Genomic DNA, 140,095 nt, shown 5'->3' with positions numbered 1-140,095 from the left:
GATCAAGACTTGAGCTTAGATCAAGAGTCAGACAACTGACCAACTGAGCCACTGAGGGACCCCAATAAATGTGTGTGTTCTGACTGCTCTATAAACAGGCTGTTCCCTGAGACACAGGGAACAATATTGGAATTAGTCCAATTACTAACCCTACAATGGCCTCTACGTGTTCAAGTGAAAGGAAGAGCCAAATGTCTCTCACTTTAAATCAAGAGCTAGAAATGATTGAACTGATTGAGGAAGGCATGTCAAAAGCTGAAATAGACTGAAAGTTAGGCCTCTTGTGCCGGATAGCCAAGTTGTAAATGTAAAGGAAAGGTTCAGTTCTTGAAGGAAATTAATAGTGCTACTCCAGTGAACACATGAATAATAAGAAAGCAAAACAGTCTTATTGCTGATATTAAAGTTCAAGTGGTCAGGATAAAAGATCAAACCCACCACAACATTCCTTTAAGCCAAGGCCTAATCCAGAGCAAGGCCCTAACTCTCTTTAATTCTGTGAAGGCCGGGGGCGGGGGGGTGTGGGCGGGGAAGCTGCAGAAGAAAAGTCTGAAGCTAGCAGATGTTGGTTCGTGAGGTTTAAGGAAAGAAGCCATCTCCATAAAATACAAGTGCAAGGTGAAGCTGAAGAAACAAATGCTGATGTAGAAGCTACAGCAAGTTCTCCAGAAGATCTGAGTCAGATCAGTGATGAAGGTGGCTACACTAAGCAACAAATTTTCAATGTAGATGAAGCAGCTTTCTACTGGAAGAAGATGCCATCCAGGACTTTCATAGCTGGAGAGGAGAAGTCAGTGCCTGGCTCCAAAGCTTCAAAGGACAGACTGACTCTCTTGGTAGGGGCAATGCAGCTGGTGATTTTAAGTTGAAGCCAATGCTCATTTCCATTCCAAAAATCCTTAAAAACAATGCCAAATCTACTCTGCCTATGCTCTATTGATGGAAAAACAAAGCCTGGATGAAAATGTGCCAGTTTATAATGTGGTTTACTGAATATTTTAAGCGCACTGTTGAGACCTACTGCTCAGAAAAAGATTCCTTTCAAAATATTCCTGCTCGTTAACAATGCACCTGGTCACCCACGAACTCTGATGGAGATGTACATCAAGATTAATGTTGTTTTCATGCCTGCTAACATATCATCCGTATGCTGCAGCTCATAGATCAAGGAGTAATTTCAACTTCCAGGCGTTATTTTTTAAGAAATACATTTCCTAAGGGTATAGCCACCATAGAGAGTGATTCCTCTGGTGGATCTGGGAAAAGTAAATTGAAAACCTTCAGGAAGGGGTTCACCTCTCTACATGCCATTAAGAACATTCGTGATTCATGGGAAGAAGTCAAAATATCAACTTTGATAGGAGTTTAGAAAAAGTTGATTCCCTTGGGGCTCCTGGGTGGCTCAATCAGTTAAGCGTCTGCCTTCAGCCCGGGTCATGATCCCAGGGTCCTGGGATGGAGTCCCTCGTCAGGCTCTCTGCTCAGCGGGGAGCCAGCTTCCCCTCTCCCCACTGCTCATGCTCTCTCTCTCTCTCTCTCTCAAATAAATAAATAAAATCTTAAAAAAAAAAAAAAAAGGAAGAAAAAGTTGTTTCCCACCCTCGTGGTTGACTGTGAGGGGTTCAAGACTTCAGTGGGGGAAGTAGCTGCAGATTTGGAGTTAACAGCAAGAGAGCTAGAATGAGAAGTCGAGCCTAAAGATGGGACTGAATGGCCACAGTCTCATATTACAACTTGAAGAGAGAAAGAGTTGCTTCTTATGGATGACCAGAGAAAGTGGTCTCTTGAGATGGAATTTACTCCTGCTGTGAAGACTGTTGAAATACACAAAGGATTTAGAATAGTACATAAACTGAGTTGATAAAACAGCGGCAAGGTTTGAGAGAAATGACTCCAATTTTGAAAGAAGTTCTACTATGAGTAAAATGCTATCAACTAGCATCATCACGTGTTCCAGAGAAATTGTCTGTGAAAGGAAGATGCAATTGATGTGGCAAACTTCATTGTTTTAGAAATTGCCGCAGCCACCCCGACCTTTAGCACCCACCATCCTGATCTGTCAGCAGCTATTAACATCCAGGCAAGACCATTTGTGACTACCAAGAGGGACTTAGAGTGTATCGTGCTGAGGAAAATAAGTTAGAGAAAGACAAATGCCATATGATTTCGCGGATATGTGGAATATGAAAAACAAAACAAATGAACAAACAGAAACAGAATCACAAATACAGAGAACAAACTGGTGGTTGCCAGAGGGGAGGGGTTGGGGGAATGGGCAACCTAGGTGAAGGGGATTAAGAGGTACAAACTTCCAGTTATAAATAAGTCATGGAGGGCTCCTGGGTGGCTCAGTTGGTTAAGCGACTGCCTTCGGCTCAGGTCATGATCCTGGAGTCCCGGGATCGAGTACCACATCGGGCTCCCTGCTCAGCAGGGAGTCTGCTTCTCCCTCTGACCCTCTTCCCTCTCGTGCTCTCTGTCTCTCATTCTCTCTCTCTCAAATAAATAAATAAAATCTAAAAAAATAAAATAAATAGGGCGCCTGGGTGGCTCAGATGGTTAAGCATCTGCCTTCGGCTCAGGTCATGATCCCAGGGTCCTGGGATCGAGTCCCGCATCGGGCTCCCTGCTCCTTGGGAGCTTGCTTCTCCCTCTGCCTCTCTGTCTCTGTCTCTGTCTCTCATGAATAAATAAATAAAATCTTTAAAAAAAAATAAAATAAATAAATAAGTCGGGGATGAAAGGTACAGCATAGAGAATATAGTCAATAATATTGTAATTATATATAATATAATATTACAATAATATGGTGACAGATGGTAACTACATTTATTGTGGTGAGCATAACATAATGTATAGAATTGTCAAATCACTATATTGGACACCTGAAACTAATATAACATTGTATGTCAACTATACTTCACTTAAAAAAAAAAAAGGAAATGGAGAAGGGGTAAATAACTATTGAAACAGGGAAAATTTAATAAATTATAAGAGACTAAAAAATCAAGGCAAGACCCTCCACCAGCAAAAAGATTACATCACACAGAAACATCAGACAATGGTTAGCATTTTTTAGCAACAAAATATTTTTATTAAGAAATGTACATTGAAGGCGCCTGGGTGGCTCAGTTGGTTAAGCGACTGCCTTCGGCTCAGGTCATGATCCTGGAGTCCCGGGATCGAGTCCCACATCGGGCTCCCTGCTCAGCAGGGAGTCTGCTTCTCCCTCTGACCCTCCCCCCTCTCATGTGCTCTCTCTCTCTCTCATTTTCTCTCTCAAATAAATAAATAAAATCTTAAAAAAAAGAAATGTACATTGAATGTTTAGATATAATGCCATTGCATACTTAATAGACTGAGCATAGTATAAACATAACTTTCATATGAACTGGGAAACCAAGAAGTTCATTTGAGTCACTTTATTGTGATATTCACTTTCTTGTGGAGGTCTGGAACCCAACTGGCAATATCTCCAAGGTGTGCCTGTATTAAGTTCTAGATGCCTATGGGACATCCAGGGGGAGACAGTATGTAGGCACTGGACCCTAGTCTGTGTATGTCTTATAGAAGAGGTCTGAGACAAAGATAGAGTTTGGGGGACATTATCAGTATATATGTAGTGTTTAATGCCTTAAAACTGGATGGTAGTACTTTGGAAGCCCATAGAGAGAGGAGAGCAGTGCCCCCTTCCTGAATCAAAAGGAAGTCCATCCAACACAGAACCCTGGTCAGGAGGAGAAATCTGCGGAGGAGCCATGAGCAAGAGAGTGCAGAGAGGAGAGAGTGGTTTCACAGAAGCCAAGAGAAAAGCGAGAGACATTAGTCAATAGTGTCATCAGCTGCTGGGAGACTGAAGTGAGGACAATGATGGATGTTTCCTGAACTGACCTGGACACATACCTGTGTTTGCTGAATGTCTGTCCTGTCAAAGCTTGTCCTTCTCCCTTTACCAAGTCATCCTCCATGTGTCTTTGGCAGCAGCAGGATGTGCCCCTGAGGGAGCAGGAGAAGACAATTTTCTAGCAGTATTGTTCATAGTATCAAAAGGAAAGGGGAAAAAAAGGAAATAACTATTGACATAATAATGGATGAATAAATTGTGCTGTACTTAGGGTACCATGGAAGTCCAGAGAGGGGACACTTAGCTTCAACTGGGTCAGCTCTGCCAGAGTGTCACTGCTTACCTCCTATTCACCATCTCCAGAAAATCTTCATGTTGAGGAAGATGGTGTAGGTCTGGGGTGGAGAAAGGGGAGTTTATAAAAATTAGAACTGGCTTCTATCACAGGTATGAATTCTTGGTCCACAAATTAAGAAATAAAACTTTTTAAAAAACTGTAATTTCTTATTAAAGATTATTCTTCTGACTTAAATTATTTTTCTGACTTTATTGAGCTATATTGACATATAACGATTTAATTTCCATGTTATTTATTCAATAAGCATGAATTGACCATCTAGTAAGTATCAGGCGCAGTGGCTTTAAAGGCCCTAAGTATTAGGCCCTTAAAGCACAGCAACAAGGTTGTGCCTGGCTGGCTCATTTGGTAGAGCATGCAACTCTTGATCTTGGGGTGTGAGTTTGAGTCCCACGTTGGGTGTGGAGATTACTTTTTAAAAAGTACAGCAACAAATATAACCAAGTCCCTGGTGTCATGTTCATTGTAGGGGCTGGGGAGACAGCTGATACAGGAGTAAACAAATGTATAATATAATTTCAGGGGGAGTGTTGGGTCTCAGAAGCCAAGTGAAGAAGGGTCTTCAAGAAAGAAGTGATCACTGGGGCCCTTGGCTGGCTCAGTTGGAAGAGCGCACAACTCTTGATCTCAGGGTTTTGAGTTCAAGCCCCCGTTGGGTGTAGAGATTGCTTGAATAAATAAGTAAACTTTAAGAAAAAAAGAAGTGATCCTCTGTCGTAAAGGCTGCTAAGAGCTTTGGCAGGATGGACAAGAGTGGTTGCACTGCGTTGGCAGGAGGAAAAGCCTGACTGAGATAGGTTAAAGATAGATAGAGCAGGAAAAAAAAGGAGAGAGAGACTGGGAGGTGAGGAAGTGGAGTCAGTGCGTAGAGAGAAGCATTTAGAGGATTTGGAACACAACAGCAAAGGATAATTTTAAAAGGCTCTGAAAGGCAAGAGAAGATTTACCCTTTTATTTCCTCAATAGGCACTATAACAACAAAGGGGAAACCTGACGGTGCAGGAGAGAGTTGAAGGAACAAAGCCTTTGAATAGTTGAATGGAGATGGGATCCAGGGTACAAGTTGAAAGTTGGCCGCGAACAGTAGCGACAGGAATAATTTAGAGTCTGCCCCACACATTCCCCAGGGGCTGCATCTAAGTTCTGGGAAGTTTTTGAGCCGCAAGCACAGGTGGAATGGAGCAGGGTAAGGATTATCTAGTCTTTGTCATCTGTCAAATGATCTTGGACTCTCCAGTTTACAGAACTGTGAGAAATACATTTCTGTTGTTCATAAGCCACCCAGTCTATGGTATTCTGTTACAGCAGCTGAAACTGACAATAATGGTCTAAGGACTAATGTTCCAGGTCAGCTGGTGGCTGTGCTCCATGTTGTCATCCAGGCACCCACATTTCTTCCAGTGAGTACCTCCACTGCGGCCTGGTTGTGGCTAGTTCATGTGAGGTACAACTGGCAGGGAATGTAAAAAGTCCTTGGACTGTTTTTCTTTTTCCACTTATCCTATGAGATCTCATGTAGTTCTCGGCTTTCTACCACCGATGACTTTGAAAGTTGTCTCTAGTCTGGCCTCTCCCCTGAACTTGACATCTCTATTTGGACATCTACTAAGCATCTCAAACTTGGTATCTCCAAAAAATGTTCAGCTCCTTCTTCAGTCCTCTCCCTTTAAGTTAACAACAGCTCTATTTTCCCAGTTGTTTGGGTGAAAAATCTTGGTGTCACCCCTGACTTCTCTCTTTCTCTAGTATGTCACCTCCGGTCTGTCCGTAATGCTATCGATTGGTTCTATTATTGAAATACCAGGTATCCCTCACTAGTTGAACTCCTGTTATCTAAACTCAAAAACCATGGAGACACAAAATTTGTGAAATATCCTTCAATTTTGGAGACCTGACTACTACTACCATGCTTAGATCCAAGCCCTGTGTTTTAGAGAACACTGCATATCACAAACACATCAGATAAAGAACACATGAGTGCTTCCGTGGCTCAGGATCTGAAGTTCAACACCAGCACAGCACAACCCGAAATCATAAACATCTAGGACTAGCACAATTCAGGCCCCAGGGAATGCTTCTAAAATCTTGGGGCCTGTGTTCCCAAAACAAAAGTGAATTGTGTTGATTGCTGTAAAGGTTTACAGGTGCCAACATCAGAGAAGAGACACTGCTTCAGAGTCTGCAGAAGACTTGAAAGATTGCGCTTAGGCAAGAGAACCAACAAATTCATTACCTTGCCAAAACTTTCGTCTCTGACAGCATGAATGTAATAAAGTATGGCACAACAAAGTATCATTTTCCAGTAGTGCCCAGTGTCCATTTTCCTGTTTCTCTTCCAGAACAAATAAGATTGAACAAATCTCATTACTCATCTGGGTATGCATAGTCTAGATGTAACATGTGTGAGGCATAGTACCAATTCTTTCTATTGGCATTTAGATGGATATTGAACACTAAAATGGCAGAAAGTTTGGGATGCCTGGGTGGCTCAGTCGGTTAAGCATCTGCCTTTGGCTCAGGTCATGATCCCAGGGTCCTGGGATCGAGTCCCGCATCGGGCTCCTTGCTCAGCAGGGAGCCTGCTTCTCCCTCTGCTGCTCTTCCTGCTTGTGCTCTTTCTCGCTATGTCAAATAAATAAATAAAATCTTAAAAAATTTTTTAAAAATTGCAGAAAGTTTTATTTTTAAAAATTAGTAAGATTTGATAGAATTTTCAAAACCAAAATACATCAACTTTATCATTTTATTTTTTAAGTATTTATTTACTTAGAGTGAGAGAGACAGAGAGAGAGAGACAGAGAGAGAGAGAGAGAGAGAGAGAGAGCGCGCACAAGTTGGGGGAGGGGCAGAGGGAGAGAGAGAATCCGAAGCAGAAGCAGACCCATACTGAGTGCACACCTGGATGCAGGGCTCGATCCCACGACCCTGAGAGCATGATCTGAGCCAAAATCAAAAGTCAGATGTTCAGCTGACTGAGCCCCCCAGGTGCCCCTTAAATTTTCATTTTAAACATTATATTAATGTGTATAGTTTGCTTTTTTATTTTTAATAGATGATTTAAATATTTTGGAGAGTGGGGAGTCTGCTTCTCCCTCTGCCTCTCCCCCTGCTCGTGCACGCTCTCTTTCTTTCTCTCAAATAAATAAAATATTAAAAAAAGGAAACATTAGGGTGCACTTGTGATGAGCACCAGGTGTTGTATGGAAGTGTTGAATCACTGTCTTGTACAGCTGAAACTAATGTTAGGCGGTTATTTAGGCATGATAGAGGAGGTACAAAGCAGATGCTGACCACACCATGAGAGCCACCCCAGAAGATTAACAGCCACATGTTCAGAGCCACCTCTAAGGGCTAACAGAATAGGAGAGGCCACAAGGGGACTTCCAGGAGCTGAGCATGAGCACAAAAGGTGCAACTATCCTGTATGTTAACTAACTGGAATTTAAATACAAACTTAAAAAAAAAAAGGAAGGTTAGTGATTTTGGTGAAAAAAAGTCAAGAAAAATATATTCTAGGGGCGCCTGGGTGGCTCAGTTGGTTAAGCGACTGCCTTCGGCTCAGGTCATGATCCTGGAGTCCCGGGATCGAGTCCCGCATCGGGCTCCCTGCTCAGCAGGAAGTCTGCTTCTCCCTCTGACCCTCTTCCTTCTCGTGCTCTCTATCTCTCATTCTCGCTCTCTCTCAAATAAATAAATAAAATCTTTAAAAAAAAAAAGAAAAATATATTCTAAATGTGTTAATGCTCTTCAGCCAAAGACCACCAGAAACATACCTATAGATAAACAAATTGGATTTATCACATATTGTGGTGAGGGAGAGTAGACACACCGGGAATCATGGGTGTTACAGCCTCTTATAGGATCTGGACTAGGGTTGAATGACTTGGGGGAAAGTCTAAGATAGTAAGGGAGGGTTTGCTCTCACTCTCTGGATGTCAGAAAGCAAGGGCATTTCTATGATTGGGAATCTCAATACATAAATCTTATCTGTAGGGAGACGAGACTAGCACAGGGTAAAATTAATTGTTAAGATAGCAGTCACTCAATAAGTCAATCAGAGAAAGACATGTATCATATGACCTCACTGATATGAGGAATTCTTAATCTCAGGAAACAAACTGAGGGTTGCTGGAGTGGTGGGGGGTGGGAGGGATGGGGTGGCTGGGTGATAGACATTGGGGAGGGTATGTGCTATGGTGAGCGCTGTGAATTGTGCAAGACTGTTGAATCACAGATCTGTACTTCTGAAACAAATAATGCAAGATATGTTAGGAAAAAAGAAAAAGAAGAAGATAGCAGGAGGGGAAGAATGAAGGGGAGTAAGTCGGAGGGGGGAGACGAACCATGAGAGACGATGGACTCTGAAAAACAAACTGAGGGTTCTAGAGGGGAGGGGGTGGGGGGATGGGTTAGCCTGGTGATGGGTATTAAGGAGGGCACGTTCTACGTGGAGCACTGGGTGTTATGCACAAACAACGAATCATGGAACACTACATCAAGAACTAATGATGTAATGTATGGTGATTAACATAACAATAAAAAATTAAAAAAAGATAGCAGTCACTCATTTTAGCTAAGGGGGGAAGGATAGCTTGATATTTTGAGGGAGGCACAGTGACCTTGTTATCTGTGCTAAGATAAAATATAAAGTGGCCTTGTTTTGTCTTATTTTATCATGGTCTCAGAGTAAACATGTAACCAACTGAGTATTGGTATTCTGTGAGATCATTTACGTTCAATAACATGGTCTAGTTGTGAGTTACAGGCCAGCACTTTTTTCTCTCTCTTTTATATGGAATAAATATATAATAATTTATTAATTATGTATATATTTTTGTATTCCTTGTCCAAATATTTCCAGTCCATCACTGTAACACCCAGATATGTAGTATGATAATGAAATCCATTTATTTTGATAGACTTTCAGTCACATAGAAGTTATAGATCTACACATATTTTTTATTTTGTCATTATGAAGGTAAACTTAAGGTATAAAGATAGACTATATTTTATTTTATTATTTATTTAGTTAGTTTTAAGTAGGCGCCACGCCCAGCATGGAGCCCAACATGGGGCTTGAACCCACAACCTGAGATCAAGACCCAAACACCCAACCAACTGAGCCACCCAGGCACCCTAAGCTAGAATATATTTTAAATGATAGGTGTGTCTTCATTTGGAGTTTTTAAATATTTAGATGTAATAGGTGCACCTCTATTTATATCTTTGTCCTAGGCTCTATAGATGTGAGTGGTGGGCATTTGGTTTTCACTCAACACATGCGACTTTTGCATCAGAACTCACCACCCAAGCTTAGAAAGCAAACAGATTCAGATAGTGAGCGATATTCAGGATACCTCCAGAGTTCAAGCACTTCTCTCACCCCTGTTGCCAATACTCTAGGTCAAGCCACCCTAATTTCTTACCTGGTGTGCTGGAATTTGTATTCTGTCAATTTAGCTAAGCTGGAACTATGTTTCCCAGAATTCCCTCTCGTGTAGTTTTGGGTGAGAATTTGCCACAGAGGAAGATTTAGGCAGGATTTGGAGGCAGAAGTGAGGCTGTAGCCATGCCTACTCTTGGAAGGTTGATACAGGGTCAGATGCTGCCATAGCTCATGCATGTTTTCCCTGACCTGCTGGCTCCCCTTGTCCTTGTAAGGCAGCAACTGGGCCCACAGCTCCTCCCAACCCCCTGGTTCTCTGCCTTCTGCTTCTCCAACTCCAGGTTGAAGCGTGTGTGTCAATGAAGGGCAGCTTCTATTGCTGGGTGTCAAAACTGGAGGCTTGAAGGTGTGGAGAGACCAACGGGAGATCTACTTTGTCCTCGTGGGTTCCAGCTCATCTTCGGAAGTACTATTTGACCTTGACATCCACCACTTCATGTCCATCTTTCAGAATACCCATCCTCTCAGAACTGCCTTGTTGACTTCTAGCCCAACACCAGATACACAAGCAACAACCTCTGTCATCCGTTTAACCAGCCCTCATAATTGTATCAGGTTAAATACCTATAATAAGTCCCTCGTTTTATATCACTCCTGATGGTTCTGCTTCCCTGATAGAACCCTGATGGATACACCTGGACTTTTGCAATCGACTCCTGGGCAGCCAGAGTCATCCTGCTAAAACTTGTCAGACATGTCACTCTGCTCAGATCCTTCCAGTAGCTTCCCACCTCTCTCTAAGTAAATGCCAGTCTTTATTCTCACTGTCCCAGACTCACTTTAGATGTCTTCCAGCAGTCCATATCCTTGCCTCATCACCAAATGTTACTGGATTCCTCAGCATCGTGGGGAGGCAAATGCTAGTCCTTGGCATGAACTCAATGAAGGCTGCTGTAGTGGAAAGCACAGAAGCTTTGGCACTCATGTCTGACCCAACTGGACCCATGAAGGCTCTCACTTGCCCAGAAACAGCCCAGTGGAATGAATTCACATAATTCCAAACTCCTGTTGGTGACCAGGAGACCAGAAAGTGAAAAATTGCTGAGAGATAAATTCCTCACTCTTCTTCCTTCTTATGGACTATTCTGAGACACAGTGGCTCTATGTCACCTCTTTGAAGAGATCCCATGTGACTGAGCAACTGGCTTGGATTTTTGTGGGACTGGCCAGCAAAGTAATGCACTAGCTTGTATTTCTTTCCTTCCTTCTCTGTTTCATTTCTCTTTCCCCCTGGCTGTGGGGATTGCAACTCCCAAGAAAACATTAGCATACAACCTTCGATTTGGACTCTGTTTTCTAGGGAACAGAGGCTGACAATTAGTACCAGAAGAGGTCCCAGAAAACAAACCTTCAGCATATGATTCTGTGGTTGTTCTTCTGACTTATGTGAAGGCAATAGGGATCTCATTGCTGGTAGCAAGTGGAGTGATTACCTTGGCCTTCAGTTGGCAACAATGATGAAAGCTTTCTCTTGTGGTGAAGGGAAGACTAAAACAAAAAACAAAAAACCACATCCAGGATCAGGCAGGTTATAAGTGGCAGTTGCAAAGGACTCTAATTGTACAACTTTAGTAGATCTCCTATGTCAGAGTCAAGGTCCTGACAGGGAAAGAGTAGGACCCTGAGACCTGGTATAGGGACATTAGGGCAGACAAACCTAAGAATCTTTATCTCATAAATTCTCCTGAGTTTTCCTGGGGGGTAGAGCAGCCCCTGACCTCTTGCCAAGGAAGAACAATTTCCCTTTTCCTTGAGACTATGCACTAATCTCACAGGAAGCAGGCACATCATAAGATGACATTTATTCTCCTCAAGACCTGCTCCCATCACCTCCTCAAATAAACAGGGTCAGTTCCCAGCAAATCCTGAGTGGGGAAATTTAAGTCCTGACCTGGGAAAAATAAGCTACACATCAAAGGAATCAAAAAACCTAGTTAATATATGTGGGAGAGATCTTGGGAGTTTTAGACATGGCAGTGAGGGGGCAGGCAAGGCAGAATGTAAGACTGGCTAATAGGGATCTCATCATCATGGACCACTGTCCCATACTTCAGGCTTCAGTATTCTTTTTTTTTTTTTAAGATTTTATTTTTGAGTAATCTCTATACTCAATGTGGGACTCAAACCCACAACCCCAAGTTCAAGAGTGCATGCTCCACTGAGCCAGACAGGCATCCCAGTCTTCAATATTCTTGCAAAGATAGCTAGATCTCAGGGGCACCTGGGTGGCTCAGTTGATTAAGTGTCTGCCTTTGGCTCAGCTCATGATCCCAGAGTCCTGGGATCAAGTCCCACAACAGGCTCCTTGCTCAGTGGGGAGTCTGCTTCTCCCTCTGCCCCTCAGCCCACTTGTGCTCTCTCTTCCCCTCTCTCTCTCTCAAATAAATAAATAATATCTTTAAACAAAAAAAAAATGTTTCTTTTTTTTAAAAAAAGGATAGCTAGACCTTGTCTCCGGTAGATGGTTTCCAAAGATGGTCACAATCGATTTCTTCCTTCCCTCTATATACGTGCCACCCCTCACATCAAGAGATGGAGACTGTTTTCCTCTTCTCCTTGAATCTAGACTGGTCTTGTGATTTGCCTTAACTAACAGAATATGGTAGAAGGACATTGTTCCAGTTCCAGACCTAAACTTCATGAAGACTGGCAGCTTCCATTTCCTCCCTCTTGGAAGCCAGCCACCATGTAAGATGCACACTGAGACCCTCACACTGTGAGGAAGTACAAGTTAGCCATGCAGAAACACCATATTAAGAGAGATGACTGGGGAACCTGCATGGCACAGTCAGTTAAGCATCCGCATCCAACTCTTGATTTCAGCTCAGGTCATGAGATCAAGCCCCACATCGGGCTCCATGCTCAGCATGGAGTCTGCTTGGGATTCTCTCTCCCTCTCCCTCTGCCCCTGCTCCCTTGTGCATGTGCTCTCTATTTCTCTCAAATAAATAAATCTTTTAAAAAAGGAGATGACTGGGTGCCTAGGTGGCTCAGTTGGTTAAGCGACTGCCTTCGGCTCAGGTCATGATCCTGGAGTCCCAGGATCGAGTCCCACATTGGGCTCCCTGCTCAGCAGGGAGTCTGCTTCTCCCTCTGACTCTCTTCCCTCTCGTGCTCTCTATCTCTCATTCTCTCTCTCAAATAAATAAATAAAATCTTTAAAAAAAAATGGAGATGACTGACCAGTCCACACGTGTTCCATCCATCCCAGCTGAAGTGCCATTTATGTAAGTGAAAAGGACATCTTGGGCATCTCTTCTCCTACAAACACCTGTAAATACCACATGAAGCATATGCACAACAAACTAAGCCTAACCCAGATTACAGAATTGTGAGAAATAATAAATTGCGGTTGTTTTAAGCCTTTAAGTTTGGGGGGGGTTGTTAGCAGCAATAAATAATTGAAATATGGTCTTAAAACTTTGCAAGGATGGTTCTTTAAAGCAGGATGGTGGCCCACAATAAATGAGGTCAAGATGCTAGAACTTCCACGGTAGAGTACTTAAGAAGAGGTTGGAAAGTTCAAGGAGGGGGGAATGGAAAATCCAAAAACTCAGCACCTGACTATGTTCTCTAGGAGGGCCCAGAGGACACTCTCTTTACTGAAGCAATGAGGTATTCACTGAGAAATGGATATCAGCATCTCTGAGTAGCTCAGTGGTATCTGTCTTTGGTAGGCTGAGATGAAGAGTAAGAGATGCGGCCATGGAACTGGCATCCCTAATATCAATAGTAATGTTGGGATTCCAGAATGGCAGAGGTAGCATCCAAGGCCAGGTGAGTATGATTAGTGTCATGGGCAGCAAGGCCAAAGTGACAATGAGGGTGCCTTGATCTGCAGGGATCTGTGGCAAGTTGACTATGGGGATGGGATGGATGGACAGCTGACTGGGTAATCCTCAATTTTTATTATTTATTTATTTATTTATTTATTTATTTATTTATTTATTTAAATAATTTTATTTTGGGGCACCTGCGTTGCTCAGTTGGTTAAGCATCGACTCTTGGTTTCAGCTCAGGTCATGATCTCAGGGTCATGAGATCAAGCCCTATATTGGGCTCTATGCTCAGCGTGGAGTCTGCTTGAGATTCTCTCCCTCTGCCCCTCCCCCACTCTCATGAGTGCACGCTCTCTCAAATAAACAAAATCTTTTTAAAAAATAGCTTAAAAGATTTTATTTTTAAGGAATATCTATACCCATCATGGGGCTTGAACTTATAACCCCGAGACCAAGAGTCACACGTTCTACTGACTGAGCCAGCTAGGTGCCCCCTCTCAACTTTTTGTTGTTGTTGTTGTTGTTGCTTGTTTTAATTTTATTTTATTATCTTATGTTAGTCATCATACATTACATCATTAGTTTTTGATGTAGTGTTCCATGATTCATTGTTTGCGTATAACACCCAGTGCTCCATTCAATACATGCCCTCCTTAATACCCATCACCGGGCTAACCCATCCCCCCACCCCCCTCCCCTCGACTTTTATATTAAAAAAAAAATCAAGGGGTGCCTGGGTGGCTCAGTCGGTTAAGCGTCTGCCTTTGGCTCAGGTCATGATCCCAGGGTCCTGGGATTGAGTCCTGCATCAGGCTCTCTGCTCAGTGGGGAGCCTGCTTCTCCCTCTCCCTCTCCTTCTGCCTGAAACTCCACCTGCTTGTGCTTTCTCTCTCTCTCTGTCAAATAAATAAATAAAATCTTTAAAAAAAAATCAAGAGCTGATAGGTGGAAGACTGACATTAGCTGCCACAATGGAAAATCACAGTCCCTCATCCAGACCCTAGATCTAAGTTCATATAACCAGAACACTGTGACTGCAGGACAGGTTATGCCCCATTAAGGAACAACTCTGCAGTGAATGATACATAGTTACATAGAGTAAATGTCCCTCCAATCCTTCCGCAAAGGGATCTGCTGCCATTTACTAAGGTAACTGTGCTTTGGAAAAAGAAGAATATTCACAATTTTCAAAGATTATTAAAGACATGGAGTCTGAGCTGACACAGAAACTAAGAGACACAAAATACCAACATAGATTTCTGGTTAGAGTGGGGACTAACAGAGGCCAGGTGATAGATGGAGTTTAACCTAAATCCAGTGGATCACATGATCCTGAAGGTACAACATGGCTGGAGGCTGTCCAGCCAGATAGTCATATGTCCCATATTGTGAATGTCAACCAGGCTCTGAACTTAGCAACTCTATCGCTTTGGGGGAAAAAATCCATAAAAAAAAAATGGTCATGGTGGCAAAGATGGAGGCTATGAATGGACCCCGAAACTTGGGCTCCTTCTCCAAAGTTAATCTAACAACCGCCAACAAATAGCCAAGCAGCCAACAGTAGGCTGCAGTGTATCAGGGAGAACCGCCAGCCACCTGGTGGCAGGTCAGTTATATCAGCCCCTTTCCACTTTGGAGAAGGCAATGATTCATTCTTACTAGAATTGTTGTTTTTTTTTTTCCTTAAAGATTTTATTTATTTATTTATTTATTTATTTATTTGAGAGAGAGAGAGAGAGGGTCAGAAGGAGAAGCAGGCTCCCCGCTGAGCTGGGCACCCGATGTGGGACTCGATGCCAGGACTCTGGGACCATGACCTGAGCCTGAAGGCAGTTGCTCAACCAACTAAGCCACCCAGATGCCCCTAGAATTGTTTATGTACTCCAAACATGCGTTGCGTTTCTTACCCATAGTGCTTCTCAAGCATAACTATCCAAAGGTTTAAAGAATGCTCAATCCATTTACCAGGACCAGAGGACCCATTTTATGGCAAAGGATGTGTGCTAATGGCCTCACGTACATGGCCTTCACTGGTCTTACCATATGCCATCACTCAGAAGCAGCCAGCCTGAGAAAGCATGGAATCGAATGACTTTATTTCCACAAGCTTAAATCTCCTCCTCTGCAGACTGAGGATTATAAACAATAGATGATACTTTGCAGGACTGTTGTGGGATAGGAAAGAGATCATGTATATAGGGTATTTTACATAGGTCCTGCTGTGCAGAAAGTGCTTGATAAATGGTAGGCATTATTATGAATTGAATTGTGAAAGGCCTCTGCATCCTGAGAGGAGCTGGTGGTTGGGCTTCAAGAAGCCCAGCAGGGTCGTGGATCCCACTCTAGCATGATCTGCTTTGAATACTCTTAGCTGTTCAGAAAGTCCCTGGCTTCAATTACATGTTTCTGCCAGTGGATATAGCAGAGATGCCAGCGCCAAGCAGAGCTGGAGGAAAGGGGAAAGAAAACCCAGGGTGAGTCCAGGAAATGGAAACTCAGATGAGGATTGGTTGGTTGCCTGGGGGAGAGGAGGCTGTCCAAATGTGATTACAAAAAGCCAGCCTCCAGCCGGAGAGCTGTTACCTCACTGCTGTTCCCATCTAACATCAGGCTCCGGGAAGGAAAGGAAGATTCCTCTTCTCCCCTCCTCCAAGGTAAACCCAGAAGCTAGAAAGTATGAATATCAAGCTGCTAACCTCTGCCAGGCTGCCTGCCTGTGAGCCTCATGCCCCGAGAGCCAGGATACCCATTCCTCAGGGAGGTTATACCCCTGGGTCCCTTGTAGTGCCCTGGACTAGGACTGGTCCCAGGAGATGGGTTGGGGGCTTTTAGGGGCTTGGGGTACCAAACCCCAAGAGACATGAGACTTGGATTATAGGTACCAACTCAGCAATATGTGGCCTTAACCCTGGCACTTCACGTCTTTGGGCTTTAGTTTGTCATCTGTAAAATGGAGATCAAGCTACCTTACTTGCCCAAAGGACTGGACGATTTCTGAAACCCCTTTAATGTAGGATCTAAGGTGACAGTGAGTTCATCTTTGAGGATAGATGAAGTTATCTGGATCTGGAAGTGTGGGTTTGAGCATCAGTCGACTGTGGGTTTAAATCCTGACTGCCACTTCCTAGCTGGGCAGTCTTAGGAATATTACTTAACCTCTCCCCGTTTCAGCTTCCTTATCTATAACACATGATTGAGAACAATGGTACCTACCCCATGGGGTTGTTATGGGTATAAATGACCTTGTGTCATAAAGTGCTAAGTCCTCAATATATGGGAGGTTGTCGTTTTTAATTCACGGAAAATTCCTTGAGCTGACAAAGATCACATTAGAGGTGAGTTTGGGGGCATATGTATTTTCCTATTCTGTGCTATAGTGGAAAGAGCGTAAGGTTTGAATTCCGACAGGCTTGAGCGTGTGTCTAGGCTGCACAATTTGCTGTGTGAGTGTTGTTGTCACGAGGAAATTGAAAGCCCGCGGCTCCTTAGGAGGGTCCTGGGTTCAACCCAGAGCACCTCGCTGCTTTTTATGGACTCCTGCCGGAACAGGAGGGGAAAACCACCGAGCGGGTCCAAAAGGGCTCTGCAGACCTTCTCCCTCTCCCTTTCCTCTGGGCCAGTGACAAAGCCCGCGCGCGGCGCCACCATGCGGCAGGAGGCGGTGTCGCTCTTCCTGTGCTACCTGCTACTCTTCGCCGGCCGCGGGGCGCAGGCAGGTAAGGATCCCCGCACCAGGGAGGCCTGTGGGATAATTTTCAGAAGTGGGAGAGTTTCAGAATCCCGGCGGAGAGTCTCAGGGTCCCTGGTTCCAAGACGAGGAGGCCTGTTACGATGGCCAGCTCCGGGTCGCTGTAGCCAGGGTCCCAGATTCGAATCCCCACCTGTCAATTCCTCCGTTCCACCGAAGGGTATTCTGTGCCAGGTAGGCGCCAGACACGGCGCCTTGGGTGAAGTCTCTTCCCTTCAGGGAGGCTCCCCGAAATGGAAGGATGGGGGTGGTCCTGAGCATCAGGCACAGAGTAGGGAGCCCTGCTCCCCGCTCCACTTTGTCCCCTCCCGATAGGCAAACGACAAGAGGGAAAAGAAGGCTCGGAAGGCGGAGGCTCCGGGTTCTGGGGCGCGCTGACCTACATGGCGGTCGGAGGAGGTGCGTTGAGAGAGCGCAAAGCTCGGGAAGCGGGGCGCGGCTCGGGCCCCTGCTGCGGACGCTTGCTCATCACCTCCTCTTCCTCCAGGGCTCCTGGCCGCCGGGCTGCCCGCGCTGGGCTTCATGAGCACCGGCATTGCCGCCAACTCGGTGGCCGCCTCGCTGATGAGCTGGTCGGCCGTGGCGAACGGGGGCGGGGTGCCCGCCGGGGGGCTGGTGGCCACGCTGCAGAGCCTCGGTGAGTGGGCGGCCGGGCCCTCGGGCGGGGACGCCAGGGTCAGGTGACTCTATGAGTCGGGTGTTCTTACAATCTCCATCCTGCAGTGGGGAAACTGAGGCACCGAGGGACTAAGTAATTTACTCGAGTTCTCCCAGTTAATTAGCACCAGGGTCAGGATTCGAACCTGGTCTTATGCCTCGCTTTTAACCACGAAGGCCAGGTGCCTCACTGATGCTTTGGCCAGGTCACGACAAGCCTCAGTTTCCTCATCTTTTAACAGGGATGGCCATCCTCAATATAACATTTTATGAATCTGCTCAATCCCAGAGAACCAGATTGGCAAAGAAAGGTGGTGGAGAGGGGTGCCTGGCTGGTTCAGTTGGTAAAGCATGTGACTTTTGATCTCCCGGTTGTGAGCTGGAGCCCCATGTTGGGTGTAAAGATTATACTTAAAATTTTTTAAATTTTTTTAATTAAAAGAAACGCATTCACTTCTCTCTCTCTCTCTCTCTTCCACCCCTTTCTTTTTCTTTCCCTCCCTCTCTCTCTGAGGCCTCCAAAATCCTAGAGAAAAGTTGCCCCTGGCAGACTCCTCTCTGCCTTCCTGAATCTTCCATCTGCTCTCAATTCTGGATGACAAAAGCTCAAAGAACCAGCCCAAAAGAATATAGTCTTTCTCAGAGGGGGCAGAAGAGAAGACACAGATCAGTCCACACCCCAGCAGTGGGAGGTGAAGGGTGTGGGCAAGGCTAGGAACAGGCCTGCGCTGTAAGATGCTTGTGCATGTCACACGCTTGTGAGGAGGATGAAATCCCTTACTTGTAAGCCCCCAGGCCCCACAGGGAGGTCACCACTGAGGTGGCTGTTGGGAGCATTATTAATAACACGGTGTGTTCACCGCAGATGTGAAGAGAATGAGCTGTTATTGGTGTACTTTCCATCTTGAAACACATCTCTGATTGGAGATGGCAAGTCAAGGGGGAACTAGGATTCACTTTGCAAAAGTCCTGTCCCCTCTTAAGGCCCCTGTTTCTCTAACTGGAAAAGAAGCTGGACTTCACTAATGGTTTCCAGGCATTTGGATTCTCGGGCCTGGCGCCTGGGCCCCAAGTGACCTGGCTCTATTTGCTTTACAGGGACCAGTGGTGGCAGTGCCCTCATGGGCAAGGTTGGTGCCTTTCTAGGCTACACTGTCCACAAATTCCTCGGAAACAGCAAGGAGGAGGTGGACGATGAGGAGTAGCCAGCAGCAGCCGGGAACCCACTCCTTCCAACTGTAGCCCGGGGCTTTCTCTGTCACACTCATCAGTGACCTAAGTGAAAACAGAATAAAATTCAATCAGAAAACACTTTGCCCTGGGGCACCTGGGTGGCTCAGCCGGTTAAGCGTCTGCCTTTGGCTCAGGTCATGATCCCAGGGTCCTGGGATCGAGCCCCCGCATCGGGCTCCCTGCTCACGGGAAGTCTGCTTCTCCCTCTCCCACTGCCTGCCGCTCCCCCTGCTTGTGCTCTCTTGCTCTATCTCTCAAGTAAATAAATAAGTAAAATCTTAAAAAGAGAAAAGAAAGAAAGAAAATGCTTTGCCTTTCTGTGAGTCACCCTTACTGTGAGAAGCCCAACAAGATATGGCTCCGATTTGCCTTCTCCACACACCTCCGACCCCTTCTCCCCTGGAGCCAACCGCAGCTCCTGGAGCACAACCAGGTGGTTTTGTCTCTGGGCCTCAGCACGTGCTGTTCTCTCTGCCTCAAATGTCCTTCTGAAGCTCATAACCCAGCTGAGACATCCCCTCCTCTGGGATTCCTTCCCAGCAGAGCCTCCTGCCACAGCGTGAACACTCAGGCTCGATTTCACAGGGTGCCTGGGGAGGCAGAGCTCAGTCTGTTCTCAGTGGGAGAAGCTTCCAGCTACTTTTCTGATTAGGCAGAGATGGAGAAGCCTGATCTCCATTCTCTGAAGAAGCACAGAGTGGTCTCCCTTAGATGGAGAATATAAGGCCAGACCTTTTCCTTGGGGAAAGTGTGTAACACCAGCTTTTTGAGGGCATGGCTCGGGCCAGGTCTCCTTCCCTCCAAGAACTCTGGGGAATCAAATGGACAGTTCACGTATGGAGCCTTTACACCTTCGGAATGGAAAGGAAAGGCCAACCCAAACCTTTGGGGAGATCCAAAGTTAGCAAGGCCTAGCCAGGTGAACCAGGGTGCCTGGACCTAGGTGGGGTGGGGTTGCATAGGGGTCCCAGAAATCAAATGGCAGTGAAGACAGGGCTGGTGCCAGCACCAGGGTTCCGGTCTCTGAGTGGGCACACCAGCCTCCACGCCAGACCAGCCTCCTGTGGAGATCTGCATCCCTGGGAAGTGGTCATGTGTGAACCACAAAAGCTGGTCACAAAAGGGCCATTGCAGCTGTGCTCAGGCCTCCCCCGCCCCACCCCACTTATAATCCAGACATTCTTCTCCAGTTACCGATGTGTGTGGGAGGGTGGGTAAGAGGTCCCATCCTGCCCGCTCCTGCCCCCAGATCTCACGCCATCTCTGTGGCTGGCAATTGTGTGCCTCAGCTGGCTTGCCCCAGGCCCCAGAGAAACACTGCTCGTGGAAGAGGTTCATAGGTGGGAGAGACACCACCTGCTCCTCACACTCTCTTCATGGCTTGTGTCCAGGGGCAAAAGCTGGGCTGAGTCCCCTGAGCCAATACGCACCACAGGGGCCTCAGCTGAGTCCTGTCTTGGCTGGGGCCGTCCACAGAGGGGCAGAGAGTGGACTTCTGCCTCCAGAGGGAGGCGGAGTCTCAAGCATCACACTCTACTGAGGCCTGCACCCCAGTTTGTCTATAGGGTTGACATCCCAGAGACATAGTGTATATCCCTCAACACCTTCAGGGAAGGCATTGTTTCTAATTTCTCTCTCCTCTCCAATGCCTGGCACAGGCCTGGCACACAGTAGGTGCTAATATATGTGGGTAGAATTGAACCTGAGGTCAGTCTCCTCTCATCTATCCCTTCACCTTCCCCAATAGTCATGGGAAGAATGACTGGATCTCTTGTTCTTTCTCTCGGGGACCCTTAGTAGTACCCACTGTCACTACCATGTAGGCCTGAGAATGGGGGAGCTGAACCCCCTTTAACACTGGTCTGAGTAAACACAGGGCTTTAACCTCTTACTCAGCATTCTCCAGCATAGATGAGGCTGGGGTTTTCAAATAAGACAGTGGAGCATAGTAGTTAGGAATTTCCTCTGGAGTCCTATAGACCTAACACAAGTTCCTTCACTTCATGTGACTCAGTTTCCTCCTTTGTAAGATTAAAGGATAAAGCAGAGAGAAAAAAGCCAAATAACAACCAGGAACTAGATCATGTGACTTTGGAGTCAGGGTTACTTTCTGGAGCTCACAGACCCTGTTCTTCCTTTCTCCTTAGGATGGGCACCCTGCCCCCAGGAGCATAAACCCCCCACTTATTCCCTTGGTGTCTTTTTTTTAAGATTTCATTTATTTATTTGAGAAAGAGCAAGAGTGAGAGAGAGCACAAGCAGAGGGAGTGGCAGAAGGAGCAGGAGAAGCAGGCTCCCTGCTGAGCAGGGAGAACGGATGTGGATGCAGATCTTGATCCCAGGACCCCTGGTCATGACCTGAGCCAAAAGTAGACACTTAACCAACTGAGCCACTCAGGTGCCCTGGCATTTTTTTTTTTTTTTTTTTTTTAAGATTGATTTATTTATCTGGAACGCCTGGGTGACTCAGCCGGTTAAGTGCCTTCGGCTCAGGTCATGATCCCAGGGTCCTAGGATCATTTCTGGAGTCGGGCTCCCTGCTCATCGAGGAGTCTGCTTCTCCCTCTCCCTCTGCCTTCCACTTCCCCTGCTTGTGCTCTCTCTCTCTCTCGCAAATAAATAAAATCAGAGCGCGCGCGCGCGCGCGCGCGCGCGCGAGAGAGAGAGAGAGAGAGAGAGAGAGAGAGAGAGAGAGGAGGGGGCAGGGGATCCTTAAGCAGACTCCTTGCTGAGCGTGGAGCCCGACTCGGGGCCTGATCCCAGGACGCTGAGATCATGACCTGAGCTGAAACCATGAGTTGGACGCTTTAACCCAGTGAGCCACCCAGGCGCCCCTTCCCTTGGTATCTTATTCCCTTGAACAGCTTCAAGGCCAGAGACAGACAGACAGCTCAGCCCCCAGGATTTCAGATTTGAGGCCTCAGCACTTCTCAGGCTGAATGACACTGAAAATGACCCGTCTTTGAGGAGACACTCTTCTTCCCACAGAATCCCTTGGGTCTCTGCAGGATAACTCCTTGTGTTCATTCTGCAGGCATTTCCTGGGCACTCAGTCTGTGTCTGGCACTGTGCCAGTTGCTGAGAACACCGTGGTGGAAGAGACCTGGTTCCCACCTCCTTGGAGCCCACAGTGCACAAACTAGGAGCCCCCACAAAGTATCTATGACCCCCTTCTCCCTCCCTGTCACCCCCTCCTTGCCCCCATCTCCCTTTACCCATCCTGGCCCTTGTGAGCCATCATGGGCCACAATCATCCTTCTACAAAGTGTGAGGCAGAACAATGAACACAAACCAGAATTCACTTATGCAACAAGTCAGGAGATGCTAATGCACTTTTAGCCTCCTCCTTGGCAATGGCCTTCAGAAAGACAAAAAGCTGAGTCCTGGCCCAGCAACAGGGTGGTGCCTCCAGCAGGTTACCTGCCTTCTGTGAGCCGTAGCTTCCTCATTTTTAAAACAAGGGGGCTTGGATATTATGGTCTCGGAGGTATCCCCTGCTCTAAAACTGCTGAGCCTGAAGTACATGCTTCGGAATCCTCTCAGTCATGTCTGACCCTGGCCCTCTGAGAGTGGATTTTATTTTTAGAAGCTGCCAAAAGCCACCTTGTGATGCCAACTTTGGTGACTAAGGTGGGTGATGGCGCCGAGAGATGCCATGTTTGGTCACAAATGAGGGTGACTAGAGACCAGCAGGGCAGTTCCTCATTCTGAGACCACACCCTACGACAAGTCCAAAAATAGATCCCATCTGTGTGACTGACTTGATGGAAAACAACACTGAGGTCCCCTGTCCTCATCATTTCTCTCTGGACCTCAGTGTCCTAGTCTATGAAATGGAAGAGGGGAGGAGTTGAACTCTCATCTAGACCTAGAATGTCTTTCCCAAGTACTCAAGTGAGAAGTGTCTTTCTCTTTAATAAAATCCCTTCACATAGGGATTTCTTTCATTCTTTAAGGGCCCCCCTGGCCCCCAAGACCCTTGAAAGTAAGCTCACTCCCTCTCAGGGCCGACTTCCCAGCATCCCATGGCGCTATGTGCTGTTATGGCCACCAGGTGGCAGTACAATCCCGCTCTGAATCTCCCTCAGCCCGCATCATCCTTTAGCAGCTTCACAATTACCACCAGCCCTCCCTGGGGCAGACACCACAAGGGATGCTGAAGACCAAAATGAATCAGACCCTGCCCCTGCTCTACAGCACGAGCTCCTGAAGCTCACGGAAGTGGTCACTCCTGAGGATCCCTGCCCCTCCTCTCCCTTGCATTGCCGGCCCTCAGTCCTGCAATGCTGAGATCTCCAAACTCCCCAGCAGGGCATTCAGGACCCTCTGCAATCAGGTCTCACCCCCAGGCCTACAGCCTGTTCTTCCAAACTGGAGCCACAGGGATCTAAATGAAAAGGAGACGAACACCCCCCCACACTTCCTGGCTGGGCAGCAGAGAGTGATGCCAGGTACAGGGTATCCCTGGATTCGGCCTTGAAGGGGGCCTGGGCCAGCAGGGGGCCTGGGTCAGCAGTGGCTGGAGGGAGTTGAGGCAGAGGAGGCCTGTGGCTTCCTGTGAAGAGCTAAAGAGCCACTTCCTTTAAGCAGATGGCTGTGGGGGAGGGGCAGAAGAGTAGGGAGTATGGGTTGCCTGGCTTAGGGGGAAAAGAAAGGGGCCCCAGCAAGGCCCTATGGAGAAGTCCAGAGCAACCTTCTATTTCCCTTCCATCTGAGGTTTCTGTGGAGGAAACAGTGCAGACAGGTAGGGTCACACCCTTCTCATGTGCTATGAAGCCCCAGAGAAAGGAATCAGGTTAGGGGCAGGCTCAAGAAATGGAGCCTTGGTTACTCCAAGAAGCAGGCCCAAGCACTCACACCCAAGTAACCAAGTCCAAGTACCAAGCCTCAGAGCCCAGTCCCAGACCTCCAGATCCAAGGTTTTACATATATTAACTCATTTAATCCTGACAACAATCCTCTTGGATGTTATTAAGGATCCTTGCTTTTTTAAAAGAAGAGATCACGGCAGAGAGAGGTGAAATGACTTCTCTAAGGTAAACAACTAGCAAGTGGCAGGACCAGGATTTGAAACTTGACAGGTGCTCTAGAACAGTACTTGGCACCCAGAGAGGACTCTATAAATAATTGTCCAATAAAAGTACTTAATATTAATCTCCCTTGGTCCCACCCATCCCCCACACTCAATCCAGCAACCAGCCAGCCTGTAGATCCTATCTTCTAATTATTTCTTGAGTCTCCTCACGGCTCTCCACCCACATGGCCCCCTCTCATCATCTAGCTCACTGCCCTCAGTCCTGGAGGTCACCTACAACGTCTTCCTAATGGGTCTCCCTGTGTCCACTCTTGTCTATTCTCCACACAGAGCCCCAAAGATCTTAAAATAAAGCAAAACAAAGTGACCCCCTCCTTCCCGCTTAAAGCCCTCCCCCAGCTGCCTATCACACTTAAAACTCTACTCCTTTACTCTTGTCTTCAAGGTCTTAATAATCGGCTCCTTCAAAGCTCCAGAGTCTTACCTCAACTTGCTTCCCCTCCCCCAACTCTTTTCCAGCCATACTGGCCTCTTTTTCCTTTCCAGAACCCTCCAAGTGTGTGCCAACCTCAATGCCTTTCCACAAGCTCTTCCCTCTGCCTGGAACACTTTTGTTGCTTCAGGAGTCAGCTGGAATATAACTTCTTCAGAGACCCAAGCCCCCAGTCTAAATTAAACACTCCGTTATCCCAGCAGCCTGTACCTTATGTTCCTAGAATGGATCACGATTGTAATAAAAGCATGATTGGTGTAAGCATTTGTTACTGTCAGACTTCCTCACTAGACTCCGAGCTCCCTGAACACAAGCACTGGGTTCATTGTTATTTATCGCTAGCACCCAGCTCAGCTCCTGGCACACAGACAGCGCCCAAGAGCTATGGTTGAGTGTATGGTCCAGATGGATGGACAGACAGATGAAGGTGGATGAAGAGCAACTGAGTGAATAAATACATTTTAAAATTAGAAGACGATTCACCCTGCCTCTATTTCTCAGGGCAGGTATGTGTGCGATTCACATGGGAATCCACTGCCCCCCTCCCCCCCCCCCCCCGCAGCAGGATTTTCCCAAGCTAGGCCACTGGGCGGGGCTTCCTGGACGGCTGCGTGACGTCACAAGGGAGGCGTGACCGGAGGCTGCCTCTGCTTCCTAATTGGCGGGCGCGGGGCGGCGGCAGGCACGCTCAGCGCCGCTGCCGTCGGAGGGTAGCTGCGCTGGGAGGCGAGAGGCGGAGGCGTGCGGCGATGTGTCGCCGTAGCCGCTGCAGCAGCTGCGCCAGCCTCAGCGCGCCGGGGCGCCCTGGGGCACGTTTGCGGCGCGCCGAGCGTTTGGCGAGTTTCACGCCGCTCTGCGGGGAGAGGGGACAGAGGAGGGGACGCGCGCTGTGTCTAGACCGCTCCCCGCTGCGGGCAGGGCAGATAAAGTGTGGCCAAGCTTCGGGGCGCCCACTGGAGCGCAACTATTTCGGGCCTCTGACCTCAGAGAGGAAAGTCCCGGAAGCACAGCCCCACCCTCCCCCTCACTCTCCTGGACACGCCCCGCCTCCTTACCCCCCACCTTAAATGTAGACCCGAAAGTGCTGCAGGACAAGGAGTCTGCAAACCTGGTTTCCAGCCCTATCTCTATATGACCCGGAACAAGAGTCCCGCCATCTGCACCTCAGTCTGCTCATCTGCAGAATGGAGCCGGACTGCATTAAATGGTGTGATGTGTCAAGTGCCTAGCACTGGACTGGCACATACTGGGTCCTCAGTAGATACTAGTTTTCTGCTCCCTGACCCTGACCCTGCCACTGATTTGCTCTGTGGCCTGGAGCAATTTCATTTAACCTCTGTCGGGGGCCTCACTTCCCTATCTTCTGACGACAGAATTGTCCTTCCAGCCCCTACGTTCTGAGGGCTAAGACTTAATTGACTCATTGAATCAGTGATGAGCTGAGACCAGACCCCACCTCCAGGTGTCACTTGACTTCTCTGAGGTTCCTCTGACCAATGAACTTCCTCATCCTCCCTGAGATGCCTCTAATGAGGTTGTGCCTAAGAGAGCGGCACTCCCCTGAGTTTCTGCGCGGTCTTAGGGCCTGCAGGGACTTTAAAGGACATCCCAGACATCCTTCCTCAGTGTTTTTACTGGGGTTGGATCACTACCCCCCACCCACACACACGCTTCCACCACCATGTAAAACCCTTTGGTGACTCCCAATGGCCTCAGGCTACTCAGCAAGCCCCACAAGTCCCTACCTAGGTCTCTACTCTCAGCCACACGCCCTCCGCTCTCTCCCAGCCAGGCTCTAGACAGACGGAGCTGCTCTCAACTCTCTTTCCTGTCCTCCAGGTATTTGCACAGATGGTTCTCTCCCTGCCCCATCCTCTCTCAGAGACCTGGCTCGCTCCTCATCCTCGACCATCACAGGACGGGGTGGATCCTGACCCCTAGGATGGATCCCTTTAATTTAGATGAGGACTGGTGACTTCTGACCTCACCCAACTCAGTCACTGCCCTTTGCTTTCTACTCTTCCGACATGCTAAACTTTCAGCTCCTTGAAAATGCAGGGTTCTCTCTTGCCTCTAGGCATTGCACCACCTGTTCTCTCAAACCTAACACTCTTCTCTTCCCTACTTTAACTCATACTGGTCCTTCAGAGCTCAGTTTAGAAGTCCTCGACCAGCCCCTCCCATATCATGTACCCTCTTTCTTGCCACTATTTAATGTCTGCTGAGTGAATCCTTGCCCAGGGCTTGTCCAGTCTCTGTCTATATACCTCAGAGACAGGGACCTCACTACTATTGAAGCCGCCTACTCATCTGCCCATTAGAAGGCTCCAATTCCTGCCCACCTCCAACCAGTGCCCAAGAGATTCCCTGGAACTGAGGCCCAGAGTGAGCAAGTACTTTGAGGTACTTGGTGCAGATCAGGGTCCACCCACCTGTCCTGGGGGCTTGTGCAGCTCACCTGACCCTAATAGGCATCAGCACTGGCCAGATCCCCCATAGCCTGGATCCACTTGTAGGCCTGGGACTTGAGACACAACTCATGGGACTTGAGACACAACTCATGTTCCCTTTCACCTAGGAGCCTTTCACCACAGGGGACAGGGATGCCAGCACCCTAGTCTAGGTGGGGGAAAGCCACTGGACTAGCACTGGACTCCTGTTGCCTCATTCAACCCCATGCCAGCCCTGTAAGGAAGATATGATATTCCCATTTTACAGATGCATAAACTGAGGTTTCTGGATAGATGCTATTTACCTAAAGTCAGGCAGTGAGATAGTGGCAAAGCCACGCTGTACTTCAAAGCCCAACCTCTTTCCTCTGTCCCTTAGCTTGGTGCCTCTTATCTACCTGCCCTGCTGCCAGGCCCATTCTGCTCAAAGCATCATGAAGTCCTGAAGGGTCCCATTCTCCTATTCCCCCATAGCTGGGTCCTGTCCCCACTGGGGCATCAGCAGCGGTGCCTGGGCAGCAGCTAAGGGCTGGCTGAATGCTAGGAGTCATCTTTTCCTTCTGTACCTGGTCACTCCCCAAAACTGCAGAGGGACCCAGACCAAAATTAGGCAGTGGCCACGGAGCTGTCTTACAGACACCAAGTCTCTGAGACTGGGCTGGGCCATTTATTTGCTATGTGACCTTGGGTGAGTTCCATTCCTTCTTGGAGCCTCAATTTACCATCCATAAAGAGGACAAATTATCCCTTCCCAGGGCCTCAGAGTGCCAGAATTCAGGAAAGCTGCTCTCTCTCCCAGGCTACCTCACCCTTGAACCCTCTGTCCTTGGGGAACAGAGCCCCGCTCCGGGATCCTTGTGGTAGCAAAACTCCAGCCTCAACTGCACATAGCCTGTCCTCCGTGGGGGTCACAGATCCTGGGTTGGGTGGGCACCAGGTTGGGAAGACTAGCTTCCCCAGCTTCAGCCCCTTTCAGCCTTCATCCCTGCTGGGGAGCCGGCTCTCATCACATCTGCTCCTCCACTGTCTGTGGCCTTTGCAGAGCCATTCCCCAGGGGACTCTGCCTCTCCTGCCTCCTCCAGTCTAACCTCCCTCCCTTCCTCCTCCCACCAATGTTTATCCATGCCTACTCTGTGCATAGATCACTGCCCGTCCTTGTAAAGCTCACAGTTCAGTGGGGGAGACGGACAAGGAAACTGAGTTACAATCCACTCACCCATCCCAAATCCTATGGCCCTCCCTGCTGCTGCCCTCACCTGTACAGTCTGTTCTCCACACTGCAGCCTGTAAAAAGGGAGGTCAGAACCTGTTACTATGCTGCTCTGTCCCCTCCCGTGGCTCCCCATCTCCAAGGAAAAGCCAGCGTCCTTGCTATGACCTGCAAGGCCGGCATGATCTACCTCATCGCCTCCCACTCTCCCATCTGAACACTCCATTCCAGCTGCATTGGCTGCCTTGTTGTTTTCAACATGCCAAGCATGCTTCTGCTCAGGCATTTGCATCTGTCCTTGGTCCTGCTAGGAGTGTCTTCCGCCAGGTATCCCGTGTGGCCTCCATCTCTTCACTCAGGTGTAACCACCTCATCCAGGGGACGTCCCTGGCTGCCCTCTGTCCTTTTATCTGTTCTATTGTTTTTCTTGCCACTACCAAGTGACATGTAATTGTTGTTTATTGTCTGTTCCCTTACAGAGTATAAGTCCCACGAGATCTCCTGAGGTTCACCACCCTCAGAAAAAAAAAAAAAAATGGAAAAGAATACCAGGAAACTGTATGAGTGTGGGGGGGGGGGGGGGAGAGGACAAGACTAACTTCACTACTATAGATAATATTTAAAGTGTCAAGGGGCGCCTGGGTGGCTCAGTCGTTAAGTTGTCTGCCTTCAGCTCAGGTCATGATCCCAGGGTCCTGGGATCGAGCCTGCATCGGGCTCCCTGCTCCGCGGGAAGCCTGCTTCTCCCTCCTCCCACTCCCCCCTTCTTGGGTTCCCTCTCTCGCTCTGTCAAATAAATAAATAAAATCTTAAAAAAAAAAAGACAGGTAGCCAACTGGGAAAAAAAATTAGACCTGTACATCATATCGAGTACTTCACTGAGGATAAGCTCCAAAGGGATCAAATATTTATATTAAAAAAAATCAAAACAAAACCATAAAACACTAGAGAAAGACATCGGAGAATCTAATCTCAGACTGAGAAAAGTCTAACCATGACTCAAACCCAAAAAGCTGTCAATAAAAGTTTGATTAGGGCACTTGGCTGGCTCAGTCGGTTAAGCGTCTGCCTTCGGCTCAGGTCATGATCTCAGAGTCCTGGGATCAAGTCCTGCCTTGGGCTCCCTGCTCAGTGGGGAGCCTGCTTCTCCCTCTGCCTCTGCCCCTCCCCCTCCCCCTGCTTTTGTGCGCGCGCGCGCTCTCTCTCTCTCTCTCTCTCTCTCTCAAATAAATAAATAAATAAATAAATAAATATCTTTTTTAAAAGTTTGATTAAAGTCAACTACGTACAAATCAAAAACTTTTGCAAGTAAAACACTATAATCGAGTCATAAGACAAATGACAAACTAGAGGAACATGTTTGCAACTCAGATCACAAAGGGTCCATCTCTCAGGCGCCTGGGTGGCTCAGATGGTTAAAGCGGCTGCCTTCGGCTGGGGTCATGATCGAGTCCCCGCATCGGGCTCCCTGCTCCGCGGGAAGCCCGCTTCTCCCTCTCCCGCTCCCCTGCTTGTGTTCCCTCTCTCGCTGTGTCTCTGTCAAATAATAATATAAAAAAAAAATCTTTAAAAAATAGATAATAATAAAAAGCAAGGTACAGAGAAGCATATGATATTCCACTGTAGATAAAGGGGATTTGAAGATTTTTTGTTTGTATGTATTTATAATCTTACTGAGTGACAGCATAACCAGTGATTAAGAGCACAAACTCAGAAGCCAGACTGACTGCCTTAGTTCCAAATACACATTCTAGAATGATACTGGGTTGAGTAATGTCCCACCAAAATTCATGTCCACCTGGAACCTATGAAAGTGACCTTGTTTGGAAATAGGGTCTTTGTAGATCAAGTTAAGGTCATACCTGATTAGGGCAGGCCCTAAATCCAACACGACTGGTGTCCTTATAAGAAGAGGAGTATTTGGACAGAGACAGACACGCAGTAGAAAAATGCCATATGAATCAAAATTAAAAAGTACTGATGCGAGTTCCCTATATAAAAAAAGAAAGAAAAGAAAAGAAATGCCATATGAAGACAGAGGCAGAGATTGGAGAGATGCATCTACAGGCCAAGGAACACCAAGGATTGCCAGCAACCACCTGAGGCTGGGAGAGACGCGTGGGACAAATTCTCCTCGAGCCCCTAAGAAGAGGTGAACCCTGGGGCACCTGGATGGCAGTCGGTTAAGCGTCTGCCTTTGGCTCAAGTCATGATCCAGGGTCCTGGGATGGAGCCCCTGCTCAGCGGGAGCCTGCTTCTCCCTCTCCCTCTGCCCCCTCCCTCTGCTTGTGCTCTCTCTCTCACTCTCTCTCTCAAATAAATAAATAAAATCTTAAAAAAAAAAAAGAATGAACCCGGTCGACACCTCAGTTTGGACTTCTAGCCTCCAGAACTATGAGAGAACAAATGTCTGTTGTTTGAAGACATCCGGTTTGTGGTAATTTGTTATGACAACCCTAGAAAACTAATATGGCTACTTAGAAAGCTGAGCAATCTTGGGCAATAATTCAGCCTCTCTGTGCCCTACTTTCTTCCTCTGTAAAGTGGGGCTAATAGTATTTACCTCACAGCGTTGAGTTATGAGGATTAAATGAGTTAATCTTTTAAAGAATTTAGAATAAGGTCTGACACATAGTAAGTGCTATATAAATGTTAATTAAATATATGCTTGCATTTGTATAAAGAAATCCTAGAAGGACAACCAAGAAACTAATGCGTGTGATTGGTGCAAGAGGGAATAAGGGGATGGAGAGGAACTCGATTTTGCAGAGCCTTTGCATTCCTTTTAGGGCCTTTGCATTTGGGGGGCTTTAATAGATTTTTCTTTTGAACCATATGAATATATCATCTATTTAAAAATTAATTAAGGGGTGCCTGGCTGCTCAGTCAGTGGGGTGTGAGACGCTTGATCTTGGGGTCAAGATTTTAATATTTTAAGTAATCAAGATTTTAGGAGGGGAGGGACTGTGTCGGCTTTGTTCATAGCTGTAGCCTTAGTCCCTGGCCCATTCAATAAATATCTGTTGGATGGATGGGTGAAATGACACGCCACATGTAAAATGCTGAGCATGGGGCCTGGCATTCAGCAGAGGGTTCCCTTTTACTCCCTCACTTGCCTTGGACATCTTTCACGTTCTTGTTACCCACGCCGCACCCCGGGAGTACCTCCCATGTGACCACATGAGCTCCTTCTCTCAGAGGCCCCCTCTCCCCCAACTCTCCCCTCTCCTCTCCAACGGCCTCACACTTGACTATCGACCTGGGGGTGTGATGTGTCTCCTCCATTAGACAATGGTCCCCCTGTGCAGGAACTGTGGGGACTATGGTTCAGCCTCATTCTGGCTCCCTCCTTTCCCAGGGCTCGGCCTGTGGAGCCACCCACAGGGACCACTGTGTCATTTCCTAACTCTAGTAAGGAACTCCAGGCTTGTTCCCTGATCTGTCAGTAAGTCCCTTCTGCAGTCTAACTGAAATATTTCTTGCTACAATAAAGAATGAATTTCCTCTTAGTTCCCTAGGACCTCCGAGAGAGCCGCTGGGCAGTGCTTTCCTATATTCTTTGTTGGCTGTCAGAGACTTGGAGATGGGTCCTCACCATGGAATTTCCAGGTCAGGTTCTCAAGCAGAGCCACACCGGCCAGATGCTTGGCAGGAAAGATTTCTCCTTTATTCAGCTCCAAGGATGTCATCAGGCCCCAGAGAGCTGCGAGCTCTCTAGGACCGTGTCCATCAGGTGGTTGGGGGCCAGGCACAAGGTGGGATGGGCACAGTTGTGGTTGTTAATAAAGATGGATGAGGGGCGCCTGGGTGGCTCCGTCGTTACGCGTCTGCCTTCGGCTCAGGTCATGATCCCAGGGTCCTGGGATCGAGCCCCACGTCAGGCTCCCTGCTCCACGGGGAGCCTGCTTCTCCCTCTCCCACCCCCCCTGCTTGTGTTCCTGCTCTCTCTCTCTCTCTCTTTGTCAAACAAAATAAATAAAATCTTAAAAATAAATAAATAAATAAAGATGGATGAGGGGAGAGATTGATACCTGTGACCTTGACCTTGCTTCCACCTCCCCCTTCTTCATGTATCCATCCATTCATTCAGCCTGTCAGAGTAAAAGGAGTACCAACCTACGTGCCAGACACCCACCTCTTACCTTCTCTAACCCTCGCTCTCCCTGTCTGTAAAATGGGAATAGTAGTCCCCTCTTATGGGGACTACTTGGCCAACAAAGAATATAGGAAAGCACTGCCCAGCGGCTCTCTCGGAGGTCCTGTCCTGGGGAACTAAGAGGAAATTCATTCTTTATTGTAGCAAGAAATATTTCAGTTAGACTGCAGAAGGGACTTACTGACAGGTCAGGGAACAAGCCTGGAGTTCCTTACTAGAGTTAGGAAATGACACAGTGGTCCCTGTGGGTGGCTCCACAGGCCGAGCCCTGGGAAAGGAGGGAGCCAGAATGAGGCTGAACCATAGTCCCCACAGTTCCTGCACAGGGGGACCATTGTCTAATGGAGGAGACACATCACACCCCCAGGTCGATAGTCAAGTGTGGGGCCGTTGGAGAGGAGAGGGAAGAGTTGGGGGAGAGGGGGGCCTCTGAGAGAAAGGAGCTCATGTGGTCATAGTGAAAATCAAATGAGCAAATGTACAAATGTACAAAAAACTTTAGCATAAAACTTGGTTCATTGCAAATACTCAAAAAACATGTTGTTTTCAACATAATCAGCACTGAGAGATGCCGGCTCTGGGTCAGGCTTTCAAGGCTGACATAGAAACAATATTTATAAAATAAACCCCAAGCAAGAGGGTATAGTACTTGGGGGCAAATTGGGGCTGGGAATTTGTGGTCCATTCCTTAATGCCTTCTCCCGTCCCTGGACCTGATGAACTCCTAAGTGGAGTGATTTCTGCCATTTTGCTTCGTCTCTCCTTCAGACTAGGGGATCTCAGGGCAGAGCTTCGTCTCTTTCTTGAAACTGGGGGCAAGATTATGTTTCTTCCATACATTTCAAATGTTGGCATTACCTAACATTTACTCTGCACACTAATACAGGACAACAGGCACTTCACATGCATCATCTCAGTTCATTGTGTAACATAGATTTTTATTAATATATCCATTTTACAGACCAGGAGACCGAGGCTTCAGGAGTTTAAGCAATTTATTCAAGGTCACTCAAGCAATAGTTGGAGAAAAGATGATTTGTCCAGTGGCCCACGTCAGGGTTATGGAGAGAGGGCAGTGTTTGTCAGTTCAGATAGACCCTGAACCAAAACCCAGCTTTTTTTTTTTTTTTTATTCATTCACTAGCTGTGTGACCTTGGGCAAGTCTCCAGAGCTCTCTGGCCTTGGTTTCCCTATCCCTATAAAAGGAAGAGCAACTCTACTTCACAGGGAGATAATGCATGTAGAATGTCTAGAATGGGGCCTGATTACATAATAGGTGCTCAATAAAAGGTGATTCCTCTTCCTTTCTTCTTTCCTTCCTCTGGCAGGGACTCCAGGCCTGGGCATATGCCAGGCCAGGCTGACCTAGCTGTCTCAGAGACAATATTTATGTTCTTTCTTCCCACACTGATAAGGCCTGGAGGACTGCAGGAAGCCCCCCACCCCCACCCCAGGATCTCTCCCTCCCAGGGAGCCTCAGTCTGCTGGGGGTGAGAGGAGAGTCTTCAGTTTGATGGAGACATAGCACACTCAGAGAGGGGAGATACCAGCCCCAGGCCTGACACTGGGTGGGAAAACCACAGCATTGTGCCACCTCCTTGCACAGCGTGTGTGGCCGGGGTGTGGACACGGAAGGTAGAAATGTTGACGCTCTGGCAGGGAGGGTGTCTGGGGCCCTGTCCTATGTTAAGTGAGCCGGGGCCGCTCACCCTTTGCAAGGTGGAAAGTGTCGTGTGTACAGCAGTTGGAGAAGTTGAAATAGTCCAGCTGATACTTGGTGAAATGACAGCCCAATAGGTTGCTAAAGCCGTGCATGGCAGAACAAACAGGAATTGTCCCCCGAGGGCCGGAGGCCACCCAGGGTTGGCACACACTCTTCCACCCACTGCCTGCAGACACCCTCTCCAGCACTGAGCCCTCCTGGCACCCAAGGGCCTCAGATCTCACAGGCTGCTGGAGCCTTGAGACACAGTAGGGCTCCCCCACCCCAACAGGGCTCCCATACTGAGGAAATCAGCAAGCCCCCCACAGCCCGCATCAGTGCAGAAGGGACTGTGGGTAGACTGCAAAGAGATCCCTGGAACCAGAGGGGTCTGTGCCCATCACTGCTCCTACTTCAACTGGGAACCCCACTTTTAGGAGAGGGCTGCTGAAAAGGGGAAGGGAGTCTTGCCCAGAGGCAGAGGAATGGTTAAGTTGGCCTGACCCTTATCTGGAAGCCCCAGAGCTCAGGCAGGATTCTGCCCTGGGACTGGCTTCTCCTTGGTGTCATTGACTTGGAGGCAACAGCGGATGTTGGCTCTCAAGGCCATGGACACCAGCATCTCGTTGTAGCCCATAGCTAAGGACTGCTTATGCCTGAACTGGAAGCGATGACCTGCCCTGGGAGGAGACAGGAGAGAGCATGAGACCGGACTCCCAGGGATGCCCCTAGAATCCTTGGACTGCAGACCCAGGGCTAAAGGGGCTCCCCGGGCACCTCAGGGCCCCACGCCATCCCCACCACCATTCTCACTCACCTCTGAGATATCCCATCCCCGCCTGTAAAGGACTCTACCCCCTCTGAAGTACTCCTACCCCCTCAAATAATCCAGCTTCTCCCAGGAGACTTTGGCCTTCTCTATAATATCCCAGCCTCCCTCTGAGATACTCTCGGTCTTCCTCACTGCCCACAATATTCTAACACCTTGTGAAATAACCCAGCCCTCAATGACGTTCTGTAACCCCCACTGTACAATACCCCATTATCTCTGATGTACTCCAGACCCTGCTGTGAGGCTCCAGCTCAACGTTTGTGTGTGTGTGTGGTGGGGGGGGTGGCAAGTTTACTGAGCAATAGTGCAGAGCTCCTGAAGAGGGAGGGAACCCGAGAGGACTGCCCTCCAGCTCAACTTTAAAACGTGCACTCCAACCTTCATACCCCAATCCCCCCGAAACATACCAACACATATAATATTCTGCACCCACTTTAATACTCTAGCCCTCCCTCACATTAGAGTTCTCCACCCCCCGTGAAAATCTTGCTGCCCCTTCAGGAAAACTCCAGCCCCACTCTGATACCCAGCATCTCTATAATGTTCTGTCCTGTCCCCCAGGGAAAAAGGAATTCCAAGACCTGCCCAGGGCACAGCAAGTACTTGATCCGGCTCCTACTGGTTCTCATGTCCTCCTGAGCCTCAAACGGCTCCTGGGCATCAGGGTAGGGGAGTGTCAACACCTCTGGTAGGAGAAATCTGGGAGATGATCCCACTGCCTGCCTCATGGTGCTTCCAGCCAAGCGCTGCCCTCCTCTAGAAACCTCCCCCCAACCCCCAGGATAAGAGCCCCACTAACCAGAAACACAGTAGCAGTCCCGAAAGGTTGGGAGCACCTAGGCCCTGGGGGGGCATACCCCTGACCTGCCAGGTCAACTTGTCATGAGTCCCCTGGCTGGGTCAGTCGCCCAGAGCCAGTCCCACAGGCTCAGTCAGGCCCTGTACTCTGCCGGTTTTCCCCTTGTCCTGCTCTGGGACACCTGTCCTGTGGCTCCATGGGTCTGTTGATAAACGGGCAGCTAAGCCAAGGCCAAGCTGCCTCTCTGTCCGAGGAGCAGAGCCTCTGGGCCATCAAGGAGCAGAGCCGAGCCCCTGGACTTGTCCAAGTGTCACCCACCGGGTCGCCCTTCTGTGAGGGTGAATACAGGCAGAGCCTGGCAAGTGCCTGACCCCAGGGGGCTGCATGGCAGGGGATCTCAATTCTGGGTTCTGCAGGCCGAAGGAACCAGGTTCCAAACCCAGCTCTTCTGTGTGACCTTAGGCAAACCACTTTCCCTCTCTGAGCAGCAGTGGCTTCACCCTAGCAACAGAGAAAAGCATTATCTTGCCCCTCCCCAGTTTGCTTCAAGGCTCAAGTGAGATAGTGGTTATGGAATGAATCTTTCATTTAACCAATATTTTAGTGCCTACTATGTGCCGGGTATGCTTTAGACATAGAAAGTATTTATGATTTCTCCCTGTATCAATCAGCTTATGAGGATGGAGGGACTAGGGTAAGGAGCGGTTGGGGGAGAGATTCTAAAACTCCTGATCAAGGGCGCCTGGGTGGCTCAGTTGGTTAAGTGTCTGCCTTCGGCTCAGGTCATGATCCCGGGGTCCCAGGATCGCCAGGACTGAGCCCAGGGTGGAGCCCTGCATCGGGTCCCCTGCTCAGCAGGGAGTCTGCTTCTCCCTCTGCCCCTCACCCTGCTCGTGTTCTCTCTCTCTCTCTCACTCTCTTGGTCTCTCTCTCAAATAAATAAACTCTAAAATAAATAAACAAACAAACAAATAAATAAACCAAACAAACTCGCTGGCTGGTTTCTGACTACTGTTTGTACATCGGGTAAAGGTGCTTTTAAAGCCATCATTTCTTTTATTCCTCATCCTGGGAGATAGCTATTACTGTTCTAGTTTTATTGATGCAGAAGCTAAAGCTGAGAATTGTTAAGTCACTTGCCTAACATAACACAGCTAGTAACTTGTGGGGCCTGAATGAAACTCGCAGCCTTTGACAAGGAAGGAGGTCAGAACATCAGCACGCACCTGCCCAACAGCCACCACCCCCAGCACCCCCAGCACCACCCACCCCCACCCACCCCCTTGCTCCTGTGCTGTGTGGACATGAGCCAGTTCTCTTCCCCGGGGGTCTGGCAGAGGGGCTTCAGCCAGTACTCTCTCTGACCTCCGGGAGTCCCCGGTCATATACAGGCCAAGACGACAAGACAGGCTTCAAGCAGAGACTCCTGGACATTGAAGAGCCCTCATTGGACGTCTGTCCTTGTACAGATCAGGAAACAGAAGCCCAGAGACAGGCAGAGGCTTATCTGAAGGTCATACAGCCTGTGAGAGGCCCTGCCTCTTCACCAGGTGAAGACTGGCTTGCCCATAAAAGGCCAAGCGTGCAGAACGCCCCCTGCTGGTGCAGACAGGAAGTGCCCAAGGTTCGGAGTAGGGAGAAAATCCCACCGGCCTAGAACGCAGAGCCTGGGCAAAACAAGAGGAGAGAGGCCCCCAGATGGGGGGCACCTCAGTGCAAAGGCGGTGGTGTGCATCATCATGGAGGCCCACCCCCTGCCCACATGTGGATCTCCTCTGCTTGCTCACACTCTGGCCCCACCTGAGACCAACCATTCTGCTCCTGAGCTGTTCTGGCCACTGTTGTTCTTCCTGCTCTTGAGCTGAAACTCTGCCTGCCTGAGGTCCCCCCACGAGTCAGAGTTCTGCTTGCTGTCTGGGGCCCCCGGGAATGAATGTCATCCCTGGCCACTGAGCAGCGGGGCTCTATCAGAAGTTTCCCCTGTGGGCAGTCTCCTGTTTATCCTTCAGAACCCACTCAGACGCTCTCTCCTCTGGGAGGTCATCCCTGTCCCTCAAGCAAAATTGATTCCTGCTTTCATTCCTGTTTTCAACTAGTGTCTATCAAGCACTTACTAGGTGTCAGGCACTTGCAAGCTGCTGGGTAGACTTAGAGATAAAACCCCTGCCTGAGTGGAGCTGAAAATCTAGGAGACAGAGAGAGAAAAACACATTGACCACTATCTGCGATAGCAGGTTTTTCTCCAAAAATATCTAACCAAGGTTCACATGCTATGTTTGGTGGTGATGCTTCTTTGGTCTCTTTTAGTTTAGAATGGTTACCCCCATCCTGCCTTTTTTTTTTTTAAGATTTTATTTATTTTTTTATTTGAGAGAGAGAGAGAGAGAAAAACAGCATGAAAGGGGAGAGGGTCAGAGGGAGAAGCAGCCTCCCCGCCGAGCAGGGAGCCTGATGCGGGACTCGATCCCGGGACTCCAGGACCATAACCTGAGCCGAAGGCAGTCGCTTAACCAACTGAGCCACCCAGGCGCCCCTTTTTTTTTTTAATGACAGCAACTTTTTAAAGTGACCAGGCCCGTTGTCTCATAGACTATTCCATACTGTAGGGGCGCCTGGGTGGCTGAGTGGGTTAAGCATCTGCTTTGGCTCAGGTCATGGTCCCAGGGTCCTGGGATCTAGCCCCGCATCGGGCTCCCTGCTCAGCGGGAAGCCTGCTTCTCCCTCTCCCACTCCCCCTGCTTGTGTTCCCTCTCTCACTGTGTCTCTCTCTGTCGAATAAACAAATAAAATCTTTTTAAAAAATAAATAATATATTTTATTTATTTATTTGAGAAAGAGAGAGAACAAGTGAGTACGGGATGGGGGGTAGGGGAGGAGCAGAGGGAGAGGGACCGGCCGACTCCGAGCTGAGCACGGAGCCCAATGTGGAGCTTGATCCCAGGTCCCTGAGATCATGACCGGAGCTGAAATTAAGAGTCCGACACTTAATCGATTGAGCCACCCAGGCACCCCCCTTCCTTTGATTTCTTGGAACCACTTAAAAATGTAAAAGCCATTCTTAGCTCAGGGGATGCACAAAAACAGGCAGAGGGTCACATATGACCCCTAGTTTGCTGACCCCTTGATTGCTTTTAGATTAAGCATCTGTAGCAATTCTTCTTCTCAGTGATGATGTATACTTAGTCGTCATCACATGAGGAGGCACATAGTGCCAGCCTACTCCAGTTACGAGGTGTCTACCGGATCGCCCCACTAAAAAGGAAAGGTCCCTTTTGCAAGTACAGATCAGCTGTGCGGGACTCCTTCGGCACTGTGTGAACATTCTGTTCTTTAAAACCTTTCACTTGGGGTTTTGGCATCTACTGTGCCCTGAATTGTGTTCCCGCCAAATTCATACGTTGAAGCCTTAATTCCCAGTGTTGACTGCATTTGAAGATAGGGCACTTATGGAAGTAATTAAACTTAAATGAGGTAATAAGGGTGGGACTCTAATCCTATGGGACTAGGGTCCTTCTGAGAAGAGACACCAAAGAGTCCACCTTCCAGGGCGCCTGGCTGGCCAGTCGGTGGAGTGACAGACTCTTGGTTTCTGCTCAGGTCCCACGCTCAGGGTCGTGGTCTCAGGGTCATGAGATCGAGCCCGTGGAGTCTGTTTGTCCCTCTCCCTCCCCGGCTGCCCCTCAGGCTCGTACACACGTGCTCTCTCTCTCTCTCTCTCTCAAATGAATAAAATCTTTTAAAAAAATAAAAAACTGTTTTTCTTTATAAAAAAAAAAATAGTTCACCTTCTCTCTGCCATGTAAGAATGCGTCGGGGGGTGGCTGTCCACAAGCCAGGAAGGAAGCTTTCACCAGAAACCAGTCCCACCAGACCTAGATGTGGGACTTCCAGCCTCCAGAACTGGGAGAAATAAATTGTTGTGTGAGCCACCCAGTCTATGGTATTTTGTCATGGCTGCCCAAGCTCACTCACACATCATTGATGATTCTTGCCTAAATTGATTATCTAACTGGGGCTGCAAATGGGGTTTTTCTAGTTCTCACATTCCTTCTCGTGTATTGGTTGGCATTTTTCTGCAAAGAAAAGCTTTCCCTCATCAACTAGGAATGAACTGCAGTTCCTCCTAAGAAGGCAGGATAAATGCTTAATTCTCTAAGGGAAGGTTTTTGTTTTTTGTTTTCTTTTTAAATGGGAAATTCTAGAACCTATTTGCATGCTGCAAGGATAATTCTGTGGAGAGGGAGAGATGGATGATGCTTGAGAGGGGGTTTCAGAGGGTGGGAAGTACTCAAAAGGTGAGGGCATTTATGAGCACCAGTGGGGAGGGAGGTGGAGGAAAGGCAGAAGACAGAAGAAAGGGCAAGAACTGGTCCTCTGGGCAGACAAATAGGGCCAGCTTAGTAGGAAATGCACTGGAGGATTGCTGAGTCTGGTTCATGTCCTTTTGAGGCTGGGAGTTGTGACCCTGTCTGCCTGGTAGGTGCTTTTCTCCTCCATCCCCAGAGAAGGTGGGTGGTTGGCTTGCTGTAGGCCTGGGGATTTCCAGGCAAGTATTCTGGAAGGGGAGGGTGGCAGAGCAGTGCACAGTCTTTGCCAAGGAGGATATAAGGACTGACAACAGAATCTAGGCTGCTTGAAAACAGAAGCCAGAACAGGAGGAGAGTGATGGCTTACATGGGAAATGGACGGCAGGGCTCAGCAGGCTTGCTGGACTTTGGTATTTGGTTTTGGTATGAATTTTCAGAATTGTTTGGAGGGAAAATGTGAGTGAGGGAGCTAGAAGGATAGTGGGGGATTTCAACAGGCCCCTCCTGTGGCCTCTTCATCCCGTGCCCACCAGTCTCCTGTGCCACAAAGAAGGCAAGCACTGGAGCCTGATTCCTATTTGAGACCCCAGCCCCCAGCCTGGCACAGGCAAGTCACAGGAAAGGTCTGAGATTTGATTGAATGTTTGAATGGATGATAGCAAACACTTCTATGGCACTTGCTATGTGCCAAGCACTCGTCTCACAGCTCCTTGATTTTCCCCAGGACTCCTATAAAATGGGGTCTACTAGTATCTCCAGTTTACGGATAGAGATACTGAAGCACAGAAAGGTAAAATAATTTGTCCAAGGTCATAGAGGTAGGAAGAGCCAAACTTGGTCTACAAACCAGGCAGTCCGGGCCCAGAGTCTGTGTCCCTAACCACCAGGTTATTCTGAATGGATGAGCGAGGGTCCTAGACTCTGCCTGTCTGCCCTGAGTGATGCCGGGCATCTCTTGAGGCCAGAGCCCTGACCTGATCAAGAGATTCATAGACAATGAGCAATGAGCTGAGAAATATACCATTTTAGATTGTAACAACTGCCATGAAGGAGACAAACTAGGTGCCCAGAGCAAGAATGAGGGGACCTCTTTAGATGGGGTGGTCAAGGAAGACTTCTCTGAGGACGTAGCGCTTCAGGTCAAAGATACACAGGAGCCAGTACTGTGAAAAGCAAGAAGTGTGTCCTAGGAAGAAGGAACAGCATGTGTGAAGGCCCTGAGGCAAAATTCAATGTTTTCTGGGAACTGAGAAGGATTCCAGTGTAGCTGAGGAGGAAGACAGCCCAAGTGGGACCAGAGGGGGAGACAGGGACAAGGCACACAAGGCCCAGGAGGCCATGACAAGGCACTTGAATTTTATTATTCTTTATTCTGATTGCCTTTTATTTTATGTTTATTATTCCAAGCAAACTGGAGGGTAAGCCATAGGAGAATTTTAAGTGAGGAACTTATGTGGTCCAATTTGTATGTTTTTTAAAGATTTTTTATTTAGGGCGCCTGGGTGGCCCAGTTGGTTAAGCGACTGCCTTTGGCTCAGGTCATGATGCTGGAGTCCCGGGATCGAGTCCCGCATCGGGCTCCCTGCTCGGCAGGGAGTCTGCTTCTCCCTCTGACCCTCCCCCCAACTCATGTGCTTTCTCTCTCTCTCATTCTCTCTCTCTCTCAAATAAATAAATAAATAAAATCTAAAGATTTATTTATTTATTTATTTGACAGAGAGAGAGACACAGAGAGAGAGGGAACACAAGCAGGGGGAGTGGGAGAGGGAGAAGCAGGCTTCCTGCTGAGCAGAGAGCCCGATGCGGGGCTCGATCCCAGGATCCTGGGACCATGACTGGAGCCGAAGGCAGATGCTTAACAACTGAGCCACCGAGGCGCCCCCCAATTTGTATTTTAAAAGCATAAGCGGGGCGCCTGGGTGGCTTGGTCAGTTAAGCGGGCTGCCTTTGGCTCAGACCATTATTTCAGGGTCCTGGGACCAAGTCCCCCCCATCCCATCGTGCTCCCTGCTCAGCAGGGAACCAGCTGCTCCCCCTTCCTAACCTTCCCCCGCATGCTCTCTCTCTCTCTCACTCATTCTTTCAAATAAATAAATAAATAAATAAATAAAATCTCTTTAAAAAAATAAATAAAAGCATAAGCAGTTTTGTTCTTCAATTCATTTGCTCATTCGGTCATTTATTCTTGAATTTTTTTCATTCATTCTTTACGTCTTACCTTCAATTATTTATTCATTGGGCTTTCATTTGTTCACCCGTTAGTTCCTTTGTTCCTTGACTGATTCATGCATTCCTATGACCAGAGAACGTGCTTCTCTGTGCTAGTGGTACTCTGGGTGCTGGGAGCATTGGCAAGAGTCCTAGTCAGTCCTTGCCCTGGAGGAAAACCCAGGAACCAGGGGTCACCAGGTAGAAGGTGCTGAGTACTGTGCTGGGGATAGGGGGGTGGGTGGCAGTCAGGGAAGGCCTCCTGAGGAGCCAGAACTTAAAGGATGACAGAGAGAGACTGGTAGATTGGGGGAGCCCTTAGGGACAGGGACCAGTCTCATTAATCTCTGTGTCCCCTAAGCCTGGCACCTGACAGGCAATGATAAATATTTGTTTGTTCATTGAACCTGTGGACCAGTAGCCAGTAAGGAGTGCTTGCTGGTGGTTGTGATGCCACCCAGCTAAGGTGAGGCCACCATTCCCAAGTCCCTGCACCTCTACCTCCTCCCCTGCGTCTTCCTCCCCGTCCCTCCTTCCATCTTCCTAAGAGAAAACATTCTTACCTACATCCCACAACCACATTGGGACATACCTGAGCATGCATGCACACGCGTGCGTGCACACACACACACATTCACACACATCCCTGCTCATACATAGAAACACATGTGCCTGCAAAATGTGTCCCAATTGTTGATTACAAAATTGCAGTCATCGATTTCATTGCCTAAAATCACACACGCGCACGCGCGCGCACACACACACACACACACACACACCTGTGCTCACACACCCTCCCTGCCTTCCCATCATATCCCAATACACATACTTCTCCACCAAACAGCCCTCCCACACACAATCTCCTCCTCCCCAGAGGAGGAGGGATTCTCCTGGTCCTTGGTTTAAAGCTGAAGAAGTAACAGTGGTGGGAGGTAGGATTGAACCCCAGGTATGTGTATGTGGGGGGGCAGTCAAGGAGCCCTCCTAGTCACATAGGCTGGTTGTGCTAGAGGATGACACTCAGTTTCTCTAAATCTTGGGTGTGTGTGTGGCAGGGGCTGGCTATCATGCTTCCCCTTCCTCAGTGTGGCCTGAGGCCTGCTTCCTCTGAAAAGCAATCTCCTGAGAGAAGGGCCCCCGGGCTGCTCCGCGCCCTCCTACATCCCTGTGCCCCCACTTGTGGGGCTCCTGAGGGAGGCAAGGCAAGGTGATTGGCTCCGCGCAGTGGCTCTGGTGACAGCAATCTGAAGTCCACGGGCTGTGGAGAACTTGGGTAAGGCCTGCCGGCATCTGGTCCTCAGTTTTCCCAGCTGCGAAAAGGGGGTGGGGATGCGCTTCAGTGACAGAGAAAAGTTGCTTCTTAACCTGAAACCCACCCAGTCTAAAACAGCAGGTGCTCCTGGGGCTGAGGAACCTGCCCCTTTGGAGGGGACCTTTGGGAAGGTTGCGCTGGGGGCTCAGGTCTGGGGGCAGGCGCTGGGGTGCAGGGAGAGGGCTGGGAGAGCCCAACCCCCCCCCCCCCCCCGTCACCCGGGGGAGGCTGGAAGTGGGAGCGGGCGGGTCCGGGATCTGAGGGGCCCCTCCCCGCCTCGGGCTTGGGGCTGGGGCGTGACTGTGAGCTCTCCCCGCCGCCGCCGCAGGGCTTCAATAAGAGAAGTCCGAGGCGGCTTCCTCCTCCGGGCCCAGAGCGGGCGGCGGTCAGAGGCCGGCAGCTCCCCAGCTCCCCCCCGCCCCCCGCCCCGGTCCCCCACAACGTCTGCACTCGGCGGCTGCTGGGAGCCCGGCCGGCTCGCCTGGGGTCCATCCGAGGCGGCCTCCCCGGGGACCAGGTAGGCGGCCGTCAAGTGGGGCTGGACCGGCCGCGCGGCGCCCCGCCTCCGGTCCGCCCGCGCCCCGGTGGGACGGCTGGGGCGGGGGGCGAGGGGGGGGAGGCTGAACTGGAGGAGGAGGGACCTCACCCCCGAAAAGGACCTCAAGAGGAGAAGTGAAGAGACCTGGAGAAGGAGACGGATAAAATCTGGGGAGGGGGGCTGAAGGAATATGGGGAAAGCAGATTAAAGGGACCCCCTAAAAAGGTCTGGTAGGAAAAAAACGGAGGGAACCTGTAGAGGGAAATTAATAGAATTTGGGAAGGGGGCTGAGTCAGGGAAGAGGGACTAAGGAGACCCTCCCAAAGGGGCTGGGGAATAAACTGAGGGGACCTTGAAAGTGAGGGTCTGGGGAGAAGCTGAGCGTTCTGAAAGAGGGGAACTAGGTGTGGGGGGGGGCTGAGAGGACCAGGTGAGGGAGTTGGCTGGAGGAGGTCAAGGAGAACCATTTCTGGAGGATGCAGAATGTGGAGCACAATTCCGGGGGTCTGGTGGGGCGGGGAGGCTGCCAAAATTGCAGCCCCCTCACCTGCCCGCCCCCGCACTGGTGGGCGGGTCCCGGATGGCGAGGGGACTCCTCCAAGGCGCTAGAGGCGTGGGTCCCGGCTTCCTGGGGAAGTCCCCGCCCTCAGCAGGGATGGGCCTCTCTGGGTGCCCCCTTCCCGCCCCCAGTGGCGGTCTCGGTCCACGTTCCCCCTGGGATCCGGGAATTGCTGGCAGCCCCGACGGAAATCCTGCTTTTGACCGCAGTTGCCCGGAGAGGCTGTCTCCGTAGCAACCAGAGGGTGGAAAGGCAGAGCCCTGCGCTTCACGCTTGGCTGCTGTTGGGCGCCTTGCCCACGCAGCCCCCTTTGGTACCCCTTCTGCCCCCATTTTGGGTCCTCAGTCAGGGGCAGGTTTCTGGACAGAGGGGTAAGGCACTGATGCTCAGTGTTCAGGCATCCTGGGGTGAGGATCTGCAGTCGCAGGGACTTAGCCAGGCTGGGCCCTCGATTGCTGTGTGACTTTTGACAAGTTACAGGGCTTCTCTGGACCTCATTTTCCTCATTTGAATTTGGGGGGAAATTACCTTTGCCCCTACTCAGCCCCCATCCCCCACCCCATCCCAACTCCCCAGAATCAGGTGTTTAGAAAGCAGTTTTTGCAGTGTCCTGGAGGGTTAAGAGTTATTACTGACCTAGGAGGGATCCTTTCCTTCACCTTCTCAAAAGCATTGGAGCGGGTACAGAAAGCCTGTCAGGGCCTCTAGGACCAGCACACAAGTGACATCTCGTAAATAAATGTTTGTAGATCTGTTGAAGTCCCGTACTGGAAAAGTTGGCAGGTTTGAGATCTGTCCCCAACCCCTATGGTACCACACCCAGTGACCGTGAGTATTTTGGCATCCTTCCATCTGTGATGGTAGTGGGAGAGCAGGGCTCTGTTCTCACTTCACAGATAGGAAGAGGGAGGTTCAGCAGTCAAGGACTGACGGGGCCAAAAGTAGGGACTCGGAATCCAGAGCATCTTGCCCCCGATGTGATGAAAGAAGTAGCCAGAGCTGAGGCCTGAGTTCCCTCCTCATCCCTACTAGACCCCTTGTAGCCTTGTAGATAGGGGAGTGGGAGTGGGTGGCTGGCGAATTGTGGGAGGTGTGGCATTCATGCGCTCCATGAACCCAGTCGGCCTGAAGCTGTGAGTGAGGTGTCGGAGTGTTTGTGAGTATGGTTTGGGTTTTGAGTGAATGAGCATGAGCCTGTGAGCATATGTGTGGGTGTTTGGGTGTTCTCTACAGCCACCTGAAGCAAATGTGGCAAAGGAAGTGGCCAGACCTTGGGAGGCTGGGTGGGGGGACCCCAGAGCTGGGGAAGGGGAAGCCAGGGCCCTTTGTGCACCAAGCAGACCAGCAGACCACCTGGTTTGAGGATTTGGGCTGATATAAGGTGGAACCAGGGAAGGAGGCTTCCTGTCTGGCCACACTAGAATCTAGACTCCTATTCCCTCAGCATCCCTGGACCACCCATGGCTCCCATCTCCTCAAAATCTTGAATACCTACAGACCCTTAGAAGCTGGTGGGTGACTTCTCAGCAACAGATGAGAACCCACCTTTACCCACACAAGTGGAGAAAATCCAGCTGACACCTTCAGGATCATGTGGGGGATAAAGCTAGTGTGGCAAAGATTAGGGCCCCTCCCTCACATGCCGCCACCACACCTGGCCCACAAGTGGTAGAATCAGACTGGGGTATGTCTTCTGAGGCCCTGGGTATTAGGGGTGGGGTGTTATAAGGCCTCAAGAAAGAATGGTGTGGGATGGTTAGAAGTTCAATGAGAGATGAGGCCTCCATGAAAGAGTTGGGGGTTAGTAAGAGACACTGGAGTTCACTGAGGGGCAGAGAGCCTCTGCGGGTGAGGGGATGGAAGCCTTCAGTCAGAGGGCTCCGTTCTCCATGAGGGAATGCGGCACAGTGCGGCTGAGACTTGGACCCTGCTCCTGGCCAACCCAGAGCCCTGAAGAGTAGCCGGAACTCTTGCAGGATGGTGGTTTCCTGCTGCTGCCCAAAGTCCCAGTTCCCTCTTTCTGAAATCCCCCAGGCGACCAAACAAGCTCAGCCCTCCCACCTCACCCTGGGAGCTTCTCTTCTCCGCCCTGCCGCTCCCTGTCCCTGGGCCGCGGAGGGGCCTTCCTCAAGGGAAGGGAACGGAAGTGAAAGTTCACTGAGCACCAGCTGTGTGCCTGGTGCTTTCACATTTTATGCTCAGAAGCAACCCCATGAGGTAGAGATTTATATTCCTATTTCCTAGGCAAAGAAGCTACAGCTCAGAGAGGTGAACCGACTTCCCCAAGCTAGTTGTCAGGCCATGTAGAATTAAGCTTAAATCTGTCTCCAGGTCCCACAGATACTTGGCAGGGGTTAGGGGGCACAGGACATCCTGGGTCTACATCAAAGCCCTGACATGGCTTCGGGAAGTGTGGACCTCAAGAAAGGATGGGTGGGCCTGGGGCTCCTATGTTGAGGAGCAGGGCTAAGCCTGAGGCAGACTCCCCGCTGAGTGGCCAGCTGCCATATGGCCGGGGTGGTATGTTCACTTGGCCATGGGTTGGAAATATGACGTATACTCGTCAGGGACAGCGTGACCTCCTGCGCGGGCTCTGAAGAGCACAGGCACAGTGTGAACTGAACTCTGGACCTGAATTAATGGTCCTGGTGCTTTGCTGCTCACGGTCTTCAGCCTCATTTGGCCACTGCACACTGGGTAAGAGGCACGTCTTTTCAAGCCTTCCCAACAGGTGCACAGAAGGTACAGATGCAAAAACTGAGGCTCGGAGGGCTGATATCATTCATTGAGGGTCCCGGAGCTGACAGTGTAATATACAGAACAGGGGCGCCTGGCTGGCTCAGTTGGTAGAGCATGCAACTCTTGATCTGAGAATCATGAGTTCAAGTCCCATCTGGGGCATAGAGTTTACTTAAAAAAAAAGAAAAAGTAAAAGAACAGAGCTGGGGAGGGCCACACAGAGGGAGACGTGGAAGGCAGGAGCACCCTGGTCCAGGAGTGGGCCTCAGCTCTAATACCTACAACCTGATCTTGACACAGATGAGGCTCTGGAAATTAACTCTAACTCCTATCAACCAGATGTTTAAAGGACATAAACAGGCCCGGGTCCCTGCAGTGACCAGAATGCTGGTGGCCTCCCATCTCTGGGCTGTAAGGGGGACTGAGAGCATGTAGCACAGGGCCTGCCATGTTGTAGGTTCTCTTGCTTCTGCTAGGGCTACAAAATAGAACAGTGCTTAGAGTGGGATTGGAGCCAAATGGATTGGGGTTGCATTTAAGCCTCCCCTTACTTGCTGTGTGATCTCTGCGACTCAGTTTGCTTATCTGTAAAAGATGGGTAGTAATAAAAGCTACTTCCTAGGCTAACTAAATGAGATCATGGATGGCAATTGCTTGGCACAATGCCAGGCATTAAGTATTTAATAAATTAGAAATTTTAGACTAATAGTTATTGCCACCCAGACTTCTAGGAAGTCAAATCACTCTCCGCAGAGTTGGTGGCACCACTTAGGATCCGAGGTGGACGGGGACAGAAAGTCCTAGGGGCTGTCTGTCTGCAGATGCCTGAGCACAGAGGACCCAACCTGCTGCTTCTGCCTTTTTTCCTCTGCCTTTGACTCTTTAGTTCCCCAAGTTTCTCTTAATTTCTACCTTTCTCTTTTTTGGTCTCTGTCTCTCTGTTGTCTTTCTGTTTCTCATTTCTGTCTCTTTCTTTTTATTCCTTCCTGGCAGTGTACTGCGGGAGCCAGCTAGTACTGGCTCTGGGGAGCTGATCGTGTGAATCTCTCCCAGCACAGCGCTCAAGAAGTCACCTCGGTTACTTGAAATCAACCATGGTGGGGATATTTATACAACGGAAATCAGCAAATGCTATAAGTCAGGGCCTTTTTTTTTTCCCTTTGAGAGTCAGTATGCCAGCACACCACACTGGGTTTCTCTTTGTCTCTCTGTGTCTCTCAGTCTCTGTCTCTGTCTCTGCCTTCTCATTCTCTCCCATCTCTTTCTTTCCTCTGACAAAGCCACGTGAGTGTGGTCACATCCAGCGTGCCCCCCCCCAACGCCTTGGACCATGCAGATGCCAGACCCTGTGCCCCACCCCCTCACCCCACATCTCCCCAACCCCTTCAGCATACTGGTGCCCAGAGAGCCTTGCCTAGCCCTGGACTTTGGTCCCCAGCAGGCCGGGGAGTGCCAAGTCCTGAGACCTGCTCCCCACTGCCTGTTCCCCACACTGTCCGCCCTGCCAGGGCTCTTCCTCAGCCCACAGAATCCTCTGCCTCCTCCTCAGAGGCTCACCATTTCTGAACCGCCCCCCCACCCCAACCCCATTCCAAGCATGCAGAATTTGGGACTCCCATTAGGCTGACTTAAAAATGTTGTGGTGGGGGGGGGCGCCTGGGTGGTTCAGTCGGTTGAGCATGCGACTCTTGATCTCCGGGTTGTGAGTTCAGCCCCACGTTGAGCCTACAGGCTACTTTAAAAAAAGCATTAAAAAAATAAAAATGTGATATTTATCTGGGTATTTTTGGAAGTGGCAACCTCGTATCGATGTGGGGACCAAGAGCTTGTACAAATCTGTGTCTCTTTTAGAGAGGTGCTCTGTGTGGGTCTGTGACCTGGGAGAGAGCTCTGTATATCTCTGTGTGTCCCTCTGGGGGCTCTGTACCTCTGTGATTGCTGGCAGGAATGGCTGTAATTATCCGTGTCTGTGACCAGAAGATGGAGAGAAGTGGCTCAGATTCTGGAGCCAAATGTCAGGATTCATCATGTGTGTGACCTCAGGCGGGTCTCTAAAACTCGTTATGCCTCAGTTGCCTTATCAATAATAGTAATACGTCAGAGTGTTGTTATGAGAATAAAACGCAGTCGAGTATGTCAAGTGTTTAATGCATGCACCTAGTGAGTGCTATAAATCCTGTCTATACTGTTCTCGTGGAGAGGCGGTGCGTATGGGGTGCGTGTGTGCACATGTGTGTGTAGGTGGGTGAGGGCCGGGGGCGTCCGTGTGTGCGGATGTGGCTATCCTTGAAGATGTCTGTGTAGAGAGGAGCACAGAGTCTCTGTGAGGTGCTGTGTGTAGCTGAGGTAATGTGTGCGTCCAAGAATGTGTGGATCTGGGTGTAGGCCGTTTGCCATTCGCGATGGGTTGGTGTCTTTCCGTGAGAAGACCTCCATTCTCACCCTGTAACCTTTGTTTTCATCTTACCCCCATCTGTCCCCTCAGTGCCTGAAATCCCTTCATGCCCTGGGCCCTGGATGCCCCCCACCTCCACCTGTATTCTCTCCCTGGCCCTGACCAGCCCTCGGTGTCTTGGAGCCTTTCAGACACAGTGGTTGCACCCCAGGGGAGGGGTCCTGAGGTGAAGATCACAGCGATGGCTTAGTGAACATAGGCTATTTTAGGGCTCTCACCACAACCCAGACTGCCTTGCAGTTCACCAGATGGGTGTCACTCCCCTACACACACCAGAGAACAGTTACAGTGACGAGCGAGAGGGGCTGGTGAGTCTAGAGTAGGGATCAGGGCACTGATGTGACAGAGCCATCGGCTGGGCAGCTGTATCCGGTGGAGCCAGGAAGCCTTCCTGGAAGAGGTGAGTATACTCAATAGGAGGAGCAGGACCCAGAGAGAAGAGGAGGAGGAGGAGATCCATAAGGGAACTGGACTTGGGAGTCAAGGAAGGCAAGGTGGGGACACCTGTCACATTTGTCCTCAGCCCCTCTGGGGGAAACCAGGGCTCACTGGGTTGGCCCCACCCTACCACTCTCCATTCCTCTCACATCTTAAGAAACCCTCTCCCCAGCAGTTCCTCTCTAAGTGTTGCAATGGCAGAGTTTCTGGTGGGGCGTGGAGAGCCCTTGCTCAATGATCTGCCTGCCCTGTTGCTCAGAGGACATAGCTTTCGGGAAAGTCTCGGCTCGCGTGGAGGCTCCCCAAGGGATCCTGGTGGCCCTGGCTTCTGACCTGGGGCTTTACCTGGTGCGGGCATAGGAGCAAGCTCCGGAGGTAGGTGTCCACCTTCACCTTGCCACCAGCCATAACCCTGGGGCTGCTGGGGCTTAGGGAGCCCAGGGTGGGAGCAGAGGCAGTATGCAGAGGAAAGCCCGCTTTTAGGAGCCGGTGACTGAGGGGGGGGGTGCTGTGAGTGAGCTGGGCATGGCTTGATAGAAATCCAATGAAAGCGGTGGGTCTAACACAAAAAGATAAGTATCTGAGTAGGAGTCTGTCACCCTCAGAGGCAGCGCGTGTGCCTCTGTATGCGTGTGGTACCTGTGCATCCGAGCTTGGGCTTGTGTGAGAGTTCGTTTGTGTTAGTGTGCTGGTGTTGTTGGTGAGCACACTCATGCAAGTGTATGCTGTGGGTGTTGGTGTGCGACTGTGTGCTGGTGTGTGTTGCTGAGTTGGTGTGTCAGGTGGATATGAGTGTGAAAGAGTTGGTGTGGGTGGGGTGTCCTGTGTGAGGGTAGATGTGTAAGTTTGCCAGGGGCGGTGGGAAGTAAAACGGAGGCAGAAGTCATGCTGGGACCGAGCCCAGGCCTGGCTTCCTGAAGAGGGCAGAAGCTGACAGCTGGCTTGCAGGAACCTTGGCTGAGCCTTCATCTTCCATGTCCTTCTCTCTCGCCCTCAGGTCTCTGGCCCCTCCCAAGGACCATGCCGCAGCCCTGCTGACCCAGGAGTAGGGGCCTGAAGGGTGAGTGGGGAGAGTGGGGACGGAGGACTTTCAGGGTCGGGAAAGGGGGTGGGGTGGCCTTCCTGAGCCCCACAACTCATCACAGCCCCCTCCTCCTCCAAGAGCCCTGTTGCTAGGTAACAGATCGGGGAGCCACAGAGAGGCAGCTTGAGAGGCCAGAGGCTGGACCCACAACAGGAAATGGCCTTGATCCCCTTCTGCAGGGACTCTTCAGGTGCAGACATACAGAGCCCTCACACACACTCACACACAAACATGTCTCGATACCTAGACATGCACGGACACAGAGGGAGACACACACACACAGACATTCACACCTACTCCCACAGGTACACACACACACACACACACACACACACACACACACACAGGCACATATACCTCCACACAGGGCTATGCACGTGGTCATACACACCGGCACAGAGGCACCTACTCGCACAGAGATACACACACACAGGAACACACATACACACTTTCACAGAAACAGCATGCACACGTATACACTCAGAACACACGAACACACACAGAGCCATCACATGCACAGAGACATGACCCACACTCATATACTCACACAGACACACAAACATTCACAAGAGGCTACACACACATAGACACATCCACAGGCAAACTCACAAATACTTAGAGACACACAAAGGACACACATATACAAGCCTCTGAAGAAGTCACAAAAACACAATGTATTGAAGCAAGAGGAGGCAAAAATACCTTATCAATAAACACAGCAGCATCCCAAAGCAGAAAACCAGCCCACAAAGGGTATGCATTTTCTCTGCAAACATATGGCAGCAGCTGGGAGGTAGACCCAAAGGTAGCCTTGCCTCACCTTTACCCTTCACCAGGGAGGACCCTGAGAGGGAAACTGCATGCCTGCATGAGTGTGTGTGTGCACATGTGCATGCATGTGTACATGGGGAGGCCTATCCGGCAGGGGCCCCAGAATGAGGCATACCCTATTCTGTAGCAGGGCGCCTGGAATGGGCTGTGTGTTCTGCAAGAAGTCGGAGCCGGGGCTCAAGGAGGATGTTTGCCTGGAAAGGGACTTCAGGGGCAGTGGGGCTGTGGACCGCTATGGCCCTGACCCTACTCAGGCCCAGACTGGGTCCTCCTTTGCCCATATCCCCAACTACAACTTCCCCACTCAGTCCACCAGCCATGCCTTCCTTGATGGAGGCGCCATCAGGAGCATCTCAGGTGAGTCTAGTGGGCTGGAGGCGGGCACTGCCTGGCCCCTGGGAGAACCTGGGGGAAAGGGAAACATCTTTAGGAGGCTCCAGTATGACGTGGGAGATACCGCCCTGCTTTCAGAGCACAGTCTGAGGGAGAATGTACAGCCCTACCTCAGAAATCCTGGTCTGAGGGGAAGACAGCTCTGTTCCCATCTGAGAGAGGGACCCTGATGACAGGCCCAAGTGAGGAAGAGGAGGAATGGGTGACTTGGGGACTCCCCAGGGTGTGAGGGATGGGCTGGAAACCATATGCCCTGAATCCATGGGAAACCAAGTTGCGAAGCCCAAATCAGAAATCCACTGGACTCCAAAGGCCTTTGGGAACCAGGCACTGCAGCCATGGGGAGGCACAGAGCCTGGCTGGGGAACAGGACTCAGGGGGTGAGGTGTGCAGGTCCCTTGGAGTCCCCTGCCCCATGCCCTACTCTGCTGAGTAGCCCTGACTCTGCAGGGACTGGGGTGACCCTGTTCATCGCCCTGTATGACTATGAGGCCCGGACAGAGGATGACCTCACCTTCACCAAGGGTGAAAAGTTCCACATCCTGAACAACACGTAAGTAACCAGGCCACCCGGCTCAGGACATGGCTGGGGCTGGTAGCAGGACCCAGAGAGGAATCTTACCTGGTCCCTCAGAAAGATCCAGCCTAGCTGGGGACACAGATACAGGAAAGTAACAATTCTGAGTAATTGCTACTATGTAGGTGGAGCATGAGGACATATGGGTCCAGAAAGAACACTAAATATGGTCTCAAGGCTAGTGATCAAGGCAGGCTTCCCGGAAGAGGTGATTTCTAAGGTGAGACTAGAAAAAAATGAATAAATGTTGAAGGAAGAGGTGAGAAAAGAGGAAGAGAGAGTGAGAATGAGAATAAATGTGACTTCTGGAAACCACCAAGTGGTCATTCAGTCTAGGTGGATCATAGAGTATGAGGTGTAGAATGGAGAGAGCAGAAGCTAGAGAGGCAAGTGGAAACAGATTCTGCAGGGTTTTTTTAAGCCTTGTTGAAGAATCTAGATTTTATCCAGAAGGAAATATATAGTCATTGGGGGTAGGGGAGGATTTCAGTGGGGAGGTGATTGAGTTAGCTGTCCACTGCCCACCCAAACCCCAGCCCAGCTTAGGAGCCAAAGATGAAAGCCAGGAGGCCCACATGCCCCCAGACATGTTGCTTCTGCAGGGAAAATTCTCCTGGGGTAGCTTCAGTGGCTGAGAGCAGAACAGACAAAAGCCCTGGGGTATATGTGTGTGTGTGTGTGTGTGTGTGTGTGTATGCGTGTGTGTGTGCGCGCGCGTGTGTGTGTGTGTGCGTGTGTGTGCGCGCGCGCGTCTAAGGTGAGGGGCTGGCAGGGCTAGTCTCCACCTGACCCTTCGCATGGCCCTGCCTGGCCCCAGTGCTCCAGGGGGCTGGGCTGCCATTGACCCCCTGTGTCCTGTGTCTGCAGTGAGGGTGACTGGTGGGAAGCCCGGTCTCTCAGCTCTGGACAAACTGGCTACATTCCCAGCAACTACGTGGCCCCTGTGGACTCCATCCAGGCCGAAGAGTGAGTAGGGGGTGGGAGGTGGCTATTCCTGTGGACAGGACAGGACCCTGGAGTCCAAGGCCACCTCTGAGTCACAGCCCCACTCTGAGCCTATCTTCTTACCCATATTTCTGTGAGGTCATTGTGAGAATAAGAGAAGAAAATAATGACGTTTATGACAGTAAATATTTATGTAGCATGTCCTATGTTCTGGGCACTATTCAAAGTGCTTTCTGTGTATTAACAGAGTTAGGAACTAATATTATCCTGCTTTATGGAAGAGGCAAGTAAGGCACAGAGAAATTAAATATCCTACCCAAGTTCACATGGCTAGTAAGTAGGTGGGGTTGGTATTTGAACCCAGATAGTCTGGCTGCACTTGCAAAGCATTATACATATTGACTCTCAGCAATAACAGCAGCATAATGAGCTTTTAAAAAATTGTAAAATGCTAAACAAATGCAAGGGGATATTACTTAGAATTAATGCTGTTAAAGGGGCGCCTGAGTGGCTCAATCAGTTGACTCTTTTTTTTTTAAGATTCATTTATTTATTTTAGAAAGAGAGAGCACGAGCAGAGGAGGGGCAGAGGGAGAGAGATAGAGAAGCAGATTCTCCGCTGAGCACAGAGCCTGATCCCATGACCCCAGTGGAAACCAAGAGTCGGATGCCCAACCAACTGAGCCACCCAAGTGCCCAGCATCCGACTCTTGATTTCAGCTCAGGTCATGATCTCAGGGTCCTGGGATAGAGCCTCGCATCTGACTCTGAGCTGAGTGGAGTCTGCTTGTCTCTCTCCCTCTGCCCCTCCCCCCACTGGCACACACACACACACTCTCTCTCTCTCAAATAAATAAATAAAATCTTGAAAAAAAAAGAATTAGTTCTGTTAAGGAGACAGGGAATTATCATTCATGGTGTACCATTATAAACTGAGATACGACGACAGGGACTTTACCTACCTTGAGTCATTTAATTCTCATAGTCACACTATTGATATTATTGTTGTCCCCATTTTACAGATGAGAAAACTGAGGCTCACAAAAAAAAACCCTTTTATCTATGTGCACATATACATACATGTATGGGAAAAGAGAAGATTGGAGAGACTGCAGAGTGGGAGTCACCAGGACTTGGTGACTAATTTGCCATTGTGTTTGGGGTGTGGGAGGAATCAAGGGTGACCCAAAGTCTTCTTGAGGAACTGAGTGGCTGATGGTGCCATTTGCTAAAGTGGGAAACACAGGAGAAGGTATAGGTATCTGGGTTATGGTGGAGGGACTTGTTGGGTTGAGGTTCGCAGAGAGGAACACCCAGGTAGAAGACACTGCCAGCAATTGGATTAGGCTGTGCTTTGTATGAGAGGGGCCCAACCCAGGCCAAGCTAGGCCACTGAATTAGCCCAGAGGAAGGGGAAACTTTTCCTAGGTGGCACTAAGGCTCTTTGTTTGCTGTGGCTCTTGCGGAGGGCACCACTGGGCTGGGGTGGAAATCTGGGACTCTTCAGAGTGGAGGTGACAATTAAAGCTGCATGGGAGGGTGAAGGAAGGGGAGGAGAGCGAGAAAGAGATTGGCCCTAGGACCCAACTTTGGAGAAAGCGGCCTCGAAGGAGAAGTTGCTGTTGGAAAACCAGGCCAAGCCAAGTCAGAACAGCCAAGAAGCGGGTGTAGGAGAGGTTGCAGGAAACTAGAAAGGGAGTGTCAGAGGCTGCCACTGGATTTGGCAATGGGAGTGACCTTGGTGAGTGATCTCTCTGTATGAGGTGGGGGTGGGGGCCAGACAGCAGAGCCTGGGAGGGAGTAGGAGGTGAGGAAGTGGAGACCCAAGTGTGAAGTGCTTTTTCAAGTGAAGGGAAGGTGAGAGATATAGCAGAATGTTGATGGCAAGTTAGGGCTTAGAACAGTTTTTTGGGGGGAAGGAAGAAATGGGGGCATATGTAGAGGTTGGTGGGATGGAGAGGCTGCAGGTGGGGGTGGGTTTGTACGGGAGAGGTGTCCCTGAGCAGAGGGGAGTGGTTGGGGTCCTGAGCTCAGAGTGGGTGAGGCTTTCATCCAGGGAGAGTGGTAGGAGTCATGGAGGAGAGAAAGGGTGATGATGCAGAAGGTGGGAGGTATGGGGTGTTCAAGCTTGCATCCACAGCTTAGAGGTAGTGTCACGAGCCCTGAGAGGCACTCATTGCAGTGTCATGGTTAAGAGCAGTGTTGTGGTTAAGAGTGCAGGCCCTTGAGCAGACAACTTGTGTTCCTATTCTGGCAACATAGCTTAAGAGCGTGTGGCCTTGGGCAAGTTGCTTAACCACTAGGTATCTCCATTTCCTCATCTGTGTAGTGGGAGTTAATAATAGGACCTACCTCACAACGTTGTTATAAGAACTAAATAGGGGCTCCTGGGTGGCTCAGTTGGTTAGGCGGCTGCCTTCAGCTCAGGTCATGATCCTGGAGTCGCGGGATCGAGTCCCACATCGGGCCCCCTGCTCAGTGGGGAGTCTGCTTCTCCCTCTGACCCTCTTCCCTCTCGTGCTCTCTATGTCTCATTCTCTCCCTCTCAAATAAATAAATAAAATCTTAAAAAAAAAAAAAGAACTAAATAAATACTGGGGCGCCCGGGTGGCTCAGTCGGTTAAACATCTGCCTTCGGCTCAGGTCATGATTCCAGAGTCCTGGGATGGAGCCCCATGTTGAGCTCCCTGCTCGGCGGGGAGTCTGCTTCTCCCTCTCCCTCTGCTGCTCCCCCTGCTTGTGCCCTCTCTCTCTGTCAAATAAATAAATAAATAATCTTCAAAAAAAAAAAGAACTAAATGAATATAATATGTATTAAAGCAGCGCATGACATAAAATAAGTACTGCTATTATTAAGTTAATTATTAAGGAAGTAATTACTATCATGGGTATGGGTGGGGGCAGGGCTTTGAAAAAACTTGGGAGTGTGTCCTGTCTACACAGTCCTTCAGTAGTTCCTCCTTCCCCATCCTGCCTGCCCGCTTGGACACTCCTCTACTTGCCAATGCTTTCTTACTCCCCAAACTGTGCCTAGTACCCAGGTGTGGACTGGCCAATTTATTTATTTATTTATTTATAAAAGATTTTATTTATTTGAGAGAGTGCGTGCACGCCCACTCATGGCGGGGAAGGGCAGAGAGAGAGAGGAAGAGCGCACACATGCGTAAGAGAAGGGGAGGGCGGCTTGGAGGGAAGGAGGGGCAGAGAGGGAGAGGGAGAAGCAGGCTCCCCACTGAGCAGGAAGCCGGACACATGGGACACAGGGCTCGATCCCAGGACCCTCCGGATCATGACCTGAGTCTAAGGCAGACACTTAACCTTAACCGACTGAGCCCCCCAGGCGCCCCAGACTTGCCAATTTAGTAATCAAAGGACATCTGAGTCTTCCGTGGTGCTTGTGTGCCATTCAGTTCCCCCAGTGTCCATTCACAGTGGATTTAAGCCCACAGTTCAGTCCCAGGAAGAATATCCAAGACGGAACAGGAATGCTTGACGCCTGAGGTTGAAGGCGAGACTTGTAAGAACATCCAAATTTCAGAGAGTGGAGGAAAAACAGCAGTCAGAGCCAGGCAGGAGCAGTCAGAAAGAGGGGGAGAGAGGCAGGAAAGGCTGTTGTTTGGAAGTCACAGGAGGAAAGGGTTTGTGGGTAGGGGTGGATGTGGGAAGAAGGATCTGAGAGACTGCCTGGGTGGCGGGAAAAGAACTAGACTGAGCAGCAAAGAATTTCAGGTAGACCTCATCAACCAGTCCTGCAAGAAGGTCGCTTCCCCTCTCTGAGCCTCAAGTTCCACATCTGCAAAATGAGCCCACGGACGAGCAGTAGCGAGATGCGTTAAGGAACTTGGTAGCACCCTGATGAGGTCACTAGAGACTGGGGTCTTAGCAATTTTTTTTTTTAAGATTTTATTTATTTATTCATGAGAGAGGGAGAGAGAGAGAGAGAGAGAGAGAGAGAGAAGCAGAGGGAGAAGCAGGCTCCCAAGGAGCAGGGAGCCCGAAGCGGGACTCGATCCCAGGACCCCGGGATCATGACCTGAGCCGAAGGCAGACGCTTAACCATCTGAGCCACCCAGGCGCCCGGGTCTTAGCAATTTTAGTTGAAGAGAAACCCAGAGAGTGGCGAGGAGAAGCCTAACCTTTATTGGGCACCTACTTCGAGCCCAGCATTCTACGTTCCCCGTCTCTGTGCTTCTCATGATCAGGCTATGAAGCAGGTGTAGGAGCCTCGTTTCCCGAGGGAGGAGATTGAATCTTGGCTAGTGAGGTGGTTTTCCCCAGGAGGCTGAGTTGGGGGTTGAACTGGGTGTCTCTGACTCTTGCTGGCCCTTCCCAACAGGTGGTACTTTGGAAAGATCGGGAGGAAGGATGCGGAGAGGCAGCTGCTCTCCCCCGGGAACCCCCGGGGGGCCTTTCTTATTCGTGAGAGTGAGACTACCAAAGGTGGGGGCCTGGGAAGGGGCAACTGGGAGGCCCAGCTGTTAGGGTGGGGTTGGGAGCAGTGGTGAGGGGCTTGGATCAGGGCCCCGGGCCCAGACTGGGACAGGGGTGGAGGACCAGAGATATGACTGGGACTGGGTTAAGGGGGGGCGTGGCCATCCAAGTTCTGAGTCCCCAGGCATTTGGGCTTCTCAGGCTCTAAGATGGAGAGCGAGGAGGAAAGCCGACTTGAAGGTGACCCTTGCCCACAGGTGCCTACTCCCTATCCATCCGGGATTGGGACCAGGCCAGAGGTGACCACGTGAAGCATTACAAAATCCGCAAGCTGGACACGGGTGGCTACTACATCACCACTCGGGCCCAGTTCGACTCGGTGCAGGAGCTGGTGCAGCACTACATTGGTGAGGGCTGGCTTCCAGGACTGGTGTGTGCTTTGGGTCCCTGAACGGACCCGCTGAGAATTAGGCCCAGAGAGGGAAAGGGGCTCCCAAAGCAGTAGTGGCTGGGGCAGAACTGGAACGCAAGTGTTTGGGTTCCCAGCCCAGGATTCTGCTCGCTAGGATTCCAGAGGAAACAAGTGTGAGGCTGTCGATGTCCAAAGGGCGCCCCCTAATGTCTAGCGGGGCAGGAGGCCCAATAGACCTGACTTGGAGGATGGGCTGTAGGGTTGAGAGGAAGCTGGGAATCCATGCCAGGTTTCTGCTTTAGTGAGTTAGGCCAAAGGTAGGTCCATGGAAGGGTGAGGACCTCATGTCCACACCTTTGTCTCGAATGCCGAACTCCATTTCTACCTGTCAGAATCCCACCTTAACCTTGAAGGCCCAGCTGGAGGCCACCTCCTGTGGGAAGGACACAAGTCCCTGCAGGGATCATCTCTCCCTCTTGGTGCCACCTCCTTCCCTGGGCACCAACATGTTCACCTACTCAGTGGGTCAGGTTGCCTTCTGCCCTAGCCTGTGACCTCACCTGTTCCTAGTTCCTTTCCACTGATGGGGGAGGTAGGTGGGGGGAGGGGGGCGTTGTGTGTGTGCATGAGATGGGATGAGGACTGTGTGGGGCGTCCTGGCCTGCCTGTGACCTTCAACACCCCCCCCCCAACCCCTGCTCCTCAGAGGTGAACGACGGGCTATGCCACCTGCTCACAGCGGCCTGCACCACCATGAAGCCGCAGACAATGGGCCTGGCCAAGGATGCTTGGGAGATCAGCCGCAGCTCCATCGCCCTCGAGCGCCGGCTGGGCACGGGCTGCTTCGGGGACGTGTGGCTGGGTACGGAGGTCCCGGGGGTGGGGCAAGGGCTTGGGACATCCGGGAGCCGGTGCTGACGAGCCACGACCACCTGGCAGGCATGTGGAACGGGAGCACGAAGGTGGCGGTGAAGACCCTGAAGCCGGGAACTATGTCCCCGAAGGCCTTCCTGGCGGAGGCACAGATCATGAAGATGCTGCGGCACGACAAGCTGGTGCAGCTGTACGCGGTGGTGTCGGAGGAGCCCATCTACATCGTGACCGAGTACATGTGCCACGGTGAGGGGCGGGGTCAGGAGGCGGAGTCTGGGGGCGGGACTTGGGGCGAAGTTCAGATGGGTTTCTCTGGGGGAGGGACCTGAGTGGCGATCTGTGATGAGACAGAGGACTTGGAGCAGAGTCCGAGAGGGAGGCCGGGATGAGTGAAACCACGCGAGTCCTGGGAGTGGGGGCGGGTCCAAGTTTAGACTAGTCGGGGGTTGGGGACGGAGCCTCGGTCGGGGGCGGGGCTTCAGCTGACGGGTGGGGCTTGGACGAATGAAGACCGAATCTGTGATGAGGAAGGATCTGGGGCGCAGTCTGAGTGGGGCGTGTCTAGGGGGACGGAGGAGGAGAAGAAACGAGCTGTGGGCAGAGTCTGGGTGTCTGTGGGAGCGAGCCCTGGGCAAGGGCGGGGAACAGGGGGCGGGGCCAAGCTCTGTGCGAGGGAACTGGGTAGGGGCGGGGCCAAGCGAGGGAAGGCTGTCCTGGAGCTGGGGGTAGTCTTGCTGCTGGTTTTCTGAGTTCCTTTCTTCAGGTAGCTTGCTGGAGTTCCTCAAGAACCGGGAAGGCCAGGATTTGACACTGCCCCAGTTGGTGGACATGGCAGCCCAGGTAAACTGGGACAGCAGCCTTTATTTCAGACTGGCCTCCTATGAACCTCTACAAATCCCTGTGCCCTCAAACACCTGCCCTACCCCTGGAAGTACATACAGTCCCATCCACTGGATCATCTGTGCGACCTGAGGCAGGGCACTGCCCATCTCTGAGCCTCAGTCTCCTCATCTGGAAAGTGGGGTTTTCAAGTGATCTCTCACACAAGCCATGGTGTTCCCATTTCTCCATACCTTGGCCCTGCTAGGTGGCTGAGGGCATGGCCTACATGGAACGCATGAACTACATCCACCGAGACCTGAGGGCAGCCAACATCCTTGTTGGGGAACGGCTGGTGTGCAAGATCGCTGACTTTGGGCTGGCCCGTCTCATTGAGGATGATGAGTACAACCCACAGCAAGGTGCCCTGCCTTTCTTCACCTTCCAAGAGCTCCCCAGTGCACCAAGGGGCTGTCACGGGGCTCCACATATTCAGGAACCATTCCCTCCACTCCCAGACCATCTGGGATACTCCCATCCTGATGTAGTAGAAGAGGCAACTCTAGGTTTGAATCCCAGCTCCTCTACTTACTAGCCAAGTGGCCTTGGGCAAGTCACCTAACCTCTGTGAGCTGTTTTTTCTCATATATAAAATGAAACTATTCAGAGAAAAGTAAGTCAACAGATATTTATCAAGCACCTACCATATGCCAGGCATTACTATAATTCTCAAGTGAAAGACAATAAAGTGTAATGCTGTGAAATCTGTAGCCAGAATGTCTGGGAGTGAATCCTAGGCACTTATAATAAGCTATGTGATCTGGGAAGTTGCTTAAGAGTCAGTGCCTCCTTTTCCAAATCTGTACAATGGGGATAATAATAGTATCTACCCCACGGGGTTTTTGTGAGGTTAAATGAGTTAATGCATGTAAATCACTTTAAAACAGTGCCTGGCAGAGGCATCTAGCTGGCTCAGTTGGTCGGAAGAGCATGCAACTGTTGATCTCAAGGTTGTGAGTTTTTGGAAAGTTTATTTACTTCAGTAATCTCTGCAGCCAACATGGGGCTTGAACTCACGACCCCAAGATCAGAAGTCACATGCTTTTCTGACTGGGCCAGCCAGGCGCCCCAACATGCCATTCTCTCAATCCAGCTATTCCCAGGGGCCTCCTCGATGACTTCCCCTTCTCTCCCAATCTCTCTAGGGGCCAAGTTCCCCATCAAGTGGACAGCCCCAGAGGCTGCTCTCTTTGGCAGATTTACCATCAAGTCAGATGTGTGGTCCTTTGGGATCCTGCTCACTGAACTCATCAGCAAGGGCCGAGTCCCCTACCCAGGTTTGCTGGGGTGGGGAGGTGGAAGGGTGGGGCGTCAAGGGAAGGGCTTCCTCCCGGTTTCCTCTTTGGGAGGGGCTAGGCCCCCTGACCGACAGAGCCCCTCCCTCCAGGCATGAACAACCGGGAAGTGCTGGAGCAGGTAGAGCACGGCTACCATATGCCATGCCCCCCAGGCTGCCCAGCATCCCTGTACGAAGCCATGGAGCAGACGTGGCGTCTGGACCCAGAGGAGAGGCCTACCTTCGAGTACCTGCAGTCCTTCCTTGAGGACTACTTCACCTCCACAGAGCCCCAGTACCAGCCTGGGGATCAGACATAACCTGCTTGGGCATCCACCACCTTTCTGGGGTGCCCACCAATCCCTTCCAATCCCCAGGGCTCTGATCTCAAAGCCCCCAGGATTAGAACCCCAATAGGGTCTTAACGTATCAGAACAAGCAGGTTGCTCTTGACACCATCTAGGGTAACCCACTCATTTTAAAGATGGGGCCAGTCCAGGCTTAGAGATCATCCCTCACTCTGGCCCCAAGCACTATTTCTCCCTTTCCCACTTAGGCTCCTACCTCTAGACTCTCTTCCCACCTCTCCCCCAAAAGAAATGCTCAGACCTTGCCTAGTTATTTATAAAACTGTATACCCTTTCCCTCCCTTACCTCCTATCCCTGCTTTTTTACCCTATCACCCCACCCTGAATTCACCTCCTACTCAATTCTCTTGTGTCTGTAAGTTGCAAAGACAGGGAAAGTTTTTGCTGGATCCATTTCCTGCCGGGTGGACACTGTGGTCCCGGACTAGGGTCCAAGCCCAGGGTGAGGGAGAGGCTTGCTAAAGGCTCACCGCCTCTCTGAACCATGTGTGTGTTTATTGCTTTTTGTAAATAAGAAAAGTGACAATAAGAATCCTTGAGCCATGAAAATTCCTTCTGTTAGGGGGAACGGTGGCCAGAGGAAGGTGAGTGTGACTGCTTTGGCTGCCGGGAGGAGGGGGAGGCGAGAAAGTGTGTTTTGGGATACCCAGAAGTCCTGATGCTTGTCCCCATGTGAGTTTATGACAAGTTGAGAGATGGATACAGAAGATAGGCAACTGGAGCTCAAAATGTCCCCTTCATGACTGAAGCGGCTTTCAATCTGTGTGCAAAGGGTTTGCTAATTCTCTCCTTGATTTCAGCAGATATACCATTCATCACAGGCACAAGGGCAGAACCTGTTAGGCCCCTCTTGACGGCAGCAGTGGGGAAGACCACAGTGGACTCTCTGTAGCTCCCCAAAAAAAGACAGAAGGGAGGGGAAGGGAGAGAGATCTGAGAGCTAGTCTAGCTCATTGGATTTCACTCCAGGCAACTCTACCCCCTAGGGGGCTTTGGAGAGGGTTGAAGGCAGTTTTGTTGGGTCACAAGGACTGGAGGCTCCTGTTGGCAGGTAGTGGGCAGGGATTGGGGGTACTAAACAACCTGCCATGAGCCTCTGCAATGAATTGTCCCGTGTCCTTGCTGCCACTTTGAGAGACTCTGGCAGCTGATGTGCCTCCAAGTGGAAACAAAAGGAACAGGGAATAAGGGTTCCCACATTGCCCATCAGGAACTCGTGGACCCCTGACTTCCTAAGGGAATGGACTGGGTGGGGGGCAAGAGTCTGGGAGCTAGGAATCACGGCTGCAACTGGCAAACTATTACTAAGTGTTAACCCTGGGAAGGGCCCTTTGCTTGGCAGGACCCCAGGAAAACAAACACGAACAAGACCTGTCTCTGTCCCTGAGGAGTTCACAGCCAGGCTGGGGAGAAACAGTAATAATAATAACTCACTTATTAAGTGCTGCATGCCAGATGTGTCTACATACATCTTTTCATTTAATCCAGTTCTGAGTCTGGGTCTATGATCAGCCCCCATTTACAGATGAGGAAACTGAGGCTCCAGGGTTACATGATGTACCAAGGTCACACAGGTGCTTGTGACCGGGCTGGGACTTGAACCGAGGCCCATGATCTTTCTAGACTCTAGGCTTTAGGAAGTGATCTTATTTGCCCCAGGTAGATATTTGGAGGATCCTCCTCTCTCTAGATACTGGTAGAAAGGTTCCCTGGAAATCCCCCCACGTTGAGTATCCTATGGAAAGGGGACAAGGTGGCCAATGCAGATTGAGTTCCTGTGCTGAGCCCTGTGCTGGGGACCGCTGAATGGGAGCAGTAGGATGAAGAGAGGCCAAGTGGCTGCTGAGAGAGGTGTCACAGGGGTGGGAGCCTTAGCTCTGCACACTTGAACTCAGGGGCCGTGGCTTCTGAAGAGCCCGTCTCTGGCTGACTAAGCTCACAAGAACCTGCCACACGAGCCAGAGGCCGAATGTGTCTGCCTCCGTGAGTAAGCGGGTAAGCGCACAACTCTGGGGCTGAAGTGCCTGGGGTGCAGCTCCCCTCTACCCCTCACTCGCTGTGTGACTTGGGGCAGGTTACTAATCTCTCCAAGCCTCAATTTCCTCCTCTGTGAAATGGCAATAAAATGTTCAACTCGTGTTTGCCCTCTCTGTCACTACCATTTACACATTACATATTCTATGCTGGGCGTCCTGCTAAGTGCTCGCCGCCATTGAAGCTTCACAGAACCCCATAAGGAGTAGGCTGTTGTGTCTTCATTCTACTAGTAAGGAAACTGAGGCACAGTGAAGTAAGTAGTTTTAAGTAGAAGAGCAGGGGCTTGAACCAGGTCCTCTGACTCCGGAATCAGTGTTTTTAGTCTCTATAGCTCTCTATAGTCTTCTCCTGGGACCAGAATATTCTTGCCTTTCCAAGGGGGCTATGCCTGGTACCTGGACACCTATATAGTTTAAATGAGCTAGTAGAATAGTGAACCTCCTGGAGTTTGCCAGGCACTTGGTGCTCCACAGCAGAGACCAGAGCCATCTGAGCCTGGAATCCCTGTATCTACTGGTTTCCTACCAGTAATTCGGCTCTGGTGCAGCCGAATGAATTCTCCTTTGCACCCCCTTTTCTGTGCATCCTTCTGTTCCCTTCTGATAGAGCACAGTGCAATTGATTAGGCCTCTGTTTTCTCCATTTCAATCACATCCTGGCCCTGCCTCCCTGAGATTACAGGCGGGTCACCTTGATTGCGGTTTCCACCGTTCACAAACTCTTGAGTCGTTTACAAAACCATCTCTCGCCTCATTCACTCCCCCACCTGGCTCTTCTCTGTGATGCTGTGTAGATTTTACTGGCTTAAGACTCAGAGGGCAATTTTATTTCCAAGTTCATGGTGGGGGAGGAGGACACCTAATTAACTAATGTTGGGTGTTTCACATGCATCATCTAATTTGATCCTCACCACAAGGCTGTGCAGCAGTGTGATTATTCCCATTTTTCAAAAGAGGAAATGAAGACTCCGAGAGGCTACAACATTTGCCCAAGGTCACACAGCTGGATGGTAGAGTCAGGATTTGAGCCCTTGGACTTCAGAATCTCATGCATCCCACTGTGTCATATTCCCTTATTTGATGGAGCAGCATGGGAACGTATAATACTAACCTAGAGTCAAGTTCAGGGAAAGCATGGTGTAGATAGGGGTCTGGAGTAGCCCCATATATGCCCGAGGATTATATTCATAAAAGAACCAAGTCATTTAGTAATTTTCACACATTTACTGATGTCTCCTGTAGGCTCCTGACCAGGAGGCAGAACAGTACATGATTACAACACTTAGGGGCAAAGTCAGTCTGGAGGCCAAGGGAGATTTCTTGGAGGACATGAAAGAAAAGTCTGCCTTATGAAGCAGCCAAAGGGTGAGATCATCTCCCATGGAGGGAACAGCATGTGCAAAGGCTCAGAGATATGGTAGAGCAAGGCCAAGTCAGGCGAGTGCAAATAATTATGTATGGGAGGATTGAGGGTGCAGATGAGGCATGGAAGAAGAAGGTTGGGGGATTAGAGGCAAAAGGCAGAAGGGTCGAAAATCCAAGGGGTATGGCTCCTGAGTTGTAGAGAAAAGTCACAGAAGAAATCTGGGGGGTGGCCAGGACTTATTGGGGGTGTCTATCCTGGATCCTATTGTTTCGGTACTGAGCTGGATGGGCCCACTATCCACTCCAGTAGTTCTCTCCCCCATTTACACACACACACACACACGCACACGCACACGCACACGCACACGCACACGCACACCAGCTCCTGGACGGTCCTGCAGTGAGTGAGGTCCATACTCCACCTAGTGTCCATTCTGGGTACTACACCCAGAATTCTAGGAAACTTTCCCCTGGGAGGGGAAGACTGGGTCCCTTTAGGAACTTCCCACCACAGAATGGGAGATAAGGCACAGTTCCTGCTCTCAGAGAGCTCACAGTTTAATGGTAGTTAGGTGAATAGGACAGGCACAGGCTGAAAATGACGATAAATGGTGTGTGGGAGAACAGGGTTGGGTCCTAACTCCGTTGGACAGGGGGAAGTCTGGAAGGCTTCTCAGTGGAGGTGTTGCTTCACCAGAGACTTGCAAAGGGAGTAAAAGTTTGCTTGGTAGAGAAGAAAGAGGACATTCTAGACTTGACAGAATTAAGCGAGCTCAGAGGCAGGGACGTGCAGGGAGTTATAATGAGGTAGGCGTGACTGGAGTGTAAAATTTGAGGGGCGTTTGTGGCTAAAGATGAAGATAACCAGATAGGCATGGGTCATGTCTGCCAAGCATTTGGGCTAGGATTCTAAGCCCTGGACAATGGGAAGCCACAGGATTTTGAGCAGGGGAGTAACAAAGTCAGGTTCACTTTTCAGAATGAACCCTCTGGTGACCAAGGCAGAGCTAGGATGGAAGGGTAAGGGGCAGGGCGGGGATACCCCTCTTGATGCAAAGAACCACACCAGGTCACACTAATAGGAGGGTACATGGCTTTGGGCAGGTCTGTGAACCATACATATCAACACATGTGATATCACCTACAGACACGTCAGTGGGATCCCAGGCTGAGCACCCACAGACCAACAAATCCATACTGATACACATGCAGATGCATAACTCGGGTCCAGGAGCCCAAGGGAAACCAAGGACATACAATTATCTCCAGACACAGGCTGACAGTGAGAACCACACATACCATACCCTGACAGACCTAGGAATTCTCTCTCTCTCACACACACACACACACACACACACACACGCACACGCACACGCACGCGCGCGCACTCACACATACACAGTGTGGCTGTCAAGGGCCCTACCCTGCCCCCTTCTGTGTCCCCCTCTCCCCTCCCCCCCGCGACCCCCCCCCCCCCGCCCCGTCCTTCACCACCTCCAGCAGGAACAAAGCTGACCTTTGCCCTCTGGCCTCTGGCCTCTCCTCCCACACCCCCTGCCCAGAGGGAGGAGCTGTTTGAAGTCTGGGCTGCAGCTGGGGTTTCCTGTTGCCTGGAGGAATGTGGGAGGACTTGTGAGGAGGAGGGGCTAGCCCAGGAGGAGGGATAATGGGGGCCTGGGGGCCTTAGATCCCACTGTACCACAATGAGGAGGGGCTTCCTGCTTCCACGGTCTCGTGGGCCCCAGCTCTGAGCTGTTCCCATCCTGAGGAGGGGAAGACCAAGGCCATAATGGCTCCAGTCCAATGGGTCTCTTGATCCTGGATCTGTAGCTCAGAGGCTTAGAAGGGTCCCTCAACCTCTCTCAGCCCCAGTTTCTCCTTCTACGGGCTGGGCTGAACCACTCTCAAGCAAACCACACCTCCCTTGAGGTGAGCTCCAAGAGTGGGGCTAACCCTAGAACTTTTGTATTCGGGGAAGGCAGTGCCCATGCCCACCCAAGGCTCATTTCACTCTGCCCTTTCCGTGAGCTCAAGGGCCTGGCTCCAGGCTGCTCTGACCTCTCAGTTATTGTCATTATTTTTTTTAAGATTTTATTTATTTATTTGACAGAGAGAGAGTTAGCAAGAGCAGGAACACAAGCAAGGGGAGTGGGAGAGGGAGAAGCAGGCTTCCTGCAGAGCAGCAGGGCTTGATCCCAGGACCCTGGGACCATGACCTGAGCCGAAGGCAGACACTTAACGACTGAGCCACCCAGGCGCCCCAGTTATTGTCATTATTATTATCACGACTCAATCCCTCAACTGGCCCTTGCCAGTTTTCAAAGTGCTTTCATACCCTTGTGCTCAGTAAATCTCCACGGTCCTGCCTGTAAGACAAGGAAGGAATTACTCCTCTATTTTACACATGTGGGAACTGAGACTTGGTGAGGTGAAGGACACGAGAGTCGATGCACAATCAGAACTGGGCCTGTCTGGCTCCTATTCCACAGGGCCTCCAAACCCTATAGTCCCACAATTTTATCCCTAGACTCTCACCTCTACTTCCTAGGGTCTAGGTATACCCTCGTCTGCTGCATTGAAACAAAAGTGGCTAGAGGGAGCTGAACCCAGAAAGGATGATGCAGGCTCTTCCAGAACCTGGGCCCTCTCCTTCAGGCCTGCCTTCTGGGGGAGCGTACAGCTACCCTGCCCAGCCTGTGGTGACCCTGACACTGTTTCTGAGGACTGGGTAGCCCCCTTTTAGACTGCGGCTACTGGAGCAGACATGGAGAGTCGACACTAGGTGGCGGCAGCAGCCCATGGGAAGAATCAGCTTGAGTTTGTCTAGGAAGACCCCCCCCCCCAAAATAATTTAGAGAAGCTCCAAGAGAAAGACCTGCAAAACTCGGTAATGTTTGGTTTCCAGTGATGCTCAATACCTTAGGGGCTAACAGTACCCACCCTCTCTGGGAAGGGGGCAGCTGAAACAGCCTGGAGGGGAGGTGCATGCTTGGAAAACAACAACCTAATGTCTATTACTCTCTCACTCAAGGAGCCATGGCCCAACCGGCTGATCTTGCCCTCTGCACCTCATCACTAAACCTCTCCCCTCTCATGCCTTTCCCAAATTGCTCTTCATCTCAATCTACCTGGGGCTTCCCATCTCCCCTAAAGCACCCAACTTTCTCCCAAAACTTGATTCAGACTAGGTAAAAGAAAGGGGAACCTGACCCTCTTCCACCCTCCCAATGCTAAAGTCTCTCCCATGGGGTACCAGCTAGAGCAAGATGCCAAAGCCTCATGTATTTGCAATAACTTTAGACTCAGGCTTTGGACCCAAAAGGGCCCCTAACAACTTAAACCGCTGCTTTCATTAATATCTGACCTTAGAATACTTCCCATTCAATGAATAAATCTTTGAACCCACGGTCTGCCTGCAAAGAGAAGCTGCTCCCAAATGGGGGCCTCTCCAGCTGGCCCTGCCAGCCCCTTGATGCCAGATAAATAGGTGTACTGTTTAGACTGTTTAGAACCCTCACTCTCTCTCATTGCTGCTGCCCTCCTAGCCCTGCCCCCATCAAAGGGCCTAGAGGGTGCCCCCCAGAACCCTCTTCTTTTGCCCTGTGGGGGTTTCAGACTGCCCTAAAGGAGGTGCTTGGGAGGGGGAGAGGTGTAGGGAAGGTGGTGACGGGGAGTTGTAGTTGGAGAAATGTCACCACCTGCCTTTGTCACACTCTGGCCATCACCCTGCAGGGCCAAAGGAGGAGTCAGAAACAGGTGGCCCAAGAACAAAGGCACTTGCGAAGGAGCTTCAGATGTGGGGCAAGACAAAGTCAGCAGAAACATGGCCAAGGAATGTCAGATACACAGATGAAATGGGAGACTAGCAGAGTACCAGTCAGGGCTGATGTTAGTGGCTACTGAGGACTGGACAATGATCCTGCATTATTCTTCTCAGTGTCCCCTGTGAGCTCTACATGTTTCAGTTAACATCTGTTGAATTAAAGTACCAAAGGAGGACACACAGATGCTGGGAGTGAAGGTCAGACAGAGACCTGGGAGTCACAACCTCCTGCCATGGCCCAGAGGTTAGGCAGTGGGCATTCGGATCAGATCATCCCTGGTCCAGCAGGGCTCTACCACTTCCAAATGAGGGGACCTGGACCTCACTGCCCTCATCTCTAAAATGGAAATGACAATAGCACCATTTCACTGGGTCTTTGTGGAGTGAGGGGCCCTGCTGTGTCCAGCAGCCTTTCCTGGGCTGTCCAGCTACTTCCCCCTTGGTAACCAGGCCCAGGCAGGGCACATTCCCATCTGTGGGGATAGGCCAGGCAGGGGGCCTGGAGCTAGGGGCTGGATAACAGATGTGACCTGAAGAGGAGGTAGGTGAAAGTGCTGAGCCCAGCCCCTTGGCCGCAGCAGGAACTCTGAACTGTTGAATCTTGCTTCCTGACACAACCAAAATGCTCAGTCGAATTCAGGAAGGGGGAGGGGTGCTATTTGTGGATTATCCAGGACTTCTGTGCCCTGGCCACCCTTGGACTTCTAGGAAAACTAGGAGTTGCAGGGGCTAAACCCAGTGGTCAGAGCTTGGGACGGGGGTCCCTGAATCAGGAGGAAGCGGTGGTGGGGCTTTGAGGTTTCTGGAGCAACCCTCGCGTCAAAAACGTCGTCCTTTAGTCGATAAGAAACCTTTTCAGAAAGGGAGAACGTCCCCAGACTCAGAACGCCGGTCTTCCCCTCTCTCCATCTATCCTTTAATTGGGGCGCCCCAGAAAGTCGCAGGCCCTTTGGCTAATCCCTTGATTCCCTATTCGACTCATTCCATTCTCAGACCCCGCCCCTTCGCTCCCACCCGCAACCTCCGCCCAAGCCAGAGCCCCCCGCAGGGAACAAGGAACGAGAGAAACATCCCTAGTCCTTCGGGAGAACCGGCACCCTTGGTGAACGGAGGACGGACGCGCCCCCTTCCCCCACGAGGGGCCCGCGCGCAGTCCCCGCGGGCTCCCGGCCGCGCCGTCGGGGCAGCCGGCTCGGCCCCGCCCTCCCCGCACGCCGAGCGGCCGGGGTGGGGACTACAAGTCCCGGCGTGCCGCGCGCGCGCTCCCCCCTGGGGTTCCGGATGGTGAGCGGCGAAGGTAAGGCGAGCTCGCAGAGGCAGCGGCGGCGGCGGCGGAGACGGAGAGAGGCAGGCAGGCAGGGCGAGGGCGAGAGACGGAGGGAGGGAGCGAGCGAGGCAGACCAGACAGACAGACAGGCGGGCGGGCGGGCGGGCGGGCAGAGCGAGCCACCCGCCAGGCTGCGCTCAGCCCCGCTCGCAGCGGAGAGAGCAGAAGGCAGGAGGAGGGAGGGGAGGAGGAGGAGGGAGGGAGAGAGGGAATCCAGCTACCACCACCCAAAGCCAGCGTCTGCTTTCTGTCCTCATTTCCTTTTCCCACCCAGCTCGGAAAGCAGAGAAAGGCAGAGAGAGCGAGAGATAGAGACAGTCAGAGAGACAGACAGACAGCCGGAGAGCGGGAGGGAGGAGGGCGGAGGAGGAGGAGCAGGAGGAGGACTACGCGGGGCGCGTTCCCTCCCAGGTTTGCAATGGGGGGGTGGGGGCGGGGGTGTCCAGGGCTGTGAGAGTGTGTGCGCGGCGGGGGGAGCGAGGGGGGCGCAGAGACCGAAGGAGTGATCGAGGTGGGGGGGGGCGCCGCGGGAGTGGGGGGCCGTGTCCAGCGGAGTTAGCGGCGGAGAATGTGAGCCGAGACGCGAGCCATGCTGTCAGCAACGGCGGGCGGCTCAGGGCTCCTCCACGACTCCTCTCCCCAGCAGCCCGGCGCCCGCGTCGCTGCCGCCGCCGGAAGACTGACGCCCCCCAAAGCCCCTCGCCTGGCTCGGACCCACGGAGCCGGCAGCCCAGCACTCCGGTGAGTGGCGCCTCCTCCCGAGCCCTAGACCCCGCTGGGGACCGGCCGGCCGGGCTCTTTTGTGCAGCGCCCCGGGGGGGGGCCCGCGCCCCCTCCGCGCGCCCCGGTCCGGTCCGCGGGACCCGGTGGCTGCGGTGCCCGCGGTGCGATCGGTCTTTGTTTCCACCGGGGCCCGCGGCTCGGCTGGGCTCGGCTCGAAGCCTGGCAGGCAGCGCCGGGGAGGGGGAGGGGGAGGTGGACGAGAAGGGGGGGCGGGGAGGGGGGGTTCTCGGGTTTCCTGGCCGCCCCGCAGCTCCCCCGGCTCGGGGGCGAGGTGCGCGCCCAGCGCTGCTGCGCGCCCCCTCCTCCTTCCTCCTCCCTCGGTCTTTGGATTTAAAACTGCAATTTGCTCTCCAGCTTGCTGAGAATGTGGGGGGGGGAGAATGAAGGGGGGACCGTGGGAGCGGAGAACAAGGCTGGATTTTAGGAACGGCGCTGGGAAAGGGGGAGACTGCGGAGGGAGGAGCCCCTCCCCTCCAACCCCCAAATCCCAAGGTTCCGCTGGTGCTCTGGGAGTTGAGGGGCGGGGACCTAATGACCCGGAGGGGGTGTGGGGCGGAGGAGGGATTTGGGGGTGGCCAGGGCCGGAGGGGTTGGGCCGCGTGCCCGGTTACCTGGCGAACAAAGTCGGCTCACTTTTGCATAAATAAATAAATAATCGCCTATCAATGCGTTTCCTCTGGGGCTCTGATTGAATCGGGCCCCCTCTTCCCCAGGGGGTGGGGTGCTGAGTGACAGCTGTCAGCCCCCTGGGCCGGGAGCTGGGGGTGAATTGCTGAATCCCTGTGCCTTTTGGCTAAGGGCGCCTTCTCCTGCTGGGTCCTGGTCCCCGGGCAGAGCCAGAGGGGCAGGGGGCTGGCTCTGAGTCTAGGAAATAACCTTGTTTCCTGTTCTACAGGAAAAGGGACAGCGACCCAGAGTTTGGGGGCTGGGGATGAGGACTAATGGGAGCTGGAGGGGTTCCCTCGCAGCCTGACCCCCCCAGCCTCCTGCCAGGCGAAGGGGCCAGCTGAGGGAGGAAGGATGTGGGCCTTGCTGGCCGGAGGCGGGAGCTGGGGCTGTCCCTGAGGCGGGCAGCGGGCACAGAGCGGGAGGAGGGAGAGAGAGAGAGAGAGAGAAGCGGGGGCGGGAATTCTCTACCGCAGACCCTGGGGGCCAGGGCCAGATGTGGAGGGGTGGGGAGTCCCCCCTCCCTCCTAGCTTGGGGGCCCTGGGGCTGGGCTGGGAGGGGCTGAGCCTGGTGCCCTCGGTTCTGCACCAGCGCCTGACTGGCAGGGCCAGCTGAATTTGGGCCCAGGCGTCACCCTGGGAGGCAGGGCCAGGCTGCACCAGCCTGGTCCCTGAGCACAAGGAGGGACCCTTGGGGGGCCTGTGCCTGTCTGGCTGGGCAGGCGTTTCCCGCCGGACCAGTTGGTGTCAGGCGGGACTTGGCCCCAGCTCCCTGGGCAGAGCTCAGGGTGTGAGGACAAGCTTTGCCTCCGGGTCAGGGTGGCCACATTTTGTCCGCTGCTGCTGCTGGCGGGGCGGGGGCATGTGCCCGGGCCTGGGCAGAGTCCTGCCAGGAGTATTTGGGGTGTTTCTATTGTTGGCTTGTTCCTGTTCCCTGTGGCCCGGTGTGTGTGTGTGCGTGTGTGTGTGTGTGTGTGTGTGTGTGAGAGAGTGTGTGAGAGCTGGGGCTTTTAAGTGAAAGATTACCAGTCTGTCCATCCCCCGCACCCCTGGCTTGGAGGGGGGGCAGGCTGGATTGTGGTGGTGAGCTGTGGGGGGACCCCCCAGGTGGCATGTGCATGCCGCTTGCCATCTCCCTCCTTGGAGCAGATGTATATTTATTTTTATAGCAATGGAAAATCAAACTGGATAGTAAGTTGAATTCATTTTTTTTCTCCTGCTGTGTCAATAGTTGGAATAACCCCCAGAGACTGGTGAACTTCTTGCCCCAGAGCTCCCACCCTTCAGAGGCTGCACAGAACAGTGAGGGTGTGAGCTTAGGGGGACCAGTGGGCACCAGTCCAAACCAGTGACTCTTGTCCCTCTTGGTCTGGCACTGGGGCAGGTGCCTGGGTGGGCAGGTATTATCCCCTCCCCACACATCCCCCCTAGGCCCCAGGGTGTTGTCTGGCCTCAGCCACCTCCTTGGTCAGTACCTAAGCTGTGCCCAAGCCCTCGGGGACGTTCTCCTGGTGGGCTCCCTCCTCCTGCCTGGGCTCCCGGCCCACGTGCTGATATTTATTTTCTGTAGTAAAATCCATTTTTAATGCCGTTACTTTTGAAATAATATAGAGAGAAACAAATGTGATGTGTTTAAGTTGCCCTCTGTGAGTTTTTAATGTGATCTATAGCTGAGGTAGTGATGGAAGGAGCTGTTGGGCTTGGAGAAATTTGCTGTCATAAAGAAAAAGAGCTTGCTGTTTATTACGGTTGCTGGGCTGGGGGGTCTGGAACAGGGTCGGGGAGCAGGGAGCCCCAGCACCCCCAGATGCTGTGGATGGACAGTGTAGCTTCTCAGTTTGGGGGTATGCGCATTCCAGGGTTATTTCACATTGCTTCCCAGACCTTGACTGGGACTTTGGTGAGGGGGCTTGGGAGTTGGGGGGCTCTGTTAACCCCATTCCACCTGCTTAGATCTTGGCAGGGAAGCTGCTGGATCCCCTGTTGAGCTAAGTGGAGGTATACTGTTGGGAGGTTGGACTTGGACCCTACTGGAGATTAAGGGATGGAATCTCCACCTGAGGTTGTGGCTGTGCTCCAGGCTTGAGGGGCCAAGTGTCCCTGGCTGGGAACTGGGGGCGGAGGGGGGGGGCAGCTGCTCTGGACAGGCAGAGCCCTAGAGGGATATTGCTGGTTCTCAGATCAGTCTGGAGCATTGACTTTGAGCCACTCCCTCCACTTGCTTCTGTTTCCCATTGGCTAGGGGCTTTCTCCAGGCTAACCTGATCTCTCTCATTTCCCTTCAAACCCCCAGTGTCCCACCCCGAGGCCAACTTTGTTTGTTTGTTTGTAGAATACAGAGCTCTGTGTCTCATGCCAGTCACCCAAGACCAGGGGGTGCCGTGCCATGCCTTCATACCAGATGCCCAGACACTTCTGGTCGGGCTGAGTGAGGTCAAGCAGACTCACTATTATGGGATGGAGCCCAGCTCTGTCTCTGGGTCCCCTGGGTCTCTTGGGACAGCTCGGAAGAGAGGGGAAGCCAGGATGGGGAATGCAGGAAGGAGCGAGGATAACATTGTTGCTAATGCCAGCAGATGGGCCCCCGCAGGGAGAGAGCTAGGGGACGGAGGCGAGGGGAGGGGAGAGAGACCCAGACAGCCATGTGCCAGGTGGAGAGAGGGAAAGATGGTGGCAGAAGCCAGGGATGAGGGAATGAGAAAGCAAACAGTCAAGGGGAAGAGCCAGGATCACAGCCCCTGGAGGTGGGGCCCAGGGGACCAAGAAGGCCTAGGCATGTGCCATTCCCTGCCCCACAGCCAGGAACAAGCAGGCACTGTTTTTGGAGGAGAGGCGAGCAAATGTCTCTGGCAAGAGGGAGGAGACAGGTGGAAGAGAGAGGGAAAGACTCCCACGGGAGGAGGAGAATGGGGAGACGGGGGGGGGGGGGGGGGGGGATGCCCTGGGTCACTTGACTAACGGTCCTGCCCCAGGGCAGCGTCTCCCTCTGCCTTCTCCAGATGTCCGGAAACAGAGCAGAGTCTCCTTTGGACCTGGGGCTGGGGCCTGAGGCAGGAACAGTGCCCCACAGGTTGCTTGTGCTCCATGCCAAGGGGCACCTGGGATTTTAAAGGCGGGGAACATTAGGGTCCAAGAGATGCCAGGGGCATCATCCAGTTGGACCCCCTCACACATCGTTTGACAGGAGTAAACCAAGTCTAGAGAAGGGAGCCATTTGCCCAGGGTCACAGACACTTGGCCATGCCAGGCCTGGGACCCAGGCTCCTCGCACTCTAGCAGTCTTAGTTAGAGAATAAGGACAGCTGCAGGGGGCCTCCTGGGTGCAGAGGGGGGCCGGAGCCCGGGAGAGAGGAGCAGGCAGGCACCCTTGTGGCCAGAGCCCCCCCCCACCCACCCAGGGGAGGGGGAGGCGCCGCTGGCGGGAGAGAGAGGGAGGGAGGGGGGAGAGGAGGGGAAACAGTGAGTCAGGCTTCCAAGAGCTGAGGATGAGAGAGCCAGGGCTGGGAGGGAGAGGGCAGGGAGGACTGCTCAGAAGCTCAGAGAGGGAGGGGGCCCAGCCGGGGGCAAGGAGAGCTCTAGAGGGAGGGAGCCAGCCTCTGGCCCTGGCCCAGCGGTCGGGCTGTGCGGAGGGAGCAGCCAATATGGACTTTGCTCGTGGTAGGTCAGCGTCCCTTTCTTTCTCTGTGATTCCACGCCAGGGTCTCAGGAGGAGTAACTCTGCCCTCCCATCCCTTCCTCGGTTTCCCCATCTGTTGTGGGACTGTGGAATTTGGACTGTTCTTGGAGAGGGAATGGGGGGCACAGAACAGACCGGGAGGGTACTGAGGGATGTCACCTCTAGCTGCTGGCTGAGTGCTGGAGGTACTCTTGGCGCCTGCCACCAGTGCAGGGTAGGGCACATGTCTCTGGGGTAGGGCTCCTTCTTGAGTCCTCTGAGTTGCTGGGTGGGAGAGTGGGGGTGGCAGGCCATGAACGCTAGGGTACACTCTGCGCGCCTGTGTGCGTACACTCTGCGCGCCTGTGTGCGTGTATATGTGAGCGAGAATAAGGTGTTGGTCTGGCAATGGTTAGGTGGGCTACCTGGGGCCTCTCAGGACGGTGAGTGCCTAGACAGGGTCAAGGTCCCCACTTGTCCAGAACCAACCTCCACTTGGGGAGGGGGGAGATACTCCTCTATCCCCCCAATATCCCTATGGGTCAGAGGCTCTGGAGAAGCTGGGAGGCGGGAATGGCCCCTGTGGGAGCTCCATATGCCTAGAGCTGGAACCAGAACTAGAGCCATCCCTAGGGACTGCCTGGAAGGGCGGAGAGAAGGACCCCCCCCCACCCAGCTGACAAGAAACCAGGAGCTCTTAGCCCCTCCTTCTCCCAAGGCCTGGCACCCCCCCCAGCCCCTCCCTCCTGGATCCCAGCATCTCTGCCATTGGCTAGGAGATCAGGAAGGTGGGCACTGAAGATCCCTCTCCTGCAGGGCCTAGCTTTGGGGAGGGGGGGCACTGGTGAAGTGAGGCCCCCTGCCCCCCCCTTACCTACACATGCACAAACTCAGCTGCAGCGAGGCCCTGCTTTCTCTCCCCTTTCTGCTCTGGGGTCCTTGGCCTGGGAGCCCAGAGGAGGGGCTGCTTCTGCAGCTGGCTGGCCCCGAACTCCCAGCTCAGCCCAGCTGCTACTGAAGCTTCCAGAAGCTGCAGCTCTGCATCCCCTCCCCACTCCCCTGAGCCAGGAGAGGCCTTTGCTGACCTGGGGGAGGGTACCTTGGGGAGCGAGTGGGCACCCTTAGAAGGACTAACACAGACAACCAGACAGATGGGTGGTGGAACAGATGGACAGAGACACCCACGCACAGGCAGATGGAGAGAGACGGACAGATGGACCAGGACAGGGAGAGACGGACAGACAGAGGTGCTGGCAGAGAGAGGAGGAGTCAGAAAAATGGAAGGGCCTGGGGAGAGAGAAACAGACAGAGAGACTGAGACATGGAGACACAGAGATCCCAGAGGGGAGACAAGGTGACTGAGATAGGCGGAGGAGAGACTCGGGGAGAGGGTGAGAGACAGGAAGAGATAAAGAAAGGGGAAACCCAGACAGAGAGAAAGAGACAGAGGAGAGGCGGAGGAGAGGCTTGAGGCTACAGACCACAAACAGGGATTTGATGAGAATCTGGAAGGTGTTTTCTCCTGCTTCCCTCCCCAAACCCCTGGGCCAGCCAAGTCTCCATTCCTTCCACCCCCGGCTCAGTTTCCAGCTGCTAAAGAGGTCAGAGAGAAAGAGAGAGAACAAGAGAGGGAGAAGCACGCAGAGACCCCTCCTCCCTGCTCTTTTTGTTGCAGAGGGAGTTACTAGAGCAGTTTTCCCAGCCCAGACCCCTACTCCAAGATGGACATATCTCTTGTGTCAGAAAATATCACACTCACCACTCTCTGGGTGTCTCCTTGTGTAAATGCACTCCCATATTCATACCTGTCCGCACAGGCCTTCACACACACACACACACACACACACACACACACACACTTTATGACATGAATCTCCACCCTCACACTCATCCCACATCTCACAAGTGTAACTGGGGAATGCATACCTATGCTTCCTTATCCCTAAAGGCAGTGACACACATGCCTCGTCATGGGGTCTCAGGACATGCTGACACACACGCACACACAATCACACGTTCACACATACAGTGGCAGTCACACCGGAGCAGAGGGAGGGTTCTTTCTGGAGGTGAAGATCAGTGTTCCCAGGTGTCTGGGTAGGGGTGGTATGTGCTCCCGCTCCTTCCCAGCTGGCGGGGGACGGGGGGTTGGGGGGAGGCTGGGGGCCCTGCTCCGTCTACAAATACACAGCCAGTGGGAGCCTTCCTAGGGAGCTGGCGGGTGGGTTGAGTGATGTGGAAGAGCCATTTGAGAGTTGGTGAGGATGAGTGTGTGCACCTACAGACATGTGCACTCATGTACAGGTACAACGTGGCGAGTGTCTGTTACGGCGTGCGTGAGAGAGATGATTGCGTGTGAGGTGGGGTATGGGTGTGACAGGGAGAGCCAAGGTGCGTGGAGTGTGTGGGTGTATGTGTGATAGCTCCTGGTCGGGCATGTATGTGCGGACGGGTGTGTATGTCACAGGTGTGTGTGGCCGCCTGGTTCTGCAGAGTTGGGGGGGGTTTGGGCTTTATGTACAGCAGGGTACAGGGCCCTGGCGGTGAGCTGCATGTGTGTGAGGGTGCAGTGTTATGCAGATGTGAAGGTGTGTAGGGGGGTTGTGTGTGGGTGTAGGCAGTGTGCATGTGTGAGGGGTGGTAGCTGCCTGGGTGAGGCTGTGAGCTCGCAGCCAGGGGTGGAGGGCTGTTTTCCAAGGCCAGGATGCTGCTTGAACAGAGGCCGTCAGCATGAACACATGCGAAGGGGCTCTGAGGCTCACAGTTGGGCACTGACCCACACAGACGCACAAGGACAGACATACCCGCCCCTGTCCTCCCTCTTCCTCTCTCCTGGCGTCAGTGGTTTTCAAAGGAGCCTCCATGAGGACTGTTTGCTGTGCAGTTCCCCCCACCCCCCAGCCTGTGCCTCTTCAAACACAGTGATGCCCTCCAGGCAGCTTTGTGGAGGCTCCTGCCTCAACCATCTGAAGGCAGATGGGTGGGTTGAGATCCGATGCTGCCCCCCAGGGAATGAGGAGGCGGCTCTGCTCCTCTGGCCTGGGCATGGGCTGAGACAGATGGACGAACCCCCCACCCTGTTCTCCACACCCCCACACAGGGTCTGGGGGTGGGCAGGCATCCCCCCCCAGAAGAGGGATTCTAGCAGACAGCCCCTGAGCAAAGGCTAGGACTCTGCCCATCACCTCCAGGGGCACCTAGCCTCACCCTGAGTCCCATCACGTGTCCGAGCACAGGGACCTAAGTGTGGCCCCTAACACCTGAACATACAGCTGCTCCTCCTATACTCACAGCTTGAACACCCCAAACACACAACTGCTCCGTCTACAAATACACAGCTCCAACACTTCCCCATATGTCCGCTCTTCTGACACCCAACTGCCCCATATACACACATAGCCCCAACATGCCCACAAACACACAACCACCATACACCTTCCCACCCAGACACATGGTTACAGCCCTAGTAATGAACCCAAACCCAGATTTTATGATCCCCAGCATACATCCAACACACACACACACACACACACACACACACACACACACACACACACACCAACTCCCTCTTCAACCCAGCACCTCCCTGGACACACCCAGGACCCTAGAGCAGCCCTGATACCTTCCACATACTCAGACTCTCAGAGCACCAACACCTCACCAGGTACACGCATAGACTCTGCCTACAGCCCCAGTGTGTCCCCCAGCTGCAGCCCAGCACCACCCTAAACACACCAACCCCTGTACCTTTCCAGACACACAGCCTGCCCCCCATCACACATACGTACACTGCCCACTCGACACCCACTCAAACAAGAAGACCCTCTTCAGCCCCACCATTAATCTCAAACACAGACATAGCTTCAGTTTTGGTATACTTCTAAACAGATAATGTCCCCCAGCTTCTCATACTTTCCCAGGTGTGCATATGCACACACACCTGCACACACATGCACACTCCCCCCATAGACCCAGCACTTCAACATGCTGTCCTCTGTATGTCCCCAGCAAGCCCCAGCTCCAGTCCTTTCCTTGGCCATCTGAGGGCCCAGGGACAGCCCCACACCTCACCAAGCACACACAGCCAGCCTCAGTGACAGCCCTGTGCCCATTCACCTGCCGAGCGCTCACCAGCAGGCGCCCTGCCTCACCCTGCCACACGCCCCAGCTCAGTCCCTCTGCAGCCCTCACTCCCAGCCCCACACCTGCCAGCACACCTCCCCCCACAGCACTCTCCATCACAGCTCCCCCCCACCTCTTCTTGGGGTCCCCTCCCCCAGACACCCTCCCAGCCAGCCTTGCACACACACTAGCTCACTCTTGTGTGCTCTCTCTCCTTCTCTGCTGTCCAGTCCTCCCCCACTTCCCAGAGCCTCCTGTGCCTGGGGAGGCGTCTCCGCCCCCCTCACTGCCCCAGGCCTTTCATTCCTGGACAGTGAGGCTGTACATCTGGTTCAAAGCTGCCCCACCCAAGACCCTGTGCTCTGGGCACCCTGGCCTGGGCTTTGGGGGTTTGGGGCCTCTTTGGGGACTCTTGGCACCTGGTCACTCTGGTCTCTCAGCCAAGAACTTGAGTACCCAGCCCTGCCCTGGCATGTATGTTGGGGGGGGTAGGGGGCTTTACCCCCAGCCTGCACATTCTCAGGTGCTTGCCAACCTGCCCCCCCCCACCCTTGGCTTACCTGAGAGGGACATTGGGTCTGGGGCTTCAGGGAGAGAGATGGGTGAGGTGTTGGCTTGAAATGCTCCCCCCTCTCCCCCCCCATCTGGGCTTCGGGGCTTGGTCTCCCTGGGAGTCAGTTCCGACAGTGAAGGTTACTTTACTAGATGCATGATTTTAAACGGAATCTCCACCATCTGTTCCACCCCCTAATTACAGATGCACAGAATCCGCCTCAGAGGGCAGCGTGAGGGGAGTGATTTAGAGGCTGAGCTGCTTCTGCCTGCATTAGGGCTGGGGAGACTGGGGGGGGAGGCTCTGGGTATTGCTCACAGCCCCCCACATCCCATCTCTTTCCCAGAGGCCTCTCGTGCCTCTTCTTGCTGGGGAAAGGCTCAAAGAAAGTTTGCCCCACTCCCCAAGACCTGAAAGAGGAAGCAACTGCAGTACTGAGGGAGGGGTCCCCAAGACACCGCCTGCATCCCAAGCCCCAGGTCCTGGGATGCCGGCTCCATTAGAGCCTTAAAAAATTCAGTGGATCGATCTCCTGCCTGCTTCTTTGCCCTGGGGAGCCACAGACTCTGGCCTGGCCCAGCTGTCTGCCCACCCCAGGGGTAGCAGGGATTGGTGAGGCAGAGTGGGGGTCAGAGTGGAGGTGGGGGCAGCTGGGTTCTGGCAGCAGAGGACATGGGCAAGCATACCAAGACCCATCAGGTATGTTCGCATGTATGTGCCCATCCGCCTTGGCGCCACTGGCACGCCTGACCCCAGCTTGAGCCGTGCTCTGTGGGGCTAGACCAGCACTGGGGGCTGGAGGGGATGGGCCAGGGCCAGGGCCTGGGCCTCAGGGTTCTGAGGGTCATCGGGCTACATACACTGTGAGGACTGGTCCACCTTTGCCCGTAGGTGCCAGGGACCTGGCCCCCAGCCTGCTTGGTGGTGGCAGTGGCGGGCACACTGCGGTAGACGCTGGAGCATTCACTGCAGGGAGAAAGGGAGCGAGGTTGGGCTGGAGGAATTTTAAAGATTGCTGCAGGCAGGAGGGTCTCTGGAACCCCGTGGAGCGGGCAGTCATGCAGAAGTAATCCTATCGCGGCCTGCCTGGAGGAGTGGAGGGGAGAGGAGGCAGGGAGGGGAAGGATGGAGCCCCTGCCCCAGCCAGCTGTGGAGGGCGCCAAGGACCCCAGGGGCCTTCCCTGAGGAGGCACCTTGTCTTCTCCATTCCACTGTGGCATGTGCCCCCTGGAGGGGCAGCGCCGCAGCTGGTGCTCAGCTCCAAGCTCTGGGTATTATAAATAATGCAGCTCAGAGGTGGGGGGCCAGCCCAGCCCCCGGTCACCTTGGGTCACCCAGTGTGGCGGCTGCAGCTGGCAGTCCTGTGGCAGAGCCCCTCTCCCTTCCAGCCTGCTCCTCCTCTTTTTGCTGTGTGAGCTTGGGCCAGAGGCCCAGCCTCTCTGGGCCAGGGCCGGGGCAGAGGCATGTGGAAGAACCCAGAAAGGCCTGCCCTTTGGCCCACCCCCTGGCCCTCACAGGTTAGCTGGTAGCTGGCTCAGCCAATCCAGGCCGGGGAGGGCTGGCCCGCTCTACCGGGGCCTCACCCATTCTGGCTCCTCCATTTTGCAGATGGAGTCACCGAGTCCAGAGAGGGAAGGATGGCCAAGGCCAGCCAGCTGATGAACCCCTCCTTCCTGCCCCATTCTGCTGTCACTCAGGCTCTTCTCAGCCTCAGCTCAGCTAAGAGCAGGGCCTGGGGGGGGGGGGAGGGTGGGCGGGGGATGTTTGGGAAAGTGGTTGCGGCTGAGAGGTTGCCATGGCGATGCTGCAGGATGCCGAGCTGAAGTGGGGGTCCTACAGGGTCTCTGGGGCCCCCAGCTCTACACCCCTGTGGTCTTCTCCTCCCCATCTCCTGTCCCCCACCCAGATGCCTGTCAGGCGGCTTCGGTGACAGGCCGGGTGGGTGACAGGTGGTGCAGGTGATGGGCTGGGTGGGTGACGAGCTGGGTGGGTGACAGGTGGTGCGGGTGCGAGGCAGGCAGGTGACAAGCTGGGTGGTGACGGGCCCTGCTGATGACAGGCAGGGGGTGTGGTTGGCGAGGATGCCGTCTCCTGGCTGGTGGCCTGTTGCAGCCCCCCACCCTCATGCGTGTGCACACACATAGGCTCTGGGCACAGAGCTTGGGGCTAAGATACTAATGAGGCTTATTACGTGTGGAGGGGCAGGTGCCCAGGCTCACTAATGAGAGGCCTTTAACAAATAGGGGAGACAGCTGGGGGCTTCGAGGAATTTGGCTGGCCCTCCTAAGCTGAGGCCCTGGGGGTCCCAATCTGGCTGGAGGATGGCTCATTCTCCAGCCAGGTTGGGACCCCTCCTCCCCTCCCCCGAGGCTGTTTGGGTTTATGTTAGTGCTACCACGATCCTGATGGTTAACCATCATTCAAGCATTTGATCCGCTGCACCAAACGCTTACGTGCATTTTCTCATTTCAACTCAACCAGTTACAGGAGGGCGGCCCTATTACCCATTCTATAGATGCAGAAACTGAGGCTGAGAGAAGGCAAGGGATTTAGTGTGGTTTCTGGTGCAGCTGGAATTTTAATTCAGGTCTTTCTGTCCCCAGAGAACATGCCCTTAACCACCCTACCAGTAAAACTCAGGTCTTGGTCCAGACTCAGACCCTCTTTCAGGGCCTCAGTTTTGCTCTTCTGGAAAATGGATGTGTGGTGGAGGGGTAATCACCATAAGCTCATCAGCTCTGACTCTGGGCGGCTTCGGGGGCTCCGCCAGGTAGCTGCCCCAGTCTCACCCCATGTGGCCCAGATTCTGGACTGGAGAGAGGGCAGGGCTAAGTGGTGAGGGAGCTGAGCTGAAGAAGGGACACCTGGGATATGTGAGCCACTTCCTGCATCGTGCGGTGGAGAGGCTGAGGCCTGGAGAGGAGCAGCAACCGCCCAAGGTCACACACCCTGTGAGCTGGAGGGCCCCCGTGGGATCCTAGGTCTCCTGGCCTCTCGAGAGGGCGGGGCTGGGTGTGGTGCCTTGGCTGGGAGGCTGCCTCCTCCCGGGCCCCACCCACCAGCCTTAGCTTCCTCCTTGGAGTTTGTGAGCCCCCAGCCTCCTAGGACGGTGTAGGGGACTATTGGCTGCCTCTTTAGGGCCATGCCCCCTCCCCATCAATCTGGGTCCCTAGTGTCAGTTGAGCCCCTCCCTTTGGAACCCACTGGGGTGGAAACTCCCTGGCAACAGCTGATGGATGGGTTAGGGCCCTGACATTGGCCTGGGGCCACAGCATGACCCCGGAGGGACCAGGCTGGGGTTGGGGGCTTGGAGGGGAATTTAAGAGAGAAGAATTAGGCTCATAAATCTTGGAGCAACTCAGTTCTCCTTCTCCTCGACCTTAATCTCTTACCAGACCTGCTCTCCAGCTGCACATCCAAGGCTGGGGGTTGAGGGATTCCACCTTCCCATTCCCTTTACCCTCCAACTGATGCTCAGCCCCTCCTGAAACCATACCCCCAATAAGGGAAGAAAGAGTTGCAGCCACTGCTGTTGGGCAGGATTAAGACCTTGTGTGTCCAGACTAACGGATTTGGCCTCTGATTCATAGCGGCAGGGCAGAGGGCTTCAGTGCCTCAGTTTCCCCAGCCTTGAGTTTGAAATCCTGTCTTGGTGCCTGTCCACTCAATCAGGAAGGAGCATTAAGACCGAGAGGGATTTTGCAGCTGCAGGACACATGGCCCTGTCCTCAGAAGCCCCAGTCTGAGATGAGAAGCGCAGCCCTGGCCTTGGGAGCCCTCAAACCCAGAGGTGAGGTCCAGAACCCAGGCTGGGCGTGTGCTGAAGTTTAGGTGGGGAGTGGGTGGTGCTGGGTGGCTGTCCCGTGATGGCTTTCTGAAGCAAAGGCTTTGGCGAAGGGAGGCCAGAGGATGGGGAGTGGTTTGCCTAGGGGCTTGGAGAGCCATCTTTGGTTGGTGGGGGGAGCCTGGAAGTGTCTGGCTTTCCCACAGCATTGGGCAGCAACAAACTGGAGTTCTGGGGCCCTCCTGGCTCCCCAGGGAACCCACTGCTGCCTGGCCCTGGGGACCCAGGCGTCCTGGCGGGTGAGGGCGGGTCTCCAGCAGGCGCCCTGCCAAACCCCGCAGCCTGCTCACCAGGAATCTTGTTGCTGAGAGATGGAAAATCCCGGCCGGGCCTGCAGCTCATCCCTCCCCTCCGGGAGGAGGAGGGGCCCAAAGATTCCTTCCTGCATTTCCCCCCTCCCATTTGGGGCAGGGCTCTCCTTGGTAGTGGGTGGGGCTGGGGGGCCCAGGACAGGCCTCTAAGGCTCTCAGTCACATGTCCTGGAGTCCAGCCCAGCCCAGTCCAGCCCGCAGTGGGCACCAGGGCACTCTGGAGGCAGAATGGGCCTGGTGCGGCTGAGGAGAGGTGGGGGTGGGGTGCTGAAGCCAGAGGGGGCCTGGATGGGGGCCGAGCCTGGCCCTGGCCCCACTGGCTCCCCCAGGGCGGAGGGTAAAGAGTTGGTTCTCTTCTTGGACAGGAAGACGAATGATCCCATTATGGGAGTGTGATTTTATTCCACGTGTCACGGAGTCTGAGATTAACTTGCTCACCAGTCTGTGACAAACCCCTCACACCCTCACACCCAACACACACACACACACACACACGCACGCACGCACGCACGGAGACACACATATCCTTGGTCTCACGAACGCACATCCCACAGGCACAGATAAACATTTCCACGATACAACACACAGCAGAGTCTCACATACAGAGACACAAGAAAACACACACACTTAGATCTAGACCCACAGCCTCAAAAGCACAACATTCCCTCACACCAAGGCCACACAGACCCACGGCGACAAAAAGGCACTCCCGGGGGATGCTTGCAGCCCCACTTGGACAGGCACAGACCGAGGACGCACAGTGCCCCGTAGCCACGGATAAACTTAGACACACAGGAACCGAGACACAGTCATGCGGCCAGGCGTAGACCACCAGCCACACGCGCGGAGACAAAGACAGGCAGGGACACACAGTCGGCGGTGTGCACACAAGCACAGGCGTGCACACCCGGACACAGACAAAGACAAATAAATGCCCAGAGGTTTTGCTGTGGACAGATGTAAGGAGCACGCACATCTGGGCCTCGTCGACCTCCTTGCCCGGGGACATGGTAATCTGGCGCCTGTGGCTCCGGGGGGGAGGGGGGCTCTGAGGAATCTCTCAGTCAGAGCCCCCCACCCTGGGCCTGGGGCCAGCCCCCACCTCTGGCACAGGGCCCATGGCCGAGGCCGTGGCAGCCACACCCTCAGTAGAGCTGCACCATCTCTTACCCTGCCCGCCCATTGGACACATACAGGCACGCCGTCTCCCTCTGCCCGGGCTTACAGCCGCACCCCCCCCCGCCCACGCAGAGTTTCTCACTCGCACCCCCCCCCTCAGGTGTCCCCTTCTTGCTCATTGGCTTTCTCCCTCACCCCGCGCCCTCCAGCCTGAGCACACAGGCACGAGCTCGAGAACCTACACCCGCACCCCTCATGACACACACTGCCACCTTATCTCCCACAGAGCCACCCACACGGTACAGAGGCTCCCCTTCCCACGCACCCTCGCCCTCTCACATGGACCCCCACAAGCCCCCATACATGCACTCCTTTACATCCTCACCTTCTCTCGCACAGACTCATTCACAAACGTGACACACACACACTCCCCGACACACACCCTCACCACTTTCTCACATGCAAGCGCGCGCGCACACACTTTCAGAGCCTCCCTCACACCGTCGCTCTCCTTCCTCCGTCTCTCACAAACACTCCCTCTGCCAAGACTGTAGCTCTGCTGCAGAGCAGCCCCTGACAGTGTTTGTCACTGTTCCCCACTATGGCCTTGGCCTTCCTGGCCTCCGTCCCTTCCCCTCCACCTCCAGCCCTGGACACTGTGGCCTTGTATTCTTCTGTCATTGCCCGGTTTAGCCAACAATTGCACACGGAGCATTCAGTCAGCAGTGCTGATTGGGCCCTGATTATTGGTTAAGCATTGGGGGCACTGGTGACACAGGTCCTTCCCTCATAGAGCTGTCAGTTTTGTGACCAGTTTGTTTGTTGCTTGTCTCACCTGATGAAATTTTAAGCTAACCCTTGATCTTGTACGTTGAGGGATGTGTAGGAACTCACAGGAGGAAAAATAGGGGGGAGGTGTTCCAGACAGAGGGAACAGCACATGCAAAGCCTGGAAGTACATCAAGGTATGGTATGGCAGGAACACAGGGCGGTGTTGAGCCTAGAGGAGAAGCTGCATAGAACCCAGACTTTAGATGCCTTGCTCACAGGTTTGGATTTTGTCTAGTGGGCCACAAGGACTTGGGAAGTCGTTAGGGACAAGACAAGGTGGGGAGAGACTGGAGGCAGGGAGGCTAGTTGGGAGGCTTGAGGAGTCCAGATGGGAGATGATGGTGGTCTGATCTCGAAGAGGCAAGTGGGATGGAAGAGTGGACTCATTGAGGAGCAAGGACCGGTGACATCCCAGTTCTAGAGCTGTGACCTCAGGAAGGTCCCGCAGCCTCTAAGCTGGGCCGATCAGATGAGGATGGGACAGTGCAGGAGCCGGGCTGGTAGGAAATGCCGTCAGTGATAACCACTGTTGTCCATCGCAGTAGGGCGTGGGGGACATCCAATGAGGAGGCGATTTCGTGAGCACCTACTGCGTCCTAGTACCTAGTACCGTGCCAGGGGCTGGGGCCCGGTGGTGAGGTGGCCTGCGGCTCTGGGTAGTTCACACACCTGATAACCACAGGAGACAGGGGAGGGCTGAGCGTGTGGGTGGAGGCAAAGCACCCTGGAAGATTACAGTTGGATGAGGCAGCACCCGGCAGGGTCTGGGTGGCTTGTGGAGGAACTGGCGTTGAGCCAGACCCTGAAGAGCCTGGTTGAACTTGGGCAGGCTGAGGTGGAGGGAGGAGCTTCAGGTTTAGGGAACAAAATGGACAACAGCCCGAGGGCAGGCCAAGGAGTCTAATCCGGCCCTTGTGTGAGACATAAGACTGGGGAGTCTTGGGGTGGGATTATGGAGGAGAGGCCTTGGTGGCCAGGCTGCGGGGTGGTCAGCATGGGGTTGATTGGTGGTGGTGACGTGGAATGGGCCCATGAGAGACTCTGCTCCAGACTCTGCTGCTAAGCCATTGGGTGACCTCAAACAAATGCCTTTCCCTCCTTGGTCTCAGTTTCCCTATCTGTGTGATGAGGTGGTCAGTCTTGTACTGGAGGGGATTTCTGGTATCCTGTCCCAGGGGTTGGCCTAGTCAGCTTTGTAGGGCATTTTCTGCGCCTCAGCAGCGCTTTCTTCCTGAGCATTCTGAGTGAAAGAAAGGAGCAAATTGAGGGGTTCCCCAGACAGATTTGGGGCCCTCTGAGTGAGGGGCCAGGAGCTTAGCATGGAAAAGAGGCGTTTTTGCCAGGATCTGACACCAAGTCCCAGAGGTAACCTAGAAGAGAAGGCCAAGGTCCCTCTTCCCTCCTGCCCTGACCTGTGCAGTGATAGATGTGGGCCATGTGCCCAGGAGGGCACAGTGCCCAATCCCTGGCCCAAGGGGTGTCAGGACCCTTCCTGCCCACTAAGGGAGGAGCGGGGCTGGAATTCAGGAATGTGACCCAGGGCTTGGAATCTCCTGGGGCTGAGGAGCTGGGAGGCCCATCTCAGGGTGGCGGAGGCAGGTAAATGCCTGTGGGTTCCACCATTGATATTTGGGGTCGCCAGGAGTTGTGGTATAAGGCAGGTTATGGTGACCCCCCACCCCCGCCGTGCCCTGGATCCTAGCTGCAAGGGGCCCTTTAAGCATCTCACCTGTGAGGTGGGGCTGGTAGAGAATTAATTTCCTGTGCTATTTTAATTTTGCTGTATTTAATTTGCTGTTTATTTTAATTAATTAACGGCGGGTAATCGTCTATCCTAACTTGCTGCCGCAGGCTCCTCTTAATTCTTAGGGGTGGAAGGCCAGGCCAGGTGATTGCTCAGTTGGGGGGGGTGGGAGGGGGAGCCCTGGAGGCGTGTCCCTTTTCCCCTTTGCCCTTCTCAACCCTGGGGTCTTCTCCACTCTGCCTGGCTCTCCTCCAAAGGGCCCTCCCTTCCCTCCCTCACCTGTGGTCCCTCCTACTCCTCCCTCCCCTCTCCCCAGTATGGCTTCAGGGTTCCCTGTACAGTAACTTGGTGAAGAGAGGCCTGACACAAGGCCCCTGCCTCCCTGCCAAGCAAATAGATTTTAATGTCATAGTGTGGTCGTTTAAAGGACAGGGAGCTTGGCTTGCAACCCAAGCAGTATTTAGGGGCTGGTTGGGGAAACTTTCAAAGAGGGGATCTGCTTTTTTAATGGCAGGCCCCTTGCCCAGTCCAGTGCCCAAACAGCACACCTATAAGGCCTGTAGGACGCTAGCATGTCCACCCCCCTGTGAACACATCTTTGGCATGTTTTCGGTTATTGGTTAATCTCTAGGACAGACCCGCTAAGGGAGGATGATCCCCTGTAGAGATGAGGAAATGAGGCTCAGAAAGGCTAAGTGACTTGCCCAAGGTCACACAGCAACTAGGAGAAGCAGGGCCTGGATTCTGGCTGCACAGAAAGAGTTAACGGTTGGAGGGAGGGGAGGGAAAGTAGTTTGGGGATCAGGGTAGGGGGTATTAGGACCAGGAACTGGGGTCCCCTGGCTTTGGAGGCTGTGGGGAGAGGAGTGGATCCTTGCCACAAGGGGCTTCCCGAGGTATGAGGTCTCAGCTAACTGCTCCCATTTCCTTGTGTGTCTTCAGTTGTCTGTTTGGAACTGGGGTTTGCTTTGTCACTCGCACTGTACCCTACCAGGGGGACCCTTCCGTGGCTAGCTGGAACCCTACTTTTATTTAACAAACACATAACATTTACCATGTTCCAGGTACTCTTCTAGCTTTATAGATACTCATTTAATCATCACCTAGCAGCCCTATTATTATCATTCTCATCTTGCATATCAGAAAACCGAGGCTTAGAAAGGTTAAGTAACTTGCCCAAGGTCCCACAGCTCGTACCTGGTGGACAGCCTTTGAACTTGGAACACTGGAATCCAGAGTCCTTGTTCTGAACTACCATACTGCCCTGCCCCACCCCCCCCCACCTGCTGTAGGTGGGAGATAGGAGTGCTGAATTCCCTGGAGATATGGCAACTTGGGGGAGTCTCTAGCCTAAGTTTAAAGGGAGATCCAGCCCCACCCTCACTAACCCCAAGTCTGCTAAGACCTGTTCCGTGGTGGAAGCAGTGAGAACGTCAGGGTGGGCCTGGCTGGGAGGTTCAGATCAGCTATTCGGAAGCCTCCCGTGGGGCCTGGATCACCTGCTGCAGTGCTGGCTGGGGTGGGGGGTGGAGGGAGGACAGTGAAGGTGGGCCTCAGACTGCACCCTCGGAGACTTCTGGAAGTCTTCTGACTGGAAAAGTAAGGCAGGTGTGTCTGAACAGCTACCCACAGTTGTATAAGACAACAGGAGAAAAACATCACAAAACATGATGCAGAGGAAAAGAGTTTTGAGCTTTGAATCCTGTGTTACTTGACACCTTTCTGAGCCTCAGTTTCCCCGTTTGTCCAGGGAAAATAAACATGGCACTGACTGGAGGATTTTATGAGGCTCACATGAGATAAAGTATGAAGGGTTTGACCTCAGGAGTGGGGGCTCGGTGAACATCTATCTAGATGCTAAGATCCAACTTCTGGAGAAGGAAAGGGTCCCACCCCTGGGGCTGCCATTGGAGCAGAGCAAGATGGGAACAGTGAGGATGAGGAAGGCTTCGAGAGTCTCACCTTTGGAGTCGGGCTGCTTCGGTTTAAGTCCCGGACATGCTGAGTCATTTACCCTCTCTGGGCGTTGATTTCCCTGTCTGTAAAATGGGTATTATAATTGCGCCCCCCCTCAATTGGGTTTTGCGAGTATTAAACTAGTTAATTCATGTATTCAGTAAGCAATATTGAGCACTTGCTAGGTGCCAAGCATATTGCTACTCACTGCAAATACTAAGTGGTCAATACATGTTAGCAATTTTATTGTTATTCATATTGGCGGTGGCTGTTTAGAGAGGGGACTGAGACTTTTAGAACAGGGATGAGTGACACAATAAAATGCTATAGAAGTAATAAGAGGCTGATTTATTATTGAGCGCTTACTATGGGCCAGGCACATTAGCTCCTGAAGCACGTGCTTGTATTGTCCCCATTTTGCAGATAGGAAACAAGTTCAAAGAGGTGTAGCAACCTGCCCAGAGAAACACAGCTAGTAAGAGGTAGAGCTGGAGATTGAGAGACTCAGGAGCCAGGCTCTTAATCACAAAGCTATAAACCTGCTTAAGAGATGGTGTAGGGTGGGGGCAGTGATCCAGCAGAGGAAGGAGGGAGAAACCTCACCAGGAGAGGGATAGAAGTGAATGAGGCCTCCAAATGCAGGAAACAATGAGGGAATGGACCAAGTCAGCATATGATCCGCCAGTGGTTTTTCCCAGCAGTAAACAAGATATAAACTCAGGGAAGGGAGCAAGTGAAGACCAGAAGAGGTGGGTCTTGAGAAATGGGCACAATGGAAAGAAATGGGAAGCCAGCTCAGTCCAGGTGGAGCACACTGTATGAGCAAAGGCCTGAGGTGAGAATGAGCAGCTTGGTTTAGGGCTGAGAAGTGGAGGAAATGGCTAAGAGAGGTCAGAATGAGGGTTGGGAGGACTGACTGGTGGCCTCAGGGGCAGAGGGAGAGTGACAGCCCCAGGGAGATAGGGAGGGTGACAGATTCAAGAGGCTTAGCTAATGTAGAAATAGAAATAACCCCCCATCTGGACAGGAAATAGAGCATAGTGATCAAGAGGGCAGGCTTTGGAGTCAAATCCTAGCCGGGCTGCTTCCTACCGTGTGATCAGAGCAAGTCACTTGAGGTCTCATTTTCCAAAATGAGGAGTAATGAAAATACCCATCTAAGATGGAATGATGGTGAGAAGTGGTTAGCACAGTGCCTGGCACACGGGGAGCGCTCGATTCATTCATTCATCCATTCATTCATTCCTTCCTTCCTTCTTCAACTACCAAGTGCACACTTAGTAGCAGGTACTTTTCTAGGGTGCACAGCAGAGAGCAAAGTAGATAAAAATCCCTGCCCTCAAGGAGTTGACATTTAGAGGGTGAAACAACACAAAAAGAAGTAAAACACATGGTGTGTGAGATGTTGCTAAGTACCAAGGAGAAAAATGAAAGCGGGAAAGGGCTTGGGGAGGGCCAGGGCTGCACAGTGACTGCAGTTTTAAATAAACTTATAAATGAAGGTGATCGTTAGTATTGTTCTTAAGCAGGTTTTAGTCAAAAAAGTACCTTCCAGGGCACTTTGGTGGCTCAGTCATTGGGCGTCTGCCTTCGGCTCGGGTCATGGTCCCAGGGTCCTGGGATTGAGCCCCGCATCGGGCTTCCTGCTCGGCGGGAAGCCTGCTTCTCCCTGTCACTCCCCCTGCTTGTGTTCCCTCTCTCGCTGTGTCTCTCTCTGTCAAATAAATGAATAAAATCTTTAAGAAAAAAAAGAAAAAGTGTACCTTCCAACCTATAAGGCATTTTTCCCTCATAAGAATCACTCAAGGTGTAGGTGTTGCTGTCCCCATTTTATAGATGAGGACGTTGAGGCTCAAAGAGAAGAATCTGACCCAGGAGTCATAACTCTGAGGACAGTGCTGACTCCCTAGGACTCCCAGTGACAAGGGAATGTTATTCCTGAACGTCTAGAGGACAGAAGGCTCAACGGGGGAGGATATGAGCAGTGGCTGAGGTGGGTCAGTGTCCAGGGATGGAGCTGAGCTGGAGAGCAGGGGCAGAGGCCTGCTTCCTGGAGCCAGAGCTGTGGGCAGCATACCCCGGTGTGGCCTGAGCAGGGTGAGTTCAGAGAGTGGCTGGACCCAGGGGCAACCCTGAGGGCAGAGCGGGGGTAGCCGGCTGGGCCTGAGACACTGTGTGATTGAGCAAAGCGGCAGAATCTGTCCAGAACTGAGTGAGTGTGTGGGTGTTATGGAGACTGTGGGGAGGGGGTGAGAGGAGAGGAAGAAGTCAGCTCCACTGACCAGACAAGAGGCCACAGTGAGGAGGAGGTTGGCGGGGGCCAGGGCTGGCAGTGAAAGCGCTTGCATATCAGGCAGACCTCGGCGGCAGTAGGGAGCCATTACAGGTTTTGGAGCAGGGACATTGTGTCGTGAGAATGAGACTGAGGAAGGCGAAGGTGGCACGAGGTGGAGGAGGCTCAGTGGAGGCATTTTGGAGGTGGGGAGCCCACCCGGGGCACCATCATAGCTGAGCAGGCGAGAAATGGCCAGGTCAGATTGGAGAGACAGCTTGGACCAGTGGAAAGAGGTGTCTGGGAGATAAACTCCTGACCTATAGCCTTCTGAGGTCTGCCCCACATTTTCTGAGGGGCCCTCAGCTAGTCCTTTCCCATCTGTGTGCCCCTGTCTCCCCATTTGCATTGAACTAAAGACCCTTTTTCTTCTAAACTTTTTTTTTTAAGATTTTATTTATTTCTTTGTCAGAGAAACACAGTGAGAGAGGGAACGCAAGCAGAGGGAGTGGGAGAGGGAGAAGCAGGCTTCCCGCCGAGCAGGGAGCCCGATGCGGGGCTCGATCCCAGGACTCTGGGATCATGACCTGAGCTGAAGACAGATGCTCAACGACTGAGCCACCCAGGTGCCCCTCTTTTCTAAACATTTGAGCTAAGGATCCATTTTGAGAAGATGATGGGCCTTCTCTTCAGAAAACTACAAAAACAGGGGCGCCTGGGCGGCTCGGTCCTTAAGCGTCTGCCTCCAGCTCGGGGCATGATCCCAGGGTCCTGGGATCGAGCCCCGCGTCGGGCTCCCTGCTCCGCGGGGAGCCTGCTTCTCCCTCTCCCACTCCCCCTGCTTGTGTTCCCTCTCTCGCTGTGTCTCTTTCTGTCAAATAAATAAAAAATAAAATCTTAAATAAAAAAAAAACCCACAGACACGGTATCTTAAAAAAAAAGAAAAGAAAACTACAAAAACAAATTTTGGTTAAAATCCTATGAGGTTTACAGACCTGCCAAAGTCCTTCCATGGAACCAAACTAGATGATCGATAGTAATAAAAATAGCAACTAGCATTAAATGCTTATTACAGGCCAGGGGCTAGGCAAAGTGATATACATCATGGTCTTATTAAGTCCGTTCAACAACCCTATGAGGTAGGTAGGTACCATTATTATTATTCTGTTTTACAGATGGGGAAACCGAGGAAGCCTAGTGAGGTGGAGTGACTTGCCCAAAGTCAAAGCTGGAATTGAAGCCTGGGTCTGTCAGCTCAAGAGCCCAAGATCTTCCTGGCTAAAATTAAGGCTAGGATTCCAGGATGGAAGAAGGGGATATGGCAAGGAGGGGGCAGATGTGGGAGCATTTTCAAAGAAAGCTGTAGAAAAGCAGAGCTAGAGGTAAATGGTGGAAAAGGGGCATAGTAGTGCCATGCAGTCCTGAGGTGATAGGCATCAGGTGGTTGGAGGTGTGGAGCTAGAGATGAAGACTCCATTTGAAGCCCCCTGGTGTAGCTTCTGGGGGGTTGGTATCTATCCCACATGACCCCCAGCTAAGTGACCTGCTCTGGAGCCAGCTGGGAAGAAGTAGGACATGGGGCTACTCTGTCTTCTAGGTCAGATTATGCTCTGCCCCCTTGGCAGGGGAGGGCTTACTCCTGACTCTTTGACTCAGCCTCCAGTGCTGTCTCTGGAATCTACCCTCCCTCCCCATTCCCAAATGGGCTTTGATTCCTCTAGGGGAGTTCAGAAGTGGAGATACCCTTTCCATTCCAAAAAAGAGTCCCGGGGCCCATCTCCTGAGATCAAAGTGGAATCTGGAACCCAAACAGCATGTGGTGCATGTTAGGCTCTGGTTTAGACCCTGGTCAGCAGTACCATCTAGGAGGAGGTGATCTAGATTAGACTAGACCATAGTCTTAGGCTGGAATCTAGATTTCTGGTGGGTTGGACTTGTTGGTCATTTAGAACAGAGGTTGACAAACCTTCTGTAAAAAGATAGTAAAAAAAATTTAGGCTTTGTAGACCATTGGGTTTCAGTCATGAGTACTCAACTCTCCTGTTGTACCTTGAAAGCAGTCATAGACAATGCATAAATGGATGAGTATGGCTGTGTTCCCATCAAACTTGAATTATAAAAACAGCGGGTTGGATTTGGCTGTCAGGCCATAGTTTGCCAACCCTTAATCTAGAACCTCATTCTTCCTAAGGGTGTCTGGATCTTAAATCTTACTAGACAGTGATCTAAGCAAATAAGGTTGTGGCGTCAGACTGTTAGGCTGGTTAACACCAAAGATGATCTAGATCCACGGTCTTGCTGGGATCTAGGTATTAGGAATTGGTGAACAAGAAATTAGTAATAAGAGAGTGGTTTAAAACAGACGAAGCCATAATCTCTGGCTGAGCCTAGATTCACAGAAAGCTGGGGTGGGGTGGTGTGGGGTGGTGAGATTTAGACCAACACATAAGGTTGTGGTCTGAATATAGGGAAGTGGGTGAACTAAAGCCACACAGATATTGATCTAGAGCAGGCAAAGTCTTGGCCCTAAGCCAGAGTACCATATGATCTAGAACAACACTGTCCAATAGAAATGTAACGGGAGCCATGTATGTAATCTCACTTTTCTAGTGGCTACATTAAACAAAGTAAAAAGAAATAAGTGAATTGATGTTAATAATGTATCTCATGTAACCCAGTATATCCAAAATATCACTTTGACATATATAATCATTATTAAAAGTATTGAGATATTTTACTTTTTTTTCCATATTTCAGACTTCAAAATCTGATGCATATTCTATGCTTACGGCACATCTTAATTCCAACTAGCCACATTCCCAGTGCTCAGTAGTTAGTTACTACCATATTGGGCAGCACAGGTTTAGAAATGGACTTTTCTTTGGGACCAGAATCCAGAGGAATCATCAGCCAGAATGATCTGGAGTAAATAGAGTTGGACATGCCAGAGGTTGTACTCTTAGCTGACTTGAACTGGGTGTTGACTGGCTTACGCTAGGAGAGCATCTTTTGGCTCTGGGTTGGGAGTTGGAGGGAGTCCCTCCTTTGTAGTCCTGACCAAGTGGCCTCCAACTCTTCCCGCCCTCATCCCAGTGTCACCTCTGAATCTGGAGTCTGGTCTGGCCTGGCAGGTGGGGGTGGGGCAGGGTAGCAGCTGGACCCTTGAGGGAGCAGGAGCTCCACCCCTCCAAGCCAGCTGCTGCCAGCCTTCCTGGACTGGCTCTGTGGAAACAGGGGGCCCAGAGACAGAAATAAACTGCCAGGTTTCCGGGGCGGAGTGGGGGGCCTGCCAGCCTTTGTGCTTCCTTGCTGGAGGTTGGGGGGGCAGGAAGCAACTCCATGGCCCTGTCCCAGGCTCTTACCCCTCCATGCCATCTCCCCTCATCCCCAGCTGCCTCCACCTCCATGGCTCTGAGGCTAGGCTAAGTCTAGAGTTTGGTGGATTAGTGAACCCTCTGGGCCCAGAAACCTGGGTCAGTCCCTTGGGAACAAAGGATGATTCCCCAGGGCCCTGGACACAGCTTTGTGGCCATGGGGATAGTGCCTCTGTGCTCATTTCTAGGACTCCATCCTGGGAACCCTGCTAGCTGCCCCAGGGCAAAAGCTGGACAGATTCGGAGGGCTGCAGTGGGGTATTAGACTAGGAATTGGAAGGTCTGTGTTGGAGGCTAACCTCTGCCCCTAACTGGCCAAAGGCTACTTTGGGCAAATGACACTTTGAGCCTCAGTTTCCTCCACTATAAGAAGGGGGCAGTGTTTGTCCCGCTTGTCTCAGGGCACTATAGTTCAGTAGTTAACTCAGACTCTGGAGCCCAAGTTTATCTGACTCTGGCCTCTGCCGTTGGACCTTCAGTAGGTCACTTAACCTTCCTGGGCCTCAGTTTCTTCATCAGCAAAAAGAGGATATTACCTACTTCATGGGAACCTTATAATCAAGTGAGTTAATGCATGCGGGGCAAGTGCTCAGTGTTGGCTGTAACAGCCAAGTTCATCTGGGTTGTAAGTGAAAATTCATTATTCAAATGTAAGGCATTCTTTATCTGGAAAGAGTTCTCTCGGACCCCGTTTTATAAATGCAAAAACTGAGGCCCCCAAAAGGGAAGGCGTTTTGCCCAAAGAGAGGCACACAGCAAGCAAAACCCTTATTTGGTACCCACCATATAAAGCCAGGTGGCACATCCCCAATTTACAGGTAAGGAAATCGAGGCCGGTGATTGGCCACTGGCGCACAGTGGCGCTATCCAGTGAGGCCTGAGTCCGCCGCTGGGGAGGGAGTGCCCAGGCCGTCTGTGCTCACCCGAGGAGGGGCGTACAGGTAGCGGGCGCCCCGGAGCCGCCGCCCGAGCCAGGCGCGCTATTAATAATCCCGCCGCTCGGCCCCGGCCGAGAGCGCAGGTCCGGACTGCCGCCGGGCGCCTCCCGGGCCTGGGCCGGGGCCGGGGCCGGAGCCCGAGCCGGATCGCGGCGGCCCTCCCCTTCCCCCCCCGCCACGTGACCCCCCCCCCCCACTCCGCGGGCAGCCGAGGGCCCGGGCTGGCGGAGGGCGGGCCGGGGGCCAGGAAAAAGCCGAAAACACCGAGGCTGGGCCGCTCCCCTCCCGCTCAAAATAGCCCCCGGCCGGGGCTGCCACGCATTCCGCGGGGCTCGGGGCGCGGGAAGGGGCGGCCGGCCCGGCCCCCGCCCGGCCCGACGTGGCTGCCTCGCCGGGTTGGAGGGGTGGGGGGGGCGAGGGCGGGCCGCGCGGCCGGCCGGCATGTGGCTCTCCTTCGGGGAGCCTTGGCAGCCCGGCCTGCGCGCTGCGCCGGGATGATGGAGAGCTTCTGGAATTTCCTGCAGCTGGAGAGCGCGGCCGGCCGGGGGAGCGGGCTGAGCGCGCGGCTTGGAAAGGGGCGCCTCGCAGCCCGACCCTAGGGGGCGCCTTCGCGGCGAGGGCTGTGCGGGGGCGATCTCCTTACCCGCCCCCAGGCCGCAGGAGTGGAGGACTGCACACATCCCCTCCCCCGCAGCTCGTTTCGGGTCTGGCGGGGGTCCAGTCCCGCCCCTCCCGGCCTGGGCGGCGGAGAGGGGCCAGGTGCAGGCAACGCCCCTCCCCCAGCCGCCTGGTTTCCCTCTCGGCCCGTCACCTCCTCCAGGAGTCAGAAGCTCCGCAGCCTCATCTGGGAGGGGGGGGGTGGCAGGGATCAGGGGGCAGCGCAGGCCTGCCAGGTAGCCTGAGAGGCGGCGGCGGCGGCGGGAAAACTCGGAGGCGGACCGTTCGGGCCCGAGAACGGCTGGGCTTGCGGACCAGAGCCTCCCAGCTCGAGCAAGAGGCGCCCCAGGGCTTCTAGGAGGGAGGCGAGGCCGTCCTCTCCCAACAATACCCCCCCCACACTGCCCTCACCCCCCGCAACCGCGGAGCCGGTGGGGGGCGGACGTGCCGGAAAAATCCTGGACGGTTTTCTGGACGTTGGCGGCAGCTTTCTTTGGGGGCGGCTCTGCACCTTGCAGGTCCTGAAGTCCAGAAAAGGGCTCCCGGGAGGGAGGGGGTTCCTTTTAGAGGAACCCTGAGATCCTGGGGAGTAGGTAAGTGACCTCTCAGGGCTCACTGTTGGCACTGTGGGTAGGGGGGAGGGAAAGAGGTCTACCTTGCCCTTTGTGGGGGAGGGGAAGGGATGCTTTCCCACACTTTGCTAGTTCCAATACCATTTGGCCTCTGCAAACTGTTGAACCGTTTGGTAACTCAGGCGCCTCCCTCGCCTGGGGTGGACTACTTCTCCCTCTGCCAAGGGTCCCTGTTCAACTTCCATTTCCTGCCCCAGCCCAGCACACCCTCACCATGTTCAACAAAAGCAGTGGAGATAGGTACAGTTCGAATCCCTCCTGTGCCACTCACTGGTAGTGTGACCTTGAGCTAGTCTCTTCACTCCTTAGTCCCTTTGCTCATCTGAAAAACTAGATAATAGTAGGTAGGCCATGGCCTTGTTGTGGAGCTTGAAGTTGGCACAATGTTTAAAGCAATCACCATAGTGTCTGCACATAGTGAGGACAGGAAATAAAGGGCACCTGTGTAACACACAGTCCCATTCAGAGCCCTTAAAGTATTTGAATCCCCTTCCCCTCCAACAACCCTGCGAAATTTGGCTTCCCAAGGTAAGTAGTGGCTCTCAGTAAGGCTGAGGAGGATGGAAAGATGTTGGTTTTATTAAGTGTTCATTTATTCATCGAGCACATAGTTAACATTGTTCTCAGCTAGCTCCAGACGGGCGAGACCTCTAAATGTGTGCTGCGAACTGAAAATAGGACTGGTCACTAAACTCTGTTAAAGCTGGGAGGGCCCTTAGAAGTCCTTCCTGCTAGGTTAGCTCTTAGTACAGATGGAGAAACTGAGGCCAACAGAGGGGGCCTGGTCTCCTCACAATACTTCTGCTGTTCCTAAGGGGTGGGGGTGGGGCCTGGCAGAGAGCTCTGGGCTGGGGGAAGCTAGGCAGCCCCTGGCCTGGCTCCCTAGGGTATGGTGGAGGCAGGCTGAGAGGCTGGTGGAGTTCTGCTTTCCTCTCCCTCCCGTCTCCATGCTGACCTTTCACTCCACCTCTGCTAGAGTGGGTGCGGGTGGAGCCCAGATATCCAGATTCAAATTTGGATCCCTGTTGGCTCTCCCCTCAGCCCAGGATGTTGGGCCTGGGCCTGGGCCTGTGTCAACTCCCACCCTTCCCTCCCCTCCATGCCCCCCCTCCAGTTCTCCCTGTTTCCTGTTGGATTGGCCTTCCTTATGTACTGGAAGGAACTCAAGGCTCCATTTGTTGTCCGCGTGAACTTGAGCAAACTACCCCGCCTCTGTGAGCCTCAATTTGCTTTTCTGCAAAATGGAGTTGACCATAAAAGTACCTAGCAGAACACCTCTTTCCCCGAGCATCCCAGAGGCTTCCTGGCAGAGATTTATTTAAATAATAAAAGGCAGAGATTCCCTAGAATGTACGTTCAAGGCCAGGTATGGAGAAAAGATCAGTCTTCCTTTACACTTTGGTTTGGGGGATTCAGCTTGGAGGAGGGCCTGGGGGGAAGCTGGGATAGGAGGTGGGGTGGGGATGAGTGTCCACCAGATCATTTTGGCATAGTCCAGATTCGAGCAAATTTATGTGGCCCAGATTCCAGGGCTGCCAGGTCCCTGTCTCTGAATGCACTGCTGGGCAGTTCTCATAAACTCACCTCTAGGACCGTAGACTCTCTCTCCCATCACATCCAGCCCCACCTCCTTCTGCCTCAGGGAAGCCCTCCGGGGCTGCCTGTACCCCCTCGGTTTCTCTCCAACCCCTAGAGAGCTCTCAGTGAGGGACTGCGGAAGAGAAAGGGGCTGGAAGCCACAGTTGGGCTATGTGACTTTGAGCAGCCACTTCCCCTCTCTGGGCCTCGGTTTCCTCCCGTGTAGCAGAGGCTGGATTAGTGCCTCCCTAAGGCACCTTCCAGCTCTGACAGGCTCCGAGACTGTGTTGATTGATGTATCCTAGGAGATAGGAGCACACAGAACCAAGTCAGATGGGAGATTCCTGTGGAGGTATCCCCACCTCCAGAAGACTGGAGAGCCTCCCTTCCCCAGACACACCATTCAGGGATACTGGCTGAGATTGTGGTGGGCGGAGGGGGCATATCACCCAAGTGAGTGGTGCTGCCGATTCCCAGGGTCCCTCTTGTCAGTAGAGAGGCCTCAGCCTGGGGTTGTGAGACTGCTTGCTTCTAGGGGAAGGGAATGTGCGTGTCAGTGACCAGTCAGCCTCCAGGGAATGGGGGGGGTGTGGTGCTAGCTTGTGGGATGGTGTGTCCAGAAGAGTGATGGCAGGGGCAGTATATGGGGGGGGGGGATGCAAGAGAAGAAAGAAACGTAGACAAACCAGAGAAGCCAGGCTTTGGGTTAGGGCAGGTGGTTCGGGGGAGGCTCCAGCCTGACTTGGGGAGATTCGGCACAATCTGACACGGTAGTTTTGCCTGTGCCTAGGTTTGTTGGCTTGTTTATAGGTGTTGAGCTGAACTGCACTGTTCTGGATTGCAGTTGTCATGTTCTGTGGCAGGGGTGTCTGTGTAGGGGTGTTGTCAAGGTTTCCTGAACGGTGAGTGTCTGGCTGTTTGAGGGGTGTGTGTGTGTGTGTGTACAGGACAGTATTCATTGTATGGCAGTAGGCAGCCCGTGTCCATTTGGGGTGCTTCTCAGATTGTACTAGAGGCATCAGTTCTGGCTGTTAGGAAGCTTAGGCTGCATTAGGGAGATTGCCTGGCTGTAAAGGAAGGTGTTTTCAAGCTGTGAGCGAATCCTGGCCGGGTTTTGGGTGCCTCTTCCCCTCCATCTCTTCAGGAAGGGAGGTCTCCTGTCTTAATCACTGCCTCCGCAGGTAGGCAAGCAGGCGGTTGCTAGCCTGCTCACACTTGCAGTAATTTTACCACGGTGCCTAAGTCAGGAACAGGCGTGAATTGACCTTTTAACCCCTTCCCCGCCACAGGATTAGACTCTGTTTCCTGTTCAATCTCCTCCAGAACCAGTTCCATCCCGCCTGGGGGCCCCCCCAAGGAGCGGATAAGCAACGCCCCCATCTCTTCTCTCCCCCCCCACTGTTGAGCCTTGTGGGGGCCTGAGGGCCAGGCTGGTGCAGGGTCTGGCAGGAGCTGAGGGCCCAGGCGGGAGTGATAAATATTGAAGAGGAGGGATTTCGGTGTGGGCTGGAGCAGCTGCAGTGGTTCGAGTGTCACACTATCTCTCCCCAGGTTTACTGACCCATTTCCATTCACGCGGCTGCCGGTTTCCTAGCAACAGCAACAGTCCCCCCAGAACAGGCGGAGTGTGTGTCTGCCATTAGCGACTGCCGCAACTGTGTCAAGGTTACCCCGCTCCCTGCAAACCCACCCCGGCGGGTTTGTTTTCTGCCAGCGCCTGGCACTCACAGTGCCAGCCAGGGAGGGGGGAGGGGAGGGGGCTGGGGGCCAGCCCAGGAGCTTGGGTGGGGGTGGGGGTGGGGGTGGGGGGCCTGAGGAGGAGCTGCAGTTCCCGGTCCAGTGGGAGCCAACTTGGACTGAGGCCGAAGCAGCTGCCCCCCCCCTTGGTTGGTGGAATTCCTGAGCCTGAGGGGAGCAGGGGGCGGGGCTGTCCCTCAGCCCTGACCCCCGAGATTCCAGAGCCTGGGGGGAGGGGTGTGGGCCGAGGGGCCTCCGGGAAGCCTGCCTGATCTGACCCCACCTGGCTTGTTCTGCTCCTGCCCTGGCTTCCTCCCACTTCTGCGCAGCAACATGCTCTTCTCCGCTCACAGCTCTTTGTCCCAACCTCTGTGCCTCGTCTCCCCCATCAGACTCCCCAGGGCAGGGTTGTATTTCTCCCATCAGACTAGGGGCTCCTGAGGTTGGGGTTCATGATTTGTTCTTTCCTTCTCTCTCCTCAGCACCAGCTCCTGACTGTTTTTCCAAATGTCATGGGAGATGAGATTAAACAGTTGGGGTGGCAAAGGATAATTTTTCTTAACAGGGACTAGCAGGGCCGATTCCCTCATTCCACCTCCTTAGTGAAGTCAGTTCTGTCTGCACAACCCCCGCCCCCCCCACACACACACACACTGCCCCGCAGCACTCAAATGGGAGCGGCCATTGGAAGTAAAGTTACCTCTCTTTTTCACCCTGAAAGCCTGGCTGCAAAGGGTTAAAGCAGTTGCGCCCCCCCAACCTTGCCTTGGTATGTGAGCTCCCCCAGGCTGGGGGGATGGGAGGATGGGGGGTCTGTCGCCTTACAGCCACTCATGTGGTCAACTCAGACCTGACCAGTCACATTCCTGCCCAGGAGGACTGGGGCTTGAGGTGGAGGGGCAGGGGCCTGGAGGGGGCTGGGTTGGTAGGAATGGAAAAGGGGGGGGGTACCAAGAAGCTGGAGCAAGGGGCTCCTGGGAACATGGAAGTATTGTGCAATATAAACCCCAGGAAGCCTGAATCTACCTCCCATTCCTGTAGGCCTCAGTCTCCCTGTCTTTCTTCCCAGTTTGCACCTGCCAAAACATTCCCGTGATCCACATAGCTGTGATACAGGTACAGACCTGGTCCCAGTTCTAAACAAAGAGAAGAGTGTGGCAGAAGCGGTTTCTGACATGCAGGGCGGCCCAGAGACTTGTGGGTAGCCTCCAGTGTGACTTTCCGGTGCTTGGAGGAGGTCGGCTGGGTTTTTGGCTGGGTCAGAGGCTCTGAGATCTAGGGTACAGAGCAGGCTGTGCTAGACAGTAGAAAGAGACCTGGGCGGAGCCCCAGGAAGCCTGGTTCGCTGCCCAGCCCTGTGCCTGACTCCCCGTGGCCTCAGTCTCCCCATCGGAGGGGCTTAGGCCTGCGGTATTTAAAAGTCCTCCTGTCCTCTAAGTCAGTGGCTCTGGGTTAGGGATGAGGAGTGAGGGGCAATGATCTGGAGGGATATGGGAAGCTGCCAGCTCAAGGGGGAGTTTGCAACGCGATCCCAGAGCGAAAATAGCCCAGGTCATTTTCAGCTGCTTAGGCTGAGGGAGGTATCTGATCCTGGCAGGGCAGGGCAGCTTGGGCAGGGGGCAGGGAGGAGCATTCTGTAAAGCTCTCTGGGAAACCGGACCCCAGGATGGGAGGGTGGGGAAAGGTTGGCATGCTCAGCTGGGCTTCCTGAGACCCTCTGGGTCCTGGCAGGCTCCCCACCCCCCCATGAAAAGATAAGGAATGCAGAGGGTTAACAGGAGGTGAGGGCTGTACTCTGGCCCCCTTTGGGTCCTGGCCTGGATGAGGTGAAAGGTCAGCCCCAAGGAGTCCAAGCACAGCTGGGGAAAGAGTAACCTGATCCTTCTCCCTAGCCAGGCTCAGGGGATCACAGAGCCGCCTCCCCCAGGAAAGGTGCTTTGACATCCCCAGGAAGGAGTTTGTTTCGACTTGTTCTCAGCAGGGGTTGGGGGCTAAGGGAGGATCTTGGCCCAAGGGGTCAGGGAGAGCTGCAGGCCTGGTGCCCCAGCCAGTCTGGCAGTGCTTTGTCATCCTGGGGTCAGGGGAGGTGGAGGTGAGCCTGCTGGAAAGGTTAGAGGTAGCCTGGTCTGTCCCCGCGCTCACTTGGTGCCCCATTTATAATGACTGACGGCCAACCTTGGAGATGCGGAGCTTAGAGGTAGGAGACTCTTCCCCCTCAACACACATATGCTGTTTGAGGAGTGAGAGAAACTGCCTGATCCTAGACTGTGACATTGACATGTGTTTGGGGTGGAGAATTACACCTTGACTCTGAGATGGTTTTGCCGACCGCGGCTGTGTGAGTGGGGGGTGGGTTGTCAGGGTGTAAGGTAGTGTGATGATTGGCACAAACAGTACAGAGAAGGACATGGGCTCTGAAGTCAAGTTTGACTTGGGTTCAAATCCTTGCTTCTGCCCTAGGCGAACTAATTAACATAAACCTCAGTTTCCCCACCGACAAAACGAGACTAATACCACTCTCCACAAAGGGTAATTATAAGGATTGGCGCAGAATAAGTCCTCAGTAAAAAGGAACCTTAATGGGTTTCATTATGTGCTAAGGTCACATGAAGTGTGGTGACCCTACTGAAGCTCGAGTTCTGACCCTAGAGCAGCAAAGACTTGGTGAGCTACAGATGGTCTGAGGGAGAGGGTAATTGTGAGAATGTGACTGGATCGGTGTCCGCAGAGCTAAGTGTGAGGCTGTGAGTATCCAGGTCACTTGGGGTGGGATGGGGTGAGATGCATGGTGTTGAGCCTGTGGTAAAGGTTGGTTGGGGCAAGGTTCTTCAAGGTGACCTCTTGGCCTGGCAACAGCCCCCTACTCCCCACCTAGTAGGCTTTGTGCAGCAATGTGTGGGTGTAGCTGTCCCCAGAGTGTGGCTGTAGGTATGTTTGAGAAGGCGCAGGCATCCCAAGAAAGAACAAGTCGCCTTTTGTACGCATCCAGCCTGGGGCTGGGCTGGGCCCTCTCTGGGGGATCCCCTGTTTCCGCGCCCAGCTCCCCGCCCACAGACAGCGCCCCAGCCCGGCCCGCCACCTGATAGGGGGCGGCCAGGTGGCCTGAGCGCCCCCTCCTGGGGACCGCGCTTCAGGCCTGGGGCAGGGGTCTGGGACCTGCGGCAAGGGGAGTGCCCGAAGTCCTGACCCCGCCCCTCGTGACATCACTCCAGGTGCTACCAATCTCCGGGAGTCCTGCCCACGGGCGCCCGCCCCCCACCTCCAGGCACCAATCTCCTGCTCTCCCGAGCGCAGCGGGTGGAGGAGGAGGCAGGGCCGCTTGTGGGGCTGGGAGACCACGGAAGGCCGCCTCCTTCCTGCTCTCCGGGGGGGCTGGCCAGGCGACCCTGAGCCCTTAGAGCTCAGCTCCCCTAGAAGGACCTCACAAGACCTCTTCTCTTCTGGAGCACTCTACCTTCTTGCTCACCTGTCCAAATCTTAACCAGGTACCACTTTCTGCAGGAAAGCCGTCTAGAACCGGCCTCTCCAGTCCCTCCCGCATCTTTTTCCTGACCACCTACACCCTTTTAGTGATCCTCTGTAATAACGGGGGTTACTAGTACTACTGCTACTAACTAGCTGCAGTCCACTGGACAGTTTACTGTGTACCAAACTGCTCCGTGTTTTTCATGGAATATCTTACCTGATGGATCTCAGATTGTTTTCTTTTTAGAAGAGCCTTTCCCACCCACCGGATTGGGAGTTCCTCTGGGCAGGGGTTCCAGACACAGCCTGGCTCAGAATAGGCACTACCAAATGTTTAGGATGGAGGAGAGACGAGGCAGGCCACAGAGGGAGAGTACCCAAAAGTCACAACAGCAAGTAGGTAGAACAACCAGAACTGGAAATGGGGTTTCCTGGCCCCATTCACGTTTTTGGTTCTGGTGTGTGCCTGAGTCAGGAGTTGCACAGAAAGATGCCATCGACCTTCCTTTTTCCTCTAGGAGGGCCTTTGCCTAGCCCCCAAAGGTCAGAAGAGCCCCCAGGTCTGTCCTCCCCTCAATCTGTACACCTTGTACCACAACCCCTGACTTCTGGGAGACAGGTGGAGATGCTGGGGGAGCTGGGAGGGCTTTTGCAGGCCAGACGCCCTGGGCTGTCTTGTGGGCCCAGTAATTGGGGGGTACTGGTTCTGGGCACATAAGGATTTAGCTTGCAGGTGGGAGGTTCCAAGTTGGGCAAAGAGGAGTGTTGGGAGCCAAAGTATGTGGGGGTTCAATGCAGGAGAGGCAGAGATTATGCTGGGCCGGCACTCCCAGCACCAGGCTGGCCCGGCGGAATGCTGGGAGGCCCCGGGGATGGGGCCAGGCAGCCAAGGTGTCTCCGGTGGCACAGAAGCAGTTAAGAGCTGCCTCAGCCCGTTCCTTCAGACAATTAGTGACATCTCGCTTGACAACACCACACTGAGCCGATGCAGACCTCAGCCCCCCTCCCAGCCCCCCCACGGCCGCTTCAGCTGTTTATTCTTGGGCTTTAACAATTGGGATTCTGACTTGGAGGAGCGGGCGCCCCGCGCTGCCCTCTGACCCTCCGTCGCCTTGGCAACTGGAGCCCGGTAGGCCTGGGCTCTGCGTTAGGATTACAGATCCTGAATTCACAATCTTGCTGCTCCCCTGCAAGCAAAAGCCACCGCAGCAGCATGCGGGATCTTCAGCTAGACTGGAGGGGATGGAGCCGGAAGGTCCCCAGGGGCTAGCCAGAGGCATGGGTGGGAACCTGGGATACCCACAGGCGACCTGTGGAGTGGTGCCCCTCCCCTGGCAGCCTCCATGGGGTGGAGCAGGGCCCGGAGCCCTCCTCGGCCACAACATCTCCCATCCTATCTCTGGAAACTTTCTTCCTGGTAGAGCCCCGAGGGCAGGGGCGAAGCTTCTTCATCGTCCCCCCCTTCCCCTCAGTCAGCCCCCTACCATGCCCAGAACTCCAAGTGCCAGCCGACTATGCCCCTGCCGTGCCCGCAGCCATGGCAACAGGCCCCCCTCCCTCACCAACTCTGCTCCTTCCTCTCCCCCCCCCCCCACCGCCCCCCCAGCAGCCAACTGCCCCAGCTGAAACCGGAGCCGATGCATCTGTGAGCCTCATGCCCAGACCCACATTCCATTTCTGTCCTCTGTCCCCCCCAGCTCTGGCGACGACATCTCCCCCCTCCTCATGCCCCCTCCCTCCTCACTCTGTGCTGTCCCCCCCCACCCCCTCCCACACGTTCTATCACTTAGTGTCTCCCCCTTCTTCCCGCCCCATTCTCTGAGTGTGTCTCACCCTCTCCGACTGTCTCTGTTGGTCTCTGGGTGTGTCAGTCCCTGTCTGTCTCCAGCTCCCTGTGGTGTCCTTAGTTCTCTGTGCCTTGCCCTGTCTGTGGCAGGCTCCTTCTCCATCTCTTCCCCTCTGTGTGGATCTTGCTCTCTCTCTCTCTCTCTCTCTCTCTCTCTCTTTGTCTCTGCCTCATCCTGCTTGTCTCTCTGTGTCTTTGTCTTTTTCTTCCTCTGTCCCTCTCTTCTGAGTCTCTTTTGCTGTGTTCCTTCCTCCAGCATCCTATCCTCTCTCCCTCCTTCTCTCTCTCTCTCTCTCTCTCTCTCTCTCTCTCTCTCTCTCTCTCTCTCATCCCCTCCCTCCCCATCTCCTTCTCTTTAAGCCTCATTCTGCCCTGTGTCTCTTGCCCCCACACTCTTCCTCTGTCTCTCTCTTCCTGAATTGGATTCCTTGCCTTCCTTTTGCTCTCCCTCTTTCTCTTCTGACTCTCCTCTAAATACATAAGATTTCTTTCAAGTTGTCTTCCTCTATTTTCCATTTGGTGATTTCCTCATGGCCCTGGGTTTGGAACAAGGATAGGGGCCCTCCAGAGTCACCCCAAAGGATTCCTCTTTCAGATAGGGGCCAGATGTGCTGGCACCCCATTGGGCACCTGTAGTTGAATCTGAGATGGGGAGGGGAGGTTCTAAGGTCAGAGAACCTCCAGGAGATGTGGTGCCAGAAGCCAAGAGTGCCAGCCCTCCCTTTCCAGGGTTTTAGAGCACAGACTCCATCCAGTCTACCTTCTGCCAGCGCTGGGCAGGGCAGAGGGGAGTTCCAGGGGCTGAGAGCTGGCCCAAGAAGCCCCCTTGCTATAAGAACGCCAAGAAGAGCACGTCTGGGTCTCACAGATTCCTGGGATTGGTCTCCTCCCCTGCTACATTGATGGCAGTCTCTGTGCCTCAGTTTCCCCCACTGGCACAAGGGGACTACCCTTGCTCTATCTCTTGGCTTCTTTAAAGTACTTTGAGTTCCTGAAACAGAGTTAAAGTTATGCAGAACAGGGGAGCGGTAGAGGGGCTGCTCTCCCCTTGCTCACCAACACCAGGGGGACTCCAGCACAGAAGAGTCTGCCTCAGGGCAGGGGTAGAATATGGGTCTGGGCCCCTTAAGTATGGAGTAGAGGACAGTGCCCCGTCTACCCCCCCACCCCCCAGGAGTACCAGACCCTGCGTCAGGCCCTCCCTCCCAGTCTGGGTAGTGGCCTCTAGCCCTCCTCCCTGCCGCCCCTCTTCAAGGAATGAACTTGGAGTCATGGGAAACAGGCCCTGGGGTGGGGGTGCCAGGCCTCCAGGGCCCAGCCCTTGCCTCTGGGTATGATGGGACCTGGTCAGGCAGACAGTTCTAGGACCCTGGGGTCTGGGCACTACTCACCAAGGGGCCAGGCGGGGGAGTAGGGGTGCCTGGGGGAGGCGGGTTGCACGCAAGGCATGCTGGGCCCCCTCGGTGGGTGGGTGGGGGGAACAAAGCTGGCATCGAGGCCTCAGCTAAAATTAGCCGCTTCCCTGCGCGGGAGCGAGCATGCCTGCCAGCCGCCCAGATCGCCGCTGCCTCGGCAGGCCATCTGTCGCCACGTTTCGCTCAGTCCCCCAGGGCTCCCCAGCTCCAGCCATCCCCAGGGGCTAGAGGGACTCTGCTCTGAGACTGTCCCTGGCCAGGGCTCTGGGCTCTGCTGCTGACATGCTGTGTGACCTCAGGCTAGGCCTGTCCCTCTCTGGACTCCTGTACGATGGGCAGGCTCTGGACACTGATCCCAGATACCCCAAACCTTCTAAGTACCAGATACAGGCGCTGGTCATGGGGGGCCTGGGTTGTGGGCTGCTTCCCTCCCTCAGAGCTGGCCCTCTGGTCCAGTGTTTGAAGATGAGCCAAGTGGGGTTTAGGGTAAAGGTCGGGATGCATGGCAAACTCCCATACAGTTCCCTTGGTCTTCATGGGAGTGTAGGGCAGCTCTGTAACCAACAACACCCCCAACATCCTCCCTTTACCCCCCTCACCCCCAACTCATTACTGATCTCCACGCAGTCTTACGGAAACAGCTCCGGGTGGGAAACCCGCAGCTAGAGGCTTAGTTCAGTGGATACTAACTTGCTCTGTGGCTTGGACAAGTCCCTCGCCCTCTCTGTTTTCCCTTCCTTGGTGAGAGGCTCCCATTTTTTGAGCACCTGCCCATTTCGTGTCACATTGTCTTTCCAGCTGAGGAAACTGAGGTACAGAAAGCTGAGGTTCCATGTGAGGAAGCAGTGGAGCCGGGTTGGTCTGCTGCGTCCTTCCCATGGCCCCCAGGGCTCTGCTTGCTGGTCTCCAGCCTCAGCTTCTTTCTGGCACTTCCCTCGCCACTGCCCCTTCCCCCTCCCCATAAGCTATAGAGACCGAGCTCATGCTCCAAGGTCACTCAGCTTGGCCTGGGAGGAGCTCAGACTTGAACCCAGGCCCCTTGGCTCCTGGCCTCCCTCCCTCTCTGGCCAGCAGGCTGGGCCTGTTCCCTGGGTGAGTCATGCCCCTGGACTTTGGCCTCCTTGTCAGGCTCTGTGGCCTGAATTTGGAGAGGGGGCCTTCATAAGGACCGGGGGCTCTCCCCACGGCAGTGCAGGTCTGAAGCTGTGGTCACACACCCTCTCAGTCCTGGGGCCTGAGGGCATGGTGACCGCACCCCTCGGTCTGCCTCCCTGCCACCCATCTCTGAGAAGTCTTATAGGAACAGCTCCTCAGGCCCCAACAACAGCCCTCTCTCCGCCGCTCCTTCTGCCCCCTCCCTAGATAAGGACTACATTCAGTTAGAAACGGGGTAGGGGTGGCAGCGTCGGGAGGTGGCCTTTCCAGGTTGTGTGCGTGTCTGTGCCCCGGGCAGCTTGCTTCCCAGCACTCGTCTGCCCCAGCACCAGGCAGCCAGAGTTACCCAGGAGGGAGGCCCCAGCGCCTCCCCTCCTGGTGTCCAGGGACCAAGGTCAGGCCCAGAGCCCTGTGCGCCTCCACCTCCTCCTGGGGCCAGTGGTGTTTGTCGCTGGGGCAACATGCGGCTGTGCCCGGCTCTGGCAGCGCGGGGGTGACATTCATGCCCTGTGAGCTGTGACGCCGCTGCAGGCAGAGGACAGCACCACCCAGGCTGGCGACAGTGATGGGGGAGCCGGGGGGCGGGGGGTTGTCACCTGTCTGAAGCAGTCAGGGGGGTCATTGTTGTGTGCCCCTCTGGTAGTCTGAAGGGAGGGTTCCCAGGGAAGGGGTGAGGTGGCATCCCTGACTCATTTGGGTGGGGGGGGTCTTTCCCTTCCTCACACCTGGAAGGTGAGGCTTGTCTGTGTGTGTGTGTGAGAGAGAGAGAGAGAGGTTCTCCGCATTTTACATCCGTTCATGGGTGTGGGAGTGCCTGGCTGCGTGTTCGTTACACCACGGTGGGGGTGACCACGTGTGTGCCTGTCTCCTGTTGTCTGGGGGTATCAGATGTGCCCATCTCACGCTTTTGGGGAAGTGACAGGTTATGTACTTAGCTCATCCTGTTAGGAGGGTAGTCACCACCCCATACGCCTGTCTCTGACTGTTGGGGATGTGTGAGATGTCACCACGTGCCCATCTCATGCTGTTGTGGGGAGTGACATGTGTGATTATCTCATGCTGTTGGGAGGTTGTCAGTAACTTGGGAGCTTGTCTCTCACCCTAAAGAGACAACATGTTGCCCAGTGGTATGGGGCCCAGAGTTGGCAGGGCCTTCCCGTGTAGACCACAGGGCCCCAAAGGGCTGGACATGGGAAGCATTCAGAGCCCTGAGCGCAGGGACAAGTGTGGTGGGTTTGGGGGGGTGTGGGTCTGAGTCCCCCCCATGACCTTCCTTCTGACCCAGGTGCCAACCCTTGGGACTGTTTCCCAGAAGGAAGGACCCAGTGTTTTTCAGGCAATGTGGCAAGGGGCCTCTGGGGCAGGAGAAGGTTTGACTGGGGAGGTGGGGCACCAGGCAGGTTGGCATGGGGGTCTGCGTCCCTGCAAGCGTGGGGGGACCCCAGTCCCTGCCTCTTCTGCCCCTGAAACTGTTAAACTAATTAAGGCTGTGGAGCCGCAGGATTAATCGGGGCAACTCGGCGCGGGCCGGGAGCTCAGGTAGTCGATTAGTGCGCCGCGGAGGATATTGGATTTCTGAACCGCAAGTCAGCACTATTCGGCCTGTTATCTCGCCGAGGCTTGAGGCTCGAGGGTCAGGAGGCGGGAGGCTCCGGGCGCGCTGGCTGCCCCCGCCCAGCCGGCTCACAGCGTCCACTCCCCCTGCCCATACGCCGCTGCCGTGGCCATCTCCGTGCCCTCACCCAGCCCCTCTCCCGGGTGCCCCCTGCGCCTCGCCCCTGTCGCCCTCCTGCCCCTCTGGCGGTGCTGCTCTCCCTTCTCGGGCCCTCCTGGTCTCACTTGCACTCTGAGCCTCTGACCATCCTCTCCACCTGCATCGCCACCTCCCTGTCCCCCGCCCCCGTGAGCCCCTCCCCATCACCAGGCTCTGCCTCTGTGCTTTTGTGTTCTTGTGTGCCTGTCTCACAGTTTCTGTCTGTCACTGCCTGTCTCTGTCTCTAGTGTCTCTCTGTCTCACTTTCTCTCCCTCTGTGTGTCTCTGTGTATTTTCCTCTCCCTCTGGGGTTCAACCTCTCTCTCTCTCTCTCTCTCCCTCCCTCCCTCCCTCGCCCTCTCTTTCTCTCTCTCTCTCTCTCTCTTGTGTGGTCTCGGCTGGTGTCTGCAACCAGAACAAATCTCCCCCAGCCAACACCCCCTGAACAAGGAGGCCAGAGCAGCTAATGGGAAACATGTGATTCTGCCTTGCGCCTGGAGCACCGTGAAGGGAGCCTCAGTCCCAGCTCAGCCCCCCCCCTTGTGCCCCCCTCCACACCACCCCCACGCCCAGCATCTCCCCCAGCCTATGCGGGTGCCCCCAGTTATTCCCATTTGAAGGGGGTGGTGGGGCGCTGGCGTTTATCAGTTGGGGAGTATCAGGTTGTGGAGGGGCTGGGAGCTGCTTTGCTCCTGAGGTCCGTCCAGCCCGCAGGGCCAGGCAGACCCCATGCAGACTCCCCCCCCCCACCACCACCACCACCATATGTAGGAGAACAGGGCCAAGATGAGCTGAGCTGTGGGGGCCTGGATGGGGGGCAGCCAGTCCACCCCCACTGGAGGGCTCTGGGGCCACCCAGATTCCCATCTTTTCCACCCTCTTGGGCCTCTGGGGAACTGCAGAGGTGGGGGCTCCCTGAGGGCTTGGGAGCTGCCGGGCTGCATTTCTGTGCCCACCCAACCACGGGGAAAGGGGGGATGGATCAGAGGAGGGAGGCTCTGGCAGGTTGGAATTCTCCTTCTCTGCCTGTGGATAAATTGTCCCTAATCCAGGCTTGGGGAGTTGTCTGGCTCCTACAGAGAGAGAGAGAGAGAGAGAGAGAGAGCACGCAGGAGATAGGGAGGGAGGAGGGAAGCAGGCACACAAACACAGTGACACAGACACACACTGTTTCACAAAGGGTCTCTTGCATGCAGTGCACACACACGCACACACACGGCCTGAGGAGTTACACAAAGGTACCGCCCGAACACTGAGGCTCGGCTGTGCTGCCGGCCACACTGGGGCACACGGACCCTCTCACACATGTTGACACTGACACGTAGTGCTTTTGGCACAGACACAGTGATGTGGCCCAAGGACCCACTGACACGCAGGCCCCCAGTGACGAGGGTATACAGCACACACATGCACAGACCCACACACGGGCACACTGACCCCCAGCAAATCAGACCCATGGGAACACCGTGACCAGTCACACTGTCCGCTGTGACCCTGCAAACCCAGAAAAAGGCAGAGGTAGGGAGGAGGTAACACTGATCCACAGTGACACCAGTGCCCGCAGTCACAGGCCTCGAGATGGGAGACCTGCAGGGACAGTGGAGGATCAGCCGCACGCCCCCACCCTACCCCCCACTCCCCGCCCCACGCATCCAGGGAGCTCGGAGACAGGCAGAAGCCTGTTCAGCTCCTGACACAGCGAGATGCAGAGAGCCAGGCAGAGCGTGTGCGCACACACAGGCCCACTCCTACCCCAACCGCAGCTGGGGTCAGGGTGCTTCCAGAAAGGCAGACACACACTTCTGTGTCCTCGCAGGCGTGCAAACACAGGCTCAGCTGGGCACACACAAAGCTGAACAGACCCAGATAAACACACCCACACGTATAACTGAAGATACTGAACCCAGGTACACATCAGTCCCTCTCTCTCTCTCTCTCTCTCTCTCTCTTTCTTTCTCTCTCTCTCTCTCTCTCTCTCTCTCTCACACACACACACACACACACACGGCTAACCACATACACCATAACTGAGCAAACATAGGGTCCCATGCATGTACATTCTTAGACACATGTACACACACAGATTTAGAAATGTGCAGAAGACTAAATAGACCCAGGAGCCCACATACAGGTGTATTTACCCAGACACTGGAACGCTCACAAGTGCGCATTTATACAGGCACAATCTCTACCACACATACAAATTCCCAGGCAACTAGAACCCACAAGCAGTCCATGAGGCCTCGTTCCCAGACCCCCTCTGGGCTCCAGTACAGACCTCAGGGAGGCAGACACATGGGCAGGAAGCAGGAGGGTGGTGAGGAGAGCCATGGTTATTAAAGAAAACGAGACAGAAGCAGTTGCTGATGGAGAAGAGTAAAGGCCAGCTGCATATACACCGCGCTTGGAAATCTGCATTCCCCATGTCTTTTAACAGTGGTTCTCACACCTGCATTCTAAATAAGCTGTTAGCATATATAGTCTCCCCAAAGCATTCCTTCCCCATTCGTAAGATCTCCCCATTTTATAGATGAGAAAACTGAGAGCCAGAGAGGTTAACTGACTTACCCAAGATCCTGCGGTGAGGGCTGAGCCAAGGACTGTCTGGCTCCCAAAGGTCAGGTTCTTTTCCACCATAGCATGTGTGTTCATGTTCATGCATGTGCGTACCTATGTGTACAAAGATACTGCTTCCCAACAGGAATCTGGGGTGTCAACGGATAGGCTCACAGTTCCCCAGCGAGATGAGGTTGTAGGTGATCTGGTATTCGAAAGTAGACCCCATCCAGGCTAGCCTCCTGGTCCCTTTATCCGGCTCATCCTGTGTCCATGCTTATGCCTGGGATGTTGTGTTTGCTTCCACAGATGGGAGCTTGCCTACCTGTCTACCCATCGGCCTGGACCCCAGAGCCTGCCCAGCTAAGTGCGTGCAGAGGGCCCCGGTTTCGGGGCAACTCTCAGGCGGCCGCAGAGACCACCCTAGAATCACTGGCGAAGACAGGCCTTTCCTGCTGAGCCAGACCTTGTCTACACAGCCTGCTCAGGTAACAGTGTACGGGGAAGCCAGGTCTGTGCCTGGGACACCCCCAGAAAGTGGGGATCAGGGGGACTTACTTCCCAGTCTTAGCAGGAATCCCCCCTCCCAGCTTAGGCCAAAAAGAGGCACTTTATAGAATCAAAATATATTAACCCAACTTACTCAAAACTCCCCACTATCCAGAAAGGGGAACTGAGGCCCATGGATTATACAGCAAGTCCCCCGCAGTACTGCCTCCTAGTCTGGGGACTCTTCCCGGCACCTTGTTGACCTTAGAGAACTGGGAAGTGAAAGGGGTTGTGACAGTGAGCAGAACTCAGGGCAGAGATAGAAACCAGAGTACTTGATGTGTGCCGCTGACACTCCCCCACCCAGGACCCCTGTCTGCTGGAGTCTGTGGAAGCAGAGAGCTGGGAGGCCAAGGTGAGGTGCCGAGAGGACCTGGGTAGTTCAGGTAGGCCAGGTCACCCTCATCAGATGAGGTGGGGTGGGGGCAGGAGCTGCCTCCCTACTCCTGGCCCCGATTAGCCCACCCAGGCTCTAGAGCCACGGAGGCCAGGTGGGGCTGCCCTGCCCTGCAGAGGCAACTCCCTGAACTGACACACGGAGCCTGCGGGCTCCAGGAAGCTCCCTAGAGCCCAGCCTGCCTGGGGACTCCACCCAGCTTCCAAAAGAGCATTCCTGGGGCCTGAGGTCTAGGGGTGGGGCCTCCTGAGATGGTAAGGGTGGGAGGTGTGGCTACGGGAGGATGCAGGGCTCTGTGTGCCCAACTGTAAATGCACAGGGCATCGTGTGTGCAAGCCCTCAGGCTTGTGTGCAAACCGGTGTGTGTAGGGCTCTGTCCTTAGGGACGCAGGGTTCTGTATGCAGGAGTTACATAAGTGCACTGGGCTGGGGGACCTTTGAGGGCTGTGTAGGTACCACAGGGGAGTGGTGAGTGTGCAGGATTCAGGGTGTGTCCTGGGTAGGTGTGGGAATACTGGAGCGTGATGGGGGCCACACTGGATGGTGCATGTGTGCAGGGCGCTAGGGCACAATGGAGAGATGTGTAACCAGGAATCTGAACACACCGGGCTGATGTGTGGGCACACTAGGTGTGGAATGTGCACACAGGATCTCTCCGCATGTCACCAGGGAAGCTGGCGTTCAGGGTTCTGGGTGCACGCTTGCGGGTGGTGTGTGCATGTGGCTCCGTTTGTGCTTCGGAGGTGGGCTGGGCAGGCCTTCAGCTGAGCAGGGCTCAGCAGTGCCCAGCCTTGTGGCCAAATTGCTGAAGTCACTTCCTTTCCAGCAGCAACTTTCCAGGAGGAGGAGTTCTTCAGACCTGGGCGGGGAGGGGGGGGGGGGAACGAGGAGCTCTCAGGGGAAGGAGGTGGGCGGGGGCGAGAGGCTGTGGGGAGGGCCTGGTGGGGCTGGAGGAGGGGAGGCCTCCGGGAGACAGAAGGAAAGACCGGGACAGGAGTCTGGAAGGGCCAAGGGCAGGAGGGGATGGGGGTGGAGCAGGGCGGGGAGCACAGTCCCTGGGTGACCTCGGACGGAGGAAGGGAGGGCCGCCAGGCAGGGTGACCCTCAGGCTCAGCCAGAGCTGGCCATGGTGCCCGCAACACCTGGCACCCAGGGCAGGGGGCTGGCAGGGGCCGGGTCTAGGGGAGACCTGCTTGCCAGGTGCCCCGCTCTGGGCAGGAAGGGGGTGGGCGAGGGCTGCACAAAGGAGCTCTGTGTGGCTGGGGGTAGGGTGGGGTGGGGTGTGCTATACGGTTGGGGGGGTGCTGATGACTCCTGGAGGCCAGGCGGGACTTGCTTCCCCTTGGGGGCATCGGTGGCTCTAAGGGGACACCTAGTGGCGAGGGAGGGTAGTGCATTTGGATGGCTGAGGTGGGAGGGGATGAAGAAGCTGGGAGGGGGTAGATTAGAAGTCAAAAATTAGAACTGGTGATGAGGATTGGGACTGTTGGAGGAGGCTGCAGGGGAGGGAGCTGACTCTCTGGACAGTGAAGAAGTTTGCACGGGAGGAGCTCAACAAACCTAAATTCAGACTCCAGCTCTTCGGTGTCCTGGCTGTTTGTCCTCAAGTGCATCACTTAACCTCTCTGGGCTTCTATTTAAATGCCAAATAAGTGACAGCTGCTGTTATTATTTTCATTTTCATCGTTGTCCTTTTTGGTAGGATTTTGGGCTGGAGTCCGGTTGGAAGAAGATCTTTGGGCACTAGCGGGTGGGTGGGACAGGGCTGAAGGAGATTGAGAGGGGTGCTGCAGGTCCTGGGGGATTAAGGCCCCGAAGGGAGGTGATAGGGAAGGGTTCACAGCAGTAGTAATAGCCCCCCTGATACACTGTTTTCCCTTTGAGGACATCCCTGGGCCTTCAATCTGGGCTGGGAGGGAAATGGTGTGGGGGGAGGAGTGTGCAGGCTGGAGAGAGGGTCATGAGGCCGGAAGTGAGAGCTGGGGCTGGCAGCCTGGCTCCCCTGGGGAGGCTGGGGGTGGGGGAGGGGGAGGCGGGCTGGGGAAGGGGTGGGGTGGTCACAGCCGCAGCGGGGGAGGGTGGGGCTGGGGACTCAAGGATGTGGGCTGGCGCTTCCCGGCACTGTGCACAGCAGGTTGGGGCCCCCAGCCCCCTCCCAGCCGGTTGGTGTCCCCATGGGCAGGCTCAGACACACTGACCCAGAAGCAGACTGTCAGACAGAAGGACCCCTTTGACTTTGTTCACAGACATGGGATAGGTGGTGCCCTTGGGAGGGGTCCAAGAAAATGGCCGCCTGGGTGTGGTGGGGAGGGCAGCCGGCTGCTTCCCTCAGATCCTGGAGGCCGCAAGAGAGAGCCGTGGACAGAGTCAGGAGGTCTGGCAGGAGGACATGCCCAAAGGTCTTCACGGGTGGGTGGAACAGAAGCAACCACCGGAGAGGAGGTTTTCTCTTCTGCCAAGATCATACCCTCGGGCCCCAAGTGGGAGGTCTCCAGAACACGGAGGCTTGGTGAGCCCCACCCTCAGGAAGGGAGGCATCTGAAAGACTCTCAGGAGCCAGGGGTCAACCATGCTGTTGGAAATGGGACTTGGAGATGCCAGGGTCTGCATCCCTTCCTTCCTTTGTGAGGTTGTTACCCACAGTCCTTCTTGCAAGAGCAATGGAGGAGAGAGCCTGGCCTGGGAGAGAGCAGGACCCTGCGTGATGGAGTGGGCAGGACAGTGAGGAGCAGCCGAGGCCTGAGAACCGCCGAGCAAAAAGGGACAGTAGACAGATGGTTGTTCTGTCTGGATAAGCAACAGAAGGGCTCTCTCTCCCATGCCGTTTTGTGACCTGGGGCAAAGGCCCTTTCCCTCTTTTTACCTCAGTTTCCACATCTGTAAAATGGGAAGAGCACAAGGTGGCACCAGAACAGGGTACCCATGGGGAAGCGGATTAAAAATACAGATTCCCAGATGTCCCTTCAGATCTGTGAGTCAGTCTCCCCTGGACGAGGGCCTGGGTATCTGGAATGTTACACAGCTCCCCCAGGCCCAGGGTTTGGAAGCCAAATGGCTTGGCGATTTTAAGGTTCCTCCCAGCCTTAAATTAGACCTCAGCTCTAGGAGCAGCGCTTTCAGGAGTGGCTGAAGGAAAGCTGCAGGAGCTGGGAAGGGAAGCGGGCTTTGGGCTTAGGGCAGAATTAGGAGTCCTGCCACTTTGCAGCTATGTGACTTCAGGCAAGTTCCACAACCACCACTCTGAGCCTGTTTCTTCTGTAGCACAGGGATGATCAGCCCTGTCTCCCGGGTTGCTGGGAAGATTCAGTGGGTCATATGTGTGGAAATGCTTTGGAGGTTGGAAATCGCTGCCCACTACGGGGGAGTGGGAGAGTGTTCCTTCCCACACCATCCTGTCCCCGAGTTGGCTCTGTGGTCTTCCTGTGGGGTGACAGCCCTGGGCGGTATGACAGCTGGTGGGAGTCTACACGTGTTGGGGGTGGGGGGTTGACCCTGGGGATCAGGTCAGAGCCAAACACTAAGGAGTGGTCGGGGTCAATCTTTAAGACCCTCCCCGTGGTGTGGGCCCTGAGTCCCTTGGGAGTCACACATGCCCTGGATTTAAATCCCAGCTCTGCCCTGACCAGCTCAGGGAGTTAGTAAATATTTATGTAGCATCCAAAGCCTAGGCCCTGGGGTCAGGGGATACAGCGGTAAACAAGACAGACACAGTGCCTGCCCATGAAGGGCCCACACTTGCGGAGGAGACTCACCGAAAAGCTAGTCATACAAGTAGTTGGTTGCAATCGTGACAGCTGCTGTGAAGGGGAAGTAGAGAAGGCTCTGAGAGTGCGCAGCAGGGGCCAGACTGTGGCCAGAGGTGCGATGGGGGTAGATGGGGTCAGAGAGGGCCTCGCTGGTGAATGTGGAGAGGGGTCAGGGAACATCCCTTTCCACATGCTTGTCTCGCGCCCTCTCTGCACACCCTTCTTGGGTCCCACCTTTGGGTCTGGAGACGAATGAGAGAGAACCACATGGGAAAAGGCAGGGCTGATTGCTCTGTGCACCTTGTTCATTCATTCATAAGAAATAGTAAGTATTCCTTGAAGCACGCTTGTGGGCCACGTGCTGATCAGGGTGTTGGGAGATAATACACAGAAGATATACACAGACGGACAGAAATTCGTGGTGCTCACCACCTTCCAGTGGCTGGTTTCCTCCTCTGTAAAGGTGGGGATGATAATCATACTGATCTCAGGTTTGCAGGGGGCTTAGATGAGATAATCCACACAAAGTGCTTATTAGCCCATTGTTTGGCAGTAGAGAAAGCGTCCCCAAAGTGTGTGAGCTTTTATTGTTGTTGACTCCCTGGTATGATTGTCACACCTCTGACCTGAAGCACTCTTCACTTTTTCTTTACAGCTCTTATCCCACTAATAATTAAATCATTTATGATTATCTGATCACTGTTTGTCTACCCAGTCTTTGTGCACAGTAGGCACTCCGTAAGTAATGAGTATATGAACGAATGATGTTACTTCATCTCTAAGCCTCCATTTCTTCATCCGCAAGACGGGGTTATTAATAGCCCCTACCTCACAGGATTTGTATGAAGAATTAAATGAAACGATGCCTGGACAGCTTCCAGCCCAGTGCCTGGCGCGCAGTAGGTGCTCACTAAACCTGAGCTGCGATGGTCCTTTCCAGGCGCTGTCCACACCCCGAGGCCTGGGCTCAGGCCGAAGTTGCTCCACAGCACCCCCAGCTGACAGCCAGCACCTGGCAGAGCCCCCAGGCACGGGGGCCCTCTCTCTCCCAGGTCAGCCGGGTGTGCGCACTGGAGCTGGGGGTGGTGTGTGGAGGAGACCGGGCCAGTGGGCAGTGAGTGGTTGGGCTGTGGCCACCTGACAATTCAGATCCCCTGTTGCCTGTCTTGTTGCCCACAGAGATCTCCAGTGTGACAGCCCAGGCGGCAGAGCCGAGGGTGAGTGGCCAGGCTTCTCCTGAAATGGGCCGGGGCGGGGGCGGGGCGGGGGCCGGGGGGGGGGGGGGGGGTGGGGGGGGCGGGGGCGGTGTACAATAGGGCAAAGGTTATACCCTGGATAGGATTTCCTGGCCCTCTCCTTAAGTGTGATCTGGAGTGGTCGCTCCAGCCTGCTGCTGATGGCCTTCCCTCGCCAAGGCAGGCATCCTCTTCTCCCTGAGCCTGGAGCCAGGGTCTAGAAGTGGGTGAGCTGCTGCCAAGTGGAACCAGGGCCCCTGAGGGGTTCCTCGTGCAGGCGGTGGTTCGGGAAAAGGCTGGGAGTCAACGAGGTGGGGCATGGAGGGGGGACGGAGCTTGAGGGGACTCTCGGGAGGGGTGACGGGGGCTCGCCGAGGAGGATGTGGGAAGCTGAGGTCTTGGGCATTCGGTGAGGGCCCTCACACCCGTCCTGCCCCACAGGTCCTGGTCCCGGCTTCTCGCACCCTCATGTCAGCCCCGGCCCCGCCCGGCGGCCCGCGGAGGACAAGGTCAGGATGCGTGTGAAGCCCCAGGGCCTGGTGGTGACTTCCAGTGCCGTGTGCAGCTCTCCTGACTACCTCCGGGAGCCCAAGTACTACCCCGGCGGCCCCCCCCACCCCACGGCCCTTGCTTCCCACCCGGCCCCCCGCCAGCCCACCCGACAAGGCCTTCGCCCACACCTTCTCTGAGAACCCACGCCCACCCCCACGCCGGGACCCCAGCACCCGGCGCCCACCAGTCCTTGCCAAGGGGGACGACCCGCTGCCCCCGAGGGCAGCCCGTCCCGTCTCACAGGCCCGCTGCCCCACCCCCGCGGGAGACGGCAACAGCTCCCAACGGCGCTGGGACAACGGGCGGGTGAAGCTGCGTCCCGTGGTGCGGCTGATTGACATCATGAAGGACCTGACACGGCTCTCCCAGGACCTGCAGCACAGCGGCGTGCACCTGGACTGCGGTGGCCTCAGACTCAGCCGCCCACCTGCCCCGCCCCCCGGTGACCTGCAGTACAGCTTCTTCTCCTCACCCAGCCTGGCCAACAGCATCCGCAGCCCCGAGGAGCGGGCTGCCCCGCACTCCAAGTCGGAGAGGCCCAGCCACCCCCTCTATGAGCCTGAGCCCGAGCCTAGGGACAGTCCCCAGCCTGGCCAAGGCCATAGTCCCGGAGCCACGGCCGCGGCCACCGGGCTGCCCCCGGAGCCTGAGCCAGACGGCCCTGATTACTCGGAACTTGCTGACGCCGACATCCTCAGCGAGCTGGCCTCCCTTACTTGCCCCGAGGCCCAGCTGCTGGAGGCCCAGGCCCTTGAGCCACCATCTCCTGAGCCAGAGCCTCAGCTCCTGGACCCCCAGCCCCGCTTCCTGGACCCACAGGCACTAGAGCCGCTCGGGGAAGCTTTGGAGCTGCCACCCCTACAACCTCTTGCTGATCCTCTGGGGCTGCCAGGCCTGGCGCTACAGGCCCTGGATACCCTGCCCGACTCCCTGGAGTCGCAGCTGCTTGACCCTCAGGCACTTGACCCCCTGCCCAAGTTGCTTGACGTCCCTGGCCGCCGTCTGGAGCCTCAGCAGCCCCTGGGGCCCTGCCCACTGGGCGAGCCCTTGCGCCTGGACTTGTGTTCACCCCATGGCCCCCACGGCCCTGAGGGTCACCCCAAGTACGCCTTGCGGCGCACTGATAGGCCAAAGATCCTGTGTCGCCGGCGGAAAGCTGGACGGGGGCGCAAGGCAGACGCTGGGCCGGAGGGCCGCTTGCTGCCGCTGCCTATGCCCACAGGGCTGGCGGCCGCCTTGGCCGAGCCCCCGCCGCCACCGCCTCCACCACCTCCTGCCCTGCCGGGCCCGGGCCCAGTCCCAGAGCTGGAGCCAGAATCTTCCCAGACTCCAGGGGTCCCCAGCCGCAAAGGCAAGTGCCGGGGCGTGCGGCGCATGGTGGTGAAAATGGCCAAAATCCCCGTATCGCTGGGGCGGCGGAACAAGACCACGTACAAGGTGTCCTCCTTGAGCAGCAGTCTGAGCGTGGAGGGCAAGGAGCTGGGCCTGCGCGTGTCCGCGGAGCCCACGCCACTGCTGAAGATGAAGAACAATGGACGGAACGTGGTGGTGGTCTTCCCACCTGGGGAGATGCCCATTATTCTTAAGCGGAAACGCGGCCGCCCTCCTAAGAACCTGCTGCTGGGTCCTGGCAAGCCCAAGGAGCCGGCAGTGGTCGCGGCAGAAGCAGCCACCGTGGCCGCGGCCACCATGGCCATGCCGGAGGTGAAGAAACGGCGGCGGCGGAAGCAGAAGCTGGCCTCCCCCCAGCCGTCGTACGCAGCAGACGCCAATGATAGTAAGGCCGAGTACTCCGACGTCCTGGCCAAGCTGGCCTTTCTGAACCGCCAGAGCCAGTGCGCTGGGCGCTGCTCACCCCCCCGCTGCTGGACACCCAGCGAGCCCGAGTCGGTACACCAGGCACCCGACACCCAGAGCATCTCCCACTTCCTGCACCGGGTGCAGGGCTTCCGACGGCGTGGCGGTAAAGCAGGCGGTTTTGGTGGCCGGGGTGGGGGCCATGCTGCCAAGGCGGCCCGATGCTCCTTCAGTGACTTTTTCGAGGGCATTGGCAAGAAAAAGAAAGTGGTGGCAGTGGCAGCTGCTGGTGTCGGGGGCCCCAGCCTCACCGAGTTGGGGCACCCACGCAAGCGGGGCCGGGGGGAGGTGGACGCCATGACTGGGAAGCCCAAGCGCAAGAGGCGGTCCCGGAAGAATGGGACTCTGTTCCCAGAGCAGGTGCCTAGCGGCCCAGGCTTTGGGGAGGCCGGCGCCGAGTGGGCCGGGGACAAGGGTGGCGGCTGGGCCCCTCACCACGGGCACCCAGGCGGGCAAGCCGGCCGAAACTGTGGGTTCCAGGGGACCGAGGCCCAGGCCTTCACCTCCGCCGGGCTAGAGAGCGGGGCCTCGGGCCGCAGCAGCTACTACAGCACTGGCGCACCCGCGGGCCAGACCGAGCTCAGCCAGGAGCGCCAAAACCTCTTCACCGGCTATTTTCGCTCACTGCTCGATTCGGATGACTCCTCCGACCTCTTAGACTTTGCCCTCTCAGCCTCTCGCCCTGAGTCCCGGAAGGCATCAGGCACCTACGCAGGGCCCCCCACCAGCACCCTGCCTGCCCAGCGGGGCCTGGCCACCTTCCCGAGCCGGGGGGCCAAGGCCAGCCCAGTAGCAGTGGGCAGCAGCGGGGCTGGTGCGGAGCCCTCCTTCCAGCCTGTCCTGCCCGCTCGCCAGACCTTCCCGCCAGGCCGGGCGGCGAGCTATGGGATAACTCCAGCCACTTCAGACTGCCGGGCAGCCGAGACCTTCCCGAAGCTGGCGCCCCCGCCGTCGGCCGTGGCCCGCTCCCCTACCACCCACCCGCCCGCCAGCACCTACCCACCTCAGTATGGTGGCTACGGCGCCGGACAGAGCGTTTTTGCCCCAGCTAAGCCCTTCACGGGCCAGGACTGTGCTAACAGCAAGGACTGCAGCTTCGCCTATGGCAGCGGCAACAGCCTGCCCGCCTCCCCCAGCAGCGCCCACAGCGCCGGCTACGCCCCACCACCTACGGGGGGCCCCTGCCTGCCCCCCAGCAAGGCCTCGTTCTTCAACAGCTCTGAGGGGGCCCCCTTCTCTGGCTCAGCCCCCACGCCCCTGCGCTGTGACAGCCGGGCCAGCACCGTCTCTCCCGGCGGCTACATGGTACCCAAGGGCACCACAGCCTCTGCCGCCTCCTCCTCCTCCTCCTCCTTCCAGCCCTCGCCTGAAAACTGTCGGCAGTTTGCGGGGGCTTCTCAGTGGCCTTTCCGGCAGGGCTATGGAGGCCTGGACTGGGCCTCAGAGGCCTTCAGTCAGCTCTACAATCCCGGCTTCGACTGCCACGTCAGCGAGCCCAACGTGATCCTGGACATCTCCAACTACACGCCGCAGAAGGTGAAGCAGCAGACGGCTGTGTCCGAGACCTTCTCTGAGTCGTCGTCCGACAGCACCCAGTTCAATCAGCCGGTCGGCGGCGGCTTTCGGCGCGCCAACAGCGAGGCCTCGAGCAGCGAGGGCCAGTCAAGCCTGTCCAGCCTGGAGAAACTGATGATGGACTGGAACGAGGCATCCTCTGCCCCCGGCTACAACTGGAACCAGAGCGTCCTTTTCCAGAGCAGCTCCAAGCCGGGCCGTGGACGGCGGAAGAAGGTGGACCTGTTTGAGGCCTCACATCTGGGCTTCCCGTCATCCGCCTCGGCCACCGCCTCAGGCTACCCGTCCAAACGGAGCACCGGGCCCCGGCAGCCGCGGGGTGGACGGGGTGGTGGGGCCTGCTCAGCTAAGAAGGAGCGGGGTGGGGCGGCCGCCAAAGCCAAGTTCATCCCCAAGCCACAGCCCGTCAACCCCCTGTTCCAGGACAGCCCGGACCTCGGCCTGGACTACTACAGTGGGGACAGCAGCATGTCACCACTGCCTTCCCAATCGAGGGCCTTCGGCGTGGGTGAGCGAGACCCTTGTGACTTCATGGGACCCTACTCCATGAACCCGTCCACTCCTTCTGACGGCACCTTCGGCCAAGGCTTCCACTGCGACTCGCCCAGCCTGGGTGCTCCTGACCTAGATGGCAAGCATTTCCCGCCTCTGGCCCACCCACCCACGGTGTTTGATGCCGGTCTGCAGAAGGCGTACTCACCCACCTGCTCACCTACGCTGGGCTTCAAGGAAGAGCTGCGGCCGCCACCCACAAAGCTGGCTGCCTGTGAGCCCCTCAAGCACGGGCTCCAGGGGGCCAGCCTGGGCCATGCGGCTGCAGCCCAGGCCCACCTCAGCTGCCGGGACCTGCCACTGGGCCAGCCCCACTACGACTCCCCCAGCTGCAAGGGCACAGCTTACTGGTACCCGCCAGGCTCAGCTGCCCGCAGCCCACCCTATGAAGGGAAGGTGGGTACAGGGTTGCTGGCTGACTTCCTGGGCAGGACGGAGGCCGCGTGCCTCAGTGCCCCACACCTGGCCAGCCCACCGGCCACACCCAAGGCTGACAAGGAGCCACTGGAGATGGCCCGGCCGCCTGGCCCACCCCGTGGCCCTGCCGCCGCTGCCACTGGCTATGGCTGCCCGCTCCTTAGTGACTTGACCCTGTCCCCTGTGCCGAGGGACTCGCTGCTGCCCCTGCAGGATACCGCCTACAGGTATCCAGGCTTTCTGCCGCAGGCGCATCCCGGCCTGGGTGGGGGCCCCAAGAGCGGCTTCCTGGGGCCCATGGCGGAACCTCACCCTGAGGACACATTCACCGTCACCTCCCTGTAGTGCCAACTGAAGTGCCGACTGGACCTCGAGGTTTTGTTCCTGGGTGAGTCTGGGGGTGTGGGTGGAGCGGGCGGAGGCCTGGGCATGCGGCGGCGGGCCTGGGGTGGGGGATGAATACTTTAGCGCTTGGGCAAGGGGAAGGCGTACGGTGATGAGCGGGAAGGATTTAAGGACAAGATCGGGGACCCCTGATAAGAGGAAGTTGGGATTCAGGAAGGTGTCTGGGATTAGATGTTGGGGACAGTCTTCAGGAAGAGATGGGGTGCTTGGGTGGGGAACCCAGCATGAGGCTCGGACACTCAGTTACTGAAATGGTTGGAGAACCCTAGATTGGATGGGGCCATGTGGTTTGGTTCATCAAATGTTTATTTCCCTTGTCCGTGCTAGGTCCTGGGCAAGCGCTGCCTGAATCCCAGCAAACACTCACCACTTGACCTCCTGCCAGGGAGGGCATTTGCATGGCCCCGTGGGAGATGAGTGAAGGGTGAAGCAGGGTGGGTAATTAACGGCTAGGGCCCACCCAGGGTACCGACCCGGCCGGGCTCGCTAGTTTCTCGAGGAGCTGCATTTAGTTCAGGATGCACTCTGGTGGGGGCCAGGCTGAGGGTGTGGTCACTGTGTCTTGGTCACACTCTGCAAGGGCTTTACAAAATGGCCTGAAGTGTCTTTCCTGGTCTCCCGGTGCCCACCCAAAGATTATTTTTCACCGTCTTTGACCTGAGGCGGGCTCAGAGTGGTCAGAGGCAGGTGGGATAGGGACCCAGAAGTGAACCAGGGAGGCTGGGGTCCTGCTGTGCCTCACAACCCGCACCCAGTGGGTCTGTCCCCAGGCAGGATACTTCCCGCCTAGAAAAAGATACTTCCCTTTCCTGCAGCCAAATGCTTTTCCAAGAGTTCGGTTAAGTTTTGCTAGATGTTTAGATACTGTGTTTATCAGGCATGTGTCCTCATGAGGTGGAGTCAAAATTTTAGTATTTCCAAAATTTTGTTTAAGGAAAATAAAAGAGGGAAAAATGCCCCCAAAATGGGTAAAAAGGGACAAGGTCAGAAGAATCATTTTCTCGAAGCACAAGGCGCTCCAGGAAATACAGCCACAACTGGCCCATCATATCCCGTTCTTAGGACAACAGAGGTGTTACAAAGTTATGGTGGGTGGTGGGGAAGTGGCCTAGGGGCCTGTCTGAGCCCCTCACCCTCCACCTCTCCTGCCACTGCAGCCTCCTGGGAGTGCCTCTTCCTGGAGAAGGACTAGCAGGGCTCCTGGAAAGTCCCATCCCTGCCCTGGGGAGGCCATTCAAGGCCAGAGTGACTCAGGGTCCTGAAGTCGTGCCGGTGGAAACTTATCATCCCCTTTCTGCCTGACCCCAGGTCCCTTGGTGCCTGAAGGTGGCAAAGGGCAGCACGTGGGGATCAGGAGGCCTGGGGAAGGACCGTTCCCCAATTGGCCATCAACATGCTCCATGTCCTTGACCATGCTTTTACTCCCTCCAGCCCTGGGCCTCTGTTTCCCCATCTGTTCAAGAAATTCGACTGTGATAATCTCGTAGGTTTTGCAATTCTGCATGGCATAGACAGTGGACCAAACTTTTTTTTTTTTTTTTTTTTTTTTTGGCAGCCTATTTTCCTCCTAATGAAGCCAGGCCAAGATTAAAATGGCCTCCCATTCCCCGTGCGTCTCACTGCAAGCAGCAGAGCTGCAGATCTGAAGCAGGCCAGGGAGAAGCTGCTTAGGGTTTAAAATGTCAAACTCTTGATCCTTCTCACTGGAGGGGAGATGCCTCCTGGATAATCCAGAAATGTGAAATAATCCAAAAACCGTTCCTCCTGGGCTCTGGATGGGAAAATAAAACGAGTGTGGGGGCTGGGTGTTTGAGCAGGTCACAGCTCAGTGAGATACATAATGGAACCATCCAGTGAGGCCTGAACACAGGAGGAACTGGGATGCCATCCAGCCCCACATTCTGGCCACACTCTCCACTCCGGGCTGGGAGTTGACAGCGCTGTCCGCAGACTGATGCATTCAGTTGTTCTGGAGACATCTGTCCGGCACCCACCATGAAGCAGGCATGGGGCGGGGGGGCACCCCAGTGAACACCACAGATGAGGTCCTGGTCCTCAAGGGGGCTTCCAGTTTAGAGAGTGAGACAGTACGTAGACTGACACGAAGGAATTTGGTGAGGATTACAATAGGAAGGACTGCGAGAGAGGAAAAAGCTAGGAGGTTGTGGGATCCTGCAGCGGGCTGACTGGATCCTGAAGCTGATGCCTGAAGGATGAAGGGGCATCAGCTAGACAGGGAGTGGGAAGGACATTCTGGGCAGAGGGAACAGCAGTGGGTGAAGCCCTGGAGCAGGAGGGAGCTCACCCTTGAGGAACCGATAAGAGGACAGTAATTCCTCACTGAATGGGTGGGCAAGGCAGCCAGGGCACCGGAAGGAGTTTGAACCATATTCCAAGACCAGTGGGGAGCCATTGAAGAGTTACCAGCTAGAAGGTTCCCCACCCCCCCGCACACACACCACAGGGCAAGCGCTGAAGGAGGGAGACCTCGGTCGCCAGCAGGCAGTGAGCAAACGTTTTGACATGGGGCGCTGGAGAAGCTGGTTCGGCTCCGCCCCACATCTTGAGCCTCTGGCTGCCTGTCCGGGTGCCAGGCATGGAGGAGACAAAGCAGACGTGGTCTTGTCCTCAGAGTTCAGCATCCACCCCGGGAAGCTAAAGCAGGTACACGAAGAACCTAAAAACAGCTGGTGGCAAGTGGCAGGTGCCCAGAGGCAGGGAGAAACAAAGTTTGTGTACCAGGAAGGTGGGTGTTAGGGTCAGAGGTCATCTCTCAGAACTTTTGGTGAGAAAAGGGACGCACGTCTTTGCCCTTCATGCAGCACTGCCCCAGTGAGCCTTCACAGAAGGCTGGGAGGTAGTAGCGCCCTCTCCCGCCGCCCCGCCCCATCGGAGCGTTGAGGAAGCAGGTGCAGCTAGGAGCCTTGGCAGGGGATCCACAGTTAGTCACTGGTGGAGTCGGGATTCGAACCCAATGCTGCACACACTCCCCTCCCAGAACCTGGGTACCCTGCCATACCACTCCCCCAACACCCCACACCGCTGACTCCCCATCCGCAAAATGACAGCTTGGTTGGACACTCCCTACAAATGTTTCTGGGTCTGACATTTTAAATGGATTTTGAAGTTCTTTCGAAGAAGCTGCATTTGAGCTCGACTTTGAAGAATAGGCGAGATTTGGATGGACAGCGACTTGAGGGGAAAGGCGTTCTAGGCAGAGGGGACTGTGGGCAAGGGGAGGGTCACCCCCCACTGTTAATTGGAAGAGGAAAGCTCAGGGGAGCCAGAGTGGGGAATGTGGGACCCCCTTCGTCTGAGAGCTGAGCTGGTGGGACAGAGGGAAGGGGTAGAGGGTGGGGAGCACTCGGGCCTGGGGCAGGCCTCTCCGGTCCCTTCGGTGGAAAACGGAGCCAGGGAGACTGACTCCACGTTGGGCCCTCATGGCCAAAGATCAGCCCTGCTAGGCCCTGTGCAATCAGGAAGGGCCCTCCAAGGCACTCAGGAATCTTGAGTCCCCCTCTCCTCCCTATTCCCTCTCAGGCGTGGACCTGAGGCCAAGAGAAATGTCACAGGTCCTCCAAGGTTACACCAGCCTGGGGCCTGACCGGAGCAGGAAGCAGTTTCCAAGGCCACCGGCCAGCCAGGGTCAGCAGGCATGCCCGGACCTGGGCCAGGCCCCAGCTGCTCTGGGCTTTGTCTCTCTGTGTCTCGAAACCTCAAGAGGTCACTTGATCTTGCCTCTGGCTCTGAGCAAGAAGCCCTCACGTCAGGGGTCAGCCATCCTTGCCCTGCCTCCTGTGGGCTTCTCTTCGCACTCTGAGGCCGTCCTCCCTCCCATCCCATGTCTTGCCTCTCCCACGGCCATTTTCAGGCCAGGCCTTCTTGTTCTGAGCCCTCATTTCCTGGAAATATAATCTCTCTGTGAACGTGCCCTCTCATGCTCCTCCTCTCCCATCTCCCCACATCCCTGTGGTCCCGGAAGAGCCCAAGGGAGTTGGGCTGGTGAAACTGGAGGGTGGTGGCGAGGAGCATGGCTGTAGGCACAGACCAGCTTCTGTGCGGAGCCTGGTTCCATCCCTTACCACTTACGTGACCCGGTGAGTCACATCACCTTGCTGTGCCTCTTGTGAGAATTAATGAGATTACCCATGAGGCCCTTAGCCCAGTCCCTGGTGCACAGTAAGCACGTAGTCAGTGGTTGGTACATGGGTGGACAAATGCCTCCCACCAGCTGAATTCTGTCACCCAGTCTGTGTGACTCACACACACCCCTGACCCTTTCCTCCTCGCTCAGGACTCTGTAGGTAGCCAGCCTCCCTTCACCTGCTGCCCCTGTTGTCTCCTAGGAAGGATTTTGTGTCTAGTGTGGGTTTGGGTCCTTTGGTGGGAGGCTATGAAACACCACCTAGTTTTTGGCCCTGGCAACTGGGCTGATTCCTCCCTGGGGGGCCCAGAGGCAAGGGAAGTCACCAGCCCACACACCCCCCCCCAATGGGACCTGAAGCCTGATGGGCAACAGGACCCAGACTTCTAAATGACCCAGGACAACTAGAAGCCCTTCCCATGCAGGTCCTCTAGCACGAGAGGGGTCTCTCGGTGCCTCGTGACTTTGTAAATACATCACGGTTTTTTCTCGAGGCAGATTTGCCATCTTTGTCGTCATCACTTTTGCTGCCATAACACCCTCTGTGCTAGAGGGGAGGGGAAGTAGGTTAATTCTGTGTTCACCCGCACATGAACCAGCCACCTGCCCGGGGCCAGGCACTGAACGAGACCAGCAGTGTCCTGCCCCCCATGGGGTTTACAGCCTATAAACAGGTGTCCTTTGAAAGTCTCCAAGTGGGCATCATTCTCCAGGGCAGGGACTGAACTAGGCCCCCTGGAAGTACCGGGGACCACCCTCTTGAAGCACGAGCAGGGCAGGCAGCCAGAGCTTCCTGGAGCCAGAAAATGGGTCTTGGGGGGGCGCCTGGGTGGCTCAGTCGGTTAAGCATCCAACTCTTGATCTCAGCTCAGGTCTTGATCTCAGGGTCATGAGTTCAAGCCCCACGCTGGGCATAGAGCCGAGATTTTTAAAAAAAAAAAGAAAAAAGAAAATAGGTCTTGAACAAATTTAAGGCTTCAGAAGCGGTAACCCTGGGTCAGTCAACTGGTGGCTGCCATGTCTCTGCCCCGACACCTGCCCCCAACCCCAGTCCATTCCCCTCATTATGGCCACCAAAGTGCTTGTTCTTCAGCATTTCCGGATGCATGGTGTCGGGAGCCCCCCAAATATTTATTGGATGAATTGATTTCAACCCGTTCGCTCCTGTGCCTCCATTGCTTACCATCTGTCGATTGCATCCCCCGCTCCCTGCCTCTCCAGTCTCCTTGCCTACAAAATAACAGCCCAGCCACTAGCCTGGTATTCCAGATATTCAGGTCTTCCTTTTCTGCCCTGACCTCCTCCTCACACACCCTCCCTTTCCAGCCCTAGAATGGGGAATTAGGAGGGAGCTTTCCCTAGTGTGCCCTGTGCCTTTCCCCAAGCTGTCCCTGCCCTGGGCTGCCCTTTCCTGCCCACCATCCATCTCCCACCTGTCAGTTCCTATCTTTCATTCAGGCGTCACCTCCTCCGAGAAGCGTTCCAGGATCCTTCCCAGGCCCACTTAATCTCCAGCCTTTTATGCATCCATGCAACCCTTCCTGGGAATGTCCTCACTACATCATCAGCTCCTTTAGACTGGTTGCTCATCTCTGTGCATGTTCCCTGTCTTCCTCGGTGTCGCATCATACCTGGGAAATTGTTTTTTGCCTTGACTCGAAGACAAGCATGTAGACTAGAGAGAATTGAGAGCAGGAGGGCAAGCAAGCAGTGGAAGTGGGTAGGAGACCATTTCTGTCACCGTCGCTGTCCTCAGATAGGCTCCTAAAATGGGGCAGGGGATGGGATGTATAAATAAACCAATTCAGACTCTGCAGGCTACCTAGGTTTTTGTGGAGTTCCCCAAGTGCAACCTTGGAGAGCTCCAAAGGTTAAAGCACAGTTTACAGATAGGGAAGGGGACTCCCCCAAAGACACACAGCCACCCTGGCAGGGGTGGTATGATAGAGCCAGGAAGGGCCCTTGGTGATCAGTCACATGCCCAACACAGCCATCACTGGGGCCTGTCTTTACAGAGGCATCTCTGATCAGGAAGGCAGAGAGTGTGGGTGTTGGCTGTAGAGCCTCCCAGGACTGGTAAGCAGTGTGCAGCTCTGCACGGTGGGAGATCCACACAAGCTGGGCGGGTGATCGTGGATATGAACCCTATTGTGCCCACCAGCGTCCCTCTGTATGCCCAGCAGTGGAAGAGGTGGGGAAAGATTCCCTAAGGAGGGAATGGCTGGTGAGCTAGAGTTTAAGGAGTGCCTCTGGTCACTGGTGGACACAGGTTTTGAAAACATTCTCTGGAGTGGGGAGGAGAGCCACACCCACACCCTACAGCCAGTCCATCCTACCAGAGGGTGTCTCCCATCTGTCAAGTGTGGTCTGAGCCCCAGGGAAGCAGTATCCTTTCCACATTTGAGGGACCTGCAGGCCTGACTTTGCCTGAAAATGTCAAGAGGGGGTGGATCAGCCTTTGGGCAGCTGTGGTCTGCCTCTGACCCCACTGGGGCCCGAATATCTCTCCCATTACCTGTTCAACCCTCTGCTTTACATAGAGACTAAAGCCCAGAGAGGGAAAGGACTTGCCCTAGGTGACACAGCAGATCCGTCTCAAACTCTCACGCATCTTCTCTGCCTTCTGCTCCACTGCCTTGTTTGACGTTGAGATGCCCTTCCGGAGGGCGGAGACCAGAGGGTGGAGGCGAGAGCGTAGCTCATGGCCTGGCAGTTGGTGGGTGTGAATCCATGTCTGCTGGTCGCTTAAATGAATGCACGAACATGTGCTCCTTTTGGGGGGAGAGCAGCTCTCTGTGGACAGCCTGATTTATACGTGACCCGCAGCACTGCGAGCGCCCGCTCAGCTATCCCTTGATGCTCCCAGTACCAGCCCCTCCTCTGGCAGGCAGAGACCAATTTCACGCCTTGGCACCTCAGCCGGGCACCTCAGCCGGCTAAGGCACCTCAGCCGGGCACCTCGGCCAGCGAAACCGCTAGAGCGCCAGGGTGCCGCGGAATGTGGCTCTGCGGCTGTCAATTACAGAGGCACTAAAAGGTTAAGTCTCAGGAACAATGGCTCGTGCCCTGGGCGCTGAGGGGGCGCATGTTGGCTTTGGGGATAGCAAGGTACCACACACAGGTCTCTCTGCCCTGGAGGAGTGGGGAAGGGAAGGAGAACTGCCCCGGTAGCTATGGTAACAAGGTGGTCTAAGGAGGCGTCCTGGAGGGGTGCAAGCCCTGAGCGGGACCTTGCCGCGCTGGTCACCACTCTGGCATTCGGTCAGCCCGCCGTCCCGGCCCCGGCGTGTGCTGGGCACCGCGCTCGGCAGTGGGTCGAAGAGCCAGAGTTCCTCCTGCCAAGGCCGGGTTAGGTGCCCCCTCCGTGTGCTCCCTGAGCACCCCCCCCAGGGCATCCCTTGGCACAGCCCCCATCTCCCTGCATTGGAATTGCCCGCTCTGGGGTCTGCTTTGCTTCCCTCTGGGCTCCGTGAGCCCCTCAAGGGCAGGGGCCAGATCTGTCTCCAGTGCTTTGTCCCCAGTGCCCAGTGCGGGGCTGCCTGGCACCGCAGCCTGAATTCTGTTTTGTGGAGTTGAACCCAGTGAGGTCAGGGTCGCACGGGGCTACGGGCATCCTCCCTTCTCCCGGCTCAGGAACCTCTGGTGTTGATTCTGTCCCCAGCCACCCCCCCCCACCATCCCCGCCATCCCCCAGATTCTGGCCGAGTCCCGAGGGGTGGGGAGGGCCGAGGGAGGAGGAAGGTGAGACAGGGAGGGCTGAGCAGAGGGAGAGAAAGCCTCCCCGCTGCCTGGCCGCAGGCACCACGGGAATGGTTCTGGCAGGAGCTGCTTGCTGGGCTGAGATCACCATGGAGACCTGGCTTGGAGAGGGTCACTGGCAGTGGCGAAGGGCCTGAGGGGGCGGGGGTGACAGGGATTTGTGCAGAGGCTCCCAGCCTGCCCCGGGGCCCTTGGGGGGGGGGGGGCAGCGAGCAGGGAAGGCTGGGGCTCGGTATAGTCCACTTGCCACCGACCGGTTTGGGGCAGCCGGGGCTGAGTCGCCCCCTCCCTCGTCACTCCAGCACCCTGTACGTGTCACCCCGACAGAGGTTCCTTAGCGCAGCAGCTGTTCTCACCTGCAGTAGATGCCTCCCGCCCCCCAGCTACACTAGTCCTGTGCTCTAATGGGTACCCGGCCCCCAGCTCTAGCTGTTCCTGTTAATCACCTGAACTGGGGGACTGACATCCATCCCGGCAGCATCCCTGGGCCCAAGAGCTGCTTTCCTACCCTTCCCCTGGTTCTAATTCAGCTACACCCTAACAGGCACACCTCTTCCCCCTCCGGCTAATACTCCAGCCTCCGCCACCCCCAGGAGACCTGACAGCTTAACACAGGTGCAGCCCCCCACCCTTCCCCTCCTCCCTCCTGCCTCTGCTGGCCTGGCCGCCTGGGCCCGTAGACGGGAATGGACGCTGCCTCTACCTCTCAGAAGCCCACCTGGTTCCCCTGGCCCGGGGGAGGGGCGGGAGGGGGGGTAGCCCTGGCAAGTCCAGCCTCAGGACAAAAGTCTTCCCCAGGGCTGACTGCCCAGCAGACAGCAGCTGAGGCTGAGCAGAATTTAAATGTGGCCCTGTTGGGAAGGGAAGCCAAGAAAGGACAAGAGAGGAAAGGCTTTCTGTGGCCGCCTGCTTCCTGCAGGGGTGGGGGAGGGAGGGTGTTCTCCTAAGGGGTCTTAGAAGGCAGTTGTAGCACCCCCCACACCTTAATTCCGGTGGGCTGGTCACTCACCAAGTGCAGGGACAGGAATTTCAGGGCTCTTCGATGAGGCCAGGACTCTGAAAGTGCCAGGTTCATGACTGTGGGTCTTGAGCATAACCGAGCCCGTCCCTGTCCCTCTGGGTATCTTCCCGCTATCCTCAGCCAAGCCTTGGGTTCTGGGTGGGGAGGCCTGGAGAAGGGGTACTTCACACCTCCAGTGTCTGGTGATTGTAGGGACTGGGAATTTGGAAGTTTCTGAGCCTCAGCAGCCAAACACAAATGGTACTGTGTTGGGCCATTTCTTTTTTCCTTTATTCAGACAGAGTTCCCGGTCACCTTGCCTCTGGAAGGAACCGAATGGCATGGGAGGGGACTGGGAAAGGGTTGGAATTAGAAGAAATGAAAGCGCACAGGTGTGCAGTGCATGCCCTGTGCTGTGCTCAAGCCCTTTGCTCCCCACTGTGTCATTCCTCACAGTAGCCTCGCTTGGAGGAATTACTAAGCTCATTGTTATACGAGGAAACTGAGGCTTGGGGCACCTACCTGGCCCAGGCCCCAGGAAAATAATAATGATGTACAATCAGCATCATTTCTTACATTTCCTATACCAGGCTTAAGCCACCTTAAGTCACTGGATCCTCCCAACAAACCTACGGGATAGTTTGGTTATCCCCTTTTTACAGATGAGTAAACTGAGGCTCACAGAGATTCACGGACTTGCCCAGCGTCCTAGAGCTGTCCAGGGGCGGTGCTGGCATTTGAACTCACCTGTGTCTGACTCAAGAGCCCAAGTCCTTGCGGCACCTGGGTGGCTCAGTCGTTAAGCGTCTGCCTTCGGCTCGGGTCATGGTCCCGGGGTCCTGGGATCGAGTCCCACATCGGGCTCCCCGTTTAGCGGGAAGCCTGCTTCTCCCTCTCCCACTCCCCCTGCTTGTGTTCCCTCTCTCGCTGTGTCTGTCTCTGTCAAATAAATAAATAAAATCTTTAAAGAAAAAAAAAAAAAGAGCCCAAGTCCTTAACAAATTGCACTGCCTGGAACCCCAGCTCCTCTCCCAGAGCCTCCTTTACCTCTCATTGAGGCAGGCCGTGGATACAAGCCTATTTTACAGATGGGGAAGCTGAGTTCAGAGAAGGCGAGAAACAGTCCATTGTCTCATGAGGGGCTATTTGGAGTGTTCTGGGAGAAGGAACAGTGTGGTTAGCTTCTCCCAGAATCCTGGTAGGAGCTGGGTGGGGGTCCCACTCTTAGCCTCTCTGTTCTTAGAGTTCAGTGTCTGTGCCTACTGCTAACTTCTGCCTCTTCTTTTGCGTTTCTTTGCAGCTTTCAGAAAACCAACGCCAAGACCCCTCCCAGCGTCCACATTGTCCTCTGGCAGGAGCGCCTGCCCCTTTGCCTCCCACCCCACCCCACCTGTCCCCCTTGCACTACCATCTTCCCCCCCCACCCCTCCCCGCCCATCTCCTCCACGCAGAAGCCGAAGGTGAGCCCTTTCTGCACAAAACCAGCAATTGTAAATACTTTTTAAAAATGTACAAAACTTAAAAACAAAACACAGTTTTAGAAAAAGACAAAAAAAAAAGAGAGAGAGAGAGAGCGCGAGCGTGTGCAAGAGGTTGCGAGCGGGGCCCCGAGGTGTCCAGAGCCCCTGCCAAGTATGCACTGAGAAATTTATCTACAGGTCGTTTGACAAAAATGAACAATATCCTATTTATTGTATATACTGTTTTATTATAAATCGTGGATTGTATATTGCATTCTGTAAACCTGCTGTGGTCCCGTGGTGTGCAAATTCGCATGGTGGGGGGGAGGGGGCAGAACCTCTTGCGGGAGCTTTTTTTTTTTTTCTCCTTTCTTATTTTTCACTCTTTTGGGTTTTCTCTTCTGTTGTTGTTGTTGTTTTCTGTTTTGGCAGGACACACCCAAAGATCCAAGTTTGTATTAAAAAGAAATGAAAAAAAGCAAAAAAAAACAAAAACAAAAACCCACCTCGTGTCTTGTGAAAGGGGGTGAGTGAGGGTGGGTGGAATGGAAGAGGCATGGCTGGGTTTTGTTACCAGACACTGGCTCCCCAGAGTTGAAATACCTTCATGTGTTCTCACCTTCTGAGGCCTCCCTTCTGCCTGAGATCTGAGTCAGCTTTGCATCCAGGAACTGCCCTCCCCCCCCACCCACCCCACCCACCCCCGCCCAGATTACAGCCCCAGGCCCTGGGTCTCCCCTGCCGGCCGGGGATCCCCAGGCTGCTCCCTAGGGCTCTGTGGCCTCTGTCCATGCATTATGTCCCAGATCCAGGGATTCTGCCGCCTAGGTCCTTGGTCTTGGTCCTGGGTCTCCCCTGATTCTGAAACCCCTATTGTGTCCCACACCCCAGGACCACACAAGTACGGGGATGCTGGCCTCTTGGACCCCTCTTCTCCCCTCAAGTCCTAGGTTTCTTTTCCTGGAGGGATGCCCATTATAAATCGGGTCTCGAGTCTCCTTGCTTCTGGACCCTCTCATTCCATCGTAGATCCCAGGTCTCTTGACTCCAGCCCCTTCATTTATACTGTGTCACCCCAGCCTTTGGGCCCTACAGTTCTCCTCTTGTTCAGGGACACCTGTCTTTGAGACCCTCATGCCGTCCTAGGCCCAAGAACCCTTGTGGAACACCCCCTTTCCCACAAGGACTGGAGTACCCCCTGTTTGTGTATCTCCCATTCACCCCAGGTCCTGGGTCTCCTTAGTCTCCAGGCCCCCCATTTTGCCCCAGCACACCTGACGCACCTGCATCTGCCTGTGCAAATTCCAGAGTTTGATAGGCCAGTAACCCCGATATTTCTGCCTTCCCCCTTCCCCTGAACCCCAAATGCTGGGGCTGTTTCCTCCCAGCATTTGTAAACTTTATATAAAGAAAACTCAATCCCGTGCCTATATTTGGTGGGCCTGGAAAGGCTAAATTGTTCCCCCACTCCCTGACCGTGGGAGCTCTTGGCTGCCCTTGATCAAATAATGCCCACTTGGGGCAGCCTGGTCTTTAACACGCAGCTTTTCCCATAGATCTGCTTCATGCTAAATCTCTGCCGAATGTGGCTCTGTGTCTCCCCACTGAAGATCAGGGAGACCCCGAAGGACAGCTCCACGGGGCCCACACAGCCTTAGGAGAGTCTGAGGAACCCTCTGAGGGGGAGACACAGACCCCCAGCTTCTGGGGACCCTAATCTGAAAGAGGACGTCAGAGGATTCAGGTAAAACAGTCCGCCAAAACTAAAGCCTCTGTGCTGGATGTGAGGCTTATCCACCCACCAAGCCCCCTCGCTGCATCCCCAACAACTCAAATGAAGTCACTGTCACCTCACTGCCTGGTGAGGCAAAGGCGACAACACAAAGCTCAAGGCTACAGTCCAGTATGGTGCTGCAAGTGGGGGCAGGGAGCAGTAAGACCCAGTAAGGGTCGGGAAGGGGGTCTTGGTTCCAGGAGGAGTAAACAGCGCGTGCAAAGGCCTGGGGGTGGGGGTGGGGGGCAGGTGGCCACCATACATAGTTAGGTCTGTTTGGAGCAGACACTTGGTGCAGAAGGGGGAGGACTGGGAGAGGGCCTGGCGGAGGCTGGTTGAAGTAGGTGGCATGGACAGAACCAGTGCAGGAGGCAAGAGAAGCTTGTTTTCAGCCCCATGAATCGCCTGCAGGGAGAAAATAAGTGTGTTCAGCGCTGCTGAGGAAGCAGTAGAAGCTTGGGGACGCTGTCCAGGTGGGGGCAGGCTGCAGGATTGGGGGGTTGCTGAGGGCTCAGTGGGGGTGCTGAGGGTGCCCAGAGGAGTTTCAGTGAGGAAAGGGGACAGGAGGGGGAGTTCAGTGGAAGGGACTGGGGCTGTACTTGAAATGGGGAGGGAGGGCAGTGAAAGCTTGTGTGCCCGGGAATTGGTGGGGGTTGGGAGGGACGACCCAGGAAGGAAATGGGAGTTTAGGGAGGTGATTGTAGCCCAGCGAGGGGGCTCATTAACTTGAAGAGGGTTTTGGAGGTGGGATGGGATTCACTGCAGAGAGTGGAGCTACAGTTTCTGGCCTGGGAGAGAGAGTTGGAGAGGGAGCTCCTGGAAAGTGAAGTTGGGGGGCGGTGGGCAACAAGAAAATAGGAGCTCAGGGAAGGGAGGGGGCTCAGTCTGTGGCTTAGTAAGGGGTGAAGAGGGCAGAGGTGTATTTTGGAGAGCCGACTTGGGAGATCTGCCAGGACCAAGGGCCCAGTCTTTGGGATGGAAGGCTCTCTGACCCTGTCGAGGTGGGTGGGGTGGGGGGGGTCCACCGCATTTTGATCTGTTCTTTTCAGAAATTTCAGCCTTACCAAAGCCACAGCCCTGCACCTGATTGCAAAAAGCATCAAGGCAATGTGGCTTCCAGATGTTTGGGTTTCACCACCATTATTAAATACTTCCCTGAAGTTTTTATTCCTCAAAACAATCCTCGAGGTAGAGAAGATACTCACCTCATTTACAGATGAGAAGACAGGTTCAGAGACCTGGAGTACGTGACTTGTCCAAGACCCCGTGGGAAGTGGGAAGAAGTAGTCTGACTCTGAGCACTCGCTCTTTCATGATTTAAAGAAAAAAATTCTGCTTAAAAAATTCACTCATAAAAAAAAATTCACTCAAAGGTTAAATAAAAAACAAGAATAGGAAATAGTTTCTTTAATTATGTGCCAGGTACTGTTCCAAACTATATAAAATTCATGCCATCTCCACAACAATTCTATGATAAGGCTTTATTGTAATGATTATTCTCCGGTTTCACAGACAGGAAACTCAACTTGCAGAGCGATAATTTACAAAGACCACGCATTGTGATAACCAGAATTCAAACCCAAATAACCTGGTTTGGGAGTCTGCTCTGCTGTCCTGTTAAAAATGAAAACCCACTCCACCCACATCCCTGGTAATAACCCACATGTCCACATTTTCAGGTCCATTCATTGAGATCAGTGGTTCTCAGCCCCAGAAGTTCTGATTTCATCGGACTGGGTGGGGTCTGGGCAATGAGATTTTTTAAAAGCTTACCCTGGTGGTTCTAATGTGCAAAGCGGAGAACCGCGAATCCAGCTATTGTGCCCAGTGTTTACACACAAGCAGCCACCTGTGTGCACACACCTATATTTAATGTGTCGTCCTAGGTGTTCAGGTGTTGGTAAGATGCCTTCTTGTGTATGTACTGTGGTATCCATTAGTGTTTTTCACTGAGTGGCTGTAAATTACTATGGGTTTTCTGAGTGACTGTTAGAGGCACTGTAAACACATTCATTCAACAAATATTTCTTAAGCACCTACAGGATTCCAAGCAATGGCCCAGGCACTTGGGGATGCAGCAGTGAACAAAACAGAGGGGGTCCCTGCCTTTGAGTGTATCCTCTTGGAATTGACAGATTTGGTCTTTTGTCGTTGCCTTTGTGTGGCAGGGGGATAGCTGCCCTTGGAGGTTGCTGAAGGGTGAATGGCTGGCTGGGAGATCTTAGGAGGGTGAGACTTGCTGGTTGCTGTGTGCATGGGGGGCCCTCTGGCCCTATGTGCAGATGTGTTAGAGAAGGAGACCTAGGGCATGTTTCTGGGTTTGAATGAGTGTGGCTGACAGTGTGGCGTGTGTGTAGAGATGTGCATGATCTGGACCTGTGAAAATGGAGACAACAGGATGAAGACGGCGTGATGGGGAAGGGCTGTGTGCAAGGCAAACACCAGCCCAGGACAGCACACAGACGGTGGCACGTGCACACACACGCACACGCACACACAGCCAGCTGCTTCAAGGAGGAGACTGGTTTCCAGTCCCAGGGCACAGACTCCCAGGGCCAGGAGAACTCTGCTTTGGGTATGTGGGAGGCACAGCTGGGACTGGAAACTCTATAGAGTGGGAGGAAGGGAGGGAGAGCGAAGGAGGGAGGCTGGGGAGCCACATCCTTGATCTCTGGTCTGTTTCAGCAGTTCCGGACTTGGTCCTCTGGGTCTCTGTGTGACTCTGGGTCTCCCTCTCTCTGATGTCCGGATATTGGCATCACTCTTTCTCTCTTCTGGGTCTTGGGCTCTG

The 140,095-nt window shown here is 54.0% G+C and overlaps 3 protein-coding genes across 9 annotated transcripts; all 3 read left to right on the top strand.

The window, feature by feature from the left end:
* Positions 1–15,954: 15,954 nt before the first annotated feature.
* On the top strand, positions 15,955–19,143 carry IFI6 (interferon alpha inducible protein 6). Its single transcript, XM_027617216.1, has 5 exons — positions 15,955–16,081; positions 17,048–17,143; positions 17,491–17,574; positions 17,663–17,812; positions 18,931–19,143. Exons 2-5 carry the CDS (start codon positions 17,074–17,076, stop codon positions 19,035–19,037), a joined length of 411 nt encoding a protein of 136 aa, XP_027473017.1. The 5' UTR covers positions 15,955–16,081; positions 17,048–17,073; the 3' UTR covers positions 19,038–19,143.
* Positions 19,144–43,445: 24,302 nt separating this feature from the next.
* FGR (FGR proto-oncogene, Src family tyrosine kinase) lies at positions 43,446–62,901 on the top strand. Of its 7 annotated transcripts, none has more exons than XM_027573781.1 (14): positions 50,148–50,262; positions 50,560–50,675; positions 51,298–51,360; positions 52,346–52,572; positions 53,059–53,161; positions 54,053–54,151; positions 58,467–58,570; positions 58,819–58,968; positions 59,680–59,835; positions 59,913–60,092; positions 60,610–60,686; positions 60,934–61,087; positions 61,871–62,002; positions 62,113–62,901. In XM_027573781.1, the coding sequence occupies exons 4-14, from the start codon at positions 52,356–52,358 to the stop codon at positions 62,319–62,321; spliced, it is 1,581 nt and encodes a 526-aa protein (XP_027429582.1). In that variant the 5' UTR covers positions 50,148–50,262; positions 50,560–50,675; positions 51,298–51,360; positions 52,346–52,355; the 3' UTR covers positions 62,322–62,901. The 7 variants fall into 7 exon arrangements, with proteins under 7 accessions (XP_027429562.1, XP_027429590.1, XP_027429552.1 ...); XM_027573735.1 differs by having other exon boundaries at positions 52,343–52,572; XM_027573761.1 differs by lacking the exons at positions 50,148–50,262; positions 50,560–50,675 and adding an exon at positions 43,446–43,532 and having other exon boundaries at positions 52,343–52,572.
* Positions 62,902–70,921: 8,020 nt separating this feature from the next.
* AHDC1 (AT-hook DNA binding motif containing 1) lies at positions 70,922–136,007 on the top strand. Its single transcript, XM_027624990.1, is given in 9 exon segments — positions 70,922–71,331; positions 71,564–71,661; positions 84,372–84,489; positions 114,192–114,370; positions 119,515–119,626; positions 119,754–119,791; positions 120,251–120,417; positions 120,419–125,150; positions 135,371–136,007. Coding segments are annotated over 2 exon segments (4,782 nt in total). The 5' UTR covers positions 70,922–71,331; positions 71,564–71,661; positions 84,372–84,489; positions 114,192–114,370; positions 119,515–119,626; positions 119,754–119,791; positions 120,251–120,324; the 3' UTR covers positions 125,108–125,150; positions 135,371–136,007.
* Positions 136,008–140,095: the final 4,088 nt, after the last annotated feature.

The sequence above is a fragment of the Zalophus californianus genome, chromosome 4 (genome assembly GCF_009762305.2).
Source record: "Zalophus californianus isolate mZalCal1 chromosome 4, mZalCal1.pri.v2, whole genome shotgun sequence".
Classification (NCBI taxonomy): Eukaryota; Metazoa; Chordata; class Mammalia; order Carnivora; family Otariidae; genus Zalophus; species Zalophus californianus.
Note: the sequence above shows the minus strand (reverse complement) of the source record. Positions and strands in the feature narration are given on the sequence as shown.

Bases quoted from the DNA above. Each gene is read 5' to 3' on its own strand.
- IFI6 (XM_027617216.1), top strand. From the start codon at position 17,074: ATGCGGCAGGAGGCGGTGTCGCTCTTCCTGTGCTACCTGCTACTCTTC. The intron at 17,144-17,490 runs GTAAGGATCCCC...CCCTCCCGATAG, and splicing joins CGGCCGCGGGGCGCAGGCAG to GCAAACGACAAGAGGGAAAA. The intron at 17,575-17,662 runs GTGCGTTGAGAG...CTCTTCCTCCAG, and splicing joins CTACATGGCGGTCGGAGGAG to GGCTCCTGGCCGCCGGGCTG.
- FGR (XM_027573761.1), top strand. From the start codon at position 52,356: ATGGGCTGTGTGTTCTGCAAGAAGTCGGAGCCGGGGCTCAAGGAGGAT. The intron at 52,573-53,058 runs GTGAGTCTAGTG...CTGACTCTGCAG, and splicing joins CGCCATCAGGAGCATCTCAG to GGACTGGGGTGACCCTGTTC. The intron at 61,088-61,870 runs GTGCCCTGCCTT...CAATCTCTCTAG, and splicing joins TGAGTACAACCCACAGCAAG to GGGCCAAGTTCCCCATCAAG.